This window comes from Momordica charantia (assembly GCF_013281855.1).
Source record: "Momordica charantia cultivar OHB3-1 chromosome 9 unlocalized genomic scaffold, Mcharantia_2.0 BLBB01000009.1, whole genome shotgun sequence".
Classification (NCBI taxonomy): domain Eukaryota; kingdom Viridiplantae; phylum Streptophyta; class Magnoliopsida; order Cucurbitales; family Cucurbitaceae; genus Momordica; species Momordica charantia.
The window spans coordinates 31,345,888-31,448,142 of NW_028275167.1; the positions used below are offsets into that span (position 1 = coordinate 31,345,888).

Below are 102,255 nucleotides of genomic sequence, written 5' to 3' on the forward strand. Positions count from 1 at the left end.
AATAATACATTGCAACAAAAGAGGGAGAGATCCAACCTCCGACCAACTAAAAGAAATATGTTTGTCTAATCCCCACTTAGCTGAGAATTAAAACTATTAAATTTTATGAAGAGATGAAACAAGAGGTATGAGAGAGAGGGTGGGTTTAATGTTGTGGAATTGAAATGAAGCCAGTTTGAGAGGTAATAAATGAAGTGAGGCCTTGACCAAATTTAAATTTCCTTTTTCTTTTTCTTTTTTTCCCAATACGTCATAAACTTAGATAAGGAGATTAGTGAAGAAAACAAATTAATAAAAAAAATTATTATAAATCGGGCCCTTTTACCCACAAAAATCTCATATTATTATACAAAATCAACCGACAGCGACAACCTCGCAAGGCACTCCCCAAAACGCACTGTCCTTCAACTGGAAAACGTGCTCCAATCGTACGTTTCCAATGCTCGCCATTTTCCCCAAGTTCTAACCTTTTAAACTAAATTATCATTTTCTCTTATCGCTTCCTTTTAACCCAGATTCTCCAACCCTAAAATTTCTCAATTCTGTTTGTTCTTTTTTTTTTTCCTAAGTAACATGATTACATTTCGTGAACAACCCCCATTCTCATCAATTTTGTTGATCTTGTGATATACTTAATTATTCATTCTATTTCCAGAGACAATAAAGCCAAAGTTTGAAGGAACGGGAAAAAGGAGAGACTAGAAAGTTGAGAATCAACCTTTTACTCTTTCACAATAGATTTTTACTGTATGGTTAAAGGATAATTTGTTTCAATTAAATTATTCTTAACTAGTCGAATAGGAGAAGTAACTTAGCCCAAATGGAATACTATTTTGTTTATTATATTAAATACAAGAATAAGGAAGGTATCCAAATAATACCTAAAATTTCCAACTCCTCTTTGACGTTAAATCTTTGAGAAAGACTGTACTGTTATTTACATGTTCTTGTTGTTTTAAGTAAAAGGCGAAAGAATGGTTCGTTCTGTGCTCAATGTTTGACTCCATGATAACATTCTTGTTTTTGTTTTCTAGTAATAAAATTGAAGGCCTGCCTTGAAATTTTTTAAAAAATAATTTTTACATTGACCATATATTTTATGTATTAAAAACCAACTATTTTTCTCATATAGAAACATTTGCCAACTTTGAACATAGATTAACTAGGCAATACACAAACTAACCTCTTAGAAGATTAGAAGTTTAAAAGGCACAAACTAACATCCCGAAGGTTAGAGATTAAAAGTCTCCATGAAAAAATTCTCACACTACTCATACTCACACCCATCATTTGTCAAATCATAAGCACGGAAGAACGGAGATGAGTCAACTTATAATAAAACAATATATTACTAAAACATTTTCAAAAAAATAGCAAAAAAACAATTATCGAATATATATATTTCTGAAAGAAATAAAAACAAACAAACGACAACATTATCAAAAATATATATTTCTAAAACAAAAAATAAAAGAACAAAAACATAAATTAAGAAAAAACGATAACGCTATCAAATGAGTGCAAGTGGACGGTAATAAAAGGAAAGACGATAACATTATCAAACGAGCGAGTGTGCGGTGAGTGGTAGTATTGTGAGAGTGTTAGGGCAGTAGGTAATTCCCATTATTATAAGAGGACAAATAGAAGTTGAGTAAAGTTGTAAAAATGGTGTGTGTGGTATAAAGATTAAATAGTTTTATGTGTAGTAGCTTAACTAGGTGGTGTTCCCCATTTGGTCCACATGATTCATGGGCCACCATCCACTCGCTTTCTGTCTCTCCCATCACTTTCTTGGGTTACAAAAAGTAAGTGAAAGGGATGTCCTGTTGTGTTAACTTCCCTGCTTCCCACCAATCCTAAGAAGGTCACTGTGTAAAGGTTTCAATTCAACCACAACATCCCCCATCCGGGGACCTACCTACCCATTTTAATTACCCACCATTCTTCCCTTCAACTGTTCCCTGTTCCTGTATGGACCCTACTGTGTAGTCTAAACATTCAAACACTTGATTTATCTTTTCACACCTATCCATCTTTCTAACAGGGATTTCATTTTTTGTGTTCTGTTCACTACCACATCTCTCTACATTGATAAGAATTTTCAAAACATGACCAACCCTGACTACACTCCACTCTTTGACCCTCCTTTCCAACCCCACCCCCACCCCTCCCCTCCAAAAGCAAAATCCAAACCCTCATATATAAAACCTAAAAGTTCACAATAAATCCTCCAAGTTTCAATTATGTGTCTAATAGATCACACTGTTGTTAACTCCACTAGTTTGGTGCTTACGTGACATACTAATTATAAGTAGGTTTGGACATTTGGGGCAAAAACGTAAAACTATGGAGTTAACAACAATGACTTATTAGATACCAAACTGACCTAACTAAACATTATAACTTTGTAGACCTATTAGACACAAGATAAGACTCCAATTTTTTAATTTTGTGAGTAAAAAGTCTGATTTTTTAAAATATCTAATAATTCATAAACACTGAATTAAGAGTTTAGAGATTAATTAGGCACAAAATTGAGAGTTCTTAGATAACTTTTGAGAGTTAGGAATCTACTTCTGATTTAACCCTATATATACATACTACTCTATCATTAACGGTAGGAACTAGGAAGCTTACAAGACGCCCTTCTCTTTGGCCAAGTAATGGTGCACTCATGCCATGCATATTATCAAACAGATTGCGGAAGTCAATAATGTAGAGAATTAAATTTAAAAAAAAAAAAATTTGACTTGTTATTCTACTACTGTTAATAAGGGAACACATTTTTCAGGTCATTAAAGTAAGATTTATACCTTTGAGCTAGTCCAAACATGCCTAGGGTACCACCAGTATGAAGCAATACCACCACATCTGCATTTGTTTTGGCTCCCTTTTGAGAAAGAAAAGAAGCCATTTCCCAAGCAGCCAGAGTATAAATAGGATCAACAAGAATACCGGTTTTCTGAGCAATTTGTCTGCACGTCTCCACTTCCCCATCCAACACATTGCCAAATCTACAAAATGGGAGAGAGAATGTAATACAGACAGCCTAATTCAAACAGTACGATATTCTTAATATGTATTCGAATGGGAGAGAGAATGTAAAAGAGGTTAAAATTAACTCCCGTTTGATATCAACAAAGTTCAAGAAATTATTTTAAATTAAGTAATTAGAAATGCAATAAATTATTTGAAATTCTTTTTTCTTGTTTAGAATGGGAATGATCTGAAATGAATTTAATTAATTACATTTCTTGTTTGCTTGAAATGAAAAAAAAAATAAAAAATTTGTTGATTTAGGCTTTTAATCTAAATATATTAATTAGAAATTAAAATATGACAAGTTTAAATAAATAATTTACTTTGAAATTTTATGAAATCCTTGCAAAATCCAACCATTTTAATCAAAAAAAAAATTCCATAAAAACACGATTTGAAATTATCATTCAAAATTCTGAGGTTCCAAATAACAAAATTTATTTGAAATCACTCAAAATTGTGAGGTACCAAACAGACCCTAAAACGAACTACTCACTTTCTTGGATGGAAACGCTCTACCCAATTGACAACTGCACCATTTACTACATTGTTGCCTAGGTCAGCAGGATAGCCAAAATACTTCCTGAATTCAGAAATCAAACGTTTCTCCTGCTGTTTATACCCGTCAATTTTATCAGCCAGCATCAGTGCAGTGACCTCCCACGGGAGCCTGGCATGAATGACAAAGAAAGAGTGTTTCAGCACAACTTAGTAACATTAGAAACTAATGCAATTCTCATATGGATTTCACCAGACAGATTTTGCACAAACCCTAAACATAGAGCTCCAAGACCCAAACCTACTGCAGTCGTCCCAGTTCCAGCATCTACAACAAACTTAACAGCTCTCTGTTTCCCAAGTAAATGATCCTGGGAAAGGTACTTCACCAATCGAATTAAACCTAAGAAAGAGTGAACTTTTAGCATTGAAACAATGCCTGAAAAGACATGCAAACAAATAAAAACTAGAACTAGGCAAGTGATCGAGCAGTCGTCATAACAAGCATATTTTCTTATTTAGCAAGAAATTAAAGCATGTCAAAGATGAAGTAAAAATAATCTTGGAGACGTTTAGAGCTTGCTTGACTTGTGATTTAAAGAAGAATTTTCAAAACATAAGAATATACGATCTTTATTTTAGCCCCAAATTTCAGATGTTAAATCTATAGGCGAAAGTGCCTGTAACAGAATAGATGGAGGTAAATACTCCATTACATCTTCCTACCAACATTCACATCCATGCAAGATACTATTTAATCAGGCCACTCTTGTATATATCAACCACAGAACTACGTCTTTGCATCGAGTTAGTCAAACTGGAAAGCACTTTTCCATGCAAGATTTTGGTTCATTCCACATAATAATTTCAAATCAAGGGCAACAATATCAAAATATGACTGCAGCATGTAAATGCAAGATCCTGAAAAATGACAAACTAAAAAGCTTTTTCATCTCGTCTAAAAGGCTGCCATGAAATACAGATTCAAAATTCGTATGCAAATCAATGTTATGGAAAATCATTTTCTGACCAAAACTAAATATGTAATACAAGCCCTCGGGCCGAGGATCAGAGGTAAATATGTCATACAAGCCCCCAAGTTATGTTGATGGAATATTAAGATATTAAGATTATACTCACTTCAGAAAGAACGGTTTCCAGTTACCTAGCAACGCGACGGCATCTCCAGCTCCTTCATTGATAACTATAACCTTTCTTCCATGCTTTCTAGCCCTTCTATTAAAATCATAATCAATTTGCACAGAATTTGTAGAACACGCTTGCTTCTTAAGAGAAGATGGAAAAATATCATCGAACCATATGATACCGTCACTACTGCCTGCCACCAAATCAGCTTGGCTCTTGAGCATTTTTTCCCGATTGGCATAAATAGCTCTGGGAACATATGTGACATTTCCATATATTGTTGAAATTAAGTTGTATCCAGTTAAGAGTTCAGGTTGCTCCCCGCGTAGAAGTAAATGTGACCTCAGACCCCGTTCTGCACATAAAACAGCTGAAAGTATAAAATCAGTGCGCAGAAACAAATTTCTACCAGGCTCATTTACATTGGCTGAGTGGGGAGTAAGAATGAAGACAATGAAGACAAGAGGATATCTTTTTATATATTCAACATTTTTTATATACATTTTGCGCTAGTCTTAAGTACTTTGGAGCAAATAAAATAAAATAAAAATTTCCAGCTCCAAGGTGACAATTTGAGGAGCAAAAAGAAGAAAAGGGGAGGGGAAAAAAACAGAACCTTGCAAGACATCCATGGAACACCTACAAAAACTTGACAACATCCTACCATGGAACCTGAATGAAATGTACCCTAATCCTTGAGGACAACATCCTTTCTCTTGTCACTCTACTAAAACTTGACGTTGTGGTCTCGTCTCACAATTGTGTGAAAAATAGAGAAAGAAAGAAAAGTTTTCTGGATGGGAAGGCACCTACCAGTAGCAGCTGCATGTGCACTTTGACAACCCCCACATGTAACCTATAAAATGGTTCAAATTCAGTGAATTGTTCCCGATCCTAAAGGTTAATAAGTGGCATGATCAGAGCGGGCATAGTTATGAATAACACTAAACTAAATAAATAATTTCGGTTCCATCAACTCCAGGAAATGTCCAGGCGCCAAAACTAAAACCAATCCTTCGCAAACTAAATGCTTATATTGAAATATGTAAAGGTAAGAGGGATAAGCAATCTTGGTGCAGAAAATTTAGGAGATGGTAAACAGGTTTATTAATGTACCTTATCTAACAATGACATTTCTTAATCAATTTTCTGATTTTTACCAACTTTACATATTGTTAAATTAACTTATCCATGAACATTTTGTTCATAAACTGCAAGCATAGAAAAATAAATTTAAGTAAAATTTCAGACGAACAACATAAATCAAATGGATCCTCTAAACAAGAAATTAAAAATAAGTGCGATGTTGATGCCTAATATCAACAGCCCTCTGCTCAAAATAAAAAGTTCGTGCTATAACACTCCTTTATCCTTGGCAGAACACCAAGGATCCAATAAGAAAGATATTAATCTATGGATACTTGCAGAGAACTGACATTCAAAACAGACATTAAACAAGAAAATTTACCGGAAAGCTTCCTACTATGCCCAAAGAGATATAATCTCACCACATCAGTCACTGAGTTATCTTCAATTAGAGGTAGAACTCCATCCAGTTTTCTTGCCTTGTTACCATTTATCAGTGGGTGCAATAAATCATCCCTAACAACATAGAATGACTGCTCTTGATAATCTGTCCTCGACACATCATTAAACGTACAACTATTTGTGTCGACTGCCAAGCACAGGTGACTAGCAGGTGAATTTTCAAGATTTGTATCTGCATTTGAGAACGTAACTTTGCTTATCTTGGTATCGGGATCAGCCAACGTCCATCTTCTGTCCAATAATCTAGACACAAACTCTTCACCGCCTAATTTGACACCCTGCCCACCGAGAATAATCCATCATGATTCGTACTCGAAGTAAACAATATAAGAGAGTCGTGCTACAATTGATATGAGATAAAAACGAAGACAATTGAGGGAAAATATCAGCAAAATTGGGTTTCGTCCAAAAATATATATACGCAAATCAGCATTAGTCACAACTTATATAGTCTTTTCTTAACTGACGAGTGCAGTGAATGAGATAATCAATCCCAAATCTACATGAATGAAAATGCTGGAAACTTGAATCTCGTAAACCTGCGAACCATCGGTAAAGTTACGGAAGGAAAATTCGTTGTCAACCGCTGCAATAGCTGTTTTACTGTGAAGCAAACGAAGTTTCGTAGCACTGAAAAAGTATCCAGGCCCTCCCATTTCCGACTCAACCACCGTCCTCCACCACCGGAGAACGCCGGAAACATCGCCGGGCCGACTGGGGACGCTCATGAAGCTACAAACGGAGCGCGCGCTCCCCATTTTGGGTATCCCCTGCCTCATATTTTCCCGCTGCCACCATTCAGTGCGGCTTCTCCAAGATTAATCTCTCACTCTCAACTTACTTATTTACCTATTTTCTGAATTTGCATTGGACATTCATAAAAGGTTTAGAAAAATAAATATCATAACAGTTTGAAAAAGAGAATTAAAAAGTAAAAAATAATGATTCGACTTTAACATAATTTATAAAATCACTGGAAATTGTTGTGGAAAAAAAAACTTTATAATGCCAAATTATTTACTTTTTTTTTAGTACATAATGCCAATTTATTTTTAAATGTGGGTTTAAAGTAGATATTTATATTTAATTAAATAAATTCAGGGACAGCAAAAATCTTTTATGTATTTCAAAATACGTCACCTGTTTTTTAAATTTTCAAACATAGTCAAAAATTTCACGTATACTAGATACTCATATCAGTATATCAGACATTCATATCGATTGTATTTTAGATGTATACAACATACGTATTGTACAGACACTCGTATCAATAATATCAATAATATATAAAATGTATATCACATACACATTGCAAATATATCACACTCATATTAGTATATTTGATTTATATCATATACATATATCAGTAGTTAGATATATTATAAATATATTACAGATATATATCATTTGGGTAAAATTGTTATTCAAAATTGGACCTCCATTTTTTTTTCTTTTAAAAAATGTTATATTTAAAAAAATTAAATGTGGTTGCTATTTTATTAATTTGACCAAATGATTTTGACATATTTACAACCATCCTTTAATAAAAATTAATCCAATTAATAATAAAGTAAGTAATGCCCTTTTGATTCCAAACGAAGTTTTAAGAGGTGAAAAAGAGAGTAACAAATGCTATTAATAAATGAACTTAGTTTTTTTATTTTCTAAAAAATATTTATTCAACCGCATTTATTTTCTAAGAGTATAAACAAAATTCCGAGGTCTCAATTTACAAGAATATCGAGAGAAATATCGATCAAATATCAACTTAGATGATTATTTATAGAAAAAATATAAAAATATTTTCTTAATAAATATTTAAATTAACAGTTTTCTTAACATCGCAATAACATTTTAAAATAATTTTTAATCTGCATACACACTAAAAAGAATATTAAAAAAAGTTCATGAACCAACTTTGAGTATCAGTTATCACAGTATTTAATAATCTTACTTCACTATTTAAAAATAAAATTTCAAACAAAAAAAATAAATAAATACTCATACACAATTACTAGACTGGAGTCTTTTTCTTTTCCTCTCTTTTTGGCGGTTACATTACTGAGAATGGGATCGTAGGATGTGTTAACTGGCCACATAAAGTATTTCAACATTGACAATATTTAAAAATGACGCTAGAAATACAAGGGAAAAAATCCTTTAAAAATTTATGACTTAGAGAGTGGGATGATAAACCAGTATGTTGTCGTTTCATATCAAACGACATGTCGCACTGGAGTTCTAGTTCTACACAAGCAATCATGGATGTCGATGGCTATATTTCGTTTCCCCAAGGTTTCTGTAAAGGGGAATGGCCAAATATTTGCAGCCCAATGAATTAGAGTTTTTTTTTCCCCCAACACAAGTACAGTATTGAATATTTTACTTCTCTATTACTACTGCTAATACTACAATTGGGAGGGAGCTAATACGTTACAACAAAATTCCCACTTGGAGAATGGGAAAAAAAAAAAGAGAGAGAAAGAGAAGGGGCAAGTGAACTAAAAAGAAAAAACTATGCAGGATGGAGGGAGCAAGGTGGGACTTTACTCTTCTCCTGAACATGGGACCGGATCTGTAGGTTGCCCAAATATATCAGGAATTCCTTCCCAATTCTTTCTGTCTCTAGCTTCCCAATAACCACCCAAATAACGGTAACAACCATCTTCATCCTTCTGAAACCATCTGGGTTGCCAACCTCTCTCCTGCAACTTCCGGGCCTGCATCGAATTATAAAACGTAACTTCGGTGCTAGCTTCTTAACAAAATGCATGTGAAACAATGAAATGTAGGACTCAGTAACATATTATGGTTTCATCATTAGAATCCCCCAATAAGGATGTGTTGTTGTTAGTTCTTTTTTTTAACAAGATACGAATGGAACTCATTTTTTGGTAAGTTGAGCAGAGTGTAGGGCATTTAGTGGTAATCAACATTTATGTCACTTTCAGCGTTCACACATGCAATGGAATGAAATAAACCAAAACCGTTTTCACATTGAGTGAACCCAAGACTACTTAATGAGGGAGGGGCAGCAAAGACTAGAAACTTGAACTGGTATGCATTAGCATTAATTGTTAAAATCAATAATTAGGCACAGATAATGGACGGCTGAGGCAAATATCTATTGCACGACTTATTTTCGTGTCCAATCAATCGAACCTGAATATAATGATAGAATAGCATGAACTAAAGTACCTGTCTCTGCAACTGTTCAAGTCTAAGCTTCTCAGAATTTGCCAACTCATATTCTCCGTTTTCCAGATGTCTTTGATCTGGTCTAAGCCTCGAGTCAGTTGGAGGCAGTATCTCCATCAAACCAGGTGTAAGTTCATTCAAGGATATTGCAAAGGGGGAGAGATTATATCTTGTTTTAGTTTCAGATCTGTCTCTTTCCCAGAGCAATACAGCTTCTGTCATCGGATCATACCCCTTGGGCTTTGTAGTTGGGTCTCCCAACACATAGTACATCGCCTCATCCCACTTTCCCACCAACAGTGCTACCTTCTCTCCAGTTCTATTATCTTGCACAAATCCATGGACCTGCAGGAATGAAGAAGTTTTTTTTAATGGATTTTTCAGATGTTTGTTTGTATTCTTACAATTCTGCACAGGGATGGTAAACAAATCATACTTTGTTCCTTGACCACAAAATTTACCTGATGTGGATTCCGATCAATGATTGACTGTTCCTTGAACTTAAGCTTGCAGGAGTAGTTGCCACTGCCCTTGATTCGCATGGTGCCATAATGATCACAGTAAATTTTGCCTAGTATGATATTGTAAATTGAAGTAGTGACCTTGCTCCATTGGAACGTCTCCCCATCCTCAAACTGCAAGGTAAGGGCACCCACAGGATCAAGCTGAATGGATCTCCCCCAAAACTTACCCTTGAGATTGGAGTCTGCCCAAAATTTCCAGCCTCTTCCCTCACAATGGCAAGCAACAATCATTGGATGGTGACTTACCTGAGGGCAAGGTTGTAATGGTTAGATACAAAATCAAAGGTTTGTAGACAATACCCTCCTCCCCAAACTTCATTTGTTATAAAAATAAAATGTAGTACCTCCAGCATGAAAAGCACCCAACAAAAATGGAAAACACTCTTTGAATGTAAAATGCAATATTAAGTTTTTAGGTATGCAAGAAAATCATTACTTTTTCTGAGAAAAAACGAAGTCCTTTGTCTGGATAGTCAGCTTCGTAGGTCTCTCCAAGTAGAGGATTAAATGGTTTACATTGTCGACCTTCTGTAGAAGCATAGCCAGAAACAGCAAAAGCAGCAATCTTTAAAATTCTCATCAAGTCATTCCCCTGCACCACAAATCATAAAACTGATTGATTTAAGGGGAAAATGTTCGATTAAACACTATAACAGGTATCAAATTCACAATATGGACTCAATAAGAGGAATTACTGAACGTGTGAAATATCAATGTACAGCTATGCTCCTTCTCCTAACTTGTTAGCCACTTGGAGAGAGATAACTTCTCTCCAAAAGTACACTTTTCTTTTCTTTTCTCGCCTTAATTAAAAAGCCATATTCTCTTTCTTCAACTAAATCCGCAACCAGACTTTACCTTTTTATCCCTCTTCACATTCATATTAAAGATTTTTAGATCAAACACACTAGAAACCAAGTTAAAAACAGCATGCAATGGAAAACACCTTTACGTAGGTTGTATGATCAATATACACATTCACATTGTTGTCCTGGTGGAAATTAAAATTCCAACATCGTACTCCCAATTATGTTGAGATAGGGATATAATATGTTTCAGTTTGACAAAGTTCTCCAGAAATTAGAATTCAGCTTTAAAAAACTGTGTTTCTCGAATTAACTAACTTCCGTTGGTAGTGTCTTATATTTTCTCGCTTCAGACAAGTATTTAATCACTTGAAAGAGTATATAAGGCAGGATAAGAAACCCTCCCCAAAAGCCAAAGAAAATATAAACTCTATTAGCAAAAACAAAAATCCAAAACTTCCACATTCTCTCATGAGGTTTCACCTGCGCAGGACCCATCTTTTTGTCTGTCTCCCTTAATTATTCAGCCTTCAGTTAAGCTGCTCTTTTCACCTTGCTCTCCAGGACCCATCTTTTTGTCTGTCTCCCTTAATTCTTCAGCCTTCAGTTAAGCTGCTTTTTTCACCTTGCTCTCCACATCCCTCTTGCTATAAGTCTCACTCTTTGTCCTCACTCTTGCTATTTGTTGCTTACTGTTTCAATCTTGCTTTGTCTCTCTCGTCTAGGTCTTCCTATCTTTCCCACTCTCTGCTTCCTCTCTCTCTTCTTACCCTGCTTGCACTTTATTTCTCTTGCTCTATACATTCCTCTCTTTATCCCTCTCGATCATTGCCTCCGCTCTCCATTGGTATATCCTCTCTCCTTATCTAGTGTTCTTCTAAAAGTAAAAAAGTTACAAGATCACAATGAAGCCATCCAATTAACTTTTTCTATTTATCATTCTCTCCTTTTCATTTCAAACAATAAACAAACTTTTCATTCATATCTAAAATTTAGAAAAATATTACCAAGAGCCAAAAGGCCCCTCTCTCCTAAATCAATAATACCATAAGAATTCAATTTTAATCGTCATTTCCTTTATCACATGCTTCATAACTTGAAGTTTAGATATCATATTTAGGTTAAAGATAGTTTTGGCCCCTCAACTTTAATTCATTTTCTATTTTGGTTTTTGAACTTTTAAAATTTAATTTCTCAAACTTATACACATTTTCCATTTTGATAGTTTTAACAAATTTCAGTTATAGATCTGCAACTTTCTTTGAACACACATTAGTCCCTACCATAAAAATGATGGTCAACAAATGACGTGAAGAACTAATGATGAAGAATTTTAATTAACACATTATCATTAATTTAGATAAAGACTTTTATGGCAACGTCTCATATCAACAATAGGACTGAGAACTAGAAACAGATCCACGACAATATCAAAAATTTAAAGGAAATGGTATGAATCCATGAAGAACTCCAAGAAAAAGAAAATGCCAAAGACAATCCAAGTCAATTGCTATTAGCTATGAAGCTCAAGTCCTGAATATTTCATAGGGACAAGAATTGGGAAGTCTGCAGTTCAACAAACCATGTTGACAAACAAAGCAACTACCTCCAACTCTAAATAAGTATCTATCAAATTTTGAAGGAAGAAAATACACAATAGTTATGCAGACACTGAAGTGCTGGGCATGAATTCTACCAAAGATAAACTAACAAATATAGGTAGAGTATATCTTGTGGCATGTAAATCTGTATGTAAAAATGAACGGTTGCAATCAACCATAATTGCTATAAAACTGCTTTGCAGCAAATGAAATAACAATAAGTAACTGACCTGCTTGCCCCATTCGAACGCTTGATCAACCAAGTAAGAATACTCCAAATCCTCAAAACACTTTTGCAACGAAGATAGTGGCTCATTAAAGTAAACAGGTAGACATACTCCAGATAAGTCCTTTCCAATATTATCTTTGATAATCGACCACAAGCCAACAGGCTTCTCTTTCTCCTTCGGGTCTGGAAGGCTGTCCCTTCTTTTGACATATGGATATTTCACCATCCTTATCTGATTCTCAGCTTCACACAGATGGTCAGAGAAGTAAAAACCACTATCGTATGCACAAGCAATTCCTGAGGATTCCCTACTCCTGTAGGAGGCACTTCTCAGAGCTTCTGCAGATAGAAAATCCTTGGTATCGAAATACATTCCATCATCTTCATCTGTTTCAACGTCACCTCCATCTTGACTCTCATTTTCTGCATCAAAATCAGATGCACTTCCCTCCGACATAACAGAATAGAAATCTGAAACAAGGGAGGAAAATTAGCAAAATATCAGACCATAAGAAATGGACAACTCACCAACTTTGGACCTAGAGGAGAGATTTGGAAAACATGCAATTTAAATTTCTCCTCTAGCTACAGTAAGAAAAGAACTACAATTACCGACTCATCGCTGAGATTTATCGGCTCATTTCTATCAAAAAATAAGCACACTTTGAATATTTGAACTTCATCATATCTATACTGCAGGGTTCAAGAATCTGGTCTGGTTGGTTTTAAGAATATTAGCCAATCGAAAAGCTCAAGAATTACTAACCACTGAATCGTCTATTCTGTCCGCAGCAAGACTCCCGTTCCTTTGTTTCATCCACAACAGTAGTTTCCAGTTCTATTTTCTCTGTCTGTAGAACAATTTTAGCTATTATGTCTTCAAAATAAGTTAAGTTCTCAGATTCCAATTGGTAAACATATTTCCAAAATTGTGTGAGGTGTGAAATGAGCATGTGCGTTAGTGGAAATAAAAAGGTACGTGCAGGAAATTTTGAAAATAAAAATTAAAAACATGAATGATGGAAACCATACATTAAGAAGAATCGGAGAACCTGTCAAAAACTCAACGGATACGTATTATATCGTTACACTCATTTCCAATTGTGAATTTGCGAGGATTGCCTATATTTAGTATTTCATGGGCTTCTTGAAGTGTAGAAATTCTTAGTGGTTTTACTTTTAACCAGTTTGGTTACATTTTAGTGGATATCTTTACTGCATATAATTAGGCATCAATAAAGTTCAATACTTATTTCTTTTGGTTGCAAATATTCTATATTATGAATAAAAGGTACTTGGCCCTAGTTTAACATCACTACCAAATATCCAATAGAACATAGACAAGTTTTAATACCCCCAACATATTAATCTTATCCAAAATCTGGGCTTGTTCTTTTTTTATGACAATTCAATGTATCAGGTAAAAGAGTAGTTGATGAATGAAGAATAGAGGAAATACCTCCAAGCGCCTCAATGTTTCTAATAGAGCAACATGCTTGTATTGGAGAGATTTCAACTGGTTTTGCATCTCAGAGAGTTCAGAGAGCATGATAGATTCACAGTCATTGATGACTGTCTCATCAATCCCTTCCTGTGATAATCGTGAACGAAGCTTCTCTGTCGAAACAACCACCTCCTGGGATGGAAGAAAATCACTGCTGCTCAACACTCTAGGGAAAAGATCCTTGGCAGACAGCAAAGCATCAATCCACGCAGCTCTGTTTTCCTTCGATATGCACCGCAAGTGAAGAGTTTTTGTTCCAGTGAAAATAGAAAGTCTTTTATCATCTGATTTACTAGCACGAACTGAAGAAACCTGCAAAATAGGCTAGGTTAGGAGTAGCAAATCACGAAAGAAAGTTAAATGGGGGAGAAAGACAACGAACAAGAGCAAGGGCAGGGAACTCTGTGTTTTTTCTTCCCAAATGAACACTGGCTCAAAATAAGACGATTAGCCCTCAAGAGGAGACGCTATATGGCAATTAAATACTAAATTCCCAGGCAGGAAGACAAGAAATGTCAGAGAGTATTGTAAGAGAATTTTGACCTGGGTATAGCTGGAACTTTTCTTTTATGAATAAGAGATGGAAATTTATCAGAAACGTTAACGAAGTAGTGCGAAAACAAGAGTTCGAGGCTGCCGCCCCAAGGTCCGCGTGAAGCACGGAAGATTATAACATGCAAAACCAAGCTCGTATATGTTATTATAATTCGCCAATTGAGACGCGTAAGTTGACACATGCATTTTCTTGGTTAACACCACCGTCATGGGCGTCCAATCAAGCAAAACAACAACTTAAACGCTAAAAGTAATTCAGAGTCGAAAAGAAAAATGTATCCCATTCATATTCCCGCATACATTCAACAACCCAACCCCGTAGTGAATCATATTTTTTAATACAAAACAGCACCCACCTTCAAATGAACTTCTCCGAAAGGTTTGCATTGCTTCTTCAAGAGCCCGAGTCGTGCGCTTCCCCCCCAATTAGCTTTCCTCATATACCTCAAAGAATCCTCTCCGATCACCCTAACATCCTTCTCTCTAGCAGGGCTGGTCAGAATTTTATCGGGGCCGTGAATCTTGTAGTAAGAAAGCACCCCATCTTCCAGCACGAACCATCTGGACCTCCAACCCCTCCCATAGTTCACCCACTTGTACAAAATCCCAGCAACGGTGCCACTGACAGCACCATTGGGCGCAAGTAGCTTGGAATCCCGAGCTTCAGTAACCGAGTCTTCCAGCTCAGGGTTGACAGAGACAGAAACCTTGTCCGATTCGGTCCCAACCGAGGAGACCTGAGCGGAAAAGGTGGGTTTGGAGCCGTAGCCCAAGGTCTTAATAGGAGCATCGAGCCCTAGCTGACAGTGAGAAGGGGATTTGGCAACAACCGGATTAGCCCGGTCCCGATCAATAGAAACGGGAGCAATGCAGCAGAGAGGATTCATCTGAGGGCAAGACGAAGCAGAAAACGAAAGAAGACCCAACACACAGCATGGATCACGGAGACATAAGAAGCAAAGAAGAGCGAAGAAAGGAATGTGGGAGGCGATCGGAGGAGAGAAAGCCTGGGAAAGCGGAAGGATTCAGAAATGACATACAGAAGAAGAAGAGTTGAGATCTGGTGAATGAGAAGGGGGAGGAGTTATGAGGAGAGCAGGACCATTAAATGGGGCAGTGGGGGGAGGAGTAAATTCAGGGAATTGCAGCGCAGCGCATGTTAAGCAAAAGCATGGACTGAGAGGACTGTGGGAGGAGCTGGGATTTGGGATTTGGGATTTGGGATTTGGGATTTGAGATTTGAGATTTGAGATTAATTAAATGGAATGCAGAGATTATAAAGAGGGATTGATTTGGATTTGGATTTGGATTTGGAATTGGAATTGGAATTGGAATTGGAAGTGAGTGTTGAGTGGAGACAGCTAACGTGCGCATAATGGCCAGGTAGTGATTGGGGTTTGGGGGTGGGGAAGGGGGTGTCCGTTGGGTGAGGAAAATCGCCTTTTTATGTTTTTTTGGAATTATACCCCTTTTCTCTCTCCTCTCTCATTATTTTTTTATTTTGATTTTTAGCACAAACTAGGGCCTTTTCTGTCATTTCATACCCTCATACCTTCCATCGGGATCCTATGGGCCTATGGCACCTCCGCCGTAAACCATCGCCGCCTCCGCCCAGGGAAAGTGACCTTTCCCTCCTTTCATTGGTGCAAAATTAATCCCTACAGCTTTTTAAACTTTAAAATATATAATATCTAATAACAAAAAAAAATTGAATGGTTGAATAATCTATTAAACTCAAAATTAAATTTCAATGCTGAAATATAACCAACTAGACTTAGTAATTTAAGTTTCATTGAGTTTTAATTTAGTTATTTTAACTCTTCGTTTTAATCTACCAGTGCTTATCATGCTTTTAAACAAATTGGTAAGTAACTTCAAGTACATGTTGGGGTCACATAAGTTGGTGAAGGTAATTGAAGTAAAACAGAAAGTTTAAAGACAAAATAGAATAAATTTGAAAGTTTTAGAACAACAATTAAAATTTACAATTTTTCTCCTTCTTATTGTTTTTTCTTTCCCGCTATCCTTATTCACCTAATTTTCTAAAATCTATTCCATTGTGCCACAAAATTATTCATCTTCTTATAACATTCCAACAACAAAAAGAAAATATATCGAAAATGAATCTAAAGACTATTGATATTTTCACTAAATATTTTTGTATGGACTATTTTAATATAATTAAACTAGTTAAAATATTAATAACACTTCTTCTTTATAACTTGAAAGTCCTATTCTTAATTTTCACACTTGCAGTGTTATATTCTTTAAAATGAAGTAAAAAACACTGAAAAATATTGAGGAACGATATATGTCATATCATCTCTCGGGTGTTGGTGCAATGACAAGAGGCTTGGGTGTTGACATTCAATATCCAAGTTGGAACTCTCCTATGTACGAAAGTAAAAGAAAAAACGATATATGTCATATCCAATCTTTAATAAGTTGATGTTATATGTGATGATGAAAAATATCGATGTGTCAAAAGTTACGTGGGGAGTTATTCTCCCGAAACCAAACCAACAAAATAAAAAGAGGAAAAAAAATCACAAGACGGGTGAGTTTATTCTATAAATAGTTAAGCAACATTGGTCATTCATCAATGGCGATGTCCCATTAATTTTGACAACCTTTGGTGATGGTAGTTATTGGAAAGACAACCTTTTGATACATTGCTTCGATTTTTGTAAAGTTTTATTCCTAAATTACCAATAACCCCATTTTGAATATAAACAAACCCAACCAATTACAAAAAGTGTCGTCAATCTCAATTTAACTAAGATTTTTAAAAAACGTGGTTCAAAATTTAATATTATTTTAATTCTTTTTTTTTTTTTGTCATATGTAACTTCCATCATTTTGATTAACGTAATTTCAACTTTTATTTATTTTAGTCGTTTTGTTTTTAAACGTCTGTTTTTATCATTGAACTTTGAAAAAGTCAAATTAGTCTATACTTATAGAATTTTAACATAAATCGTATACACGACGTTAACCATTTAATATAAATTCATGACTATGTTTCAAGAAATTTAGTGCGTGAACTATCATATTAAAACTATAGTTAGAAAGTAATAAGATAAAATGAAAATTAAAATACTAAAATGATCACGTTTTATAAGTGTGGGACCAAGATAGACGTTTTGAATGTATATTAAGCAAAATAAACTAAAATCAAAACTACGGGACTATAATAGTATTTAAATAATAAATATATATACAGTGTACAATAAAGTGTATATAAATCATAAAGTAAGTCATTCCATACAAATTTTGAGAAAAATCCTTGACATAAAGTTGATAGGTTATTAAATTGTTGTTTTATTAATATATTTAACACGTGAGTATATTAATCTGAAGAAATTAATTTATGGTAGAGATTTGAACTCATGACATTTTAGTCATTGGTAGGTACTTTAACTAATTGCTAAATTTATCGTCGACGTGTCGAGTAGCGTTTGAATGATACGTCCATGTATTCCAACATATTAATATAATAAAAATTATATCAATTATTTATTTTTTATTATTAAAAAAGCTACTATACCAAAGCGAGCTCAACATTAATTGCTATATATCTTCAATCAAAGAGGTTGTGACTTTGATCCCCACCCCACATATTTATTGTGTTTTTTTTAGATGACAATGGTTCTAAAAAATCTTTAAAATGAGTAATCTTTAGAAGATAGTATTGTTTATTAAAAATGATCGAATTGAGTTGTGAATTCTCAAACACAAACAAATTATTAAAATGTCAAACCGAGCAACTCAAGTGGTTAAGACATCTATCTTTGACCAAGAGGTCATGAGTTCGAATCCCTACCCCACATGTTGTATAAAAAAAACAAATTATTAAAATAATATCATATTTTTATGCCAAGTTGAACGTAACTCAATTGATTAAGATATATTTGGTCGAAATGTAATGAGATGAATTTGATCTATCACTTAATTAATAGTTATATAAATTCAACTCCAACATTTGTTAATAACGATATCCATCACTGAAGAACAATAATGTGAGTGTTGGTTTCCAAAAAAGTTTGATTGTAAAAATAAAAATTATCACTGGACGAAATTTTCGTGATTTTGAAGTAAAATGTATGGATTTATTTTATTTTATTTCATTTTTTATTAATATTTTATTTCATCTGTTTGCTTTGTGTTTGATAAGAATCTCCTCCTGCAAGGGAGATATCAATGCTGCCTTTATTTTGTTGAAATTACGATCGTAACGTTAACATTTGCTTCGGGCGAGCAAGTCGAGAGGCTAAAATAGTAATTTAAGGAGCCATTCAGAAGCTATTTTCAAAAAATGGAAACATAATTCAAATAAATATTTTGTGAAAAAACTATTTTTTAAAGTCGTTTTTTTAGTTTGCTTTATAATCAAGGTTGTTAGTTATTTCCAATTTACACGGAAAGTATGTTGTGAATGGTTATTTCAATTATCAAGCTGCCGATAATATTAATATTTACATAATACTAATAACAATAATTGTCGGGTGAACTTGCAACCTCTCACTAACATCTGGTGTCGGGTTAACTTGAGCTCCTCTAAATGAAGAGAAAAATATACACAAGTCTCTACAAGAAGATCCCATGTTGTTTTTTGACAGGCATAGAATGAGGCGTGCATAGTAGAAAGATCGCTGACATTTAGTAGATGTTTCATCCTGCAATGATAGTGGATCTTGGAAGTCGGTGCATAATTATGTTTCTAGGCGTATGATCCTAATATCTCAAGGCAACGTACTTCCAAATTACTCTTTGATAAAAAGAAGAGCTATAACATTTCTCAACTTGTGCAATTTCTTGCACCAACAGTACTCAAGCTCTCATACTATCTCATGTGAACCAAGTCTAACTTAAGGTGTGTTTGAGAGCGATGATAAAACGAGTGATTTTGAAAAAATAGATTTAAGTATAATTGTTTTTTCATAACCACCGTCAAAGTGATACATTCAAAATCAATTTAAAATGAATTTAAACTTTCTTAAAATCAATTTTTATTTGTTCAAATATGATCAATGGAAAGGGAAGTAATTTTGACAATTCAAAAAATGATTTTGGTTACCAAACACACATTTAAGTTTCGAAGTGCGTTAAGTAGTTGAGTTTGGTTCTACAAATTACATACTACTCGAAGCTTCCCACACATCACTCTCCGACATATACGTAAGTAGACCGGATTTTGGCATCAACAATAATAATAATAATATTATTATTATTTAATAATAATAATATAAATACTTAGAAGCTACTTAATTGTTTCTGAAAAAGAGAGTTTTTAAATCAAAAGAAAAAAATTGTCATTCCAAATAAACACTTGTTTGGAATAATTTTAAAAACTAGTTTTTATGAACTACAATAGATCAATCGTAAAATATTAAGGTCATTGTAACGGCATAGCCGTTCTTGTAAACTTAAAACTTAAAAGGACAACAACTATAATTGTTAAAATAAATAATAAAAATAAAAATCGAACATATATACTGGTCTGGTTTTTTCTTCCTTAAAAATAAATGTTTTTTAGAAGGACAATCATTTCTTCAAAAAACTAATAATAAAACGTTCAATAAAGGGTAGAATAGGAATTTCAACGCATTCATTCATGTTAAAATTTTATGTCATTGAACTAAATTCATTACTAAATTTACCCGAGACGTCCAAATAGATCTTATTGCCACACACGATTTACTAAATGGTAATATAACTTAGAATTGTCGAAAGTCTTTCGACCCATTAAGGAATAATTTTACTTTGTATATTCTTTAAACAATTTACCATTTTTTTCCTCATTTTGAAAAAATCAACTTACTTGCATCAATCAATATAAATTTTGGGTAACATTTGTCTTTTTAAGTTTTCATCACTCTTGAAATCGAAAAGATAAATGTTTTCATTATTAATTTTTTTCTTAGCATATAACTTGTAAAGATCAATCAACTCAACTCATTTAAAAATGTTATTTTTTTTTGTCAAAACGAATATAGCTCGACGATAATTGACATACCGATGACAAGTTAAAAAAAAAAAATCACTTTTTCCTTTATTTTCCTTTGAAACTATTTACTCAAGCTTTTAATGCCAAGAATACCCTTGGCAAACCAAATATTGGCCCCCAGATCAATGCTTTCAAACAAGCACTAAAAGTGTTGGAGCATGTTTGAGAGCCGTACTTTGGCTTGGGATGCCATTTTTAAAAATTACTCCTATATCATTACTATTTTATATAAAAGTAATTTTGACTCGGCAAGGATAAAAATTACTTCTAAACATGTCGTAATATTTTACAATAATATAGAAATTATATTAGAAAATGACAATGCTAAAAAACATGTCTTTAATTTACATTAGTAAAGTCTATTTAATGAATAAAGATTAAAATATTATTTTGGTCACCGAATATTTTGAAAGTATGGAGACTAAGATAAATCAAAGTTGAGGTATAAGAACTAGAATTGATATCGAACCATTTAAATACAAAAACAATATAAATTTTGTCAAAGTGAGTCTAACTCAACGGTAATTGACATATATCTCCAACTATGAGGTTGTGAGTTCGATCTCCCACCTCCACATGTTGTACTAAAAAAAATATATAAATTTTGCACTTTCATCACATAAATTTAAGTTTAATCAATACATGATCATTAAATATTATTTGTAATTATGCGGTAGGTATTGATAAAATGTTAACTAATTAACTTTAAATAAAAACCAGGGTACCAAAGACCAAATGTAAATCGCTAAAAAGTACTCCACCATTTCAAATGGTACATAAAGTCTATGAATGTTTAAAAAAATTTGGAAATTTGATGGTTCCAACACGCAACCAAGCAACATAGAGGGGACAAAAAAACATTTACCAATTTAATTTTTTGTTAAAATAATATTTTAGTCAATGTATTTTCAATATTGATTCATTTTAGTCTCAGTATTTTTAAAATATTTATTTTATCCATATATTTTTAATTTAATTGATTTTTAATCGTTGTACCTTTAATTTTGGTTCATTTTAGTCAATGTACATTTAAAAGATATCATTTTCGTCTATCTTTATAAAATTTTAATATAATTCTATACGTCAAAGCGACCATAGTTCAGCGGTAATTTACATATACTTTCAAGATACTGTACTAAAAAAACATAATTATACACCCGACGAAAATATTTTTATATAAAATATATAATGTTGAAATTATGATAAAAAATGAGATTAAAAGTAAAATTAAAAGACTAATGATCTCTTTTTAAAAACATAGAGAACTAGAATAAATGTTTTGAAAAGACAGAGATTAAATGAATAAGTTGAAAGTATTAAGACTCAAATGAAGATTTTGAGAAAGTAGAAAAATTAGAATGAATTAAAATTGAGGATCAAAATAATATTTTAATTCACAATTTTTTTCATTAAAAAATTGAGGCGAATACGATCGTACTGGGGGAGGGCCTTTGGGCCTGTGGATCTCGAGTGTTGAGTTAGGATGGCCCCGCAAGTACCACGATGTAATCGGACGGCTGTGGAAGCTCCATCCAGGGTGGCAATCGAACGGTGGTAAATGGGAGAATGGCATATATACTTTCTGACAAAATCGTCCGCTCCAAAAAGCAAAAGCCCCAACCCCCAAACCCACAGGTCGGCCAGTGATTTTTTTTTTTTTTTTGTTTGATTGCGAAGAAAAGCATCGGCGACGGGCACGCAAACTCATACACAGATGATTATGGAGTTTGTTGCAGTTTCTCGATTCACTAATTCCCCTTGAGATAGAAAAAGGGAAAAAGAAATGGCTGGTGCTATCATCAATTGCAAGTTTTCAAGCTGTGCGTTGAGTTGCTGCTTTCGCTTGCGATCCAAGTCTGCGACTTCTCCGTCAACGTCTTCTTCTTCTTCTTCCTCTCTTCTGGCGCGCTTATCCAAGCGCCCTTGATGACCATGATCCTCTGCCTTGAACTTTTTTTCGGATCTCAGTTGCAGGTCCACTCCCCACAGCCAGAATCTCAATATTACCGTCAACAACAACCAGCATCGCGATATTCTCCCTTTTCCGCATGGACCCCGCTGCCTCTCGCCCCGCTGTAGTTATCGACAATGGCACCGGGTATCCTTTACCATTCTATCTACTCTTTCGATTCAGGAATTTGCATGACTCCGGCTCCGGGGCTAATGGGCTAATAGTTGTTCGACGAAATGCCCAATACGAATTTCGATTCTTAGTTTCATTTTTGTCGGTGTTTCTAATCCGCCTTCATAGACGTCCGTAGAGCGCCGCTTGTTTTGTTAGACTATCTAATGCAGCCTTTTCTGACTTTTTGTTGTTCTTATTGTTTCGTTTCAGATATACTAAAATGGGGTTCGCCGGCAATGTAGAGCCGTGTTTTATTGTTCCTAGTGTAGTGGCAGTTAACGAGTCGTTCTTAAATCAATCGAGAAGCTCGTCGAAAGCAAATTGGCTTGCGCAGCATAATGCCGGTGTAATGGCAGATCTCGATTTCTTCATTGGAGATGAGGCGCTTACGAAGTCGAGATCTAGTAGTACTTATAACCTTAGCTATCCAATTCGAAATGGTCAGGTTTACAATTGGGATGCCATGGAGCGGTTTTGGCAGCAATGTATATTCAATTATTTGCGGTGTGATCCGGAGGATCATTATTTTCTTCTAACCGAGAGCCCCCTTACTGCACCCGAGAGCCGCGAGTATACGGGTGAAATAATGTTTGAGACATTCAATGTTCCGGGGCTTTATATTGCTGTCAATTCCGTGCTTGCTCTTGCCGCTGGATATACGACATCTAAGGTTGGTGTGTAATTTGAAGGCAATTTTAAATCTGCATGGACGCAATTTCCTGGGACTTATAGTGTTCTTGATTTAAGAGGATTAAAATTACAAATTTTGCAATTCTTAAGTTAATGCTCTTCACGGATATGTTGGATTTTATATATCCTGTACTGACTAAGTAGATTCCGTTAAACATTTGGGTATTGGTTACAATGGCAATTGTCTATTTCTTCTTTTATTTACAGCTCCTTATTGATTTAGTAAAGCTTAACCCTGCCGTATCTAAAATAAAAACTTCTCTCTATTTTTCCGCATGGACTTATTTCTCTTCTTGCTTGTCATAATATAATATATTATATATATATATATATATGTATGTATGTATACTTTTACTATCATTCCCTTCGGAACTGCTAAAAATACGAGCGTCCTTGAGTTGGTGCTGTGAATAGCTTACAATATAGTGTGAAAATGCAGTGCCCAAAAAAGTTGAGATTTGTGAAGCTGCCAATCACGACCCAACAACTTTTTTTTTTGGATAGGAGGACCAACAGCTTCATTATTCTTTACCATTCAATTGTGATTAATGTGTCAAGATTAAACCAAATGACCTGAATTCAAAGCAGTTCTGTTTTAAGCAATCTTGTTGCAGAAATTTTTTAGACATCAATAAGATATGAGAAAATTATACAAAAACATCAGTATACGTGATAATTTTGAGAAGTATTCAAAGATCCAAATCTTTGGGAGTTGAATTCTTCTTATCAGCTATCAGAAATTTGAAGAGAGAGTTTCATTTTCTTCATTCAGTAACTCATAACTCTTCTACTTCTTGTATTTTGGAAGATAATGGCTAGTTTTTGGGTATCACAATCAGTCAGGTGTAGGATGGAGTTCATTTTCTTGTATTATTAAAATGTCCTACTGTCATGCTCAAAGAGATAATAATTAAGCCACTTCACAATTAAAGAAGGAGAAGGCAGTATCTATTCACACATCACTCAGTACATGTTTGAAGACCCATTGTTTCTAGTTCTATGTATTATTTCTGTCATTAACATCTTTTTTAAAAATCAATATAGTTGTCATCATCTCTCATTGCTAATATTATTAAACGTGTCTGTCTATTACTTGAAAATGAATTGAATTGACAAGTAGCTTGTGTTAGTGTGAGATGACAGGGGTTGTAGTGGATGTTGGAGATGGGGCTACCCATGTTGTGCCTGTTGCAGATGGCTATGTTATTGGGAGCAGTATTAAGTCTGTTCCCATTGCTGGTAAAGACGTGACTCTCTTTGTCCAGGAGCTCATGAAGGTAGGTTGCCTCTAGTTCTCTCTTTCTCTCTCTATCTCTCTCTATTTTTGGGTTGAAGAATTATATTTTGCTTGTTTGGAGGTAATGTGGTGCTATAGGTGAAACACTGCTCATGTCAATTGCTACTGCCTAATCTATGTATCATTGCCACTAGTTGTTTGTTACTGGAAAGTTGTAAGAATATGGAACTGTGAGAGGATTGTCCTTTTCATTATTTGTTCCTCAAGTTTGATAGTGTCAAATAACTAACCTGCATTATCTGAATTTGATTCTCTGTTTGCAACATCAACGTTCTTGGAAATTGTGAGGGATTTTCTTTAGAGTGGCGTTGATGCTCCAATATCCATGGTTGACTGTTGCATTACGTTGCCAAGTTTCCTTGTTTAGTAATGAAGAATGCCATCAGGTGGCCCTGTCTTTGTATCCGGTGAATATGTAGTGGCCTCTATAAAAAAGTAACGTTTAGATAAGAATGAGATAACCTGTATTTTTCTGTGATGTTCTGCTATATTTTTTTAGTAGAATTTAAATTTGTGCTCCATATCTAATGTTGTTCTTGAAATATTGATATCAAAAGCTACCAAAATTGAGGATATACAAGCATTGGTTATTTTTTCTCATTCATGTTAATTTATAGAATGAGCTGTTGCCTATTGATGTGCTCACAAACTCTTGCAATTACTATTGTTTCATTTAGGAAAGAGGAGAGAATATACCACCGGAGGACTCTTTTGAAGTGGCCCGAAAAGTGAAGGAAATGTATTGCTATACCTGCTCTGACATTGTCAAGGTTGGCACTTTATTATACTTATTTGATAAGTATGGGTAGAAATCAAAGTAGCACCTTTTTAAGACTTATTTCAATTACAACTTGATTGAAATTAGACTAGTTACTTCTCAACCGATTCTGCTATATCTTGGGTACTTTGTCATTATTCCTCTGCTGATGATTTAATGAGGTAAGTTTGTGTCTTGTTGATTTCAGGAGTTCAATAAGCATGATAAAGAGCCAGGCAAGTATATAAAGCAATGGAAGGGCATTAAACCTAAGACGGGTGCACCATACTCTTGTGATATTGGCTATGAACGGTTTCTTGGTCCTGAGGTTTGCTTTTAGCTTTTGTCATCACAATGAATTTCATACTTGTAATCTTAATTGAGTACTTGAATTAGGCTACGATGATTACAGAAATATTGTTATTATGTAGTTCACTTTGAAATTCTGATTCTTGTCTCTAGTAGTGCTGAACTATTTTGGTGATTTTGATGATCTACAGGTGTTCTTCAATCCTGAAATATATAGCAGTGATTTTACCACCCCCTTGCCTGCTGTAATAGACAGGTGTATACAGTCTGCACCAATTGATACCAGAAGGGCATTGTACAAGGTGAAGTAGCCTGGTTAAACTATCAATTTTGATTAATGATGAAACAATCCATCTGAAGATATTAGTCATTTCAGACCAGGAAATCTATTGAATGTCCTTACCCGCGTGCGCGCGTTCTATGAAGACATATTGAATCTTTCCGTTTGCTCCTCTGTTTTCTTCCATCTTTTAACCATTTACTTTATGTCCAGATTTTTTTTTTTTTCCTTTGGTACTTTTCAATTATTACTCTTGAGATTGACTTCATTTGAATTGCACGTAGACATATATAATGACTTTTTTTCATTGCAGTAATCATTCTTCTTTGCTAAAGCCTACTTTTCTATTGATTACTTTAGAATATAGTACTATCGGGAGGTTCAACAATGTTTAAGGACTTCCATAGAAGGTTACAAAGGGACTTGAAGAAGATTGTGGATGCCCGGATTCAAGCTTCTGAAGCGAGAATAGTAGGGGAAGTAAAGGTGAGAATTGCTATATGGCCATTATTTTGATATGCTTAATATTATAGGTTTTTTAACTTAACCCACAGAAGAAATTACTTTCCAATTAACTTATAATTTTGGTTCCTTTTTCAGTCGCATCCGGTGGAAGTCAATGTTGTTAGCCATCCCATCCAGAGATTTGCAGTCTGGTTTGGAGGCTCTGTTCTTGCATCAACTCCGGAGTTTTTTGCGGTATGTATGCTATCTTTATATGAAGGCACCATATGCCAATTACAATCCTTTCAGGAAAGGATATCAACCGCATCCCTGTTAGGTGTTTATTTTTTCTGGTGGGTTGGGAAGGGGACGCTTCATATCTCTTAACGAGTCTGTCCGTTTGAGCAGTCTGTCAGAAATGGTAGTTAACCCTCTTGATGATAGTTCTTTGACATGAGAGCTACCCGCTAGAAGTTGCAGTCGGATCTATTCGTTAAAAGAATCGATTCTATATATTTTTTTATGTACTCATAGGTGTTATGATTTGAAGGGACAAATAGGAATTTTCTCTATATGATTTCATGAGGTCATAAAATAAGACCGGAAAGAATCCAACAGTATGCTTAGAATGGAGTTCATTGGAGAATGAACTCCAAGAAGGTACCTCGCATTTTCCCCTCCACCTTGAATTGTTCCAGTGAGTTCATTCCTATTAAATTTTGAATGGAAATAAAAGATAGAGAGGGAGGGAGGAAGGGGTTCAACATGCTTGGAGAGCCTATCGATAATTTGGACCTCAGATGCTTCCACAACGTTCTCCTAATCATAGAACCATCCGCCAAATGCAGCCCGACATACCCAATGTTAGAAATCGCTGCTGAGACACTGAGTTCACGAAATTTTGTAATCTACGAACTTATTATGTTGTCTTTTGGTGCAGGCTTGTCATACAAAAGCAGAGTACGAGGAGCATGGTGCAAGCATATGCCGTACTAATCCGGTTTTCAAAGGAATGTACTGATGCAAAGATCCTTGAGTTTTGGGCTTCGGTAATTGCGATCAGATGCTTTGGTGTTTGTCGTTGAACATGCACCTTGGCTCGGCTCGGCTCGGCTCGATTCAATTCGTGATTCCGCTTCCCAACCTTTGGTAGGTGTCTGGGTGGTGTAAAATATGATGATTTTCTGTATAATTTGTACGAAATACGGTTCATTACTTCAATTCTTTCATTGGGGGCCAGGTTTTCTGAAATTAGCAATTGGTCCAGATTTAGCTTTCTCATGTAGATGGGCGTTGAGGAATCCTATAAGAATCATCAGCATTTCAGTGAATATTAGATAAGCTGAATTGCATGTTTTTTGGCGTTCAGCTTAGGTGAGAGTTTCGGAAAGAATTTTATTTCCTTTTTGTTGTCTTATGATCGATTACTACAAAAACTTAATACATTTCAAATGTTCATTAATCGTAGCTGCTAATCTTTACTTGGTTTGAAGTTTTTTTGTAAGAACTTCAATATATCCTTCAATTTTCAAATGGTTACTTGCACTTGCTACATAATTAATCTATCTTTTTGGAAACTTTAACATCTATTTTACAGTAAGTTGAAAGAGATGGATGTTATAGAAATTAACAAAATATACATGATAATTAAAATATAATGTTTAATAGTTTAATCCATTTTCATTATGAAAGTTAAGTACTTTCTTTTTTGCACTTTTGCCAATCCCTTTTCTAACTTTTCTTTATTTTTTTTATTTTTAGTATATAATTAAAATAAATTAATGTATTCTTTATAAATAATCCTATTCAATTAAGTATATTTATATATAAAATAAACTTCAATGTAGTAATAATAATAATAATAATAATAAATTGTTTCAATTTATTTGCTTTCTAAATATTTTTAAAATTGATATTAATTATTTATGTAAAAAAATTCTATAGAAACCAATACTATTTCCTTCAATTTCCCACCTAATTTGATAACGTAAAAATATAATACAATAAAATTTTTATAATTTTTTTTGACAAGAAATGTCATTAATTACATAATCTTTGATCTTTTGAAAAAAAGTCCAAATTAAAATTGAAATTAATGGTCAATATTAAAATTTTCATAAAACTCTCAAATTAATATAAATTAATGCGTTCTACAAAAATAACATTAAAAATTAATATAAACTAAATTGATAAAAAATATTAAATTAATAAAAACATAAAAAGTCAATCCACAAATAACATGAATATATATATATTTTGAAACAATAGATGACATGAATATCAATTAGATTTTCCTGGAACAATATATAATTTTTAGATATCGTACCAATCCTACGAAACAAACATTAACATTTTTTTTATATCCGTGTGTCCGGGCCAGTCGCGCACCTCAATTAATCACGGGCCAACTGCTTGACCCTATTACATTTGGTTGACAAGGTAACTCGTAGGATATTAAATCCTAACCTATGAAACAAACATAGTTATTCAAATATTTCAAAACATCATTATATGTTTTCCTATAAAATAAACACATATATATGAAGATGTGGTATATTTATATTTCCAAACATCTAAAATCTATAGAAACAAATGACCCTTGAGACTTAAAATGTAAAATAATAAAATTTTAATACATGTACATTTAAGAGCAAAGGTTTCATTAGTTTATATGTAGCTCTTATTTTTTTTAAAAAAATTCATATACAACTTATTTTTATTTTTTTTATACTAAAATTTACTTGTTTCCAATTAGACATCCTTTGTAGTTCTCAGAAAGATTTAAACGGTTTTGAAAGCTGACGTATAATTGATTTTTTTAAGATAAAAAGGTGTTTTTATTTTATTTTAAATAAAGATCTTCTTTTTTGAACTAACAACGGCAAAGTTTGATGGGTATTTACCGTAATTTTTTCAAAAAATATTATGGAACTATTGAGATCTGAAACGAAGATTCCCACAACACTAACTACAGAGAAGATCGGACCGGCGGACTCTACAATTTAATTTTACACCACCGGCATCCTTGGGATCTATGGCGGCCATGGCATGGATGCCGATCTATGGCGGCCATGGCACTCAGCTCGCACAATTGATTTTGCCCTTCCTTCCTCTCATTGTCATTGGTAATATGTTATTGACATTGTTTTCATTCAATTTCTTTTGATATTGCCTTGGATATCTTTCTTACAAGTTCTTGATGAATTTTCCTTTTGTATTACTTGTTTTTAAGATCTTAATCCTCTGTTGTGAACTCGAGGTTACTTACCGAAAAGATTTCCTGTTTTGTTGCTATCAATGCCCGTCATGTAAAAGAACCAGAAATCAAATCCTCCATACGCTACTCCATCTGATGCTTTCACAGAATGTAAAAAGACTGAACAGCTTAAAACCTACAAAGAACAAGCATGCCCATCCATCCATTTCCCATCCAAATATCAACAACCAACCAGAACCATTCTTCACATTTTTTTGAGTTCTTTTTTTTTTCCCTATTTACAAATTAATAATTTCATAAGGCAATTCTAAGCATCAAAATGCAATGCCATAACATTAGCATACTTTGGACATCAATGAAGTTGTGTTTGCTGAGAAAAGTTACTGACTTCTTTCCTTTTGGTTAATTTAGATCAATGTCGACTCGCTCTGGATTTCCCCTTTCGGTTTGATTCGCCAGAAGTTCAACCCCGAGCTGCCCTTTGTCTCCAGCACCAAATGCATACAACTTCCCTGACTCAGTCAGCGCAAAGGTGTGTGCATTCCAGTAAATCGAATTAGTCAGGCTAATCTGAACTACTCGCTCGTTAATTTGCTTCAGGGACCTTACAAGTTCTGGGCTTAAAACGTGCGGGTGCCGATTCCCCTGTACAAAACCCATCAAAACATTGGTCACTAATCAGAATTCAACAGATCATGTAGCTAATTAAACAAGAATATATGTGTATTGGTGTGAGAAAAGCAATATAAATCCTGTTGAAAAAATCAATAGTTGTCTTGCTGATTTGCTAGTTGAGAATCAAGTACATTATGCATGAAAGAGTCAAAATGAAAGAAGCGTGGCACAAAAAACATTCGAGATATGACCCGTCTCGAGTTATTGATAGATTTTGATATTGCGAAAACATGGAACTGAGTAGCATGTACATGATGTGAAGAGGATTATCAAGTCCTATAGAGGACCACCTGTTTTTAGATAGGATATGTTTACTTGTTGATGCTATGAAATCAATTGATCAAGACAAAAAGATAAACCCTAGACTAATTATACGATAACTCCAATGATCTAATTGTTGAATCAGTTGAGACTTATAATAATTCTTCGAAGAAAAAAAAGAAGTGTTTCTTAAAACATTGTTCCCTTCGTTCATGTATTGGATCTCATCAAAGGAAAATAACGCATTTAATAAATTTTTGTTTTTAACAAAAATTCTTATAGCTTTTTGAAATGTAATCACTATAAGAGCTACTGAAAATAATGATCCACATAAAAGAGATGCATAACCCAATACCATCATACTTACGTGCATCATTAACCAACAAGTAAAGAAGAGAATAAAAGCAAGGAGAAAGCGAGACCTGCCCATCGGCGACGTTATTATTATGCCCCAGACTAGCAGATTCTCCGCAACCGAAAGAGTACACGTCGCCATCATCTGATACTACAAATGTAGTATAATCTCCTGTAGCAACATGTACTGCTTTAACGTTGCTTAATGCTTCCACCACCTTAGGTGAAGATTCACATTCCTCATTTCCATGACCCAGACACCCATACCGGCCCCAACCCCATGTACAAACTCGGCCGTCCCGCCCCACAACCGCTGCATGCCAAGCACCAGCAGCTACCACAATTGGCTGAAGATTCAAAAGCTGAAACTGTTCAATGAGCCGTGGGTGTTTCTCATCCGTCCTTGAACCGTGACCGAGCTTCCCACCCAGTCCGCACCCAACAGAGTATACTGACCTGATGTTTTTGAAAAATAGGATTGTGAATGGAAACAGTTACTCATCTATTGTAACAAAATGAAATGTAGACTACCAATTCAATCTAGTAATATTAGAAACCAGAATGCTGGTTTTGGAAAATGAAGATGGAGCTCACATGCCATTTGGATGACAAGCTAGAGCAAGAAGGTAGCAATATCCAGCAGCAATTTGTACAACTGGAGTGTTTTCTAACGCTCCCATCAGGGGCCGTGGTTCCAAGTCGTTTGGTTCGGTCTGATGACCGAGTCTACCATCACTTCCCCAAGAAAATGTGTACACCCTACCTTCTCTTGATAGTACAGCAGTAAAAAAGTTTCCAATTGCAGCTTGCACTACAAATATATCCCTTAGTGATTCGACCAACTTTGGTGTAATAACGAATTGAGCTCCTTGACCTCCATACTCAGCTTCACCAAATGAATCCTTGCCAAATGCATAAACATGCCCGGCATCACTGATTAACATTGTCCTCCCAGCCCCTGCTGCTGCCTGAATTATTCGAATTCCTTGTAGGGATCTGCAACGTCACGCAGTCCATTAATTTTTTACTAAGCCTACTACTTCTCTTGCAAGTTTCTGGGATTTAGGTGAAAGAATTGTTTAAATTTTTCGCAACCTGATTAGACGAGGCCGGGACTCCTCTTCAATGGTACCATGTCCGAGCTGTCCTGAGCTGTTGGACCCAAAGGAGTAAACAGCTCCTTTTGAGGTGACTGCAATGCTGTGACCGGGTCCTGCTATTGCCAGGGATTTCTCCCTTCTGCAACATGCTTCTCCAGCCAGCAAAAATCTCAATACCAGTTTCCAGGAACCACCACATCTTTGCTTCAAAGCTTGATGCTGTTCAGCTGTCATAGGTTTGAATATGGCTCTCTTTTGGCACATATCCAAAGCAGCAAGTTCCGAAATCGATAATTCATAGTCAGGGGCGAAGTTTGCAGGCTGCCTAAAGAATGAACACGTCGCCTGCAACACACACAACCGAAATCAATCAGCAGCATTATCAATCCTAGAGTTACAACAATGGTGGAAAAGCAAGAAAAGGGAAACGGAAGATCTTGCCTCTAACTTAGCAAGGTCTTGAGGATCCAAGTTACATGCTGTCAGGACATGAAGGACAATGGAGGGATTAGCAGCTAAGGGGAATTCGCCCGGGTCGGATTCCCCAAAGCAATGTCGCTTCGGTAGTGGAAATGTTGATGCTGGACTGGTGACAATAGCAGAAACTGGTTGATCAGGAATGCTATGGAACTGTATAGCTGCTGTTTTGCTTGTCGTGGCATCCATGGGCACTGCCAAATCTTTGCAGTGCCCCAACTTGGCAGAAGAAGCTTCTAAATTGCTGAGATTTCGAGAACATGAACAAAGAAATCACTACATTATTCTGTCCAGGCGATCCATTGTAAATCTAAAAGATGGGAGACATTATTATCTACCTAGACAAATCAGATTGTCCAACAAACTTCAACTTTTAAATCTACACAAGAAAAGAAAGCAGCCCTGTATAAATCCCTTATACAACAAAGGAGAAAACAAACGAAAAAGCAAACGTTTAATGGATTAATGGATGCTTTGAAGCTTATTGATTTAAGAGCCACAGCCCCCAACCCAGATACCCTTTTCTTCAAGATTATATCAGTTAAAAACAATGAGCCACTCCATCGCTACAACTTGAGCAACTTAAAGAGTAGCAGAAGGGATAACAAGAAGCTCTAAAAGAGCAGAAGAAGTTTCAAAGAGAGAAGAAGAAGATGATGATTTCAAATTTGAGTCAGAGAAAAAGGCAAAGCTTTGTTAGGAAGAATACCAATCGTCCATGAATGGATATTCCAACACCAAAAGAAACCCAAAAAGGAAAGAATTGCCAGAGGAGAGGAGAAACACCTATTCACGCAAACTCATTACAAGGACCAAAAGTCAGAGACCAAAAACTAAAACAATAAGTAAGATCAACTTCCATCCTAAATGACCCAGAACAGGTTTTACAATTATGACGATCCCCACCAATGATCAGACATATTTTTGAAACAAAAGAAAAAAATTCCTCAGACCCAGATCATAAAATTTCCAGAAACAAAAAAATCTCCCCCAAATTCGCAACCCCAGATGATGGGAGAAACGAGAATCGTTAACTGTAAACGATGATCCTCGCAGATCAATTCGTAATTATTCAGAAACAAAATTACATGTGAGTTGAAACGAGAATTCGTCAAAACCCAACTTCATCCGCCAACAATTGCCCAGTTTTTCCCCTCGGTATCGACCCACAAGAGATGCAAATTTAGATCAAAAAATTGACAGTGACGACGAAGTGGGTTTTCCGATCGGATGCTACTTCTCTTGCCACACGAAGAGGATGATTATAGGATGATTCAGGAATTTCTTTCTTTGGGGAGAAAACGAAAGGGAATTTTTATCTCGAGGAGGAGTGAGAATGAATAATTCCTGCTTTTTTATTATCCTATGAGAGGTGTCTTCGTTCTTCCAAATCTATACGTTTTTAAAGAGATGAGGTGTCTGTTTGATGGTGAATTGAGGGAGAGAAAGAAAGAACTAATGCTGTGCATACCGCTACCCAATATTTATAGTGTTACCCTTTTTCTTTGACTATGCCAATTGCTTAGTTTTTAACCATGGTTCAATGAATAAGCCCAAATCCCATCTCACACACCCCAAAACACTCGTAAAAATAGGATTTTTATGTGAAAAATACCCCTTTTTTCCCCGTCCCAATCTCCCACTACATTTTTCACTGTGTATTTGTGTAAAGTGACAGATTTCTTGAGGTAATTTTATCGGGAACCGACATTATTATTATCTTTTTCCATAATCACAAAAAGTTGTTTTACATTAACCTTGTTTACTTCAACAGGGGAAGAATGTCACATCCTCACCATCCCCATGCCATGCTCCAATAATTTCAAATTTTCCAATCTCTCTCTTTCTCACCTGTGCCTTGAAAATTTGTTATTCTAAAGAGTGGAGAAGAAAGTTACAAACTCTGTTCAAATTTTCAAAGCGGTGGTTGCAGGTCAAACAGAGCTTTCTCAAGGCCCACACGATTCAATCCATTTCAAGAATGGAGCTTTAAGCAACAAAGTTGAGGAAGATCCACTGGGTTGTCTTAGAAAATTGTAAAAAACTAAAAAGCTTAAGAGAAAGAAGGAGAAACAGCGTGGATGAGGTGATGACTCCCATGCAAGAGCTGAACCTAGAAACACCTGTCTGTCAGTGATGGCAGAATTATGAACAGGAAATGATTGACATTGATTTCCAAACAGCCATTTTCAAAAGCTAAAAGCCAAACTGGTACGTGAAAATAGCTGGATCAAAGTTCATTCAAAAGCACCACCAGTGGGAAAGAACACAGCAGGGTCCAATTCCAGTTCATTGCTTCATCTGCAAATTTTCCATTCCATCGGTTTCAAGGAAAGAAACCCAACAATTTTAGCCAAAATTTGGATCTAAATCTTGGTCTGCAGGAGGAAATATGAATAAGACCCAGTTGCCAGAATTTTCTTGATTTTGAGAAAACTTGTAATGATGTGGTATAAGGAGAAATGGCAGAGTTTGGTCCCATTTGGAGAGGAATCATGGGTTTTTGAGGACATTAATAAATGGGGGGTGTTGAATAATCATGATTGGCTCATGGTGTAAGAAATGGACCCATCCATTTATTATAAGTGCGGTATGGACTAAGGAAACATGCATATGCTATGTTGCCCTTGATTGATTCACTACCATCGTTTGAAGCAGAAAAATTGGGACTTTTTTTTTTCTTTTGAAGCTGTGATCATAGCTTTGAAGTTGTGTGAAAATGGTGTTGTGGGGGTTTCATTAGAAGAAGCAATTTAGTTTCCTCTTTTGAAAACCACTCATTGGGATGGGTTTGCTATTGCTCTGTGAACAGAGAGAGAAGTACAGAGGAAAAGAAAGAATGGGAGACTTCTGAAAACTGTTGTCTGGTAAATGGGTATAGCAGTTTTTGGAAGCCCCGATGATTCGAAAGAGAAAAAGCTAATGTACAGTAGCCAGATTTTCTCGGTGAAATTTTCTCGGGAAAATCTGCAGTTTGTTGCTGTGAATGACGTTCCCTGCGCTTGTGGACTTGCACCCCACCGAGTTTCTTCTTCTTGTCATCAAATACTTCTCTTTTATAGTTCATAATAATTTTTGAACGAGACCTTTTTTTAGTGTTTAAATATTCTATTCTTGTTAATTTAGTACATGAAATTTCAAAACCAAGCATCTATTTTTATCCATATATTTTTAAAAGGTAACTTTCTAACCTAAATTATATGCGCAATTAAAATCTTTAATTTAAGAATATAGAAATATTTCAAGAAATTTATTAAATATGGTATTATGTTGAAATTGTGATAGAAAATATGAGATAAAAGAAATAAAATCAAAAGAGAGACACACTCATATTTATATTTCTTAAAGTATATAGATAAGTGAATATTTTGAAAGTATATAGATTAAAATTAATAATGTAAAAATTACATATAAAAATTAAAATAATATTAAAATTAATTAGAGACGAAATTGAAAGTTAAAAAATTTGTTCGAAATTTTTAAGAAGGAAAGGTGAAATAGTGAAGAAAGAAAGGGAAAAGAAAAGGCAAGATCATCCCATTTTGTCAAACAGCTAATTAATGAAGAGAATATCTTAATTATATTCTACCTCTCAATTCAATGAATTATTGAAAATGTCTAACCGTATTATTATTGTGGCTTGCTCCAGGCATAAGACGACATGTCGGAGTCACTCGTTTGGAATCGGCACGTACCGCGTCGACACGTAGACGATCAACATCGTATGTAGTACGAGTACGATGACAGCATCCCTCTGTCAGAATTATTCGTACATTCTCAAAAAAAAGAAATTATTATTATTATTTGTAAAATTTTCAGCTTTTTTATTTCATCACTCTCACGTGGTGGTAGTTAGAAGTGCATTGGAGTAGTCGAAAAATTGGGCCGATTAATATCAAATTGAAGTTGGTCAGTTAATTTTAAAGACGTCATTAACTTTGACAAGTTTAAAACTGACTAATTGGTCGGTCCATCTTCTTCCCTTCTTCGACCTTGAAAAAACAAATTGATCGCGATCAAATATTTGATGTAAAATATAAAAAAATTATATATATATATATTATTATGTATTAGTCACGACCACATTAGGATTTTCCTCAAATCTCTTAGTATTTTAGAGTCGTCTCTCTTTAACTCTTTCTATAACTTCATCTCTCTGTTTGTCAACGGTTAATGTTTTTCTCTCAACTCTCAATTTTTCCGACCCTCCCAATAATGTCAATTTAAAACGAAACTGACATTTGATCCATTGATCAGTGTAACTAAACAAAAATGGAAAAAATTAGCTTTTAGTGTAGATTGATGCAAATCAGTGTTAATGGTAGTAGTGGTAGGTCATTGATAATTATTTTAACATCAATAATTAAAAAGGGAAAAAAATTCGTGAGTAAACTTTTTTGTAACTGTATGGAAAAAAAGTATACGAAACAGATTTAGTTTTTTGAGAAACAGTAAAAATGTTTGATAAAATATCATAAATATAGATATAAACACTAATACTTATTTATCAGTGGTAAAGTTTTTATCTATTAATTCATTGTTCATCATTTTAGAAATATCATAAAATTGAAATCGCGAAATTTACTTAACAAATTAATCGGTTAATACTACCTTATCTTATTATAGAGATATTCACAAGGAGCGTGAAAATGAATGCAAATAATATCACAATAAATCTATCAATCTCAACAATAAAATGCAAAAATATCGACAAGTTGAGTATAACTCAACTAGTTAAGATACTTATCGTCACTAAAAGGTTGTAAGTATACAGTTAAAAGAAAAATGAGGGAGGCTAGATGAAACAAGGACGATATGTATTTCTCGTACCCGTCTCCATTTAAGTAAGAGATAATGTCTTCGGTGGACTGTTTTAGACAATTTATTTACACAAATGTCTAAAATTTTTTAATTTTACAATTTTAGATTTCTGTAGGTCGGATTTTATTTTAATTTCGATTTTACCCATTGCATTTACATTTATTATAGTTATTTATTTATTTTTAAATATAAAAGATTTAATTCCATAAATTACTATCATAATTCTTTAATTATTGTGGGTCTCATACTAATTTTCAACATAAAATCCCTTAATCCACAATTTCAAAACCTTAATTTACTATTTCAAAAAGATTGATTTTTCCCTTAATTCAGTCTGGTGCTCAAGGACAATTCAAAATCACATAAACATCTCGATAAACATATATCTGCATATTAAAAAATCACAGTATATATCCATTTATATATCCGCATATATACATTTAAAATCACTATAGTATATATTCGCATATATACAAGTTGAGTTATAAAATATATCCACTTATATATCCATATATATACATTAAAATTCACTATAGTATATAACATATCTGCATATACAAGTTGAGTTATAAGATATATCATAATCAAACTAACTATAATATATATCCTCATATATACAATATTTCACACGAAATCAGAAATCGAAAACAACCATTAGAATGCAAACCTTTCGATTGGGATAAACGGAAACGAACTGTTTTAGCGACGGAGAAAAACGGAGGCGGCCGGAGATGAAGGCAGGCAGAAATGACCGAAGAAGAAGGAAGGACGAAAATCTCCTTTCGAACGAGATAAACGGAGACAGGCGATAGAGAACAACGGAGCTGACCGGAGAGGAAGGCAGACAGAGACGGACGATCGGATGAAGAAGAACGGATGGTCGAAGGAAGAAAAACGAGCAGTTGGAGGAAGAAAAGAAAAACAGACAGTCGGAGGAAGAATAAAGGAGTTTCAAAAATGGATGGTTTTGAGGATTTTTTTTTTTTGTTATTTTGGAGGGTGTAATTAAACACGATTTTAATTGAAATCTCCCAATTTATCATTTTTAGATTTAAAAAATTATTTAATATTGAGGTGGATGTTTAAAAAGATATTCTAGTAATTTGTGTGATGGATACCATCGTTGTTTCATGAAAAAGTGTAAATTTTATACCAATTTTATACCCTCCTAAGTAACATGCCGTGCTTAGGATATCTGTTGGCGACCAACATATGCCAAAATTATGGGCTTCCGCATCCCAAATATTCGGCCCAATATTATTTCAAAAAGCCCAATTAAACATATATATTCTGAGTTGTACGAAAAATGTCTTTTATTTTCACCAAAGTTAGTTACACAAATAACCAAGCAAAACTGTGTATTAATATAATATTTATTATTTGTCTGTCATAAAATTACATAATCATAACTCAATTATGAACATATATGCTTATTTTTTGAGGTTTTCAAATTCCCCGCCCCTCATATTTATTGTAGGAAAAAAATAAAAATAAAAATCGAGGATTGATTTATAATTCAAAAAATAATCAATAAAACAAATTAGTTTTTTTCTCTTAAAATTATTTGTGTAAACCATGATTTATCCTAAAATAATTTGATTTATTATTATTATTATTATTTTGTTTGGGAAAACTAAAAAGCATAGTGAAGAAGTGGAAATTAGTAGTAGTAGAAGAAGAAGAAGAAGATATTATGGATGAGAAAGGAATGGTGGGGGCAACAAATTTGAGGCTCTCATTTTCCCAATCTCACCCATTTGGATAAGAATACAATCCCATCTCTCCAATTTCATTGGCTCTCATTTCTCCCAAATCTCCATTCTTACAGAATTCACTCCAATTTTCCCAAATCAAACACAAACCCATCCCAGCCCTAATCGATTTTACAGAGCAAGCTTCAATGGCGGCATCAATGGCGACCATGGCGATCCTCAACCCCAAATGCTTCTCCCTCAACAGAACCCCCATCATCCCCTCAAACTCAAAACCCACCACACCCATCTCCCTCCCAATTAAAACTTCCCTCGCCGGAACCGCCATCGCCGGAGCTATCTTCTCGACATTGAGCTCCAGCGACGCCGCCTTCGCCGCCCAACAAATCGCCGACATAGCGGAGGGCGACAACCGTGGGCTCGCCCTTTTGCTGCCCCTCGTCCCGGCGGTGGCGTGGGTGCTCTTCAACATTCTTCAGCCGGCGCTTAATCAGATCAACCGGATGCGAACGGAGAAGGCGGTGATTGTTGGGCTGGGGCTCGGCGGGCTGGCGGCGTCGGGCTTGGTCATGACGCCGGAAGCTATGGCGGCGGAAGCTTCCAGCGACGGCAGGGGACAACTTCTGCTGATTGTTGTGGCGCCGGCGATTCTGTGGGTTCTGTACAACATTCTACAGCCGGCGTTGAACCAGCTCAATCGGATGAGATCCGAATGATCGACGATCGTCAAACTCATCCCGGTACCGGAATCGAAGGCTTGTAATTTTAATTAAACTCTCTCTTCTGTTTTATAAATGGAGCGTTTTAGTCAAAACTTGGCAACTTTTTTAAGTGTTTATAATCCAACTTTATTTCTTTCGTATGATATATATAGTGTATTTGTTTCTATGTTTCTTATAGTTTATAAGAAAGATAAAATTTTGTGAAACTTTAATTCATTAGTTAAGAAATTAGTAATAAAAAAAGAAAGAAAGATATCAGTTAAATCTCTAACCCCACATCTTATAAAAAGTAGAATTTTGCCATTGATTCTTAAATTTAATTCCAAAACAACATTAGAATTTTTTTTTTGAATGTTTCTTAAATTTTGGAATATTGATACCAAATAATTGGGCCGTTATGTCTCTTTTCATCCTTTTAGTTGAGTTCGGCCCATCATTTGCCGACATAATCGGTCGGCGGCCTAGCCCATTATCCATCACGTGTTCATTTAATAGTTTCGGAACGGTAGTTTTGTTCTATTTAATTTTAAAAATATATCACATTTTTCAGACGACTTTATATTATAATCAACTTTAGCTTTTTCTTTTCCTACTACAACAACAAATATGAGGTAAAATTTTAAACTTCGGATATTTTAAGATAGTCGATATGAAGTATGGTTATGTTGGCTAATTTTAGTTGATATTCTAATCAATTGATTTGACTCACTGTATTTTTAAATTTTTTTATTTGCTTCATATGTTACAAAATTTAATTACATTTTTTTTCCAAGTTTTTTATAATATTATGGGGGCCACGATATTTAAAATCATTCCTATTTCTTTGGTGATTTTAATAATTTTTAAAAAAAAAGGAAAAAGGAAAATCAAACTTATAATGATCAGAATAAATGGGTTTTGGAGTATGTTTGGTAGAAGGAAGACCAAAATGCTTGTTTGGCACTGAATGAATGTTTAAAAGATACTTAAACCATACTCTAGCTAAATAATTCACAAAACCCAAAAGTTACGCCACATCTTAAACCCATTAATTATTCATTATTATTTTATAATCTTTGTTTTTTTTTCAAAGTTACTTCTTTTTATTATTTATTTATGTATATTTATACTATGAACATCATTTTCCAGCCCCCACTTTCTCAGGAAACAAACACTTTTCATTAACAATTAAAACCCAATTACTTAACATGTTGTAATTGTAATTGTAATTGTAATTGTAATGAAAGGGGGAGCATTCAATTAATTAATAAATGAAGAATAATACTAACAGACGGAGGCGGCAGTTGGTGGGTTATTTTCCTATTCCATTATGATTGATATTCAATTTATCTTTCATTACTAATTAAGAATTTATTTTTTTCAAACGCATTATTAATTAAGATAATCTTATATATGATATGCCTTTTTCATTTCACTTAATCCATTATCAATTATATATTATCGGTTGCCTTTCAATATAGTTTTTGGTACTCCATTTTTTAACTACTGAAAGTTTGAAGCATCTACCTTACCTAAACTTTTAAAAAATTATTGGGACTAAATATGAAGCGGAATAAAAAATAAAAATAGATAAAATTATAGAAACAAAATCAAATAAAATAATTTATATTATTACACTATAACCAACTTATTCATGGTTCAATTTTTTTAGTACAAATTTGTGGAGTGGAAAATTGAACCCATAACTATTTGATTGCAGAGATTTGTTTAACCAACTGAGATATGTATATTGACTTAATTGAACCTATTAAAATTTTCATTCTATTATTATTTGAACCCAATTTTAAATAATTGAAACTGAAATTAAATAGTTAATCAGTAAATTGAAGGGCTAATATTTAATCATTGTTCATAATTGTGGACTAATGATATCCTTTGATTATCATTATGTTATCTCCCACCAACCATGCCCATTCACCATAATTTTATAATACAAAATAATGGGTAGAGGAGTGATATAAAAGCAAGGCATGTGAAGGCAATTAGTTGTCCAAATTCTCCATGCAAAATGTCAGAAAATGACCAAAAACCCCACATGCAACATTGAACTTTCCCATTTTGCCAGCTATCCCCAACTCCCCCATCCTTTTTTCCTTTAATTTCTTGACATTTCATTAAACCCAAAAAGAAAAGAAAAAATCTTATTGCAATTTTATATAAAAAGAGGTCAACTTGTTGTAAGCATCTGTTTTGCTTTGTGCAGTTCTTCAGGGAAGGCAAGAAATAGAGAGAAGGGAAGGGAAGGGAAGAGAAGGGCTCAATTTTCCTTTAGAGAGAGAGAAAAAAGTGGTTTCTAGAGAGAGAGAGAGATTGTGGCAGCTTTGTTGTGCAGAATGAAAGGTATTCAAACAAAGCCTCTAGTTATATCCAAATACTTCGTATTGTCTCTGTTCTTCTCTCTTCCTTTCCTCCTCCTATTGTCTCTCCGCCCTTACTACCACCGATTCTCCACGCCGGCCAGCACCATTCTGTCGCCGGCCAATTCCAAACCCGAATCCGACGATTTGAAAATCCGACCCGGATACACCTCCTACGATCGCTACATAAAGCGGCAGCTTAACAAAACCCTAGACCCGAAGCTCCGGAAGATATGGACGACCCGCGATTGGGACAGGAAAATTCAAGTATTCGCGAGATTCTTCGAAGATTTGAAGAGGCAGGGGCTGGTATCAAAGGAATCGAAAGCCCTATGCATCGGGGCTCGGGTCGGGCAGGAGGTGGAGGCATTGAGGCGAATCGGAGTTTCGGATTCGATCGGAATGGACCTGGTTCCGTACCCGCCGCTCGTGATTAAGGGCGATTTCCACAACCAGCCATTCCCAAACCAGACCTTCGATTTCGAATTCTCCAACGTCTTCGATCACGCGCTCTACCCGGAGCGGTTCGTGGCGGAGATCGAACGGACGCTCAAGCCCGGCGGGGTCTGCGTGTTACACGTGGCCTTATCCCGACGGGCGGATAAGTACTCCGCCAACGATCTGTACAGCGTCAAGCCGTTGGAGGCACTGTTCCGGACATCGGAGGTGGTCCGCCTCGGGAAAATCGACGGCTTCGGATTGGACACGGAGATAGTCTTCCGGAAAACGACGCGCAAGAAGACGACGATCCAACGGTCTTGATTCCTTTATTACTCTTATCATTCTTTTTTTGTATTTACTAAAAAAGAATTTTGAATTCTTTTTTTTTTTGTTTTTTTAATTAAACTGAATTAAGAATATAAGAATTAAGTCAAGTGTATAATTTTAAAGAAAAGAACAAAAAAGAGAAAAGAAAAGGAGAATACAGCTGGATTGAAAGAAATTGCTTAGAGGGTTCCATTGGAAATTAAATTATTTATTGGTTTATTTAGGAATTATATTTTTGATTAGTAATTTTTAATTTGTCTGACGTGGCATGGTCCCACTGCTAGTAATGGGCTTATTCCCTTTCCGACACATTCCTCTTTTAACTTTCCTTCGTGTCTATCTGTTCTTGCGTTTATTTCTCTTTATGGACACAATTTTCAACTGCATTTATTTTGGTTTTTTAGTACCTTTTAAAATAATAATGATGTCAAAATTAATGCATGCTTACATGTATTGATGACAAAAATCAGGATTTTTTGGATGATTTATTTGAAGACAAAAGTGTATATATATATAATATGATTTATCTTAAATTTGAAATTAGGTTAAATTTCTTTGCTCTGCTGTCACAAGTCTTGCTTTTAAAAATAACATTGTTGTCGTTGCCTTCTAATTAAAATTTACTATGTGTGTCAATAAAATAAAATGTCACAAGCTCATTTATTACATTCCTTACCGGTTAAACTCAATCGGAGATTCGAACATGCAATCTTTAGATAGGTGTTATTTAGAGACCATGGGCCTCGCGAAGGGGGCCACCCCTGGGGACTAACTTGTCATATTAAAATTCTATTACATCTCAGAGCTTTAACCAAAGGGTACTCATAAATTTTTTAAAAGACGGGACCAAAACTAGAGATAAAGCTAAAGCGGAACAGGAACAGGAATTAAAATTATAATTCAACCCTGAAACTATTTTTCAGACTAATTTTGTTTTAAGATCTTTCAATAAAAAAGCACATATATTTTACAAATGAGTAGAGCTGAAGTAATGGTGGTTGCATTGATTCAATGGGCTGAAACTCGCCGCCGGCACCGACCCGCCGACCACTAAAAATAGTTTCCGGTCACGAGATGTATAATGCACCGCGCTGCAATATACAGAAACATATCACGGGGAAAGAGAGAATTGGTCAAATGGGACTGAATCTGGCAGTGGGGCACCCATTTTGGAATTTAGCTTGTGTCCCATTACTCCTACCCTCTTTACAGTCTTTTTCAGGTGTCCCCTCTTTCGGATTCTGAGCTGAAACCTCAAGGCGCCATCGAATTGACAAACGACTCTGGGCGACGAGTAAAACAGGTCTATGAAAAGGGAATGCGTGTGCGGCGAGGCTCGTAACTGATCCATCACACAGCACAATGTGGATGCCTGTCTATTTAGAAAACAAAGGACCAAACCTGATACTAGAAACCAGAGGACCTTATGCTATATGTGGAACTTACACTGATTTTTCAACCCGACTCGGCCCCAGTTTATAGGAGAACCTATTGCTTAATTTGTGTTGCTTACATTCGAGTTTCATGCAAGAACATGAGGGCAGGTAAGGAGGAGGCTTCATCGAAATTCAACTTGCATAGTTGAGTCAGTTATACGATCCTAATCTAATCCCTGTACTGAATTTTCTACTCAGAGGAGAAAAAATCATACTATTTGTGGCTAAATTAATGTTCATTTGAAGATCAAGATTCTTCATCACAGCAGTTAGAAACTTTTCATTGTATAGTTATGATTGAACTAGTACTATCAAGAGATCAAATATCAATCATCAGACATAGCAGCAAGCAAGCCCCATGGCTAGTTGATGAAGAAAACTCAATTTGAAACCTCAGTGTGATTCAACCTTCCTAGTAATATACAATTTCTCCATAGAACTCAAGGACATGGAGGTACGAACATGACCCATAAAGTCGTTCCATCCCAGCGCCCATGCCCCATGGCTAGTTGCACAAGTTGATGGGCTATGGAAAAATTCAACCATTTAATATGTTCTATAGTATGCATTTGTTATAGATATTTAGTAGCTTCCAAACCATACTATAGAACATACTATAGAACATACTATAGAACATATTGAATGGTTGAATTTTTCCATAGCCCATCAACTTGTGCATCTGAATCTACTGGTGATATCAAAGCAAAAAGTCTAACTTCCTGACTCTCTAGGCCTGTGGGATTCTTGACCTACTACAATATATAATGTTTACTGGGGGCATTTTGTTTTAGCTGTGGATAAAAAAGTAAGGATCTCATTGCATGAAGAAAAGCTAAATATATATATATATATATATATATATATATGGCTGATTGAACTTGCAAAGGAAATAGTTCACTCTGTTCCTACTTGAAACTGAACATCAATCCCATTACTCTTGTACTCAACCGTAAGGAATCTGGAGAGCTGATCAATGTACCTGAGAATGTGCAAAACCAATTCTTTGGCATTAGAATCAAACTATTCAATCTTCAACAAGAAAATCATTGTTGATGGTTAATAAACAGTAACTCAATTTTGATATGCATATGGTTTCTTCGTTCATCAACATAACAGAACACCGACATCCAATTCTTCAATAGCTTAGTGAATCCAATTGATACCCTTGAATAGATCACCGGAGAAATCAACAACCACATTGCTGATGTTGGTGTCCACAAATTTGGATGGAATCGACTCCGAAACCCTAAAGGTTTTCAAGTCAATTGGTGGCCGATACCATCGGTGGGTCCGGTAACGACCCGTATTTCTTCGGGTCCATTGGGGATTTGAGAAAATGAACACAAACCCATTTGAAAACAGTCAGAGAGAATTTCAGAATCGAGATAAAAACAAAGTGATCGAACCTTGAGCTGCTTGATGAACGAAACTGAGGATCGGCTTCTTCCTGTAGATAATAGTAAGGGTTGCAGAAATCAACGGCTGAACTTTGTGGGATCAACTCGATGTTTCTTTCAAACGAATTTTCGGCGCCGCTCAAAATTAATTTGATCGCTACCGAAGAGACGCAGTACCAAATGGCCAACAGAACCGCCACGTCTGTGGTTCTATTTGAAGGACTCGATCATTCCTAGTTTTGAAAACGATTTTTTTTTCCTAAAATAATTTTTTTAAAAATATGTCTGATAAGTCCAACAAATCTTAATAATCATACGATAAATTTAGTTTTCCAAAGTTTTTATCTTTTCGTCAGGATATTTTTTTTAATAATACTATTTTCAAAACTTATTCTAAATACATGCCGCATCTAAATTATTTCTAAGAATAATGCTTGGAAAATAGATGACCGTTTTTGGAAGAGATGACCAACTAGGCGGAAATTTGTAGGTCGTCTCTTCGGAGGGAAAAAATGGTAAAATACATGTCGTATTATATAATAAAAAATAGCTTATCAAAGCAATGCTATTATGTTTGGTCAGTGGTTAAGTACCAATCTCCATTTCATGAGTGCACGAGATCGAACCTTACAACACGTAGGTATTACTTTTTCTTTCTACATTTTTTTTATATTCTTAAAAGTAATCAACTTTTTTTTTTAAATAAAACAATCAATTTTCTACATCTTATTATTATTATTAACAATATATGCTCATATTTTTTCTTATGGTAATCCATCACCGCCTCGATGTTGATTTGAGGAGTTATATATTAAGAAAAATGAAATTTTATGTGGTCTCCTTGGAGCATTAATGTCATAAATCAATTAGTTATAACCAGATACCAATATTGTCCTTTTTAGGGAGATGACAATGACACGTTGAGACGCTTCCCATCCTCAATTTCGAGAAATTAGGACATTTTCTTTAATTAAATATTAAGTAATCACATAAAATACACATTTTAAAGTTAAAAATTAGAAATTAGGACATATCCGCCTTGATGTTACCCTGCTCCCTCCCTTGTGGCACATAGCACGCATCAAAGTGCATTCGACAAAACATAACATCGTTACTAGATTTTTGTGTGCAAGTGAACCTTGAGCTACGAGAGAAAGACTAACGCAACACTTCCATGACACCTAAATCATACTTGCTCAAAAATCATTGATTGACTTGTTGTTTACCTTTGGAAAAATAAATTATAGTGCATGGCTACTATTTAATCTGTCTATCTAATGCTCTTCGTTTATGTCTAATAATATTTAACACTTGATTTGACATTAACTGTCTATGTCCACTAATATTTAAGACTTGATTTGACATTACAATTCCCATTATTTTACATGGTAAAATGAGGTTGAATTATTTTTAGTGGTTATGTCATAACCACCATCTTCATCATCAGCCATACACTATGTTCATGAGTTTAAAACTTACCTAATATTGTACTCGGAAAAAAAAGCTTACCTAATATTTATATCACGAGTGAGAAATAATATGAAAAGTTATTAGAAAAAAAAGAAAAGAGAAGTTGATATCCAACAAAACAAACCCTAACTCACTTCTCCTTTTCAATGAAAATAATATTTAAAAAACCTAACTCAAATTTATGTTTTTCACCTAATGTGATTTACAAAATCATTGTGTCATTAAAATAAAATGTAACGGTGCTTATTTGTCACTAACTTTTATCACAAAAATTAGGGACAAACATAGACTTAAAATTGTAATTTAACTGTAAAACATTATAATTTTGAGTTAATTATTTCAAAAAAGTTATTTTATATCTCCCATATTCATATATAACAAAGTGATGTATATTCCAGATCATATAAATATAAAAATAAACATAATCTCAATAAAGAATACTCCTTTCAACTTAAATATACTCAATTAATAAAGAATACTTCTTTAAACTTAAATATAGCTCAACTAATTAAGTCACATATTTCTAACTCAAAAGTTGTGAGTGTGAATCATCACAATGGGAGGATAAGCTGCTTCTTCCTTCCCCCTTCTTAGTCCAATGTCGAATGGAGTTTTTTTTTTTTTAGGATTGTTACAACATATTTTTTACTCGAACGAAATAGGAAATTAATAAAAAAAAAAGAGAAAGAAATAAATAATTAGTTTTATCTATAAAAGGAGATCATATGAAAAATGTAACCGTTCTTTCATTTATTTGTATTTGGGTTATTGGCCATCGCCGAGAGTTTCGTATTAATACCGATATTTTAGCAACAAATCCAATAAATCTAAACGTGAACTGATTAAAACATATATTATCAACCAAAAAGATAAAAAGACATTTTCTTTTCTAATATTAAAAATTCAAACTCTAGCCTCATAATATTAATGTTACCATCATAACTAGAAAATTAAAAGCCAAGATCAATTTAAACAATTTTTTAAAATCCATAGATTAACCAAAGGGGCCAAGGTGAACATTAAAGCATCGAGAAAATCAATTCTTACCCTAAAAAGAGGTTTTCTATGTGAACATTTAATTAAATAAACGATAGACAATAATAAATCAATAAATATGTACGAAAAACTAAAACAAGATAAAAAAACACGAATAATCAACATTGAATTTGAAGAAAGACAAACCATCCCCTAATTAAACAATTCATCACATCCATAAGTATGATATTAATGGGTTTAATCTTTTATTCATGTAAATTATAATTCTCCAAGGCTTTTCATTCTTGCTTGCAACCTTTAATTCCTTTCATGGCGTCGGATCCCCTCCTCCTCCTATGCAGGCCGATGGACCGCCGCCAGGCGTCGAGCGCCGCCTCCGGGAGGAGGCGCGCGAAGCACCATTGGAGCGAGTGAGCCCAGTAAGGGGTGCACCGTGGCTCGTACCCGATTCTGCGAATTGCAGCTCTCACATAGTCATCCGCCGATGGAATGAACAGCGACGCGCCGCTCACCGACGCCACTCTCGACGCCATTTCAGTCGCCACGTACAACGGCACCTGGGTTTTCGATTTCACACAAAAACATTCAGCTCTCAAGTCTGAATCTCTAGTTCTAACAAAAAGGGGTTCTTGCTAATTTACCAACCTGACACTGTACATCGATTCCATGGTCTTTGTACTCCGCATGCAGAGATCTCGAGAATTTGTCCACATACCTGCCAAGAAAGGGGGAAAAACAGAGCATTTCGATTATCCCACAGGTAAAAGCAAGGTTTTAATTTGTGATATTATTGAAGCTTAAGTTAGATGTGGAAGTTAAAAACGAGTTGGGTAATAAGTTTTCATTAAAAATGTATGGTAATTGGCACGTTCTTTTTTCTCAAAATGAGCAGAAGTTAATAGCTTCTCAGAAGTTGGTTTGGCAGAAACTAGATGACACGGCAGTTGCTGAGGCAAGTGGGTGGTGGGGGAGGCAGAAGAAAGAGAGAGATGGAGTTTTTTCCTCATATTTTTCTTGATTTTCTTTTCCATTGGCTTCCCTCCATGATCATGAACTCCTGCAAACAAACTTACAGTAAAAGAAGAAGAAGAAGATGATTACATACGCTTTTGTAGCAGCATAGATTGCATAGAGAGGATGGGAAGGAACAATAACGGCAGCTCCAGAGCCAATATTCACAATGGCTCCTCTGTTCTTCTTCATCATCTTCGGCAAAACAGCTCTGGTAACCCGAGTAGTGCCCTTCACGTTCACTTTAACAATATTCATCCAAACTTTCTCTTCCACTTCGTGGAAGAAGCTGGCGTTTGGGTAAGTAATCCCCACGTTGTTTATCAGAATCCCCACGTCCAAATCTTCAATCACCTCCTCAATCTCTGCAATACCACCACCAATATCGTCTTCTGTGAAGTCCAATTCAACGGTCTTTATCTCTGTGTCAGGGAACTGAATTTGAATGTCCTTAGAAACTGCCTTCAGCTTGGTGGAGTTTCTGCCGACCAGTATAATGTTCAGGCCGGCTCTGGCCATCTGATAGGCAAATGATTTTCCGATGCCGTCAGTGGCGCCGGTGACTATGCCCCAAGAACCATAGTATCTCAGATCCTTGGAGGGTCTGAGAAAGGCTCGGAAAACCCATCGGACGGTGGACGTGAAGTGCCGGAGAATGGTGAAGAAGCCAAGCAAGGAGAGAATGAGAAGCCAAATGGGCTGAATGGAGAGGAACAGAAAGCATGTCCCCGTCATTGTGTGCATGATCTGTTTGATTTCTCTCCTTTTATTTTCCTTTCGTTCGCCTCATTTTCATGACCATAACACTTCTTTAATAAGGAGAGAGAGAGAGAGAGAGAGAGAGAGAGAGAGAGAGAGTAGAGAGAGAGACTATGTTCAGTTACCTACTTCATGTGGTCTCTTTCATTTGTTCGTTATTGAAAGTTCATACGTAAACTCTTCAACCCAAACAAGAAAAATGCTTACGTTATATGGATGCCAAAAACATGAAGTGTGATTTACAGATGTTAAAGAATAAATAAATGCTTTCATTAAGCACGGGAGTTTGCTTCATAAGATTAAAAAACAACATTCGAAGATGGAAAAAGGCCCTCCAACCATAAGACAGTAATGGCGAAATCAAAGAGAGAACTGACACACAGCTTCTTCCTTCTATGGGTAAATAATGGAACTATACTGCACTGTTGGGGTAATTTCTGTGGAGTTCAGCTTTGATCAATTATGTTCATAAAATAACATTTGAGGTAATGGTAATTTCTGTGGAGTTCAAGCTTTGATCAATTTTGTTCATCAAATAACATTTGAGGTAATGTCATACAAACAACTCTTAACTGCAGTAAGAAAGAAAAAGTTGGAAGATAACTTTATGAAATTTATGTACTCTCTTAAATTTTGTACCTAAAAGTTGGGTGGTTCTTGAAAAATAGGTGGGTCCAGTTCGTGATTCAGTCCTCCACCTGTCCAGCTTCAGTGCTTTATTTCATATAAAGTTGCCATCTTTCCTGCAAGATGAAAGCAGCCATGCCATTACTTTTTAGGGAAGGACCACTAGAGTATCGAACCCAAGAACCAAGATGATACATCTGCATCCTCCGAGACATTAATTGCTCACAGTGCATCCCTTTGACATCGAGGTGGTCATAAACAAGACAAGCTTTCGTTTTATTTCTTTAAAAAGATGAGGACAATCACATGATTTACTTGCCACTACACTCCGCTTTCTACTCCGAATTTGCCTTGCTGTTGACGTCGAGAGATTACTGCCAAGCACTTTTAGTTCCCCGTCAACTTCATTCCGTTTCGTTTCCCTTGGACCTACCCGAGTGACGCTAGAAGAAGAAAATAATTTCAGCTACCAATCAGTCAATAATCTTGAGATGTTGATGCAGTTACAACTAGGGATGTGTTGAATTCAAATCTTAGACCCTTAAGGGTCTGAGTCGTGAGTACTATCATGGCCAGAGCCCTTTGGAAATTGCTCTTGGTTGAAAGGATCATCAGTGCCTTGTACGGAACTCAATCTAGGAGAGAGGTTCCAACCCGTTATCTGTTCGAGGTCTCGCCCATTTGATCTCATACTTGTTTCTTCTTTTAACTTCAGAAAGAACATTGATGACCAGAAATCTTTTGCCAGATTCTTCAACGGAAAACAGGACAGAATACAGAGATGTGATGAAATCGAAGTGGGTGGAAAATTAAAGAGAGGTGCAATAGAAATATGTACCATCTTTATCAACTGTATTAGCTCATTTAGTGCGTTATTAAAAAGCTTGGGATCAGCCAGATTAGAAGTCGTCAGAATCTCTTGACGGCATCGGTGAGAAATGTTCACCTCCATAGTCGCACCTGTAGGAGAAATGAAATATGCAACTTCAAATAAAATCATAGATCACTAACGTTCAAATGTGAAAAATCATTAACAGAATCGAGCTTAATCTCAGAACATGAAAATTAAGAGTTATGTTCTTTTCTCTCTCTCTTTTCCGTAACAGTTAGTTGGTCCCTTAAACTGGTGCTTAAGAGTTGGTCAACAGGAAGAAAGTGATTGGTCTCTTTTGTCAAAAAGGTGCAATAAATTAATAACCATCTTGTAATTGTACATAGTAATTTTAATGACTTTCTTTCACACAAAAAAAAAAAAAAAAGTTAATGCGTAGGCACTTTGGTAGGAGGCAAATGCTAGTGGGAACGTAATGTGAGCATGTACTGATGTACAGCATACACAAGCGCCAACTGTTTTTAAAATTATAACTAAAGTCATAATGACCAAACATTAAAGAATTATATTGATCAGCCAACTGTTTTTGGTTCCAATAATTGAACCCTCGGTTGAAAATTAGAGTACATCTCCATAAGGACACGTTTTCAATGACATGTTCGATCAAAATAAGAACTTCGACTTGTAAGCATATTTTACAATGAAACTTAAGGTTGAAAGCAAAGCAAGAAGAAAATTACTGGTTAAGTTTCAAGGCTAAGTCCTAGTGCACGAACCTGGTGTTATGTAGTTGACAATGATATGTCTTGCCATATAGATCCTTCTCACAGGGTCGTCCAACGGTAGTTTTCCTAGCTCATGCACTTCATCATAAAAGTGCACGTTCTCCCCAGCTAAACAACTACAATTGAGAAAGCAAAAACAGAATAGTACTGTGGTAAGATCTCAAATAATTAAATCCTCTTAAGTTGTTTCTAGAAGTCCAAAGAAAATAGACCTCGGAGGGTCTTACATGATAAAAAGTTGTGTGGAAGCAGATAGCCCAACAATGCCAAAATATATTGAATATCCCTAAAGGACATAAAAATACAATTACAAACACTGTGGTATAGGTATTTCAAGAAATCTGAATTCTCATTGAGCCAAGCTTGACACAAACTCCCACCAGTGATTGCCCTTCCCTCTACTTAAATATGCATTGGATAGTAACAAATCCCTTACAATCCCACGGCCAACAAACTACTCAATCATAGTGTGTATTCGAACAAATTAATTACTGATACCATCTTCTTGTTGAATCTTCAACTTTGTTATCTCTCTCTCTCTCTCTCTCTCTCTCTCTCTCTCTCTCTCTCTCTCTCTAACAGAAAAATACAGGAGGAATATAATTAGTACCTGTCTGCAAAAGCCATGAATGACTGACGAAATCTCTTGTTCAGAAGTAATGTCTCCAGTGGTTCATTAGCATCTATGACTGTTTCTGATTCCCTTTGTAGTAACAATCCACTATCTGGTATTCCCAGAGCCTGACCCATTGAGTCATATTCAAGAGTTTCCCTTTTTCTCAAACTAATTTGAGAAAGCAGTGGTTGCGAACTTGATATAGAGAAGAAGGTCAGCACAAGAATACTTGCCTGTGAAAGATGCCTAGGAAATGTTAGGAAAAGTGCCATAAGTCTTACAAAATGACTCGGATTACAAATGATAAGATCGCAGAAAATTGAAGCAGCAAAGATGCCATACCGTGACTAATAGCAGAAATCTAGAGGCAACCTGGAGTCCTAAGATCTCTTCGTGGATTTCATTTGTGACATAGGCAGAAACCCAAACTCCTGGAAGAACAAAGAACATGTTAGAAATTAGCCCCGAGTTTTGAGTTTTACAGTACTTTCACATATATCACCGCAGACTAGAGAGCTTGTAAATTAATGGAATGGACAATTAATTTCATTAATTTTTCTTTCCATTAATTAGTTTTTGATGATTAAAGAACGCCAACAATATTGGAAAAATACAAGGTATATATGAACAAAATGCCACTACAAAAATTCAAAGATGTAGCAAAGGCTTTTTAAAGTGCTGAGGCACACTAAAGCACTATGATCCTTTTGGCCTGGGCTTAAGCGCTAAGTGCAAAGTGCAAAATGGAAAAGAAAAAAAAATGTGCTGCACAAAATAAAACGTAAATAAATATTTTATATATGAAAAAGATATAATATTATGATAATAAGATAATGAAAACTTTGATTAAAAAGAGCTTTTGTAAGAGATTGTTATGAGAAATGAGGATTTTTGGAGGATATTTTACGCCTATGAGCAACAAAGAAATTAATAATGGTTTCAAATAAATCTCTTCGAATTAGTACAGCAACTAATCATGTTACGTTTGACCAAAAACCATAGTTTCAAGCCTATATCAGCTTAAGCCGAAGATAATCAATTATTGGATACCTTTTGTTAAAATTATTGAATTGCCAAAACCATAAAGTCCTCATAAAGAATTCTAACGAATGAATTAGACCCTTTTTATTACCACCACCGTATCTTATGCTAATCTAAGAAAAAATCAGAGGCCTTACATACCAATTGAAGATGCCGAGACTATTATTCCCTTCCACAAGTCTCTAAGTTCGTCAAACCTGAACTCTATATGACGAACAGCCCATGTAAGTAGAACTAAAGTAGCAACATATAGGATATGGAGAGACATGATTGGAACAATCCACCGAGGCCCCATGTGGCACCTGTAATTTAGAGGCTTCTTGACATTGATAACTGCAGCAAAAATGAAATATTCTTGTTCAGTAAAAGTCTGTGAAATTCTCTCATCAGAAATTACTAAAAATATCTTGGACTGGTACATCATATATAATATATAAATGAAGCCGATATTTCATGCATAGTGGTTCTGAAGTAATTTAGTTTCATTATTCCAGTGTTCAAACAAAAAAAATGTGTTATATACATATACGCATAGAAAATTCCAAATGAAAGAGAATCTCACATGTAGCCCCAGAAATCCATGGCAATAGGATTAGTGGAAGGAAGACGTATGTTCTGATGGGTGGTAGACGCCGCCTGAAAATCAAAATTCAAAAGCAATAGAATATTCAGAAACCATTGTGGAGGGAGGGAGACGGCAGAATGTCTGAGCTTTCCAGTCCTCTATTTGGTAAACTATTGGTTTACTTACTTTACAAAAATGTAATATAGTTGGAAGGTCTGTGTTATGCGACCACTCAGCAACAAACCAAATCCAAGGGGACCTTCAACCCACACTGAAGCAAGAAATGGAAAATGAAATTTGGGAAGGAAAGTAATCACAAATATGAAAGCTCTATTTGACAGGAAGTCCCTAATAATGACACAGTTAGTGAAACCTGCCCAAATGTAGCACGACTGCCACCTTTGCCTCGTTTTGAATCTGAGGAAACTTACAGAAATCTGAAATAGGGAATGTAAAGTGGCACGAATTAGACCTCAAATCATAACATGTAAAAAAGAATGAAGAGTGACAGAAATAGTTCCATAGTCTACCACAATTGACAGCAGGAGATTGAGACTAGCAAATACTTGAATTACTGGAATCCAAAAGCGGCTGCCTTTAGGGAGAGGAATCTTGTAAATCACATAAGGTAGTACGGACCGAGAAATCAGCCTGAAAGGAATAAAGTGGGACAAGTTAATCTCCTATTTAAACAGACAAATCAGCAATAAAAGAACAAAAGCAAAAGTGAGAACAGCTCAGCCTTCAAGAACAACTAGCTGAGTTCTAAAGGATTATAGTACTGCCACAACGTGCTCGTAATTTGATAAAGAGGAAGCAATTGCTGAGCAAGAAAACGCAGATATTTTCCATTTATAAAGATCATGACACTCCATGTAAATAAGCTAAAACTAAATTCATCCAAGAAAAGAAAGAAGTTCGACTATGAGAGTGAGAGAGAGAATCAACTCAGCTTCGAACCAAAACGACCAAAATCAAATATTGACTTAGGAGACAACAACCAAAACAGGCCATGATTCCCAAAACCCGTCCCCGATGGCGCCAAAACTCATGGAGAACACAGCTCAACTACCATGGATGATGGAACGAACACTCCCAACCCCGTTGGAGAATAGCGCGTAAAAGGAAGAAAAGACGAACACACATACACATCATAACCTACTCGGTGAAATGTGCAAAATCGCTGGATCGTTTCATAACTGAAACAAGAAGAAAGAAACTCACAAAATCATACAAAGAGCGGCGAAAGCGATCGCGATGTAATCGCTGGGGCAGCCACCGTCGACGGCACAGCGCGCCATTTTGCTTATCCTTTTGCATCCGTTCAGATAAATATCTTTCTTCCTTTAATGCGACGAATCACAAATTTGAAGAAATCATTCTGATTCGTGAGAAATTTTGGCATAATCAGTCGATTACGTTCAATCGTTCTCTTCACAATAATCGATTGATGATTATTCTTCTTACTTCGAGGGGCGTCTCCGCTTTTTCACTTTTTTCAGAGTCCACTGCCATGTCACATCGAAGTTTGACCGAAACGTAATCTTGTCGGAATATTCAAATTCATTTCATTGACTAAATCTGGAATGTCTGCTGACGTGTCGTGCTCTAGACGACATGTCGTTCAGAATTTAACTAGCTCAAAGATCTTCTCTCTTCTATTGAAAATTTGTATAGTATTATCTCATTTAATTTCTAACTTCATCTATAATATTTTAAATTTTAAATTTTGTTCTAATATTTTAATTTTTTTTATTTTATCAGCTAAAAATTTTTCAACCAATTTCCTACTCAATGTTATTATTTTCTTTAAGAGATACTTTATCATTGAAATTGAATAATAAAATGATGACGTGACATTTGAAGTACATGTGATATTATTAATTTATAGTTTCATTGGTGAGAAAATATTCAAAACGACATTCAATTTACAAAGAAAACAATTAATCTTGAAACTTTTAAGAAATTTAGAAGGATAATCTATGGATATCAAATGATGATCAAATAAGACCACTTCAATATAACAATACATGACTTCAAAAAAATCTAATAAAGAATGTTTCAAATACAGGATGAGGGTAACCCAACAAGAAGCCTAATGTAATGAACAGAGAGAAAATCCCATCAAATATTTTTCCAAAAATAAGAGACCCAAATGGCCAAATATATACACAAAAAATTTGCATATCCACAGCATCATAATATTCTCTGCACTAAAGAAGGCAGCCACCCAGAAGCAGCAGAATTTTGTTCTTTGAGAAGCACAAAAAAGGCTAAAAAGCGAAGCAACTCCATGCTTTCTGCAAGAAAAAGAAACGAGAAATGGTTTGAAAATGTGTGATGTGTGACAGTGAAACACAAAGCATGGAAGAACATAACACTAAAGAAAAAAAAATACCTTTCTTGGAAACTCGTACTTGTGATTCTTCTTTGAAGCTTCATGTTTTTGGTTTTGGGTTTTCTGCGAAATCACTGTCTTTGAAGTTGTTCCTCCTCCATTCTTCTTATTATCTCTTGCCTTGTTGAAAATCATCGTGAACCCTTCAGCCGAAGCAGGATCCTTAGCATCCCACTCACCAAATTTGGGTAGAGTTCTGCCATTGTCACCCTGCAAATACAGAACAACTCAGGAATCAAAACCCCCCATCAAGAAAAACCAGCAATACAATAACAAAACGATGGAGAATCAGAAAGCAGAGCACAAAAATGGGGAAATTGGAATCTTACTGATGCCATGGATGAAGCCTGAGAAGACTGAGATTTTGAGGAAGAAGAAGGAAGAAGAAGAGGTGTGGTTGAAGAAGAAGAGGGAGTTGGGGGTTTCTTATAGACATTTTTTTAGGTAATTTGGTTAATGGCTTACAAAGTCCACTTTGTCAAAACGCGTAACAGAGTTTTTACCGTTGTGATGAACACAAGAAGACATATTCAAGGCCTCAAAATGGGCTGCTCTTCTTTAGTATTTACAACTGTCTAATCTAATATAATAACCATGGCCAGATGTGAAGAACTTACCAGGTTTACAACTCCAACAAGCAAATTTATTTTATAAAGTAAAGACAATACAATTCAATATTTCATTTCAATCTATACTATTCTATTCTTCGCCATTTACAAGGACCCACAATAGATTGTATATTTGTATAATCTCTAGTAGGTCAAAAAGAATCATTTTTCAACGAATTGAACAGAATAACAAAAGGTATACCCAAATTTATGAAAGTTTATTATATGTTCCCTTTGACCTTATATCATATACACCGCCTTCAGAAAATACTTTATCTTGTATTGACCATACTTAATATTTGACGACAAAAACACAGAGATTTTATTTCTTTTTAAATAATGAATTGTCAAATTTTCGAGGTAGTTAGAATAGAGATAGGTCATGACTCGTAAATAGCAAAATATTTTCCTTTTCCAACATTAACACTTTTTTTTATTATTTGAAATTTTATTTTCAAAATTGTTTATAAGAATTGTGATACAATTGACTTTTGTTGTGATAAAAAGTAAATCATATATGTTTTCATGAAATTAAAAAAATGGGATAACATTTTTTTTTAGTATAGCATGGTGGATGATCGAACTTACAATCTCTTGATTAAAGATATATGTCAATTAACGTTGAGCTATACTCGCTTTTGTTTGATGAAAAAAAAGTTATCAGAAATGAAACAACACGTTAAGTAGAATTTTGAATTTACAAAGTCATGTAATTGACGAAATCAACTAAAGAAAATGTTCTATCCAAGAAGTCACATGTAAATCGAAGTACATAAAAGAAAAAGGGAGAAAAAAAAAGAATATAATATCAAGGAATATATTCCAATATTATTCATCTATAACTCAGATCTATCATCTAACAAGTACAAAGAAGAAAAAAGGAGGTAAGTTGGGGCAATCTAGCAAAAGGCTTCTCAGAACTCTTAAAAATTGAGTCCCGAGAATCAGTATAGGCGTGACCAACAGGCAAATCTAATGCAATTAATAAATGAACTAAGAAAAAATATTAAGAAAAAGGATGGTGTTGCCATATATACGATACAATTTACCGACACATGAAGGAAATTCCTCAGGTGGTGAATGGGTCATAAATTTGGTCACAAAATGGTTCCCAGTAACCATATGTGCAAGAAGAACCAGTAGGTAATGAGGCCTAGTCTTGCGCCTGGACGACTCGTTAAAATCCGACCGCCTGAAACCCTGCAAAGGAATTAGGATCAGGAATACTCGTATTGAATCATTATCAAAGTGTAGAAATTTGAGTGTACAACTACGAATTGACAGTTTAATTAATCTGGTAGAAAGTATAATCAAACGGAGTCTCGAGTGACTTCTAGTGTAGTGTAACCATATTAGGATGGGTGAAGCAAGTGTTTTCGCGAAAAATATGGTATGGCCTACAAAAAAAAAATTGCGCTTACCAAATTCCATCAATTCGATCTGCAATGAGTTTTCCATGTCTTGGGACGAGACCTGATGAATTAAGTGATTTGAACACATGACCTGAAAAAGAACATGCGTAAGTTCTCCAAGCTTTGAAACTAATCAAACAAATAGGCCAAACTTATAACAGCAAACCTTTGTCTTCGACAATTTCCATGCCATTTCCTATTAAACGATCAGATTCTGTCTCTACCTCAATCGCAAGATGATCAGCTGAACCTTTTCGCAAAGTTCGTGAAATGGCAGCTGAGGCTGATGGAACAGGTGGTATTGCACTTTTCCCAACCGCTCCCTACAAAATACCAAACAGTAGGTGTAATCCATGAAATTTACCCCCAAGAGAACCATTCATATGGAATGCACATCTAAAAAGTCATCAAAACAGTAGCATATCGTGCTTCTAATGGATAATACAGTAGGCTACATATCTCGACTGACTCAAGCAAGCAACTTATACTTCGTAACTTAAAACCTCAACAAGTTCCTTTTTTCAATTTTTGGTTTTTGTCACAAGTAATTATTCGAACTCCCTAAACATCATGTACCACATCATTATTATAAGTTTACATGGAAAAGAATATATGGATATGTACCACATCTTCAACTTCTGATATTTCTGATCCAGAAGGAAAAGAAGGTGCTTCAAAAATGCTTCTTTCTTTGATCTCCGGCCCCTGAAGTGATTCTTCCAGTAGCTTATTTTTCGTAGTTAGTTCATCCACGACCTTTTGGCTTCCTATTAACTTCTCTCTCAGTTCCTCCAATTTGGTTTTTGAATTTTCAGATTCTGAAAGCATATTCACAACCTGCCTTTCTAATATTCTTACTAGTCCCTTCAAGCCATCTGACTTCAAATCGCCATTGTAGTGACTACTACCCAACAAACTAAGAATTTGCTCCAAAGAATAAGAGAGCTCTAAGAGATCTTTCTTCATTTCCTCTGAATCAAGCTGATTCCTCGATGCTCTGTCAACCTCCTCTTTCAGCTGCTCAATAGCGAGTATTTGTGTATTAACTGTAGACTGCAGCCTTTGCTCGTCATGAGATAATAAGTTTAGCTGATTCTGCAACTCAGAAACATAATCAGGTAGATAAAAGAGCTTCTTTACATTAGGTGAATCATATTGTTCCAAATCTAGGTTTTCTAATTCCGGCAAAGGGATCTCAATCCTTCTAACTTTCTCAAAAAGGGCTTTCATCTGTATTGCTGTTAAAACGTAGTCTTCTGCCTCTGAAGAAAATAAAACTAAATTGTCAGGATTTAAAAGGGATAAAAAAGATCATGGAAGACTTCTACAAAGACTTGAAGGGAAAGAGAAAAAAAAAAAGAGGTTCACCTTGTTCTCTCTTCACCAACAAACTATTATACAATGATGAAAATTCAGCCTCCCTTTCTTTCAACTTCTCTTCATTTGCTTGACAAGCCTCGAGTTGAAGCCTCAGTTCAACACAGGAACTTTGTAGTAGTTGTAAATCAGTCTCCAACTTAACTATCATATTTTGGTTCAAGTCCCTTTCCTCTCTAACTTTCTCAGAAGTAGCCTCAGTTACTTCCAATATATTCTGCATATCTTGAATGGTAGCAGCTGCAACCTTACTGGTGCTCTCAAACTGTTTAACCATAGATCGAACTTTTCTACTAGCAGATAATAATTGTTCTGCGGCTGCAGCAGACTTGCTGGTAGGAGATTTTGACTGATACTCTGCACCACTTGTATCCAGAGTAATGGTATCCTCCTTCAAATTTTCAAGTTCAGGAATAGAGGTGAGTAATAGTAGATGGTTTGTCACTTCAAAATGAAGTTCTTTTGTAGTGTCAACACAGGCAGACAGTAGAAGTGAAACATCATCTTCCAGCATCGTTTTGGCATTTTCTTGTTCCTGTTTATACATTTCAAGATTCTTCACCATCTCTTTCAAGGATTCAACGTGTCCACACACAAAAATTACTTCCTTTCTTGTTGCCTCCACTTTTTTTAACAGATCAGCGATAAAACCGTCCATTGAAGAGGAGAAACCTTCAAAATAATCTGTGAACATCTTGTTTTTCAACCAGATTCCTTCCGTAATCTTTTTAAAAGATGATGAAATATTACCAACGTCATCTTCAACAATCACCTTTCCATTTTCACTTTCAACAGCACACTGAAGGAGCTTTCCATGAGATTGGGATTCCATAACATACGGATCCTGGATTATATTTAAACAATATAATCAGAAAAAAAATCCACATGTAATGCTTGACAATAAATAATTAGATAATTTACATATTTCTACAATGTGAGAAGCCGACATGGCAATGTGCTGGGGGGTTGGTGTTGAATTAATAGATTCTAAAAGAACATCAAATGGCTGCATCCAGAAAAGCGAAATCCCAAAAACAAAATGAAGATCTTTTTCCGATTAAAAAAAATTGCATTTATAAAGAAAAATAAGAATACAAAAGAAAAACAGGCCAGGCAAAAATTCAGGCCGAACCTAACACAGGAGCTACCAAAATATTCAAACATTCAAGACAGATAACGGCATAAACAGATTAGCATACAGAATAATTTTGTATGCATTTGTTGAAAGTTATAAAAGTTTGTATTTTGATATCAAGGAAAGCATAAGAAATTACCTTAACAGCATGGTGATTATGAGAGTCTATTATGCCACTGTTAACGAAACAGTCCCTGGTGTTCTTCAGAATGATATCCATCTCTTTTAGACTTTCAAGTTTCTTCTGAAAGCATCCTGTCACCACTGTCAACAATGTTTCATCTGCAATAAACTTATGAAGATCATTGAGGTAGCCTGTAAACTCCATGGACCTGCTTTGTAAGCTGCCACTAGTCCCAGCCAACTCTTCCATGCATGCCTTTAATTTGGAATTTAGAGCTGATATCTCATTTTCGGAATTTTTCCTCTCCCCTTCAATAATAGAAATTTTACTTTCCGCCTTAAATAGTGCATCTTCCAAAGATTTTATTGTTTCAAAGGCCTCAACAACTTTGCTTGCCTGAGAGCTGGCTTCGTCTTGCAATATCCTTCCCTCAGTCTCTAGCTTCTCTATAGCACTTTGTGCTTCAGCATTCTGTTCCGTCAGAAAAGCAGCATTGGTCTCAAGCTCAGTCAGTGTCTTTTCTAATGTGTTTATAGTTCTCTGGGCCTCTGCCAATTTATCTGTCTGAACAGCCACTTCCTCCTTTACTTTCTCAATCTCCAACTCTGCAGTGGCTTTACCAACTTCAGCGTCTTCTTTCTCTTTGACGAGCATGGATATTTTATTTTCTGCCACTGATAATGATTCTTGAAGGAGGTTCATAGATAAAGAAGCCTCCGCAGACTTGCTGGATTGGGAATAGGCTTCATCTAATGCTTTCTGTAGTTCTTGTTCAAAGCGTATCTTACTAGATTCTATTTCCCTTTTCTCCTCAGAAAGTTGAAAAGCGTTGCTCTCTGCAGTTGATAATGCATCTTCCAATGATTTCATAGCAGCTAAAGCATCTCCTAATTTACTTGTCATAGTACTTGTTTCTTCTTTAACATTCTCCAACTCTTGTTCTGTGCGTATCTTATCATCATGAGATTCCCTAACGTATTCTGCAATCCACTTCACCTTAGCTATAGGCTCTTCAAAAACTATATCAATGGGAAGAACAATTCCATCAATTGATTCAATTACTTTTTGTAACATATTATTGCTCTCCAGTAAGAACTGCTCATATTGATTGCATTTGTCCTTCATGGTACCAAGATCAGACTCTAACTCCGGAATGCGCTGTGTATCAAAAGATAACAAATTGATTTGATTTCTGCAATCAGCAACTGTTGATTCTAGACTATCTAATTGTAGTTTTAACTTCTCTATTTCTATGTTCTTATCATCCAAGAGACTTTTCATATTTTCCCTGTCCTGAACCAGTCCTTTGCCTTTCTTAACTGCCAGGGACAACTTTTCCCTTAGACTGAGATATTTATCCTCTGATCTTTGAATATCTCTCTGCAAAGAGTCATTTTCCTCCTTCAATCCTGTAAGTTCTTCAGACACAGATTTTAACCTAGTTGAGCAGTTACTCATATTTGAAGACTCCTCTTCTAGAATTATATCATGGAGCATCAGATCCTGATAACTGACATACAAAAGAGTTTGAACCTTTTCAAAAGATTCCACATAGTCATCAGAGATTTCAGCAGAAGCACAAGCCTGCTCTTTTATCCTCCGAAAGCATCTGTAAACAAACAAGTTGAAGTCCAATGAAGTTTCACTGACCCCTCCATCATCTGTTGTCATTCCAGATTCTTCTTGTAACATTTTTATGATTTGAGCCTTCTCCAACGAAGCAGAAATTTCAGCAGAAGCACAAACCTGCTCTTTTATCCTCTGAAAGCATCTGTAAACAAACAAGTTGAAGTCCAAGGAAGTTTCACTGACCCCTCCATCATCTGTTGTCATTCCAGATTCTTCTTGTAACATTTTTATGATTTGAGCCTTCTCCAGTGAAGCCTGATGCTCTTTTACCATGACTTCTTTGTATTTACTTAACAAATCATCCAACTCCTCCTGCAGATAGTCCTTTTCCTGTAATTTAATTAAAAGTAAAGCACTTATGCGGTCAATCTCTATATGTGCTGCTTCTTTTGTTTTAGCAAGTTCATCCTGCAAGATCTTTATTTCATCTTTAGCCTGAAAAAATGATTCCTTAAGCCAACTGACAGAAGATTTCAGGTCATAAGGATAAATCAAATTTGGCCAATCAGATAAGTTTAGAGTATCTTTTAATTTATGAAACTCCAATAAAATAGCCTCTAGGACATTCTTCTCATCCACAAGCCACTTGAGTCTTTCCATACTATCCATTGACTTAAGTTCACGAGGAACTTCAAATTGAGATAAAATATCCTCAAAACTTTTAAGGACCATATTCCTTTGCAACAAATTTTCCTGAAGTGATGCAACTAAATTTTCATTTTCAGCTAAGTCAACCTTAATTAAATCGGCAGCCTCCAGAGCATTTGATTTCTCTTGTAGTTCCATAGAATATTGTTCAAGCTCACGACCCTTTTCAGCTAGAGACTGTTTTAATGCATCACGTTGCTGTACTAGTGCCTTGCCTTTTGTCACAGCCATTGTTAGCTTCTCTTTGGTATTAACGCACCTTATCCTTTCCTGCTCCAGCTCACTCTTTGTTTTTTCAAGTTCTGCATTAACGGTCTCAACTGTCAATCTGTAATTTTCTAGCTGATCTACCAATCTTCTATTTTCATCTTCCAGGTGACATATTTTTTCAACATTGCTTACCTCTTTAGCTTTCAGCTCAGTTAATTCATCACGAGCAGTGGCAAAAATTGTTCCAAATTCTGAAAAGACAATGTCCGACTCTTCTCCAGATAAACATCTTTGGAGTTGATTGATTTCCAGAAGGATATAATTATAATTATCAATTAACAAAGAAGAGTTCCTTTCAACATGAAGCACTTTTTCAGATATAGAATCATCAAGAAGGTCTTGCTGATTCAATACTGAGTTGAGAGAAGCTAACACTCTGTCTAATATGACCTCCGTATCCCTCTCCCTTTCCAGTGAAACTTTCATAGAATCCTCAATTGAATTTGCATAAGAGCGAATGACTTCATCAGACACTGAAAATTCAACAACCTTTGCATTTAGATGTTCAATCTCTTGATCCTTCATTAAAAGGTTTGAACGAAGTTCACCTATAGTAGCCTCATACTGCAACCGTTCATCTAAAGTCCTATTAATCAATTGTGAGCATTCATTTAGCAGGTCTTTCAATGTCTTATTAGTAACCAGAGTGTTCTCCTCCACATGCTCAATTCCATGTAAATGAAGACTCTCATTCGACTGACTGCCATTTACATAGAGCACCGACTGTTGATTGGTAACCGGATTAAGTTGGCGACAAATTCTAAGAAGTTCTTTCACAAAAGCCTCTCTTTCTTCCTGCAAATCAAGCACAACAAAAGAAAATGAAATTTAATGCTAGTCCAAAGCATGCAACCTCAACCGGGAGGGGGTGGTTGGTTATGAACCTCAAACTCGTGTATGACATTTTCTTTCTCAAAAATGCTCTTATTCAGGATGTTCCTCGTGTTTTCCACCTCGTGCATCAGAGAAACATTTTCCTCCTCATACTGTAATTCCTGCATATCAGAGGGTTTTTCCTCCGTAAAACTACCTTGTGTTTCAGCAGCTGCTTCTCGGCTATCAGCATTGCCAACTAACTCATCCGGGCAATCCACAAACATATCTTCTTTTCCAGCATCTTCGACTACTACAGTGTCATCTTGTCCGGAGTTCTCTGCACCTTCGAAAGGCCCATTATTCTGCGACAACGTTGATCCCCATACTCCATGTTAAAACGAATCTCACCTTCGAAGCATTGACTTTCAATTTCTTTTCTAATTGACACGAAAAATTCATATGAAGAAATTTCTGCAGCTTTCGCACCTGAATAAATGCTACACTAACCTGGTTCGGTTCATTGGACACTTCGGAGGACTGTAAAGCGGGATAATTCTCCGACATAGTGTCCGCGGTAGTCCCAGAGGATGAATCCATAACATCAACATTGTGCGCACTTTCCACACCTTTGTCTCCATCTTCAGCTCCACTTCCTGAACTCTGCAGCGCCTGCTCTGGATCATGATTCTCAGACATGCCGATATCTCATAACCCAACCGCCCTAACTTCAACGAGAAATAGATCTTAAACAGAACAAACAAATACTAGCGAATCAACAAGTTCGATAGAATTCAAAAACGATACCTAAATTCAATCGAAGAACCAATGGAACCTCAAAACATACGATTCAAACCCCTAATTCGTTGAATTACAAATTCAAAAAACAATAATAAAATCCTAATGGCGCGTAAAAAAATTGAAACCAGCAAAATTACTATCGCGATTCCATACAATGGATGAGTAATTGTCAGGTGGCAGTTCTGGATCAACCACTCGAGGACCTCTTCAAAATGAATTTGGAGAGTTTACGCAAATCAATTCGTAAACCAATTGATCTGATTCAGCGTCACCGTTCTCTGTATCGCAGGGCTCGGCGCGATGCTATTCACTACTGTAATAAGTAATCTTGTTTGAAGGCAGGCAATGGGTTAACGAAGTGAAACGTCTAAATAATCCCAACCGTTGATTTTTTATTTATTTATTATAGTTTTTTTTTCCCTGAAACACATTGATATTAATAGTTCACGATAATTTAAATTAAAATGTTGGCAGAATTTTTTAGGTGAAAAAAAAAATATTATTTTAGAATTTTAGAAACATCTTTAAAATATTATTACAAATTACAAAATGTTCAAAGTAATATTCTTTAGATTGCTTTTTTTTTTGTTATTGAATATTGTTTAGATTCATCTTATGGGTAATGTGTAAGATTGCCTCAATTAATAATTTCTAAATAAAGTCCCTTAAAATTGTATTATTTGGAAATTTGAAAATAAAAAATTTATTCTTAATCATTACTGTGTGATATCTAAATCTAAAGCATGACATGTTATAGTACAACATCGTGCGAGTGGAGTTCGATCCATGACCTCTTTGGTCGAGAATACATGTGTGACGTGTTAACTTTGATCAAGTAATACATCTCTAAAAGATAATATTTTCTACTTTTTTTGGCTAGGAAGACGTCAATTTTCTAATATGTTTAAAATTAATTGTATTTTCTTAACAAGTCTTAAAATCTAAAAAATTTGAGATTCGAATTTCCACCCCAATTGTTATATAATATTCTAACTAGCAATTCTAACTCGATAACACATTCTAATGTCATTCAACCCTTTTTTCTTGTCATGCCTAAATGTCATTAAATAACCAATTGAAGAGTTAATACTCTGTCTAACTAGATAACACATGAGGATTAAGTCCAACATAAAAGCACAGAGAACTGAAGCTTCAAGTTTCAACATCAAGTGAAGGAGTAGATGTCTTTTACCGCTGAGTCAAGATCATACCGATCATAAAAATGAACTTCCATAAAAACCATATAGAATTTATTAGTACAAATTCTCGTACTAAAACCCCAAAGGATAATTAATGATGTTTAGGACCTAAACGCCACTTATAGCAACTCCTACCATCCACGTTTTAATGAGAATTACACTTTCACCAAACTCTTGTTCAAAACCACACAAGAATCTCAATCACTCTTTTCAACCTGAATTTTCCCAGATTTGCCACAACATACATGCTTTCTCCTCTTACCCTGTTTTCTCCCCTGGACATTGCTTTCAATGGGGATTTTCATTCATTTTCAGTGGCTTCACACAGCAGCTTGCTTTCTTTCAAATTATTGTACTTTGGCCAACCATGATCATTGATTACATTTAACTATAACCCCACATGAAAACCAGCACGTCTCAGCTCATGAATCTCCGAGTCGAAATTCAGAGAAGAAACCACAGATTACACAGTGAATTCTAGACTTTTGATAGACAAGAATAATCATCCATGCCAATATGATACACTCCAACAATGACCAAATTCATCTTTATTGACAATTAGTGCATTTGAGATGGCACTTTCAAGTTTATAAGATACAAGACGAGTACGCACGTGAGGCCGAGATGCGGAGATGATTGGCATCTTACATCGATTCGTTATTAGTTCTCTTCTAACTAAGCATGTCATGTGATCAATTATTCTATATGAAGCAAGAGAGGATATGTTCTGACCTTTACATTTCGTGTTGGGATTTTCCCTCTATACACAGTTTACTCTGAGCTAAATTAGATATTCGGAATACACTACGAAGAGGGCATCTGGATAGTCTTTTGGCAGGCTGTTAATGTAGCGATGAAAGCGCAACATGTCTTCCTTCGAAGCGGTTTCAGCATCGACCACATCATCGTTGCAGGTGAGAACCCATAAATCCTCTGAGTTGACTCTCTTCAAGCTGCCACGACAGAAAGGACACGACTCCGACCTTGTGTTCCTGTAATGTAGGAAGAAAGAGCAATGAGCACAGACGCGAATTCAAAGTGCTTCATAGACAAGGTGAGACTCGTACTTACCAATTTCGGTAGCATTTGATACACATTGCATGACAGCAATTCGGCAAAACCATCTTTGTGCAGGGCTCCAAGCAAATACCACACTCGTCTTCTCGCTTCATATCGATGTTCATGAGTCTACCCTCTTTATCACATCCTCTCTTCTTGCTAGGTATCTCAATCCAATGACACCCTTCATCGCAATCATCCAGCGTATCCAAGCTACCATGGATCCGCTGAAGGGAAGGCAATATTATGGCTGAAATTCAAGACATAATGGAACACTCAACATCAGAACACTTGAAACTGCTTAAAAAGGATAGAACATCAGCTAACAAACTAAACAACTCGGTACCGTAAAAGTCCCGAATAGTTGCCTTCCTCCCATGCCTGGATATTCCTTTTTGTTTTCCCTCAGGATATACCTGAATGGATAAAAATATCAACAATAAATAAGATACCATATCATACAGAAACCGTGAAAGAAACTTCCTATAGTCATCTACTAATAGGCCACAACTACAAAATCCAACAGACCTTGTACACAAGTATGTGGAAGAGGTTTAAATATCTGGGAAGTAAGCAAGTGCAAGAACAATCCATCCATTGTAGCAAAAACAGAACAATGGGAGCCAATTGATTATAAGCCAACTTCATTTGAAGATAGGGACCCCCTTTTGCCATGGGGATTGCAGCCGCCCTAAAAAGCCATAAATCAAACAAAAAATCAGACAAACCCCAACAGATAACAGTTTGCACCCACTTCCAAAACGAAATTTCTTTCCATTTTGGGCAAAAACCAAACAGCCCAACCACTACAATCGCTTCCAGTAATTGCTTCTCTGATCATCGATACAATCGAAAGGGGAAACAGGACAAGGAAGAGAAGAAGAAAACTCACAGAGAATTTGCATACTGAATATCCGCCTCCAAGACTTCCAGAGAATCCTGATGGGAGAATTTCGCTAGCTGATAATACATAATCTGAGAAATTCTTCTCCCTCTTCTGCAAGAAACCGATGAAAAAACAAAAAACAATAGAGAAACCACAGCGTGAAGCACCGCTCTGTAGGGTATGGCGAAAGAAGAATCTGTGGTTTAAGAACCTCTCACCCCAAATCCCAATTCAGACTAAAAATGGAGAAGGCAAGCTCCAAACCTACTTTCCAGACCCAAAAAGAAGCTTTTTCTTCTCTGGGCTTTTGGGCTCTTTGTCCTTTAGTCAATGGGGGGTAGCAGTGAAACGACCTTTACTCTCACCCCTTGTGGTCAGGAAAGGCTTACAAATAAGAATAAGTTTCAGGCTCAGTTGAGATGATGATGGTGGTGAAGATGAATGGTAGAATCCATTATGGGTTTGTTGGGGGATGGCTTGAAATGTATATTTTTTTTTTCTTTTTTCCCTTTGATAAAGCTTGATTTTCATGCTTATCCATCCAAAACATATTCCTTTATTGCTTGGGAAGCTGGTTTCCTTTCAATATTCAATTTTTATTTTTTTAATAAAGGAAGGATCTTTTTCTTCCAAACTCATATTATATATATATTTTCTGCCTTCCATTATTGAAAAGTAGGATTATTTTTTTGATTGTTAATCGAAATGACCTGTGCCCACTTAATTAATATTTAATTTAAGATTAGTTAGGCTCATTGATGATGCCATGCTGTCTTATGATGTAATTTTCATAGCCTATATTGGTTAATCTACCAAATCACAAGAATGGGTTTGGCAGAAAAATAATCAACTTTAATAATTTTGGTAGAGGTTAGAAATTAAACTTCACCTACTAATCATTCACCGATTCATAAAATTATTTTAACTTTTCAAATACTTAAAAGATAACGAAAATTTGAATGTTTTGTTTGTTAATATGAAAAATTATTCTGTTTGAAGATTCTAAAGTCATATTTTAGAAAACTTACTAATTTGTATGTAAATAAATAAAAAAAAATCTCAACAGTACTACAAATAGTTATCGAAATATTAATTTTATTAACGTTTCATCGGCTTAATATCCTTAAATACTTTAAATCTTATCTTGTTAATGTTAAAGAGGCAAAAGATAAACTAATATTTAATTAATTTTATTAAATTAATATTAATAATAAATACTTTTTTAAAAATTTTGTTAACTAATAATAATTCATTTGTTTATTTATCTAACTAATCATAATCAACACTATTTAAAAAAAACACCATTTTGTAATATTAATTTTAGTTGATCAAATGTCTCGTCATTATTTAATTTGAATTAATTAAACTTATCTAATGCCATATTTTTAATCGACAAAATATTTTTTTCCATTGCCTTCCTCTTCCTCTCTGAGTTAAATTTTTTTATTTAAATGAAAAAAGAAAAACTCAAGGACTGAATTGTCATTGTCCTATACTCCTACCCCTTATAGTTATTATTATTATTATTATAATAATAATAGTGGATTTTCACAATCTTATAATTTTTATATTATTACATAGTCAAACTTGTCAGATTAACATTTAATTATTGATCAAATATCCCACATTATATATTTTTTTACCCTTTTTTTTATTAATCTAAACACTTCACACATGCCAAAAAGCACTGCTTACTGCTTTTGAATCAAGAGCACTACTTACCACTTTTAAATCTAAGGCTGATTTAACTTTTATTTGGAATAACCTCAGATTAATAATAAATATTGTAATTTCTAATTATTTCTCCATAAAACATTCAATATGCAAAATAAAATTTTCAACCGCTATCAATGAAAAATTATTTGATGTGGTGTCATCCTTATAACTATTACCTCAACAAATATTTTTTTTCGTCATAAATTTGAAATTGGAGATTATAAATTAAAAGTCATAAAATGAAAAATTGCCTAATAAAATATCCACAAAGTTAGTGGCAATCTTTAGAGGGAATCTCTGGAGAGAGAGAGAAATAAATGAATAAAACAAGTCCGTTAGATTCTAAAATCAAGTTGTAATATTATTTTAATGATGGTCTCAAATCAATTAGATAATTTTTGGGGCTAAGTTTGCTCCAAGATGGTATTGTTATTAAAAGCATGGCATAAAAAAATTGCAAAAGCTGACTTTGAAATCGACAAAATAAATGCTTACCTAAAATGTTGAAATATTATTTTGGTTAATATACTTTTATTCTACCCCATTTTGATCCTGTATTTTCAAAACGTTAATTTTAGTCCCTATATTCCCCGCTGACGAGAAGTGATTTAGAAAGATTCTTCTTGATCGATGGTGATCGGTTTTAAAAATGACCAATTTAATGTTGATTTGCAAAATTTTGACACAAATATTATACATAATGAAACTATTTAATGCAAACTTATAGCTATATTTCAATAAAAAAAAAAATTATGAGTACTATCTCATAAATAAATAAATAGTGAGTGAAGTATGGTACTAAAATCACGACCGAAAGAAATGAGATAAAAATATAAAATAAAGAGATGAATGACCTTCTTCTAAAAGTATATGGACCGAGTGCATGTTTTGAAATTATAATGACCAAAAATTAATAAAATTTGAAAGTATAATGGTTAAAATAAATATTTTGAAAGTATTGATAAAATGAACTGAAAGATCAAAATACTATTTAAACCTAAATTAAAAAATAGGCATTGATTAAAGGGCAATCACTTCCCATGAGAATAGTTTGTATTATGTTCCATTATTCCATATGAACAAAGTTATATTAATGAGATCAAATACCCATATTAGAAAAGTGTATTAATTCAAGAAATAACTATCATTCATGAACCAATGCACCTCTATCAAGTATTGTATGACTTTTGAGTTGGTGATCACAATTGGTCATTATGTTTGCTGTGCATATTTGGACTTTGAAATCTTTTTGCTCACAAGTGAACAATTAGAGAATAGTGAAAAGGTAAAGATGTGTTGTCAGTGTTCCTATTGTTGTGTTCCTACCAAACAAGGTCTCGTTTCGTTACAGTATCCGATCGTTTTATCATACATTACCCGAAAATGCGTAGCAGAGGCGCCGGGGCCTTATCTCGCAGAGGGAAGGAGGGAACCGTGCGACAAGTCGGGGCTCTCGATTTCGAGAAAGGAGGTGAGCAAAGTTTTCCGGGATGACTGTGCTTTTGAACTGCCTGAAGAGAGTTTCTGGTTTCCTTCAGTACCATTTTCAATCTTAATGGCATCTTGTATGGCTAAGATGACTTCCTGCATCCTTGGCCTAGAAACTCCATGCTGCTGCACACACTGTATGGCAACTTCAGCAATTCTCCACACAGATTCAATCTTCACATTTCCTTCGAGAAATGGATCTATGATGCTCGTCACGTCTCCTTTATGAACTAGGGACCTCGCCTGCAAAAATCGATCCAGTAAAGACTCGAGAACTACAACACTATGCGTTGAGAGTGAAGATCTTACATAGACATACCCAGTGCACAATATTCAATTCACTACCGTAGTCCTCTGGTGATACAGGTTTCTTCCCGGAGATCAGTTCCAGCAGAACCACACCGAAACTATACACGTCGCTCTTTTCGGTCAGTTGTTGACAAGCATAGTACCTGTTATTTTCACATGTTCAATGTCACCAACTGATGAGCAAGGGGGAGATAGATATGTCAGGGAAAAACAATGAATTAAATGTGGCATACTCAGGATCCAAGTAGCCTACTGTTCCTCGAGCGACGCTTGATACATGGGTCAAATCTTCCTCCGCTTGCCTCGATAGTCCAAAGTCGGAAACTTTGGCTCTCATATTGATGTCGAGGAGGATGTTGCTTGTTTTTACGTCTCGATGAATGATACTCGGACTGCATCCTGTGTGCAAGTATTCGAGCCCTGAAAATGATCGATCCAAATACAAAAAGCTTGAATATGGAGTCTTGAAAATCAGTGAGAAGGGTCGAAGTTTTTCACTAGGATAAACCTTTAGCAGCATCTTCAGCAATGTGCAAGCGAGTAAGCCAGTCCAAGCGCTTCTGATTGGTAAAACCTGTCGATAAATGATTAGCGGAGAAAGACGAGAAAACAAACTATTCTTAAGCCAGGACAGGAGAGCAGACCATATAAATGATCTCGCAATGTTCCATTATGCATATATTCGTAAACCAGAATTCGTTGATGTTCTTCTTCGCAGTACCCTATCAAAGGGACCAAATTTCTGTGATGAATTCTCGATAAGAGGGCGACCTGTCGATATCTAACACGGTCAGTAAAACAGAGTTTAATTTCTGCAAGTATACTGTTTCAAAGTCACGCTAACCCAACTAAGTAACGATGACTCTACCTCAGTCGTAAACTGCTGATTCCCATGTGAAGATGACTCCGCCATGATTTTAACTGCCACTTCTTTTCCATCTCTCATTTTCCCATAACAGACCGATCCGAAGCTGCCTTTACCAATTTTCTTAGAGAAGTTATTCGTTGCCTCTTCCAGATCCGAGAGAGATATATAGTAGGCAATGCCATCATCCCCCTTGCCGATCGAGTAGGCAGTTGAGCGCTTGGTGCTGGTTTGCAGAGAACCACCTAAGTCCACATTCCACAATACATGAGAAAATTTGGAGAAAAGTGGTGCGATGAGAGAAGTATTAATCAGGATTCTCTGAGTAGAGACCTCTTTCACTACTTTTCTGATACAGCGTCGTTCTTTTTCGAAGCTTTCGGAGTAATAGTAAAGTTGCTAAAAGTACAACGAACAGAATCACAAGCACTCCCAATGAAACTCCTATTATAAGCTTAGAATGCATCCCGTATCGTTTACTTTTGTGCAGTCCCAGGTTACCGTCGTACCTGCAAGATAAGATCATAATGAAATATACGCTCATGCCCCAAGTCAAAACTCCTCCGGCGAAGCCTGGCTTATAACATTTGTTGCTTAGTTTATGATAATGATTCAAACTCTGAAAGAGCTAATTGTCCCTAGAAAACTATATTCTCAAGAACTGATGTTCAAGCCTTACTATAAAGTATCAGTTGGAGTACTTACTTAAAGATGAGTTTCCTTGTCAACAATTCTGGAGGTATTTCACCTGAAAACGTATTGTTTTGAATGTATCTGCCACATATGATAAACAGTTGATCAATATAACAGCCAAACTTTGTGTTAATTATGAGAGAAACGATTTCTAACCGAAGATTTCGGTTCAACCTATTTTATATAAAAGGCTTAGAAGTTGGAGATTTTGCTACATACAGTTCCTGTAAATTGGGCAAACTACCAAGGTAAGAAGGTAATGGCCCTGTCAAATTGTTATTCTCTAGATGTCTGCATATTCGCCAAAAAAGATCACAACGGTAAATCGCAATCGGTCTCTCATTTTAAGAATGGAAAAATTGTAGATAACCTCAAGAGCTTACAAAATCTTCAAGTTCATTAGATTGCTCATGTCAGGCAGTGGTCCTGCAAGGGAATTACCATCTAACCACCTGAAGAAAAGGAAGACAAGACAATGAATTGCAACAAGATAAATTACAAAAATGAAATTTCACTAATAACAAGATGGGGGCTTACAATTCTGTTACCGCATCCATAGTATTGATCTCGGATGGAATTTCACCCTCGATGCTCTTTCTAGATAGCTCACTGCATCAAAGGTGAAAGGGTAGATATACGTGTAGATAAAATGATTAAGTTCCTTGAATGCAGATCCAACGTCTTAAAATTTCAATTGAGAGCATGATTATATGCATCAGAACTCGTTATAAGAATAACTGATGTTTTGAGATCGTTTTATGTACTTCTCGAACTGATACCGAAAACTTCAAATCTTGCATTGCCTCTGATTCTACATACCAGAAATGCATGGTTTGAAGCTCTAGATTTGCTAGTGCCATTGAAGAGTTGAAGAAAGTTACATTTTAGTTATTCTCGGTGGATTCGTGGCAGTACAGGTCATCCATTCCCAGCTTGTTGGAACACAAGGATCGCCTTCATTTGTCCAAACATTCTCCCTTGACATGATACGAAAGGCATTCATTACAGTCACTACAAATCGAAACAGAAAACACCAATTAGTCCATTTCAGTAGAGAGAATTTATAATCTGTCACAGATAAAAAGTTTCAGGATATCGCTAATCTTCTTGATGAGATGTGGTGACGAAGAATCTACCGTCTCTCTTATCAGTCTTGGCAGCAATCTCAACATATCTACTAATTTCCAATGCATTCAACAGAGGTCCTCGAGTGGAATCTCGGGTCTTAACAAAGGAGAATGAAAGCACGAAACTCAGTGTCACATTCATGTAACTCGGTTCATAAAGAGTATAGGTCCCATTTGCATTCTCTGCAATATTCACCACTGCATTGCTAGAGTCCGGGATGTTCGGTTCCTCCAATTTGAACTTCCGAGTCTCATTCGAACCCAAATCTTCAATTTCAGCAAAGTATGCATAAGCCCTGGCATTGGCAGGAAAGTCATCCAAATTCAACCTGTAGCTGAGCACCCCTTTTGTACCAAGAACAGCAGTTTGCATCACCTTAACCGGCGGATACTCACGTGTCATTACATCAATGTTGTTCAAAGTACTGATTCTTTCTGTTCCAGGAGCCACCCCCACAAGATAATTTTGCCTCTTCTCAAGATCTGAATCCCAAATTCTGTCATATGGATCATCTGGGTACCTAAGAAAGACAAATTAAGTATCAAAGAAAGAAGTTTCCTTAGCATTTAAATGAACAGCTGAAGCCATCAGCATTAAAACCCTTTCAAATCCTTTAAACTTACCTTATCACATCTTTGGTCAGAGCACCAAAATTCACTCTAGCAGCTACTTCCAAGAAGAAATTATCTTCAAAATCAGTTGCATACATTGAAAGATTAAAGGGCCGGAGCTCGAGAGTGGATATGAATGGAGAACCAGTTGTCGCACAACAAATGCACACATCGAAGGAATCAGAAGGTGCCCTGATGATCATCTCCTTCACATAAACTCTCGAAGCATCGAAAATCGTAACAGTCGACCACTTGGTTGCGTCCAAATAGAGCTGAAATTTAGGGTATGTCTCTTCATTTCTCAAACTCCCATATTGAAAAGTCGCTCGAACCAAATACCTCCTCCTCTCCTCTGTGCTCAAAGTGTAACAGTACTTCTTGTCATCGATTGGGAAGTCCCTCCGTGTTTGGTACTGCATCGAGTTTCCATTTGGGTTTTCCACTGGCAATGAGCTGCCGGCGTTCATGATTTCGGCGTCGGAAATCCATGTCAGGCCGGTAACTGGGTCGGTGTAGTTCTTCGTGCCTCCACAGTCTAAACTGACGAACTCTGTTTTTAGAGCACAAATCAGTGTTGTAGGTTTCATTTTTAAACCATCGTTCATTAGAAACCGTTTTCTTTTTTGTCGTCTAGATAAAAAAATGAGCGTTCATTTGGAAATTTTTTGTCCTCGTATCAGACAAGACGAGCAACATCAGAGACAGAGATGAAAGAACAAGAACGTACCTTTAACCTGGCAATCGACAGAGGAAATGACGAAGAGAAATAAAACCAAAAAACGAGGAAACCCCATTTGAAGAACAGAGAAAACGAACAAACCCACTGATGTTTTATCAGTGATTTGCATTACAGTGATCGCTATAACGACAACAGTTTGCTAAGTTTCACTCACATGGTGTACAACTTTAGATGGGTTTCTTTGTGTTGTCCATAGTGTTCAATCATGTCCTCGCGTTGATTTTGGTTTTCGAAATCGTCTTTTTCCAAGGGAAAATATATCTCACATTCACGGGCTAACTTTTTTTTTTTCTTTCCAACTCTTTTCCTTTTTGGAAAGGGGTGCAGCACAAGCTCTGGCCAAATGTTTATCGGAAAAGAAACAATTTTGAAACCATTATTGTGATTCATTTGAAGCAAAGGAAATTGGCAATTTGCAGAGTGAAAAAGCATATACTTTTTGACAATGACGGTGCACTAGATTAAGATTATGAAGATAGCCATAGCCATGACCATGCAAAAACTAAAAATAATAAAGCATAAAGCTTTTTTTTTTTTTTTTAATTTAAAGTGAAGGGTGGGTTTCTGCGGCAATATATTCTTTGCTTTAATCAACTTTTGCTTTTTGTTAAAACAAAATATCTCCTTTTTCTCCACTTGGTACAGCTTGTCTGCAGCTTTTTAAAGCTTTGAAAAATGAATACACGGATTCGCGTTGGTCCCTCTACGTGACGAAATCTGATCCCTGTTCTAACGTTGTAATGGTCAAGGAATCAAAGACCAACTTCTGTAGATGCTTAAATCCATGCCAAACAGCGGCGGATCCAAGATTTCATGGAAGCGGGACGATTAGTGTAGTCATAAAAAGAAAATCAATTAAACTACCATTCAACCTCAAAACTTAAGTAATTGGATAAATTTAATTAATTTATATGGATTCTATTTAACAGTTCAACTCGTTAAGATATGTATTTCAGACTAAAATACTGTGAGTCTTCTACATGTTTGTACTAAAAAACATTGAATTTAGCATGTATATTAATCATAAACTTTCAATTACATTAAATTACACCTTACATTTCACCATTGGTTGCAATTTCATCTTAAAATTTAGAAAATATTGCAAATTTTACTATGTTTTAATTTGAAAATTTATTGTGAACAAAATCTGGTGCTATATTTCATTTGAAATTGACACGATTCATATAAAAATGACACTACAACTGATTTTTTTTGTTACTAAAATTTAGTATTAATTAAACTTAATTCGATAAAAGCTTTATCTTTACTTAATTGATGTGTGAATAGAGTTTGATATTAGTTTAAAATAAAAAGTGATTGAATTATTCATATATGTGGAGAAAAAGTATGATGAAGGCGATGGTTGGAATAAATAAAGAGAAACGAAAAACCATACAATTTTTTTTAATAAAAAAAGAAAGGAATAAAAAAATCTGAACAATATTTGAAAGGTAAACTTATAAATGAGATAATTACCAACAATAGAATCACAGGGAATATAACTACAAAAAAAATCTGTTAGAATCTAATCAAGAAAAAAATAATTTGATTTAAAAATAGATAATCAAATAAAGATGATAAAAGCATACAAAAGCAAATGTTTTGCACATTTCTCAAAACGGGTAATAAATAGAGAGAGTTGTATAATTTCTCAGGAAAAAATGGCCACGTGATTGTGGATTAAAGTTGCAGCCCAAACTGTTAAGCCCAACAGTATTAAATGGGCTCGAGATGACGAAGGGAAACGGCCCAATTGTTCAAATTCTTGCTTCTCCTTCTTTGTTTCTCAAATCAACGAAGATGGAGAAATTCGGTGGAAACGAAACGCCAATGGTGACAGCAGAAATCGTTAAAGACAGGCGATGGGCGTCACTGGTTGAGAACCACTTCCAGCTTTCGGTTGGAATAAAATGGCGCCATCAATCTTGTGTAAGAAGCACGGTTAAGTTGGTAAAGCCGCAACCCTAAATTTGTTTTCGGAATTAGTCAGCCTGTGTTTATCTTCATTCTTAGCATACTTAATTTTTGGGTTTTGGGTTTTCTAGCCATGGAAGGAAACTCTGACTTGGAACCAATGCAATCTCCAAATTTTCAGTTGGGAAAGTTAAGAAACAAGGGCCAAGGATTGGGAGGTGCTGTTGAATGAGAGGGAAGCTATCCCTTTCTTTTCTTAAAGTGTCAAAGGTTTGAAGTTTCAAAACAAAGCAAGGTTATCCATCTCTCTCTCTCTCTCTCTCTCTCTCTCTCTCTCTCTCTCTCTCTCTCTCTCTCTCTCTCTCTGTTCAATAACCCCTTATAATTGTCACATGACAGGACAAAGCCTTTCCACTTATACATTTGATCTTTTCTCAGGATCCTCTCTCTGTATTTCTTTATCATTAGTTTTGTTCTATCAGATTCTAAGGAGAAAGAGAATGTGGCCAAAACAGCCCAAAAGGAATTCATTTAAAGAATCTGTTAAAGCTGTTGAAGCTGATATACGACATGCAAATAGCTTGTAAGTATTACATAAACTTTATCCAATAAACGTTGTAATCTGAAGAGGAAACTCTGATTCTGTTCTCAACATCTAACCCTTCAGGGTAATTTATTTGGTCGCTCTTTCAGATTTTATATAGATGTAACTTTACCATGATGTCAAAGAAAACAAGTTTTAAGTTTGGTTCATTTGAGTTTTCTGCTAATTTGTCCATCATTTTCCCCAGTGTTATGACTTTTTCACAAGTTTCATGTCTTCTGGAGTCCAAAATCTTGCCTTGCCAGCCTCTTTCATCCTCTTGAACCCAAAAGTTTCCCTGTCCTCTTTCTAGATAGGTGAAGTCAGTTCGGCCTATGGTCCGCGTTATATGAACCTTGTTGCTACTTGAGTTACTTGTTGAGCATTGACATAGAAAATCTTGGACTTCTCATGGGGTTTTGCTTCTGCAGGGCAGCTATGCTTTCGAGAGATTACGGTGGATTTTGCATTCAAATGAGATTGCATTACAGCCCATTTGCTCCATTTCTTCTTCATTTGATTGAATGGATGGATTACAGTTGCACAGATTCTATTCCAAGTTTCTTGGGCCTTTTCCACATACTCTTGTACAAGGTGCTCCGCCATCCCTTCCAGCTTGTTGACAACTTTTCCCAGTGCTGGCGAAAGTTTTCCCTTTTTGGTCGTCTGTTTTCAACTGTTTAAAGAAATCTAAAGCTCCATCAATGTTTCCTCAAGTATGCAGGTGTACGTCGATGGGAAGCCACTAGTGTTGCCAAGAGAAAGAAAAGCCACTCTCAGGGAGTTCTATGGTATGTATTTCCCTTCTAACTTTTGCTTCTTCGGAGACAAACTGATCAGTTTCCAGTTCATTTATTGTGTAACCATTGCAGCTGTAATATACCCTTCACTTAGGCAACTTCAAAGTGGGCATGTCTTGCCGAAAGAAGAGACTTCGCATAGGAAGAGAATAGAAGATGAAAGAAAGATATCTGATGAAGATCTCGAAAGAGACGAAGATCTTGAGAGAGATGAAGAATGTGGGATATGCATGGAGAACTGCAGAAATGTTGTCTTGCCAAATTGTGGCCATTCAATGTGCCTGAACTGCTTCCAAGACTGGTAGCTTCAGTAGCATTTTTACCACCAAATTTTCTTCATTCTTAGTTCCTGTTGTACATTTTTCTTATCATCAGTTAACAACAAAAGTTCTCTCCCTGGTTATCTTGTTTTCAGGAGCACGAGATCGCGTTCCTGTCCTTTCTGCCGTAGCTGTCTAAACAGGTTGAGCTCGGGGGATTTGTGGATTCTTACAGGCGATACCGACATCATCGACTCTGAAACTCTTGCCAAGGAGAATCTATTACATTTCTACCTTTATATTGAAAACCTGCCACTATTTGCGCCAGACATTAATATTTTTGTACCAGATTACATGTTCTGAGCTTTACATCAGAAGAATGAAGGACAATCTACTTGTGCTGGCTACCACTTGTACATAACTTCAACTGAGAATGTGGTACATAGCATGGGAGTAAAATTCTAGCAATGTACAGATTGGAAGGTAGGAAATATTCAGATCAGATACAGATTACATTGGTTCTGCATAGGAGCTGTGAAGAACTATATTGAATTTCTAATGTCACACGTGTAAATTCACGAGATTGCAGGATAGAGAGAGAACACTTCAATGTATGATTCCTGGTGCTAATCCAATGGTCTTCATTTCTCCTTTCCCAGTGTTTTATTCATCATTAAATTGCAATCAATAACTTAAAATATAGATTTTAGCCTCTGAACATGTTGTGGTCCTGTGAAAGACAAAACGATGTACTATCAGAAGTAGTTTAAAAAAGATGTTGAGCGTCGCACTGTGCGATCAGGGAGACCACTGGTGGCTGGTGTTGCATTTAAACAATCACATTCCCATATATGTTTTCTGATTATCTTCTGGTTGGATGTTTTCTGGTTCGAGTATAAGGCTAATCAATTTAATCAGCGAAGAACAAAATGATTTCCGATTCTTGAGGGTTCTGTGTCCAAATAGCTCACTTGGGTCTGATTTAGATGCAGTAAAATGATGAAAGTTTCCTGCTTTCAGGGCATCCATTATGTTAACGCACAAGTATTGACTCTATTGCTCTAACAAGGCTGCACAAAGATGACCATCTAAAAATGACTTCCACTTTGAAAAATTAGTATTTTGTTTCACCTTTCGAAGTCTCGAACAGGAACTTTGGCTTTCCAATCAGCTGTATTTGCTGCAATTCTCTACAAAATTGAAGCAGTCTAAACCAGAACTCCAAATCACAGAGAATTTGTAGGCCACGATATCATTCTGTAAATGCCAAATGTTACAGCGAAGCTTTGTTGAGTGGATAACAAAATGCAAGAACTTTTATATCTTCTTTACTGTTTACATCACGTACTAGGTGAATCAAAAGAAAAAAAAAAAAACTACCGCTACTCTTGAAGAGACTACTCCCAACAACTCTTCACTGGACATTGATATCCACGATTTTACTTGAAACGCTGGCCTTTGGTATTGTTATGTACAAGACCCCATCTTTAACCTCCGCCTTTATCTGCTCATATTGAATGTTCTCAGGCAAAGCAATTCTGCTACTATATCTTCCATAGCTTTTAGCAGACCAATCTTCTCCTTCTTCTACTTCTACCTTTCCATTTTCTGAAGCAGTCTTCTCTGTCAGCGCCTTCTCAGCCTTCACAACCAGCATTTTCTCCTCCACCCACACCTTCACATCCTCCTTCGTCATACCTGGCATGTCGAACCTCATCTTGTACTCATTCTCCCCCTCCTTAATCTCCCATGGAGTTCTTCCCCTGCCGTACCCAGCAGCAGCATCGCCGGAGAAGGACAGTGAGGGCCATGCCCCCGAGTACGCAATTGGGTCGTCCATTATCCTCTCCATTGTCTCCATCATTTGCTGCACCGTTCTCGCCGTCGGAAATCGGTCCCAAAGCCCTACAACAAACATTCGTAATTACCAAAATTCAGCGAAACAAAAGAGCAGAGAAGGAAATTCAGAGTTCTCAACATTTCAGGCTATAGCTTCCATAGCTGAGATTTAGGGTTTAGATTAATTACCAACAGGAGCAACAGGAGCTACCCTTTTCTTGGGCTGTGTAGCTTGGTTTTCCTTCCTGGAACTTCTCTGCAGGTGGTCGAGATTATCCCTGCCATCCCCTGCCATGGCCTTGATGCTAATTCTACGACGGGACGCTTTAGCATTTGATTTGAAGAAATTGGAACATCCATGGTGAAGCTGCCTCGGATCATTGCAGGCTTTCCCAGGCGCGCAGGAGATGAGGCAAGTCAGATTTGAAACAGCTCGAGCCATATATACGAAATCTATGATCTCCCAAAGACTCTGTGCTTGTAGAGAGAATTGCGGGTTCCGAAATGCGTCGGAGTAGTTACAGATATTTCAGCGAAACTTTTCAATGATGAGGAACTCACCATGGCTGACTTATAAAAGGAGCGAGCGGGCGTCTCTAGAAACTGGGAGCGGATATTGGAGACGAAGGAACTGGAACCTCAATTCTCGATTTCTCCAGAGCGACAGTAGAGAGAGACCTCCCAAAAAGGATTATTCTGAATTCCAAATGGTTTCTGGTTCTGGATTCGTCTCGAATGATATCGGGCTCGACCCATTGAATACTTATGGGCCAAGCCCGTTAGCTCAACTTATCCCAGGCCCAATAAGAATTCTTTCACATCGTCAGTCTGAACGATGCTCTTGGGCCTGTCCAAATGGCCCAGAATAGTGAGGGATTGTTTTTATTTTACCGGTTAAAGTATCATTTTATTCACGTTTGTAGCTTCGTTTCAATTTTATTATACACATCTTTTTAAAAGTTTCACCGTTAATACACTTTTTTTTCTCTCTCTGTGGCAGGGATTAAACTCTTTTCTTTCTATATACGAAAGTGAAAATTTAAACTCACAATATTTTAGTAGAACATATATGTTTTAATTAATTGGACTATATTCAAATTCGTACGTAGATATTGAATCCGAAAGTGGAAGGGGCCTAGCAAAATCCGTTTCTTTCTTTGGTTAGCGACTCACAATCGTCTTCTCACAAATGAGGAAAGGGTTCGTCGTCACCTTTCCGAGTCTGCTGTCTGCCCTCATTGCCCTGATTTAGTGGAGTCCTCGTTGCATATTCTCCGTGACTGCCCCTGTGCTCACGATTTGTGGCGTGGTCTGATCCCCTCGGGTCTCCCATCTTGTTTCTTTGCTGGTAACATTGCCTAGTGGATTCAATTTAATTTGTCGGTTCCTTTGGTTTCGCATTGGTCGTCTATTTATGCAACAGGGTGTTGGTTGCTTTGGAATTGGCGCAATAAATCTATCTTTCAACCACAATTCTCCTTTCGACCATGCCTGTCTTGATAGTTCATTGCACTGCCAGTAATTTTGTGAATTTATGGAACTGGGTTGTCCCTTTCCTTTCGAAGCCTTATCATTGTTGGTCTGCTGTTAGCTGGGAGGCCCCTCCGGCCAATTGTTGGAAGCTTAATACCTACTAGTGCAGGCGGCCTCATTCGAGATCTAAATGGGCAGGAGGGTAGTGGGTTTTATGCATAATCTAGGTCATGGTACGTCGTTTACAGCCGAATTGTGGGGTGTCTTTTTTGGGTTGAAGATTGTCTCGAATGCTGGTTGTAGGAATCTTCTTGTTGAGGTGGACTCTGAAATGGTGCGCAGTATCCTGTCTAAGGGATATCATTACTTGCCTTTGCTTCGTCCATTGGTGTCGAATATTAACCATCTTTTGTCGAGGGATTGGTTTGTCGACTTTTCGCACATCTATCGTGAAGCCAATTCTTGCACAGATTGGCTTGCTCGTCGGGCTTCTTCGACTACTGTGAGTTGTCATGTTTGTGAGCGACCATCGCCGGGTCTCTCTCCCTTGTTGATGGTTGATGTTATGGGGTCTCCATGCCCCGCCTTGTTCCTCTTTTTAGTTTCTTAGGCTTTTTGCCTCCTTCGTTTCGAAAGAAAATATCTTGTACATAAAAGTAAGGTAGTTTTATGTCTAATACACTTCGAATTATTAGACTTATGCATATTTTTAAATACCTTAATTATTGTTCATATGAACATAGCTTGAGGATTAAAACATTTTACTTTTTTTTCTTAAGATTGTTCGAGGTTCAAATCTATATCTATATATTTGTGGTAATAAAAAGAATTTTAGTTCTTAAAACCCACCTATTTTCTATCTCCGTCAGACCATCCCGTTCAATTAAAATTAGATGGACTATTATAATGAAATTTATAAAAATATAGTGGCTAAATTAAAATCAACTTAATTTCTAATTTATTTTCTAAGAGTATAATTGCCGCATAATGGTTGCTAACCTGCCGTTAATATATTATTATTATTATTATTATTATTATTTCAACTCATTGAATAAAGCTGTACTCGAATAAAAATTAATAATAATAATAAAAAAAAACTCATTGAACGAACTACAAAGCACGTTGGCATACTTATATTCAGGTCAAACGGATTATCTGTCATTGATAAAATAATAAATATAATGGAAAATTTAAACTGAAAATGTCTCACCCAACCAGATTTGGTTTTTTTACGTATTTTTTTAATCATTGTGTATTAATTAAAAGAAACCATTTCAATTAATATCGCCATATTATATATATATATATATATATATTTTTTTTTGTAGATAACCATATTATATATATTTAATTACAGAACATGTGGTAATTCAAACATTGACACAAGCTGATTGTTGAAAAGTCAACTCGTATCCAATCCATTTATAATGCGAACAGCCTCACCATATATAAAGATTAGTTATTAATTACAACACGACATTTTATGTGTTTATACCTTCCTTTTTTTAGAGAAATTCTAATGTGTGACATTCACGATATGATATGAATTATGATTAATTATAACTTAGTGAACTGTCATTGCTACTTTTGTTAATTCCTCAACGTGATATGATAATTATAAAAAATTATATCAAGAGTAAGAAAAAAAAAGTGTTAAATACTATTTTGATCCATATGCCTTCAACTTTTTGTTCATTTTGGTTTATGTACTGCCAAAATGTTCATTTTGGTCATTGTTGTACATTTTAATTATTATACTCTAAATATATTGATTTTTGTCAATGTATTTTTAAAAAGTGACCAAATTAATCTTTATTTGTAAAATATTTATACAATATTGGAACCTTTAATATAAATTTATAGTTACATTTCAATAAAATTAGCGAGTGAAATATTATGATAAGATTATATACGATTGAAATAAATTAGATAAAATTTGTCACTTTTTAAAATACAAGAAGCCAAAGCCAAACTTAATGTTTCAAGAGTTCATAGATTAAAATAATAAAAGTTAAAAAAGTACATCGAACTAAAATAATATTTTAAAAAAATATTTAATAGTATTATCTCTCTTTCAAAATAAAAGGATAAATTAGTTATGAGCTTACATGATCATGTTAAAAGTCTCCTCCATTAAATAATATATATATTTAATTTGTCACTACTACAAGTTGGAAGATTTATTTTTTGTTAATACTCTTCTTACCAAAGATATGCTCGCAAGATTGGAATAAAAAAAATTCATTTAATCACAATCACACTGCAGATGGAAATAATCAAATAGAGATCACATCCTTTGTTTCTTTCCCCCTTAAATCAAACTTTCAATAAAAAAATATATTTCAAGATCGGTCCACCACAAAAAGTAATTAATTCATTCGCACAAGTAATTAACGATTGATTTCCTCATATAAATTTATAGTTAATATCACATCAATTATTAAAAAGGAAATTAACAAAGTGAAAGTATAATAATTTTAAGATTATTATTTATATTTAATTCCTATGTATCTCTTTTACCTTTATATATAACAACAATAATAATAATTAATAACATCAAAGAACTAATTAATAATTTACATATATATCAATCAAGAGGTTGTTACGAACGTAACAACCACATATAAATATCTAGAATTTGAAGTCTTTTCATAAAAATAAATTTACTTCACCACAAAAATATTCACCACAAAAATAATTGAAACTTTTAATGATTTAATCTCAATCTTGATAAAAATAGTTATATGCTAAAATTGATAATAAACATTTAAATTAATATATGAAAGTTAAATTGACTTTGATACTTGAATTTAAATTTGAAATATGCTTGGGTGGAAACTATTGTTATACAAAGTAGTAGGTGAACTGGAAAAGAAAACACGTATATATATAAAATATATTATACCGATTGAAATGAAACAGAGAGAGGAAAAAACAAAACTATACATAACAATTTTTTCTTTTTTATTTTATTTTGAGGCAAAAACTATATATTATAATGAATACTACATTGCCCACTTGTTTGGATAAAAGACATTAAGTTCAACGTGAAATATTGTATAATACTAGAAAGGAACTTGTTATTAACATTTATATTGAAATATGTTCGTATATTAAATATGATATATTGATCGTAAGTCAGTTGTTGACACATATTTACATATACATACTAAATATTTTTTTTTAATTTAAATTATATTATGGTACTTCAACTTCAACTTGTTATTTGTCATGTTAGTTTTAGAGTAATATATATAATTATATATATATATTTCCCACCCAATAATCTTTTAGGTAAAGAAAGAGTAAATAAAAAATAAAAATTACTGATTAGATAAAAGGCTAAATAGGTAGTTTTATGTCTAATTTATGAGTTAAGTTTTAATTTCGACATTAGAATTTAAAATTTTATAATTTCGAATTAAAAAAAAAAAGCTACCGAAGAGATGAAAGACTAAATATATATTTAGTTTACAATATATAAGTTACTTTTCAATTTCATCGTCAATATTTAAAATTTTAAATTTAATACACGTATATACATATTCTCAATATATGAAAATCCATCAATGAAATAGCTATTCTAACAAAATACATTTTAATTAAAATGTTTGAAACATTCTCGTACTTATCAAATATTAGTTATCAAATTTTGTAATATTTTAGTCACACTCAGTCATTTATTTGAAAAAAAAAATCAATACATCAAGAATTAATGAAATTTTAAAAATTGCACAAACACTGAAATTGTGAAAATATACATTATATCTTTTGGCTTCTATTGAATTCAACATACTGTCTAGCTCATTTATTTTTTTTATTTATAGTTAATGAAAGTATAAATTGAATCAATACATGAAAGTATCTTTGGCTTTTAATTGAATGGAAATTCTAAGCCCTACAAACCAAAATTAAATTTGATAAAGTTAGAAAGCTAAAATCTAAAGGGTTTGAATGTTCATACATAATAAAAATACAGAGATAGGGTAGAAATGTAGGAATAAAATGAAAACCCAACATTTTTGTTTACTTAACATACAAGAATTAAATCGTCGTTGTACTAAAAAATAAAATAATTTTATTTGATACGATGACGATGACGTGTTATCTTCCCTATTTGACTTTGACCAAGTATCATCCACTGAGGAACTAGCTCCCCATAAATCGAGATGAAAATGAAACCTCCATTTTCCATCCCTTCAATTCCCCTGCATTTTCTTCTGCACAATTCTTGAGAAATCATGGCCGTCGAAATCGAAGTGATCTCCAAAGAGATGATCAAACCGTTTTCCCCGACGCCGGCGCACCTCCGCCGCTGCAATATGTCGTTTCTCGACCAAGTAACCACCGACGTGTACAACCCAATGGTGTATTTCTACGCCCCCACCGCCGATTTCGACGCCGCCAAAATCGCCGACCACCTGAAGAATTCCCTCTCCCACGTGCTGACCGAGTTCTACCCTCTCGCCGGCCGAGTCAACTACGGCGAGTTTTTCATCGACTGCGACGACGGTGGCGTCCCCTTCATCGAAACCAGAGTCAATTGCCGGCTCTCTGATGTGGTCGGAACGCCATTTCCGGGCGAATTGAACAAATTCCTTCCCTTCGAATTGGACCAGCTGGAGGAAGTTTCGATGGGGGTTCAATTGAACGTGTTCGAATGCGGCGGCGTTGGCGTGGGAATTTGCGTTTCCCATAAGATTGGTGATGCTCTGTCGTTTTTCACCGTGGTGAATGGGTGGGCGGCGTTCGGCCGGGGGGAAGTGGAGGCGCTGCGGGGGCATTTTGCGTCGGGGGAGCTGTTCCCGCCGACGACGACGGCGCTCTACAACACGAGGAATAGTATTTTTAGAGAGAGAGTGGCGAAACGGTACGAGATTAATGGTGCGAATATTGAAGCCATTAGAGCCAAATATGCGGAGAGCGACGCCTTTGAGAATCAACGACGCCCTTCTAGAGTCGAGTCCTTGTCCGCCTTCCTCTACGGCCGTTTTATTGCCGCCGTTAAAGATGTAAGTCCCATTTTCAAGGATATTTGAACAGTAAAAAATATTTAAAAAGCTTTGAAGCAAGTCTATTTGGGAAATTAAAAAAATGCGTGTTGTATTGTATTTTTCAGGAGTGTAGCGACGAAAATGGAAGGCTGGAATCGGAGAAAACGACGACGTATTTGGTGTGTCACGCAGTAAACATACGGTCAAGACTGGAGCCACCAGTCCCGGAATACGCATTCGGAAACTACTACCGGAGCACATTCGCAATTCCCTCGCAAGAAATTCTGGACGACCCCAACTGCTACGCCCTCGTGCCGCACGTGCGACAAGAGATCGCCAAAATCGACACCCACTATCTGAAGCAGATCCAGGACAACAGAAACTTCCTGGACGCCATGAAGAAGACCTCGGCCCGGTTCGCGGCCGGTTCGCTGCTCTCCTGCTCCTTCACCAGCCTCTGCCGAATGCCCATCTACGACGCCGACTTCGGGTGGGGCAAGCCCGAGTGGGTCGGGTCCCCGGCCCTGATATTCAAGAACCTCTTCGTGCTCGTCGACAAGAAGGACGGGGACGGGGTTGACGTGTACGTTCATCTCAAGAAGGAGCACATGGCCAGGCTCGAGGCCGACCACCTCTTCCTCAACTACGCCAAACTGCCTTCTCCTTCTCCTTCTCCTAATTGAATTCCATCGTTAATTAATTTTCTTCCATTTCCTTTCCGATGTTTTTTTTTTAATATATATATATTATGTACGTGGTTTGAATTTTGATGAACTCTCAAAATGCGGACACATCAAGTAGCGTGTTCGTTTAAATTATAACGACGATTCTTTCTTGTCAATAGCATTTTTACGTTGGATTTTAAATTATTGGTCAAAATTACCGGGCCGGACCGGAACGACCCGAGGTTGTATTTGGGCTTCGAAGTACAGAGGCCCATTATGAATACAGGAGGCAAAGGCCAGCAAAGCAGCTCTAGTTTTCTAGTGAGAGTGGCTACAATCCAAAGCATTAATTTGGAGTGAAAAATGAGTACATAAGATTTGTCCTTTCTATTTAAGCTAGCAAAGACCCATTAATGGAGTGAGCACTGGTCATCAAACTCTCAGATACTTAGTGTCAAATTCCAATCAATTCACAACCAAGAATATTGCCTACTGCCAACAAATTAAAAGAGTTATTTAAAAATAACAGAAACCCACTTAAAAAAAGCTTTTAGTTCTCTTGGTTAGAAAAAATAATATTAATGAACAACCAAATCAGTCGTATGAAAAGAAAAATAACCTTTTTCTTCTCCTTCGTTGATTATGTTGAGATTGACAACGGAGCTCTGTGTGTTTTACATCTCTTTTCTGATTGATTCTTCATCTGGGTATTTCCTTTTTTTGATTTTCCAACTACGCTTTACCCAAGTTAATAAAAGATAGCTAAATTTTAGTTTTTTCAGTATCCAATGGCAACATGGCATACAAGTGACTGAATATTCGAATATCAATTTGCAAACGTGTATGCCACTGTTTCTTGTTGTTAATAACATTTTTAAGCAGTTAAAATTTGTCATGTTCTCCATTTAGCCATAGACCAGTTTTCCTTAAAATGCCTAACTTTGTATGCTTTTATCAGAATTGGTGGAGAAACATCTTGTGGCTTGCATCTTAATTTCTTGAATGGTAGCTATTATGCTAGATATGTTTTCGAATAGTGTGATGCGTGTACTGCTCCAAACCGTTCGTATCTCTACAATGATATGATATTGTTCGTTTTGGACATAATTCTCATCCTTTTGTTTTTGTATCATCTAAAAGACCTTATACGACCTAATGGAGATAATTATCCTCGTCTATATAACATGGATCACTCTCTTCCCTAATCCAACCTATGTGGAGAAACTGGATGGTTACTGGGAGCAATCAAAACACGGACTTCGACCAATTTAAGCCTTCGTGAAAGTCTTTGAAAAAGAAGTCTAGCTAAGAATTAAACTAGGGATTCTCGGTTCAAATTTTGAGATCTTCAATTTTTTTGTATTTGAGAGTTTGGTAATTTAAACAACTTTTGTTGTGTTTTAGCGATCCATTTCTAAAAGATTTGCAGCTCAACATTAGCACCAGTTTTCTTTGAATTCACGGTCAGGAATTTGCGTGGATTGTGAGACAGGGCTTGAATTTGGAGGCGATGCTTCTGCGTGCAATGCAAGAAATAAAAGACAATAAGGTTTGACTTGACACCCAAGTTGCGACCATGAAAACTTGTGCTTGGGACCATTTTTATTATTATTATTATTATTATTATTATTTTGGCCTATTTGTGTTGTGTTAATTGGAGTTGATTTAGAGGCAGATGATAAATGAGGTTGAAATCCAACTTCCAATTTCCAACCAATGGGAGTGGGACATCCTTTTCCATATCTTTTTGGAATTTTATTTTATAAGGAAATTCTTGCGCAAATACCAATTGATACAGAAAAACTATGCCAATCTTATCCTCCAAGTTATCCTAACAGATTCCCTCTAAGTCCTAATTCAACCCAAACAAATGTAGATTATTTGATTCGTTGGGTTTAAGTTTTTCTTCTATTTTACACAACTACCCTTTTTCACACATGCTCCCCATAACGTGGTAATATCAATAACTGCCCCTACCCGATTTAGGTCTACTATAATAATCAATGTTATTTAATCTCATAAACATTTCTTAAAAAATGACACTAAATTTATATATTGTGAATTCCTCGCTTGCTTATTTACAAATAATGTCTGTGTTGGGTGAATGGAAAACAAATTCAGACTTGGGTAAGAATTGGGGATAGGAATCGTATTTTTAGTCCTCGAAAAAGTTAGGAAATTCTTTTAGTTATAAATGTAAAATCCTCATCGTGTAGAACTCCACCGGAAGAAAACTTTTATCGGAACATACTATGTGTGAGTTTTCACACATAGTACATCAATACACTGTTATTACACATTTAAAATCGTTACTCTTTTTACTGCCATGGTAGAATAACATCAATAGCTCATTTGAATAGTTAAGATTATTTTTTCTGGAATGGTTAAGGCTTAAAAGAAACAAAAAGATATTATTTAATTTTCCAATTAAAATATTGACACGACACATCGTTAATGAATGAATTAATTAATTTTGACATCACATACACGCTAATTTAGAGTGGTGTGAGAGGCAAACTAGGGATTAGCGCGTGGGACGATGACAGTTGAATTTGAAACCCAACCTAAGTTTGGAGGAGGATGGCCCACAATTCCTCCAAAAGAAAGGCAGCCGTCGGATGAAAGATCCAACGGTGGAAGAGAAAAAGTGGCGAAATTGGAAAGGGGCGGAGAGAGAGGAGGAGGCGCCAATTAGGGCTCCGTCTCCCGCCACATCTCGCTGCCCCAAAACAGAAATCTACCCCTCGTGACCGACACGTGTCCTTCTTGCCCTATTTCCTTATTTTAACATTTTTTTCTTCCCTTCCTTCTCCTTCCTGGTTTCGCAACACCACTCTCTCTCTTTCTAGAAACTCGAATCGGCATCCTCTCTCTCTCTTCTCTTCTCTGTGTCTCCTGGTAGAATTCTCCCATCCGTGGAAGGAGCTTGCGGCAGCCTATTCCTTTGCAGTATTCCATTCCAGTAAGCTACGTTTGTTGGGATTCCATTCCCTCAGATTTCCCCTTTCATCATTCCTCCATTGCATCTCTTTCTCTCTAACTTAGGGTTTCCTCTTTCAATCTGGTAATTTTTGTGTTTTTCCTTCTGCGATTTCCGATTTCCTTTGTGTTCTTATCGTACGTTCTTTTCCTTTCTTCCTTCTCTGTAACCCTATTTTTCGTTCTGTTAATCCGAAAAGAAAAAAAAAAGTTAAATTATCGTAGTCTGTGATTTTACTTTCTAGATATATTCGGTGCGGGTGCTTCCTTATTTCCCCTTTGTTCACCTGTGCTTCCATCTGGGTTTAGCTTGTCATCGAGAAACTCCGTGAAATTCTGGTGTGCTGTGTTTTTGTTTGCCATCCGAAATTGAGAGTTTTCTTTTCTTTTTTCTGCGGATCTCTTCTATTAGTTATTTTCTCTTTCTTTTCTTATATCCTTTTCCCCTTCTTTTGTTACCGTCTGCCTTTTTTTTTTTTTTTTTTTTCCATTGGCACCGGAATACACTAGGAAAATCTTGGGTTGGGTTTGGGCGTACCTGCAATGGCCTTGAATTTTTCACATCGACCGATCTTTCCAGCGCATCTTTCGGAGGACAATTTGGTTTCTCCGATGCGGATTTCAAGTGGTTTTCTTGTCGATGGTGTTCCCGAGAGGAATTCTGATGTTTATGGGATGCCCTGGCATATTAACCAGGAGGTCGAGGATTGCCTTGATTTTAGAGAGGACACCTGCGAAGGGGGTGGCTCGCCAGATTGTGTCTCGAGTGATATTCTGGATCTCTTGCCGCCAGATCCCTTTGGTATGGATATAAGTACCACCGTTACTGCAATCACTGGCTGGCTTGACGATCTGAAAGTTGACTACGGTGGAGGATATGAAAGAGACGAGGGAGGCCCAGTTGATGGAAATTATCAATTTTTTGCTGGATTGAACTTTATTTGGAACAATGCAATTAGGTTCCAGGCGTACCCATTTGAAAATAAAGGAATTTTTTATAATTCTTATGAGCTGGATGGATTTGATGTGTGGTCTGATGGGAGAACAGCAGGTGATGTATCATGCCACACTGATCCTGAACCACCATATGTTGTGGATACAATTCAGACCCTTGGTATGGAACCTGAGACTTCTAGAGTGCAACCGGAAGATCTTAAAGAGGGTAATTGTGTCTCTTCTGATGTAGGCGAACCTCCTCATGCCGCTTTAAGTTTCGTGCTTGGTTATCTGGGCACACGGGATCTTATTGCTGTTGAAAGGGTTTGCAAGTCCCTGCGGTTGACTGCCGAAGGGGACCCTTTCTTTTGGAGAAACATTCACATAAATGGGCGTAAGCTTGCACAATTTACTGATGACGTTCTCTTACAATTAACTAGTAAGGCTCAAGGTGGTCTGGAATGTCTGAGCCTTGTACAGTGCACAGGGATTACTGATGATGGTCTCATGGAGGTGCTTCTTAATAATCCTAAGGTCACAAAGGTAAGGATACAAGTTTTTCAAAGTGCAAGCATAGTTCTTGCTATGAATGTGGCATATTGTACTAGCTTTCTTTTTTTTAGAAAGAATTAATGTCAGATTCTCGTTTGTTTCTAACTTTACTTTTTTCCTGCAGTTATGTGTTCCAGGATGCACGAAACTCAGCATTGAAGGCATTATTAATACTTTGACTGCCTTCAAGTCAATAGGTACACGGGGAGTAAAACATTTAAGCATAGCTGGAATTTATGGAGTAACAAATGAGCATTTTACAAAGTTGAAGAAGCTGTTATTGGGTACTGACAACTTGACTAAGCTAAATACCCAGGAGCCTCGGTTCTATCGAGGTGGAGATTATTTTCCATCGTGCTTTGATGGGCGTACCATTGACCTAGAAGAATGCCCAAAATGCAGGAATATGAGGCTCGTTTATGACTGCCCGGTGGTTGGCTGCAAGGGAAAAGAAGGGGTCACCGACACTGACACAGGCACGAACACCAACACCCAGAGATGCAGGGCATGCACACTTTGTATAGCTAGGTGTGATCAGTGTGGACGATGCCTAGAGGGCTATGTACATCAGGAGATATTTTCTCTGGAGTTGCGTTGTGCTGATTGTGGGAAGCAGAGAACGATATGTGAATGAGAGGGGAGCGAGCCGTGTTCTTTCATCCTTGCTGAAGAGAGTTGCAGCTTCTCGATTTATGGTTAAATTTGATATGTGCATACAAGTTAAAAGTTTAGATTTGTTCTCGCAAGAAATCCAGAGACAGCCAATGATCCGAGTATTGACTTGCATCGTCAATCCAAATGTTGAATTTTTATACTTTTGAAGGACGTGGAAGGAGAAAAACCAAAAAAAAAGAAGAAAAAGAAAAAAAAAAGAAAAACTAATTCCAAGAACTCGAAGTGGTGTGAATGGGTGCCATGGTTCTGGAAATAACTATAGATCGTTCGTTGATGATCAATGGTTTTAGGAACTGGTGTCTCAGATTCAATCATCTCGTTGGCCTTCCATTTTTCTTCGTCTAGCTATTGGGAAGTTGCATGGTGCAGACGGTTTCCGCTGATCAGAATGTTTAACTATTGATGAACTCTGGAAGGAAGGTGCCTCTTTATGTGACTTGGTCGTCTTTTATTCATTTCGTTCTGTTTCTGGCCATTATTGTGGTTCTTCAGTATGTTACTATTGCGTCTCGCAGGTCATGTATGCTGCACCGTCAATCTATGTGCTTGTCTAGTCCTTTTTTTTTTCCCTTTAATTTCTAGGAACTTACTGCTGTTAGAACTTTTAGACATCGTCGTATTTGTACTTTACTTTTAATATGTGGGAAACTCTGTTGTCATGTTGCTGGGAAGTTTCAATAATGAAATAAATGACGTCAAATATTCCAAATAAAGTTTGATTCCTTGAATTTTCTTCAGAATTCCTCGTTCTTGTTTGGTTTTCCAATTTACAGCAATTTCTTAGATATTTATATGACTTTGTTTCGTGTGTTGAAGTAGTTAATTGATGCCTTGAATATAGCAGGCAGTGGTTTGGACAAGTTTTTAGACATTTATTTAACTTTGTTTCGCGGGGTCTCAATTCACCAAACTAATAATGATTTGACTTGACATCAATGATGTTAGATATTTTCTTGGTATTAATGATTATGGCATTATGATATCTGAGCTCTTTTTTTCTTTTTCTTTTCTAATTCAATTATGGTTATATGCCAAAAGAATTCATTCTTTTGCCCAATGAACATATGAACATCAAAACTTGATTCTTTCTGGATGAAATATAAGAAACTTCCATGGTTATATTCGGGAAGAGTACAATACAGATAGGTTGTAAAAAGCATAATCTATAATGTTATTACATATGATTTCATTGGATGCCGAATTTGGTAAAACCGAAACTATCATACTGCTTTCTGGGCTTCAGAGCTCAACAGGATGAGGAGAAAATACAAGTATTAAAATGGGAGAGATTAATCAAATGGTGGTTGGTTGATTCATTCTTCAGCCCACTTTTCACATTGTTGGTTTCTGAATTCTGATTTCAAGATTTGTTGTCAGATTTCTTTCGCAATTCTTTCATCCACTTCAAGCTCAAGATTGTCTTCCCAAATTTGCTCTTGCCGGAGGACCCGCCGCTCTTGTTCTTCTTCTTGTCATTTTCCGACGACGATGGTGGCGGGTCATTGTTGTAATCCCATTGATCTGCCCAAGACAGACCACCATCATCATCTAAACCCATATTCTTTCTTCTTTCTTTTTCTTCTTTCTCAACAAGCTATCATAAAAATTTGGATTTTTCAAGACAAATTTACTTGGAAGTTTCTAATTATGGATGCTCGTTATTTAGAATTGATTCTCTCTCTGTTTTGACCGAGTAATTTGGGTATATTTTTGGCCAAGGAAATTACTTGGCAGACTCGGTCAGGTCGGTCGTCACCCTTGTTCTTATAACGAAAAAGTAGGTTTTTTTATAGAGAAAAAGTCACATTTTGCTCAAAGTTCCACCCGAACAACAAACAAACAAACAAATCATTCGGGTGAAATTCTAATTGAATCATTACATTGCAATACAAAATGTGAATAAAAGATTCACAATGTCCTCAAAAGCGATAGGAGTGCTTTTAGTCATCATCATCATTCTTGTAAGAAACAAGTGTGTCCACTCTGTGAATCTGCAGTAACACAACACCACCATATATAAACAACAAAAGCAGTGGATCCAAAAATGAACTGAACAAATAAGTTTGATTATACCTTGGTATCAAAAGAATGCAGCTTCACCATTTGTGGATTGGCAATCAGTTTGGGGTCACTCTCAATCCAAGTAAATGGAACTGCAAGATCCTTATCAGTATACGCTAACACATCAAATACACCTGGAAACCACAAAAACAGCAGACAAAACCATTCAAATTGACTTAAATATCATTATAAACTAACGATTTCATAATGGTTAGTGTTGCAAACACTTACAGGGTTCATCAAGGCAGGGCAAATAAGTGATGCTTGAAGCAATCTGTCTCATAATTGCTTGAATCTCTCTCATAATTTCTTTATCACTCTTTTCCCTCGACACGCTGCAGCCAGATCATGTAATCAGGATAAGAAGTTCAGACATGAAAGGGAATAGAAGTTTCTGGTTGAATTTAATACCCTTGTTCGACAACTTCGCCATCAGTTTCAATACTGAAGTTCCACCTCTCAAGAACCTCATTATTTGCTTTGCTCAATATGACGAGCACAACCCTTTGTAGCTTCCCAGCTTCAAGCCATTCTATAACCAATTTCATGATTCAAAAACTTCTCAATAAATATAAATCATACTACACAATGCATATCTTTGATTTGGAGAAAGCGAATTTACCAGAAAGCTGAGCAGTTAGATTAGTGATGAAGGATTTAACACCTTCGTCTTGAGTAAGCAACATTGGAAGCCCATATTTCTTAACCCTTACAAAACTTTCTTCCGGATAAAGTCCACGGTTGTAGAGGATGCTACACAGTTAAAATTGCGATCAATGAACATTTACATGATCAGAAAATGAAAATAAGAACAGAGGAAACGTATCCCATATTCATACCTATTCGCAGCGTATCCTGGATGAGAAAAAATTCAAGAAAAGATGGAAGAAGAAGAAATCAGCCAAGGTTATTCTTGGATAATCAACCGAATTAAAGAGAAAATTAAGATCAGAAGGGTTTTCAGAAGCATATACCGAAGAACTCGCTGACAATCGCCGCAGAACCGCGAAGAGTGATGATGTCTTTGGTCTCTGTTTTTGAAGCCATATCAAATCTTCCTTACTTCTTGAATTCAAAACGAGGAACAGATTTAGGGTTTAATGGATGCACAGGGGAAACAAATCAGAAAGGGAAATCGGAGTTGATGATTCAAGTATTCTAATCGAAGAAGAGAAAAACGAGTGGATCAGAGAAAATTTAATTGAGAACTTCGACTTGCGGACGCGACTAAATGCTATGGAAAAAGATGGACCGTTCTAGAGAACATTGAGTGGAGACGCAACGGCTATTTCCCTGTTCGAATCCATCCAAAAACCAACGGTAACATTTTTTAAAATTTGCGCCGTTATCTATAGTTAACGCCTTAACGGTAGGAATGGGGCCGAGATCCGGCTCCCTTTTTTCCAAAATTGCGCTGCGCTGAATTTCTATTAACTATATTTAATTTAACCAAAAAGCGTCTTTTAGTAAAAAAAAATTAAAAAAACAAAAAAACAAAAAAACCTAAAAATAATATACCCGATATACTAATGATATACTCGGCTACCTATACTTTTCAAGCTTGAAAAATAGCAAAATCTAGACGTCCAAACTCACGTAGAATAAAGTAAAAGTCCACCATATCGTTAATGAACACGCAACCCAAACAATGATATACTTGATAAACCAATTATATTCTGATAGGTATACTTGATTTGATCCATTGATATACATGACCATGGGTGCTGACATACCAACAAGTACTTGATTTTGAATGTTGATATACCCAATGAAATATTTGATATTATACTTATTTTTTCTTTAATTTACTATATTAAGTTTCTCTAGTTGAATTGTGTTGTGTTATTTACAGATTTTAAATGAAATGTATATCTTTTATACATGATATGAATATTGATATATCACTAATATACATGATTTGTTACTTTTAAGAAATCAATAACATTGATATATATTATTATGAGTGTCGATACATAATTATATACATGATATAAATACTTGATCGGATATATTATTGATATACTAGATTTGACATACCATTGATATATAAAAAAATTTGAAATGTTAAAATTGAAATAACTAAAAAATCAAATCTTATTTCAAATATTTTGTCATATTTGCAAAATTGAAATCCATTACAAATTCATAAAAAAAATTATTTACAAATATAAGAAAAAATAGAACACAAGCATATTAGTGATTTGATTACAGTAAATCAGAGTATAACAACGATTATAATTAATCATTATCGTTAGTCAATTGATATGGGTATTAGTAATTACAGATGATAATTATGTTCTCAGAGTTATTAATATGTTTGCAAATTATTAAAAAAAAAGAAGATTATATTTGCAATTACCTTTATAAATATGCATATTTCTAAATATTTTATAAAATCATGCTACCCGTATAAATTTTCATATTCTTTTAATTACAAATTTACTATTTCGTTATAATACTAGAAAGTTATTATTTTTTACAAAACTGAGAAATTTTTATTTGGTCTATTAATATACTAAGCTTGAACAAATGTGATTGTGATTTTTTTAATGTTACTAATTTTCTAATTTATTTTTAAAATAACATACCTCTCAAATTTATTCTTAAAAGTAATGTTTGGAAACTTATCTCTGTTGCCGGGCCATCTCTTAGAGATAACCTACAATATTTCAATAGAGAAAATATACTGATGTAGATCTTGTGGGATGGAAGCATAGCCACCGTACCAAGATAAATAAATATGTTGTTTTAAATTGGTAGATGTCATATTTATAAGCAATCGTAGGTGCTTTTTGTGTTAAAAATAAAAAAAGAAACGTGGTTGCATACCCATTGTGGAAATAATTTCTCAAGCATTATTCTTAGACTAAGTTTGAGATATATATTATTTTGAAAATAAGTTAAAAATTAATAATATTAAAAAAATTCCGAAAAAATGATTTGTTTTCTAAGTTGTTGCGGAATATAAAGAGAAGAAGTATATCATAAAATGGAACCTATCTATGCTTGTCCAAGCCCAAATGCCTCTACACTATTGGTTGCCGGTGGGAATCATTTTGCATTTAATTAATTATAATTTCAAAATACGAGTTGCTGAAGTCTGATAAGATTGTGAGTTGTTACAGCAAATTCAATTATTGTTTATATTTATTCCTATGTAAGCGATCACACGTTATCGAGATTTTATCCTATGTGACATTATTATAAGTCCAACATGAACATGTCCGTTGTTGTTGGAAATCCATGCGATTTCGGAAGACGTTTGATTAGCATTGAGACTAGGGCTTCTAAAAGTCTTAGTTGAGTTGGACTCCTTGGAAGCGATAAACATCTTCAAGGAGTGACAGGATGACGAGACTCTTTGGATCAAAGATATTCATTTGATCTCAAAGTCTTTTGAAACTTTTTCTTTCAATCATATGTGCAGAGAGTCCAATAGTGTTGCCCATCATCTGTCGAAGGAAACTCTTTCCACGAGCTTCCGTGTCTGTGGATGTCTTTTTTTCCAGATTGAATTATTTGGTTGGTGCGGTCCGACTGTTTAACTGGTCGGATGGTTGGTTTTTAGGAAAACATTTATTCATCCAAAAGAAAGTTCAATATGAACAACGTCAAAGATTTAAATCATGTTAAAAGCACGAGAAACTCAATAAATTTGTGTAAAATTAATGACAAAGTTTGAAAATCTTGTTTCAAATCAAAGAAGAGACAGAGAGAGAGAAAAAAAACTCTTAACATATACAGAGAAAAAAAAACACATAACAAATGCTCATCATTGGTGGGAAAAACGTTTGAAGATTATGTTTCAAGGACAATTATTGGATGTAGAATATATTTTATTGTTTTGATGGGTTCTCAATTATCATAATCATATTTTTGTTCAATTTACTACTTATATATAATTGGTAATTATTTCTTAATTATGATTTGATTAGTTACATGTAATAGAAGAAAAAAACAAAAGATTTGATTAGTTACATTTCTTTTCTTTTCTTTTTTAGTACGAATTAGTTACCTTTTAAAATCAAATTGGAGAAGAAATAATTTATTATTATTATTATTTTTTAAATGCACCAGGGAAAGTCGTCTATCTCATACCTAAAATTGTTTAGCATGCTTTTATTTTATTTATTCAGTTATTATTATTATATTTTGCTTTTACTAAGAATCCTCTCACATAGTTAAATTATAGATTTGGATTTTATAATTTTTAAAGTTTAAATTGGTTGGCATAATTTAGTTTTACATCACAAACTATCCGATCATAGAAACTAAATTAAAAATTAAACATAATTAGCCATAAAATAACAGTGAAATATTGAGGGCTTTTAAGGATAAAATTGAAGGACTTTTTATTTATTTATTTTAAATAATGTAAAATTAGAAATTTATTTGCAAAATATATCTATATCTATTCATTAAAAGAAATTTTTTTAAAAGAATTATGTTAGAATTTGTTGAACTGAATACATGGATTGGTTAGGTTTTATAAGTTAATGGGGAGTGGAAATAATAGAATATGTTAATATCTATATCTATTCATTAAAAGTAATCAAGTTTTAAATCCACCATTAATTTCTACATATTTAGTTTCCAACCATGGCCTCATACCCCAAATTAGTTTAGAAAGATTTGGAAGAAAATTTGAAAAAGAAAAAATAACAGGAAAATGTTTGTTTGAGGAATTAAAAAAAGAAAAAAAAAACAAAGAGAATGCGAATGTATTTCGTAATCAAACATTTACCCAAAGTAAAAAAGGTAAAAATACTATAAATTTGGAAATTGGTAAAAAATCTGACCCACGTGCTTCCAGTTTCACGGGAGTGTTTTTATTTTTCTCCTCTTCTTCTTCTTCTTCTTCTCATTCTGCTTAAAATTATTTAGTTTAATGTCGAGATAAATGTGTAAAATTCTATGAAATAAGTAAATAACGCCTTTTTTTACTCTATTTTTTATTATTAATTTTTATATATTCGAATGTTATCACCTAAGAAAGTAGAAAAGGAAGAAGTTTCTTATTTAATAAAGGATAATTATCCTCAAAGAAGTCAAATCCATGAAGCTTCGTGTTGGTAGATTATTATTTATTTCAGTTTGAATTTCCAAAAGCAACACCAATTTGATTGGAATTCTCACTGGCTTAAAGATATATTTTTTAATATTAAGGTACAATTTGAAAAAATAAAAATAAAAATCTCACTTTAATTTCTATTTTATTTTATTTTGATCATCCCTACATTATTATTTCTTTTTTAACAAATTAATAACGTGACTTGAAATATAAGTTCTAATGCATTAATGTAGGCATGTATTTGAGTCATATAACTTCTTCTATTGAGAATTCTAAACTGATTAGCGTTCAAGTTCTATTTTTGGCTTAGGAATTCTATAACTTCGCCGCTCAAGTTCACCGTTTGAATTTGATATCAATTTTGCATACTTTCCTGATTGAAAAATATGACCATTTTTCATCACCCACAAGCAAAAGCAGTCGTATGTATTACAAGGCAGAAGGGGTTATTGCTTTGTGATACCCCAAGAAAAACAACAAGAAGTTGAATTACTTACCAGAATGAGGTCCGCAGCTTCTATGAATTCAAATGATGGGTAGCATATATCACAGTCTTACTGGACAAAAGTTCATTTTAGAAAAGATCAAAGGAAGCAGATCAATTATCGTCCTCCGGTGGATCTGACATCAAGATTGAAATTGAGGCGGGTGATTATTCTTTTGAAGCAAATGATCTACATGTTAAGAAACCAACGACAAAAGTTGTAGAGAAGATGTCGATACCAAAAGGTTATAAGGTTGCAGTTTGTGGGTCAGTTGGCTTAGGAAAATCAAGCCTACTTTGTAGTATATTGGGCGAGGTCTCATAGATTTCGGGAACACAAATGAAGGTACATGGAAGTAAAGCTTATGTTCCTCAAAGTACTTGAATCCAATGAGGCAGCAGCAGAGAGAATGTGTTGTTTTGGAAGGAAATGGACACACATCTTCATGGAGATGTTTTAGAATCTTATGCTTTGAATCAGAATATCAAGCTATGGTTGGATGGT

The 102,255-nt window shown here is 35.3% G+C and overlaps 18 protein-coding genes and 1 long non-coding RNA gene across 39 annotated transcripts; 6 read left to right on the plus strand and 13 right to left on the minus strand.

Annotated features, from left to right (window-relative positions):
* Positions 1–2,703: 2,703 nt before the first annotated feature.
* On the minus strand, positions 2,704–7,068 carry LOC111019685 (Pyridoxal-5'-phosphate-dependent enzyme family protein). Of its 3 annotated transcripts, none has more exons than XM_088116942.1 (7): positions 6,771–7,068; positions 6,192–6,509; positions 5,497–5,539; positions 4,703–5,038; positions 3,811–3,940; positions 3,536–3,709; positions 2,704–3,014 (listed from the first exon to the last, which is right to left on the minus strand). In XM_088116942.1, the coding sequence occupies exons 1-7, from the start codon at positions 7,008–7,010 to the stop codon at positions 2,768–2,770; spliced, it is 1,488 nt and encodes a 495-aa protein (XP_087973068.1). In that variant the 5' UTR covers positions 7,011–7,068; the 3' UTR covers positions 2,704–2,767. The 3 variants fall into 3 exon arrangements, with proteins under 3 accessions (XP_087973068.1, XP_022151786.2, XP_022151787.1); XM_022296094.2 differs by having other exon boundaries at positions 4,703–5,053; XM_022296095.2 differs by having other exon boundaries at positions 4,703–5,053; positions 6,779–7,066.
* Positions 7,069–8,373: 1,305 nt separating this feature from the next.
* ORP1D (OSBP(oxysterol binding protein)-related protein 1D) lies at positions 8,374–16,041 on the minus strand. The gene is made up of 8 exons (XM_022296113.2): positions 15,005–16,041; positions 14,049–14,405; positions 13,356–13,440; positions 12,591–13,060; positions 10,390–10,545; positions 9,891–10,199; positions 9,430–9,774; positions 8,374–8,951 (listed from the first exon to the last, which is right to left on the minus strand). Exons 1-8 carry the CDS (start codon positions 15,533–15,535, stop codon positions 8,778–8,780), a joined length of 2,427 nt encoding a protein of 808 aa, XP_022151805.1. The 5' UTR covers positions 15,536–16,041; the 3' UTR covers positions 8,374–8,777.
* A 6,212-nt stretch (positions 16,042–22,253) lies between these two features.
* Positions 22,254–28,024, plus strand: DIS1 (Actin-like ATPase superfamily protein). Of its 2 annotated transcripts, XR_002602584.2 has the most exons (10): positions 22,254–22,753; positions 22,991–23,450; positions 24,601–24,747; positions 25,445–25,537; positions 25,733–25,852; positions 26,025–26,135; positions 26,474–26,599; positions 26,714–26,812; positions 27,498–27,706; positions 27,798–28,024. XR_002602584.2 is itself a non-coding variant. In XM_022296144.2 (9 exons), exons 1-9 carry the CDS (start codon positions 22,704–22,706, stop codon positions 27,576–27,578), a joined length of 1,287 nt encoding a protein of 428 aa, XP_022151836.1. In that variant the 5' UTR covers positions 22,254–22,703; the 3' UTR covers positions 27,579–28,024. The 2 variants fall into 2 exon arrangements, 1 of the variants encoding a protein (XP_022151836.1); XM_022296144.2 differs by having other exon boundaries at positions 27,498–28,024.
* A 1,926-nt stretch (positions 28,025–29,950) lies between these two features.
* LOC111019702 (Regulator of chromosome condensation (RCC1) family protein) lies at positions 29,951–34,089 on the minus strand. Of its 3 annotated transcripts, XM_022296114.2 has the most exons (7): positions 33,730–34,089; positions 32,980–33,020; positions 32,606–32,885; positions 32,160–32,509; positions 31,659–32,060; positions 31,133–31,520; positions 29,951–30,419 (listed from the first exon to the last, which is right to left on the minus strand). In XM_022296114.2, the coding sequence occupies exons 3-7, from the start codon at positions 32,828–32,830 to the stop codon at positions 30,177–30,179; spliced, it is 1,608 nt and encodes a 535-aa protein (XP_022151806.1). In that variant the 5' UTR covers positions 32,831–32,885; positions 32,980–33,020; positions 33,730–34,089; the 3' UTR covers positions 29,951–30,176. The 3 variants fall into 3 exon arrangements, with proteins under 3 accessions (XP_022151806.1, XP_022151808.1, XP_022151807.1); XM_022296116.2 differs by lacking the exon at positions 32,980–33,020; XM_022296115.2 differs by having other exon boundaries at positions 32,980–34,089.
* Positions 34,090–39,254: 5,165 nt separating this feature from the next.
* On the plus strand, positions 39,255–40,060 carry LOC111019683 (photosystem II reaction center proteins PsbY, chloroplastic). Its single transcript, XM_022296092.2, has one exon. The coding sequence runs from the start codon at positions 39,363–39,365 to the stop codon at positions 39,888–39,890; it is 528 nt and encodes a 175-aa protein (XP_022151784.1). The 5' UTR covers positions 39,255–39,362; the 3' UTR covers positions 39,891–40,060.
* A 1,712-nt stretch (positions 40,061–41,772) lies between these two features.
* LOC111019667 (S-adenosyl-L-methionine-dependent methyltransferases superfamily protein) lies at positions 41,773–43,351 on the plus strand. The gene has a single exon (XM_022296070.2). The coding sequence runs from the start codon at positions 42,230–42,232 to the stop codon at positions 43,013–43,015; it is 786 nt and encodes a 261-aa protein (XP_022151762.1). The 5' UTR covers positions 41,773–42,229; the 3' UTR covers positions 43,016–43,351.
* A 542-nt stretch (positions 43,352–43,893) lies between these two features.
* Positions 43,894–46,091, minus strand: LOC111019660 (uncharacterized). Its single transcript, XR_002602581.2, has 2 exons — positions 45,864–46,091; positions 43,894–45,436 (listed from the first exon to the last, which is right to left on the minus strand). It is a non-coding gene; the product is annotated as an uncharacterized LOC111019660 (long non-coding RNA).
* A 2,370-nt stretch (positions 46,092–48,461) lies between these two features.
* On the minus strand, positions 48,462–50,140 carry KCR2 (beta-ketoacyl reductase 2). The gene is made up of 3 exons (XM_022296208.2): positions 49,426–50,140; positions 48,966–49,035; positions 48,462–48,877 (listed from the first exon to the last, which is right to left on the minus strand). Exons 1-3 carry the CDS (start codon positions 50,073–50,075, stop codon positions 48,599–48,601), a joined length of 999 nt encoding a protein of 332 aa, XP_022151900.1. The 5' UTR covers positions 50,076–50,140; the 3' UTR covers positions 48,462–48,598.
* Positions 50,141–50,279: 139 nt separating this feature from the next.
* On the minus strand, positions 50,280–56,031 carry RGS1 (REGULATOR OF G-PROTEIN SIGNALING 1). Of its 3 annotated transcripts, none has more exons than XM_022296207.2 (11): positions 55,781–56,026; positions 55,087–55,207; positions 54,930–54,993; positions 54,743–54,827; positions 54,554–54,627; positions 54,133–54,324; positions 53,293–53,381; positions 52,945–53,183; positions 52,326–52,450; positions 51,556–51,677; positions 50,280–51,468 (listed from the first exon to the last, which is right to left on the minus strand). In XM_022296207.2, exons 1-11 carry the CDS (start codon positions 55,855–55,857, stop codon positions 51,259–51,261), a joined length of 1,398 nt encoding a protein of 465 aa, XP_022151899.1. In that variant the 5' UTR covers positions 55,858–56,026; the 3' UTR covers positions 50,280–51,258. The 3 variants fall into 3 exon arrangements, 1 of the variants encoding a protein (XP_022151899.1); XR_015787216.1 differs by lacking the exon at positions 50,280–51,468 and adding an exon at positions 52,562–52,620 and having other exon boundaries at positions 51,653–51,677; positions 55,781–56,031; XR_015787215.1 differs by lacking the exons at positions 55,087–55,207; positions 55,781–56,026 and having other exon boundaries at positions 50,280–50,662; positions 50,730–51,468; positions 54,930–55,007.
* A 546-nt stretch (positions 56,032–56,577) lies between these two features.
* Positions 56,578–58,243, minus strand: LOC111019783 (RPM1-interacting protein 4). The gene is made up of 3 exons (XM_022296237.2): positions 57,284–58,243; positions 56,955–57,164; positions 56,578–56,856 (listed from the first exon to the last, which is right to left on the minus strand). Exons 1-3 carry the CDS (start codon positions 57,290–57,292, stop codon positions 56,830–56,832), a joined length of 246 nt encoding a protein of 81 aa, XP_022151929.1. The 5' UTR covers positions 57,293–58,243; the 3' UTR covers positions 56,578–56,829.
* Positions 58,244–58,370: 127 nt separating this feature from the next.
* Positions 58,371–66,099, minus strand: TNO1 (TGN-related, localized SYP41 interacting protein). Of its 2 annotated transcripts, none has more exons than XM_088117319.1 (9): positions 65,925–66,099; positions 65,481–65,694; positions 65,042–65,335; positions 61,626–64,952; positions 60,343–61,195; positions 59,599–60,236; positions 59,141–59,297; positions 58,984–59,065; positions 58,371–58,762 (listed from the first exon to the last, which is right to left on the minus strand). In XM_088117319.1, the coding sequence occupies exons 2-9, from the start codon at positions 65,667–65,669 to the stop codon at positions 58,660–58,662; spliced, it is 5,643 nt and encodes a 1,880-aa protein (XP_087973445.1). In that variant the 5' UTR covers positions 65,670–65,694; positions 65,925–66,099; the 3' UTR covers positions 58,371–58,659. The 2 variants fall into 2 exon arrangements, with proteins under 2 accessions (XP_087973445.1, XP_087973444.1); XM_088117318.1 differs by having other exon boundaries at positions 65,481–65,698.
* Positions 66,100–67,503: 1,404 nt separating this feature from the next.
* Positions 67,504–69,348, minus strand: LOC111019814 (E3 ubiquitin-protein ligase AIRP2). 2 transcript variants are annotated; one of them, XM_022296292.2, is made up of 6 exons: positions 69,134–69,348; positions 68,922–69,026; positions 68,558–68,720; positions 68,376–68,445; positions 68,042–68,279; positions 67,504–67,962 (listed from the first exon to the last, which is right to left on the minus strand). In XM_022296292.2, the coding sequence occupies exons 2-6, from the start codon at positions 68,999–69,001 to the stop codon at positions 67,752–67,754; spliced, it is 762 nt and encodes a 253-aa protein (XP_022151984.1). In that variant the 5' UTR covers positions 69,002–69,026; positions 69,134–69,348; the 3' UTR covers positions 67,504–67,751. The 2 variants fall into 2 exon arrangements, with proteins under 2 accessions (XP_022151984.1, XP_022151983.1); XM_022296291.2 differs by having other exon boundaries at positions 68,922–69,346.
* A 2,393-nt stretch (positions 69,349–71,741) lies between these two features.
* On the minus strand, positions 71,742–76,833 carry LOC111019775 (Leucine-rich repeat protein kinase family protein). Of its 2 annotated transcripts, none has more exons than XM_022296228.2 (15): positions 76,453–76,833; positions 75,738–76,275; positions 75,123–75,634; positions 74,868–74,997; positions 74,524–74,595; positions 74,370–74,438; positions 74,206–74,277; positions 73,999–74,067; positions 73,627–73,802; positions 73,297–73,538; positions 73,073–73,199; positions 72,937–73,002; positions 72,662–72,848; positions 72,439–72,571; positions 71,742–72,362 (listed from the first exon to the last, which is right to left on the minus strand). In XM_022296228.2, the coding sequence occupies exons 1-15, from the start codon at positions 76,571–76,573 to the stop codon at positions 72,039–72,041; spliced, it is 2,838 nt and encodes a 945-aa protein (XP_022151920.1). In that variant the 5' UTR covers positions 76,574–76,833; the 3' UTR covers positions 71,742–72,038. The 2 variants fall into 2 exon arrangements, with proteins under 2 accessions (XP_022151920.1, XP_022151921.1); XM_022296229.2 differs by having other exon boundaries at positions 76,619–76,832.
* Positions 76,834–78,231: 1,398 nt separating this feature from the next.
* Positions 78,232–80,675, plus strand: LOC111019740 (E3 ubiquitin-protein ligase AIRP2). 10 transcript variants are annotated; one of them, XM_022296176.2, is made up of 7 exons: positions 78,232–78,414; positions 78,510–78,673; positions 78,861–78,961; positions 79,393–79,555; positions 79,679–79,752; positions 79,856–80,062; positions 80,177–80,675. In XM_022296176.2, the coding sequence occupies exons 3-7, from the start codon at positions 78,879–78,881 to the stop codon at positions 80,382–80,384; spliced, it is 735 nt and encodes a 244-aa protein (XP_022151868.2). In that variant the 5' UTR covers positions 78,232–78,414; positions 78,510–78,673; positions 78,861–78,878; the 3' UTR covers positions 80,385–80,675. The 10 variants fall into 10 exon arrangements, with proteins under 10 accessions (XP_022151868.2, XP_022151870.1, XP_022151869.1 ...); XM_088117784.1 differs by having other exon boundaries at positions 78,233–78,414; positions 79,686–79,752; positions 79,834–80,062; XM_022296178.2 differs by having other exon boundaries at positions 78,817–78,961; positions 79,686–80,062.
* A 572-nt stretch (positions 80,676–81,247) lies between these two features.
* HSP21 (heat shock protein 21) lies at positions 81,248–82,532 on the minus strand. Its single transcript, XM_022296182.2, has 2 exons — positions 82,050–82,532; positions 81,248–81,926 (listed from the first exon to the last, which is right to left on the minus strand). The coding sequence occupies exons 1-2, from the start codon at positions 82,300–82,302 to the stop codon at positions 81,436–81,438; spliced, it is 744 nt and encodes a 247-aa protein (XP_022151874.1). The 5' UTR covers positions 82,303–82,532; the 3' UTR covers positions 81,248–81,435.
* Positions 82,533–87,504: 4,972 nt separating this feature from the next.
* LOC111019771 (stemmadenine O-acetyltransferase-like) lies at positions 87,505–89,168 on the plus strand. Its single transcript, XM_022296224.2, has 2 exons — positions 87,505–88,345; positions 88,453–89,168. The coding sequence occupies exons 1-2, from the start codon at positions 87,575–87,577 to the stop codon at positions 89,008–89,010; spliced, it is 1,329 nt and encodes a 442-aa protein (XP_022151916.1). The 5' UTR covers positions 87,505–87,574; the 3' UTR covers positions 89,011–89,168.
* A 2,623-nt stretch (positions 89,169–91,791) lies between these two features.
* Positions 91,792–94,847, plus strand: LOC111019742 (Ribonuclease inhibitor). The gene is made up of 2 exons (XM_022296183.2): positions 91,792–93,450; positions 93,584–94,847. Exons 1-2 carry the CDS (start codon positions 92,515–92,517, stop codon positions 94,091–94,093), a joined length of 1,446 nt encoding a protein of 481 aa, XP_022151875.1. The 5' UTR covers positions 91,792–92,514; the 3' UTR covers positions 94,094–94,847.
* LOC111019658 (uncharacterized) lies at positions 94,658–95,828 on the minus strand. The gene has a single exon (XM_022296061.2). The coding sequence runs from the start codon at positions 95,690–95,692 to the stop codon at positions 95,495–95,497; it is 198 nt and encodes a 65-aa protein (XP_022151753.1). The 5' UTR covers positions 95,693–95,828; the 3' UTR covers positions 94,658–95,494.
* On the minus strand, positions 95,517–97,432 carry MAD2 (DNA-binding HORMA family protein). Of its 2 annotated transcripts, XR_015787253.1 has the most exons (8): positions 97,170–97,432; positions 97,035–97,050; positions 96,818–96,948; positions 96,607–96,727; positions 96,427–96,530; positions 96,208–96,329; positions 96,015–96,125; positions 95,517–95,655 (listed from the first exon to the last, which is right to left on the minus strand). XR_015787253.1 is itself a non-coding variant. In XM_022296060.2 (7 exons), the coding sequence occupies exons 1-7, from the start codon at positions 97,240–97,242 to the stop codon at positions 96,075–96,077; spliced, it is 618 nt and encodes a 205-aa protein (XP_022151752.1). In that variant the 5' UTR covers positions 97,243–97,432; the 3' UTR covers positions 95,973–96,074. The 2 variants fall into 2 exon arrangements, 1 of the variants encoding a protein (XP_022151752.1); XM_022296060.2 differs by lacking the exon at positions 95,517–95,655 and having other exon boundaries at positions 95,973–96,125.
* Positions 97,433–102,255: the final 4,823 nt, after the last annotated feature.

What these genes read in the sequence shown, in the direction of transcription:
- LOC111019685 (XM_022296094.2), bottom strand. Translation starts at nt 7,010, where the DNA reads ATGAGGCAGGGGATACCCAAAATGGGGAGCGCGCGCTCCGTTTGTAGC. An exon ending in TGCACATGCAGCTGCTACTG is followed by an intron (nt 5,054 to 5,496) that starts GTAGGTGCCTTC and finishes TTATACTTTCAG; the next exon opens with CTGTTTTATGTGCAGAACGG. An exon ending in GAGCGTTTCCATCCAAGAAA is followed by an intron (nt 3,015 to 3,535) that starts GTGAGTAGTTCG and finishes CCCATTTTGTAG; the next exon opens with ATTTGGCAATGTGTTGGATG.
- ORP1D (XM_022296113.2), bottom strand. Translation starts at nt 15,535, where the DNA reads ATGAATCCTCTCTGCTGCATTGCTCCCGTTTCTATTGATCGGGACCGG. An exon ending in TTCGTTTTTTCTCAGAAAAA is followed by an intron (nt 10,200 to 10,389) that starts GTAATGATTTTC and finishes CCTTGCCCTCAG; the next exon opens with GTAAGTCACCATCCAATGAT. An exon ending in TTGATCGGAATCCACATCAG is followed by an intron (nt 9,775 to 9,890) that starts GTAAATTTTGTG and finishes TCATTCCTGCAG; the next exon opens with GTCCATGGATTTGTGCAAGA.
- DIS1 (XM_022296144.2), top strand. Translation starts at nt 22,704, where the DNA reads ATGGACCCCGCTGCCTCTCGCCCCGCTGTAGTTATCGACAATGGCACC. An exon ending in CCTGCTCTGACATTGTCAAG is followed by an intron (nt 25,538 to 25,732) that starts GTTGGCACTTTA and finishes TGTTGATTTCAG; the next exon opens with GAGTTCAATAAGCATGATAA. An exon ending in CAACTCCGGAGTTTTTTGCG is followed by an intron (nt 26,813 to 27,497) that starts GTATGTATGCTA and finishes CTTTTGGTGCAG; the next exon opens with GCTTGTCATACAAAAGCAGA.
- LOC111019702 (XM_022296116.2), bottom strand. Translation starts at nt 32,830, where the DNA reads ATGGATGCCACGACAAGCAAAACAGCAGCTATACAGTTCCATAGCATT. An exon ending in AAGACCTTGCTAAGTTAGAG is followed by an intron (nt 32,510 to 32,605) that starts GCAAGATCTTCC and finishes TGTGTGTTGCAG; the next exon opens with GCGACGTGTTCATTCTTTAG. An exon ending in ATAACGTCGCCGATGGGCAG is followed by an intron (nt 30,420 to 31,132) that starts GTCTCGCTTTCT and finishes GGTTTTGTACAG; the next exon opens with GGGAATCGGCACCCGCACGT.
- LOC111019683 (XM_022296092.2), top strand. Translation starts at nt 39,363, where the DNA reads ATGGCGGCATCAATGGCGACCATGGCGATCCTCAACCCCAAATGCTTC.
- LOC111019667 (XM_022296070.2), top strand. Translation starts at nt 42,230, where the DNA reads ATGAAAGGTATTCAAACAAAGCCTCTAGTTATATCCAAATACTTCGTA.
- KCR2 (XM_022296208.2), bottom strand. Translation starts at nt 50,075, where the DNA reads ATGCACACAATGACGGGGACATGCTTTCTGTTCCTCTCCATTCAGCCC. An exon ending in ATCTATGCTGCTACAAAAGC is followed by an intron (nt 49,036 to 49,425) that starts GTATGTAATCAT and finishes CTTTCTTGGCAG; the next exon opens with GTATGTGGACAAATTCTCGA. An exon ending in GAATCGATGTACAGTGTCAG is followed by an intron (nt 48,878 to 48,965) that starts GTTGGTAAATTA and finishes TCGAAAACCCAG; the next exon opens with GTGCCGTTGTACGTGGCGAC.
- RGS1 (XM_022296207.2), bottom strand. Translation starts at nt 55,857, where the DNA reads ATGGCGCGCTGTGCCGTCGACGGTGGCTGCCCCAGCGATTACATCGCG. An exon ending in CTATATTACATTTTTGTAAA is followed by an intron (nt 54,628 to 54,742) that starts GTAAGTAAACCA and finishes TTTGATTTTCAG; the next exon opens with GCGGCGTCTACCACCCATCA. An exon ending in TTCATGGCTTTTGCAGACAG is followed by an intron (nt 52,451 to 52,944) that starts GTACTAATTATA and finishes TCTCAATTGTAG; the next exon opens with TTGTTTAGCTGGGGAGAACG.
- LOC111019783 (XM_022296237.2), bottom strand. An exon ending in AGTACGAGTTTCCAAGAAAG is followed by an intron (nt 56,857 to 56,954) that starts GTATTTTTTTTT and finishes TTTTTCTTGCAG; the next exon opens with AAAGCATGGAGTTGCTTCGC.
- TNO1 (XM_088117319.1), bottom strand. Translation starts at nt 65,669, where the DNA reads ATGTCTGAGAATCATGATCCAGAGCAGGCGCTGCAGAGTTCAGGAAGT. An exon ending in TGTCCAATGAACCGAACCAG is followed by an intron (nt 65,336 to 65,480) that starts GTTAGTGTAGCA and finishes ACGTTGTCGCAG; the next exon opens with AATAATGGGCCTTTCGAAGG. An exon ending in GTTGGTGAAGAGAGAACAAG is followed by an intron (nt 60,237 to 60,342) that starts GTGAACCTCTTT and finishes TATTTTCTTCAG; the next exon opens with AGGCAGAAGACTACGTTTTA.
- LOC111019814 (XM_022296292.2), bottom strand. Translation starts at nt 69,001, where the DNA reads ATGTATTATCAGCTAGCGAAATTCTCCCATCAGGATTCTCTGGAAGTC. An exon ending in ATTCAGTATGCAAATTCTCT is followed by an intron (nt 68,721 to 68,921) that starts GTGAGTTTTCTT and finishes ATGGCTTTTTAG; the next exon opens with GGCGGCTGCAATCCCCATGG. An exon ending in TCCACATACTTGTGTACAAG is followed by an intron (nt 68,446 to 68,557) that starts GTCTGTTGGATT and finishes TTATCCATTCAG; the next exon opens with GTATATCCTGAGGGAAAACA.
- LOC111019775 (XM_022296228.2), bottom strand. Translation starts at nt 76,573, where the DNA reads ATGCAAATCACTGATAAAACATCAGTGGGTTTGTTCGTTTTCTCTGTT. An exon ending in ATCAGCAGTTTACGACTGAG is followed by an intron (nt 73,200 to 73,296) that starts GTAGAGTCATCG and finishes AGATATCGACAG; the next exon opens with GTCGCCCTCTTATCGAGAAT. An exon ending in TGCTGAAGATGCTGCTAAAG is followed by an intron (nt 72,849 to 72,936) that starts GTTTATCCTAGT and finishes GATCATTTTCAG; the next exon opens with GGCTCGAATACTTGCACACA.
- LOC111019740 (XM_022296178.2), top strand. Translation starts at nt 78,879, where the DNA reads ATGTGGCCAAAACAGCCCAAAAGGAATTCATTTAAAGAATCTGTTAAA. An exon ending in TCCACATACTCTTGTACAAG is followed by an intron (nt 79,556 to 79,685) that starts GTGCTCCGCCAT and finishes TCAAGTATGCAG; the next exon opens with GTGTACGTCGATGGGAAGCC. An exon ending in CTGAACTGCTTCCAAGACTG is followed by an intron (nt 80,063 to 80,176) that starts GTAGCTTCAGTA and finishes TCTTGTTTTCAG; the next exon opens with GAGCACGAGATCGCGTTCCT.
- HSP21 (XM_022296182.2), bottom strand. Translation starts at nt 82,302, where the DNA reads ATGGCTCGAGCTGTTTCAAATCTGACTTGCCTCATCTCCTGCGCGCCT. An exon ending in AGCTCCTGTTGCTCCTGTTG is followed by an intron (nt 81,927 to 82,049) that starts GTAATTAATCTA and finishes TGTTTGTTGTAG; the next exon opens with GGCTTTGGGACCGATTTCCG.
- LOC111019771 (XM_022296224.2), top strand. Translation starts at nt 87,575, where the DNA reads ATGGCCGTCGAAATCGAAGTGATCTCCAAAGAGATGATCAAACCGTTT. An exon ending in TTATTGCCGCCGTTAAAGAT is followed by an intron (nt 88,346 to 88,452) that starts GTAAGTCCCATT and finishes TGTATTTTTCAG; the next exon opens with GAGTGTAGCGACGAAAATGG.
- LOC111019742 (XM_022296183.2), top strand. Translation starts at nt 92,515, where the DNA reads ATGGCCTTGAATTTTTCACATCGACCGATCTTTCCAGCGCATCTTTCG. An exon ending in ATAATCCTAAGGTCACAAAG is followed by an intron (nt 93,451 to 93,583) that starts GTAAGGATACAA and finishes TTTTTCCTGCAG; the next exon opens with TTATGTGTTCCAGGATGCAC.
- LOC111019658 (XM_022296061.2), bottom strand. Translation starts at nt 95,692, where the DNA reads ATGGGTTTAGATGATGATGGTGGTCTGTCTTGGGCAGATCAATGGGAT.
- MAD2 (XM_022296060.2), bottom strand. Translation starts at nt 97,242, where the DNA reads ATGGCTTCAAAAACAGAGACCAAAGACATCATCACTCTTCGCGGTTCT. An exon ending in TCTAACTGCTCAGCTTTCTG is followed by an intron (nt 96,728 to 96,817) that starts GTAAATTCGCTT and finishes AATTGGTTATAG; the next exon opens with AATGGCTTGAAGCTGGGAAG. An exon ending in TGCATTCTTTTGATACCAAG is followed by an intron (nt 96,126 to 96,207) that starts GTATAATCAAAC and finishes GTGTTACTGCAG; the next exon opens with ATTCACAGAGTGGACACACT.